Source organism: Ceratotherium simum, chromosome 2 (assembly GCF_057802395.1).
Source record: "Ceratotherium simum simum isolate JZ-2026a chromosome 2, ASM5780239v1, whole genome shotgun sequence".
Lineage (NCBI taxonomy): Eukaryota > Metazoa > Chordata > Mammalia > Perissodactyla > Rhinocerotidae > Ceratotherium > Ceratotherium simum.
In genome coordinates, this window is record NC_141901.1 from 50,212,417 (window position 1) to 50,356,595 (window position 144,179).

The window sequence follows — 144,179 nt, forward strand, 5'->3', positions numbered from 1 at the left end:
ATGGAAACAGATACATATGTATATATATTATATAATATATATTATAAATTATATATATTATAAATAATATATAATAATATATAACAATAATAAAATATATATTATATATAATATGCATATATAATTTATATATAATAGACATATTATGTATGATTTATACATATTTTATATCTATATAAAATAAGATGTTATACTCTTAAACCCTTCATGAGGTTTTTCTTTATGGCATTACAGGCTTCTACAGGTACTAGAGCATGATTTGCAAGAGATATTATTCATTAAATGGTTTCTGTATTAAGGATTACATATAGCCAACGGCTGGCTAAGCCAGTAAATGCTGACTTAATGACTAGAAATCTGCTTGGCTTAAATTTTACTTTTTAACTCACTGGTTAACCTCAAACCTTTAGGGTTAAGGAGTTTCAAGTATTTTGACCAAAAGTTATAACTCAGGTACTTCATCACTTCATCTATCACAAGTTCTCCTTCTCTTTGATTAGTGTAACACTTAGACAGAAACAGCTTTAAATCCCCTAGTATTGTTAATCTTAAATGGTGGCAAAACTATGGGAAAGCAGCACTTTTAAAACATATACTTGTGGAGTGCCCTCCTGGAACTTGTTTTGGTTGAAAATCATCAAAAATGTTAATGGAAAATGCTGCCATTTCTTTATGTTCTTATGAACAACTCCGAGAAGCACAAACAAGATATGGATTCAGCCTTTGTTCACTCAAGAATTAAGATATCATTCAAGAATTAAGTAACTAACTCCTCTCCCTGGTGGCAGGAACAGCTGCCTAAAGAAAAGATTGATTCTTCCAACTGGAAAGCACTTCGAATCCACAATTTACTCTCTTGCCTTTTCCTAGTTAAGCCTTAGGAACTCAATGCCAAAATTCTGACTCTTATTCTGCCCAACAAATAACACCACTATATTCCTTACCTCACTTCAGTGACTGTTATGCTTAGGAACAATCATAGACTTGTGCTTGGGACAGACAGCCAAGCCACAAGACCTGGAGCTCTGAGACTGGCAAGAAAACAGTAGCACTACAACACAGCAACTCAGACAAAATGGACAAATTCATAGAAAGACTCAAGCTACTGAAACTGACAAAAGAAGATACAGAAAATCTGACTAGAACTATAACAAGGAGGTGAATTAGTAACTTAAAAACTTCCCACAAAAGAAAACCCCTGGCCTACAAGTATGCGTCAATATCTTTTCCTAAAACATTCCCACCTACACACACACACACACACACACACACACAGTATCAATCACTCAGAAGCCCAGCAAGGCATCTTAGGGACTATGCTGTAATTAGAAACAACTGTTTTATTTAGAGAAGTATAAACAATTAGCAATTAGGATATCTTTATATACAGATATAACAACTTGCAAGAGGTTAAGTTTAAGGAGGCTGTTCTAGATAATTTTTAGAGTATTTTTCAGCTCTGTAAGTCCATGATTCTGCATTAATGGGCAGAGAGTAATCCTGTACCTGATTGTCTCAGTGGGAGGTAAAACCTAATACAAAGAATAACAAATCAACCAACAAATCTTCTGCCTTAAAAAAAAAAGAAAAACTTTTGAAATGTTAATTTCAAGTCCAGTAAAACAAATGCCTAGTTAAAAAAAATTCTTTGCCTTCTGCTAGAATAGATAGGGAACAACTCCTGCAGGGCTGAATCTTTGAGGGCACAGAAGGATTTTAAACTAATCCTGTGGTTCAGTCCAAGAAATGGAGCCCACAGTCCCACGCTGGAATTCCCTCAGGCAAAGCAGGGAACCATATCCTGAGATCTTCTGCAACAAGATAAACTCTGTTACCTGGTTATTTTTAAGTTGACAGCAACTCTAGTGCTGGTTAATTTGGAAGTTTTTTCTTAAAGAAAAAGCAGAAAAAGGTACCGCATTTGGGTTCTAAGTCAATGTTAAAATTAGCTTCTCCCTCTTTTTCCTCTTCCTCTTCTTCTCTTCCAAGTGGCTGGTAGCATCAGCAAAAAACATAACTTCACTTTTTGCCTCACATTCCCTCTTGAGATAATCAAGACCTGCCATATTGAAGCCGATAACATCCTGGAGAGGAATAGAGGAAAGATTAGACAAACTTCCTCCCACTTTAGTTCACCAGAGCAGCCTCCATGAGTCAGGGGAACCGATGCTGCAGGTGTTGTTCCTCATCCCTCCCCGTCTAAGGTCTTGTCTTGTTTTTTTTCCTATTCCTACCAGCTCCAATGAAAATCTTATCTCAAATACAGATGTCTGGTCAATATTGCCAAAGACAAAGCACAGCACACTACACTACTTCTAAGTTACACACACACTAGGATTTTCCCCTCGTGACTGTATTTCTACAAAGATACTTACGCGGACTTGCCTGACTTTTGAAATAGTTGTTTCCTTTAATTTTTCAATGACTGGCACAAGCATTTGGTTGCTAGTGATCTGCCCAAAGTGAATCCTAACAGAAAAATACAACAGAGTCAGGTTACAAAGAGAGGTAGTGGTTCTGGCTTTACTTATCCCTTCTAGAAATAGCAAATAGACAATATCAAAGCAAAAAAAAAAAAATTCATTTTACCATATGGGAGTACAGAAATGCTTCTAGCAAAAAATACTAAAGACGTTTCTTCCCCGGGCTGGCCTGGTGGCACAGTGTAAGTTCACATGTTCCACTTTGGTGGCCCAGGGTTCACCTTGGGCCTTGGCATGGACCTACGCACCACTCATCAAGCCATGCTGAGGCGGCATCCCATATAGAGCAACTAGAAGGATGTACAACTGTGACATACAATTATCTACTGGGGCTTTGGGGAGAAAAAAGGAAAAAAGGAGGAAGATTGGCAACAGATGTTAGCTCAGGGCCAATCTTCCTCAAAAAAGAAAAAAAAAGTTCCTTCTCTACTGTTCAGTTCATTCTGATGACAATTTTTAAAATATTATCCTGAATTATGACACATTCAACTCATTTGCAAACCTGACTCTTCAGAGCAATCTACCAGGTCGCCATAGATTTTGACAGTGGTATTTTATGGGAAGCTCAGTGAGAAAATGAACCTTCTAAGAAATGCTAACTCAACAAAGATTTATTAATATTTCTAATGAAACTACAGCAAAAAAGAGGTAATCATCAACCAGAGAGCCAGACTCTGACCTGGAGTACCAAGATGCCCTTGGTGAAACCACGCTCCTTTAATCTCCACGTTCACCCCCACCCTCAATTGTGACTTGCCATATCTACCTGTGAGGCAGTAACCATCTACAACCCTCTGATATGTTAGAAGTATTCATGGTGTTTCTCTTAGGACCAGTAACCCTGATTCAACAGCACATACGCCATAGCAATAAGAAATTGTTAGTAATATTGTTGAGGATGAATTTATGTCCTCACACCTTGCTCAAAAGTATAAATATGACCACAGCATAATATTAACATATCATTGTTCTTCTTTTGCTATTACACTGATAGCATAAAAGGAATGCAGGGTTAAGAATCATGAAAACAGGCCAATTCACCAAATGCCAATTCACTCAATATACCTGTTTTTTTTTTTTCAACTATTTGGTATTGGCTGACCAGTTTTTATTTTGTCTTCATAACAGCATTTTAAGGAATGTTCAATTGGTCTCCACTCCTGTTCCCAGCTACAACAGCTTGAAAACGAGGGGCAGAGACTGAGAGATAAGAAGAATCTATTCTTAAGCCTTTGTAAATACATTCTTCTCAATTACATAATAACAAGAATTCTTCATATGTAAAAATACAGTCTAATGAACATATTTTCTTTATGTTTCTAATTCCCTCTATATATGCCCTTACTTTTCCATTCGTACCATTAGAGACCTGGAAAATAAATCCACTATTCCTTAAAATGCTGTTATGAGGACAAAACAAAACCATTTTGCTTAAACTAAACAGTGAAAAAGAAACAAATGAGGCAAACTGGCCACTCAGTAATGGGCTCTTAGTGAACTGACTGGAACCAGAGCTACCATGTTAGCCGCCAACCTGGAGACCTGTGCCTGATTACACATTCCTAAGCAATGGATTGTCTCACATGAAAGAGGTAGGCCATCACTACCCTTGTTTTAAGGGCAAGACTAATTCCAAAAGATAAGAAATAATTTATGTCAGGCAGCAATGAAATTCTGTAACAGTCTCTGAATCTGATACATTATTAGCTTTCTTAATCTCAAAGCATTGAGACCTTCAGTTATAGGACTAGAGCAGCTCTGCTGAGTAGACATGGGATTCTGCGCAAAGGGATGTTACCTGAGGAGAAAGAAGAGGCATCGGCACAGAAGTTCAACATCAGAGCCCAGCTGGATGAATTCGTTAAAGAGCTTAAGAATGTCTGGGACGTAAGAGAAAGGCAGCACAAGCAGAGATTCTTCCAGCTCACTGAAGAAGAAAAAAAATTAACATTAAAAATGCCACATTTCTTAACATGGTCAATTTTTAAATCTTTTCCGCTATTTTTTCTACTTCTCTTCTACTTGAATAGATATTATCCATTCAGAGTTAAATTGAATATTCATTTATATTCTAGATGGTTCTCTTTTCAATGTTTTTTTATAGTTAACATTTTAATCCACGTGATGCATTTTGGCCCATGGCATGGTAGAAGAATCTAACTCTTTTTCTTCCAGATAACCAATCTCCAAAGTTTTTTGTTGAATTTTCCATCATCATATGATACTTCTTTTACCACATACTGAGTCCTTATTGATAAGAGTCTGTTTCAGGGCTTTCAAGTCTGTTTTGATGATCGATCGATTCTGACAACAATCCTGCCTATTTTAATTTTGTAGCTTTTTAATCTAGAATAGCTCCCTCTTGTTCTGGTTTAGTTTGTTTTACTTTTCTTGAACTAGTTCTAGTATCGTTTCATCAATTCCAATTAGAAATCTCAAGAGGATTTCAACTGGGATCACAAACCTATAAATTAGTTTAAGAAAAACTAAATCTTTAAAACACAGAATCCTCCCATCTAGGAATGCATAGTACCTCCATTGATTTAAATTTTCCTCTACAATCTCTAGTGAAGTTTCATCATTATCCTCAGATAGGTCCTGTTTATTTCTTGCAAGGCATATATTTAGATACTGAGATTTGTTATGAAAAAAGAATAACTTTCAGTAGGTCAAAATCATAAACAGGGGCCGGCCTGGTGGCATAGTGGTTAAATTCGTGCGCTCTGCTTTGGCAGCCCAGGGTTTGCAGGTTTGGATCCTGGGCGCGGACCTGTGCACCGCTTATCACGCCATTCTGTGGCGGGTGTCCCACATATAAAGTAGAGGAAGATGGGGACAGATGTTAGTTAGCTCAGGGCCAATCTTCCTCAGCAAAAAGAGGAGGACTGGTAACAGATATTAGCTCAGGGTTAATCTTCTTCACATGCACACACAAAAAATCATAAATAAAATCAAAAGGTAAATCACAAACAAGAAAAATTATTCCAAAAATATATGACAACAGATATAAAGAATTCTTAAAAACCAGTAAGAGAAACTACTAAAGAGTAGAAGAAAGGGAAAGTAAACTTGAAATTCAAGGGAAAAAATATAATTGGCCAACAAATATGATAAAATTTTAATTTCATTAATAATCAAAAGAAATGAAAATAATACATATCACCTTCTGCCTCTCAAACTGGCAAAGAATTTTTAAAAGCCTGGTAAAAATCAGTACAAGCACTCTCGAAAGTAATTCAGCAACATAAGCCTTTAAAAGCTCATGCCCATTGATCAGTTATTAGACTGCCAGGACTCGTCTTAAGAAAAATGATAACAATGACAAAGATTTATATAATAAGGTGTTCACTGAAGCAGGATTGATAATAGCAAAAAACAAAAAGCAACATCCAGTAGTAATTATTCATACAATGGAATATTGTGAATTCAATAATATGTTTTTTGAAGAATATCAATAACTCGAGCAAAGGCTCAGGAAATATTCTGTAAAAAAGAACAGGATACAAACAGTACGATTCCAATTGTGTATGTACACAGAAAATAAGCCAAAGGAACACACAACATGAATGTTTCGATTTGGTACTTCTGACTGAATTACAGATTAATTCATTACCTACAATGTAAAGTAGCTCTATCCTGCCTTTGTCCTTGAAAGCATCTCCCTTCACACTTCAGGAAGAGCTTCCTATTCTACCTTCAAAAGAACATTATAACGAATTATTTTCCATCAAAATTTTGCCATAGTTAAACCTATAAGGAAGATAACTGTCAATTATAATTTATATTTATTTCATGTTTAGACAAGCATTCGATAAATGTTAGCAGACAAATTATAATCACTGTGCACTGGGACTCACCTTGACTTGATTCCTTTAAAAATCTCCAACACATAAGCTGAAGGCTATAAAGGAAGCATAACAGCATGAGTGATACTCTTGGCTGGTTTCTACTGAAGCTCTCTAGTTTCCATCTCCTAAAAACAGGGACACCTCCCCCTCACTTAAGAAACTGTTCAAAAATGGCAAGACATCCATGGGCTTTGAGTTAGTCATATCTGGGTTGATAATCCAGCTGTGCCACTTACCAACTATGCTACCTTCTATCTAGAAGTCAGGCCAGTTTCCTATTTATAAAATGAAGATGCACTGACTCATGATTATTGGGATGAATGAGACATACACATAAAGCACTAAGTAATCTGAGATTGCTAGATATGCATTCGTTCTTCCACTACTCACTCTCTCTCCTCCCTTCTCTGACTGATTTATGTCAACTTTTCCTCTAAAACCTTCAATTTCAAAGTTCATTTAAATGAACAGAATCTTCAGAGGGCTTTGGATACTGAACATAAATAAGCACTAGAAAATAGAAGAATGCCAGTTCAGTCCAACCAAAAAAGCTGAATTGAAAGGTACACTAAAATCGTCCTTTTGAAATACAAAATATCCTAGAGGATTCCACCATTCAAGAGAGATTTTTAAAGACAAGTATTTCCCAGTGCATCCATTCTCAAATCATAATGCCTCTTCACTTCCTCTCTTGTCCTTGAAGTAACCTTTGAATGACCAAGGGGAAACTGTTAGACATTCTACTCACAGAAATATTGCCATAAGCCATCAAGATGGGGTTGATGGGATGAGGAACCTATGAAGAAATTATTAAATCAAGTCATTAAAAAACAGGACTTTGATAGTGCTCTTCACAGGTATGGTGATAACAGTATTTTACATTTTGAAAAGAGAAAATAGAGACCCTAAAAACTGAAAGAGTATACAAGAATTATCAGGCCTTTTAGTTTCTATTGTGCTTACGAATGAGTTTGGGCAATACATTTCATCTAGAAATCTGAAATGGTTACCCTGTCTCCCAAACCAAAGTAGGAGCATGAGTTTCTACTCAATACAATAATCACCTCAATCTATAATTTCCCATCCTTCTCTTTTTATTAAGACCAAGCTTCCTTCCTCCCAGTTCCTTAATTCCTGCTTTCTAATATCTGAATTAGAAAAAATTCTGTTACATTTATCTCATTTCCTGATCTGAGTTAATAAATCCTGAAACAGTGGTTTTCTTCTCAGGAATTGTCTCTATTTACAAATGTTTCCCAGAGAGAACTTAATGGACTGTCCTACCTCCTTCCCTGCAGCTTTACAAATGGCTTTGTGTTCTTTCATTTTTGCAGTTTCTTCTCGGTATAGCTCAACAGCCTCCATGATCCTCTCAGCCTACACAGATGGCGATAAAGGACAGAAATCATCACAACGCACTCCATCATACCACAACACTGCAACTGGAAGGTCTGACTAGAAATTTACCAAATAAAATAGCTTGAGTCAGTTTAATAAAGATGTGCCAACAGAATGCCAACAGCATTTAAAGACGTCTTTGGTTTTTCTTTTCTTTTTCTTTAATTTACAGGGAGGAGACTATGTGTCACGGATTCAGGTAAGACCATATGTGGACACCTTGAGAGCAGCTCCCAGCAACACTTGAAAGGTGCTACTTTCAGGAGATCAAGCTTTCCTTTCTAGAAACCATGTACTGATTAAACAGATTCAGCACTACTCTTGTCCTTGGTTACAAGGGAGGAAAACATAGGTTATGATCCCCATCTATAAATTTCATGAAATTTTTCCCACAAAACGGCTATTTGGTTGATAAAGGCTTTTAATAAAAAGTCGGGATGCTACTGAAAAATGAGATACTATATTCTATATCAACTTACTGCTTTGACCGTTTCAATAGTTTTCTTTCCAGTAAAGTAATTGTCACCTTGAGTCTCTCCTGGAACCTGTCAGAAACAGAGAGATCTTTGAAAAATATCATTGACAGGCATTAAAAAGCCAATAAATTAATCTTATATCCATAAAAGAACAGGCATTACTGTGTTATGACAATGAGAAGACGGTATTATCAGCTACGACTAATTGAGTACTTAGTAAGTCAGACACCATGTTAACCGTTTTATATATGTTATCATAAGAATATCCTGCTCTACAAATGTTTAAAGAGAATGCCCAACTTCTCAAATCTTTGATTTTCATTCTTGAAAATTATTTCATTTTGGAATGAAATAATTCCCTGAAACCTCCTTAAAAAAAAAAAGGCAGAATGACAATCTTCAATACTAAATTTGGTCAATCATTTATCCCATAAAATCAGGATATATTGCTGAATTTAAAAGGACCACACAGATTCCCTCCCTTATCAGCTGGTGATGACTTCAGCATGTAGCCCCAGTTCTGATTCCGTTAGAAATTCTTAAAATTACAGTAAATCCCAATAAGATAATTACAGAGCACAATCTCGGGGTCCCAAAAGATTTACTTACTGCTGGTTGGTCTTCTTTGGCCACACTCTCCTCATATTCTGCTTCCCTTTGCTGCCAAGAGATAGATATAAATTAATTTAAAAGAAAATACATGGTCTGCACATGAAGTGAAATGAGACAGTGAGAATCTGCTTGTTTCAAAATACAATCCCTTAATGGCATCTCTGTCTCCGCCTAACTGCAGAAATGGTGACAGTCGTCTTGGAAACTTCTCCTGGAGGTTCTTGGACCTGCACCAACTGAGGTGTGACTGCACTGGACAGACTTCACCTGGGACAGCATGTCACACACCCACCAGCACATTTGTAACCAAGCCTAAAGTCCTCACCATCTCCCTTTCTTCCTCAAGAATAAGAGGCTCCCTTGTTCTCTCCCAAAGTCTCAGAGATTTGTCATGGGACGATGACACAACATAGTCTCCACTGGGGCTTACAGCCAAACACCATATTTCCTGGTGGTGCCCCTGGAGAGAGAAAAAACAGAAACAAAAAGCCTGAGTAAGAACACCTTACTCATAGACAGCCATCTGCTTACATTAGTGGGGGATCAACACTCAATCTTAAAAAGTAGTTAAGTACTGAGCAAGCAAAGCACGCAAGAGGTTACCTCCAGGGTTTGTATGTGTTCAAATTTGTCCGCATCCCACTGCTTAATCTTACGGTCTTTCCCAGCAGTGAAGAAGAGGTGAGACTTGGGTACAAACCGTAGGTACATCACACTAAAAAGGGAGAGAAATATTCAAATGTCATCCAATTCCACATTATTAGAAAGAGCCTTATGCACATAAATAGCTTCTGGACAGCTAGTTCTAGACTGTCTGATTATTTACATGTAGAACTTTCAATTTATGACTGAGAATACTAAATAATAAACACGATGCTCAAGGGAGATGATACTTACAGGTGACTCAAAGGGAGGTCCCAGAAAAGACTGCACCTACCTGTCATCATGTGCAAAGAGAGACTTGTGGCAGTCCCCAAAGTCCAAACCCCAGATTTTCACATTCCTGTCAGCAGAGCCAGTTGCTATTAGTGCTCCATCCTATGAGGAAGACAGGTAAAACACCACTTGATTATCTGAAATTCTGTAAATTGAATAAAGAAAAGCTAACCAGAACATTTAACCCATTGCTTTCAAAAACATTAAAATCAATGCCAAAAAATTAATTTCATCTCTCTACCAAAAGCACCTACTTCTTTGCTTTTGCCTACAGATTTACTTTAAAAGCTTCTTAAGTGAAAGCAAGAACTCGGTGGCTTAAATGTTTTCGTACTGCTCCAAGGATAGTGTTGTGCCTGGATGTAGGTTATCTATTTACTTTGTTAAACAGATAGGGGAAAAAAAAAAAAAATCTCTGTCATAAGATTTGGGGGGAGAGAGGAAGAAGGCAAGAAAAGGAAAAAGTGAGGCTGGGAAAGAATCTACTAGAATGTTTATGACTTAGACTTTTATCTCCTGTTCCCTATTACTATTTCTCTTATTCTTTCTATTTCAATGCCTAGTTCAAATGGTTATCAAAATAACAAGAAAATCTGAAATATTTTTTAACACCAACTTATTCTGTGAATGCACTGATCCCAGACAGCTAAAGCAGAGGGCCAATTCCTTTCACCTGGATGCCGCTGTTTCTAAATATATAACTAGACACTGCAAAAATATGATTTTGGTTAAGAGACTAAAAGTATATGTAGTTCAAAATATCGTAAATATCCAAATATAAAGCCAAGTTCCATCTTCCTTACCAATATTATCCTTCAGAATAAAAGGGGATGCTTTTTTTTAAAGTCTTTCATATTTTAGGGTGCTCTACCAATTACAGTATTTTAGACAACAAAATACTATTTGGGGAATCCACAACAGGGAGTTAGTTATGAGGATTAATTCAGATATTTGTGAAAATATTCTGAAAGCATTAAAGTAATACATGTTTATATTTAAGATGTGATTATAATATATATTACTTCACGAGGTTTTTTTTTTGGAGAAAGTCAGATATACAACAGAATGAAAAAATAAATACTCTAAAATGAAGATATCCAGACAAGAACTAAGAAAGTGCGTTAGAAAAGACAACCTGTTACTGACACACTATTTAAATTTTACTTACATAAGAGATGTCCATGCATATAACAGGCAGTTTGTGTCCATATAGCGAGAGAAAAAACTACACATTAAAAAATATATATATAAGTCAGTCATGTCCGTGTATAAAATATAGCATAATTTATTACATGTGGATCTAAAATATAACTTTAAAATACAATGCTAAAAACTGTCCTGGATTGCTTTATGTCTGTATTTTCAAAGAGACAACAAACCAGTGAAGGCAGCTTGAACCTATGTCTAGCATACAGACCCTGCACGCACTTGCCAAGAACACTGCAACAAGTGGCGCCAGCGATGTCCCGGAAGCCTACCGCCCCACTCAGAATATGGCAGAGATGCTCTCTGGATCTCTTACTGAAAAGACTCTGGCACACTTGCTTCACAATATTCCCAGGCTCAATCCAGTCCTACTGACTCTCTGGGCAAAGGGCCCAGTAATCCATATTTTTAAAAGCAACCCAAATGACCCTGATGTACAGCCAAGTGTAGAATCACTGCCCAGGACATCCAGCAATGCTCTTAGAACTACTGGCTATGATAAAAGTTTCTGTTCACAGATTTTCTGAACACATGAAATATAACTTGCTTTAAACAAAATTCAAAAAAATTGGACCAAAGGATTCTTGTAAAACTCTAGTTTTCCTAGTGCCCCTACAATGTCTTGATTCACTCACAAATTTTTAGAAACATACTACTGCTGGGCACAGTCAAGGCCACTTTACAGTCTCAACTCAAGGTCAGTCAGAAACAAACAAAGAAAATATTCCCAGGAGTGACCACTGTACCTTTAAAGTGTCAACATAGAAAATTTTCACTGTACAGTCCAGCAAAGACACAGCCAGCAGCTTTTGATTGGGAGAGTAACTGACACACAGAACATCTTCGTCTAGTTGCAAGGTTCGGGTTTGCTTCACAGTAAGTCTAGCATCACAGAAAGCGTCAAGAAAAAATAATGAGTATTCTACAGAGGCAAAAATTCCAAAAACTCTCTGGAGCTCAACAGAAATATACACGTCAAAAGTCCATTCGGTGCTTCCCCACTTTCACTCCAAAAAAAAGGACACAAAAAATGTTTACTCACCTCTTTTGGGTACTACTTTCATCTTTCACCAACTCAAAATCCCAGAACTTGACAGCTTTATCTGCACCACCTGTCACAAAGCCACGCTGAAAATCAAATGACATTTCAATTAAAAAATATTTTAGTACAGAAACTTTGATAAGACATCAAAATAGTATAAAAGACCATTTTTATTTAAGAGCATGGAACAAGAATTAAGAAAAATGTGGTTTCTCCCTAATCCCTTTCATAGCTCTTTTGGGGCTACTGCCCCAGACCTTATCTGAGAATTCCTAGCAGACACTAAGGTAGACAAAAGATAACTAAGGTAAAGTTCTAGTTATACTTTTATTCAGCAACCAGAAGAAAGACTCAATGAACACTGTGGGGTTTTTTGCTCCAACTAAGAAGGCAACAGTCAAAAGAGTTTGCCATTAAGCAGTAAAACAGTTTGACAAATATACATAGCCTGGATAATCTAAATAAGTTTGTTCCAAGTATTCACCTTAGAAGGGTATAAATTTATTCCTGCAATGTCCCTGCTTAAAGTATGTTTGAAACTGTTTTCCAGTACCAAGGAAATTAGTCTCATCACATTGCAGTGTTAGTGCAAAGTATATAGAACATGGAGTCAGAAAACTAGATCTCAAGTGTCTATTCTGCCATGTCAGAGGTCTGTAACATGGGAGACAACCTTACCACGATACTTAGTGTTGTTGTAGTGATAAAGACTACCTGGTTTATAAAACCATTGTAAAAGTAACAATAAATGACATAATGGATGTGAAAGTACTTTGGAAAAGATAGAACACTCTACACTCGACAAATGCAAGGTGTTATTACTGTTCAAATTTTAAATGCTGCTTTTTCTGCCCCAAATGGCATTACCCATTCTAAATTCCATATTCTATTTTTTCCAAAAATAATATCTATTTTCAGTGGATGAAGGTTTGCCACCATTGGGAATATTCAAATGAACAGGCCACAATCTCTTAAGGTATTGTCAAAAAATATCTCAGAATGTTCTGAGCAAGAGCACCATTACTAGAATAAGTATACAGTTCTCCAGGGTGACTCCTCTGAAGGGAAGCACACTGCTACTGACTCGAAAGGGCTGACACATTTGCTAAAAAACACTAGTTTTACATAGTCATAGATGTATGGACTAAAAGGGGAGCAGAAAAGTCTACTCTATCCTCTGCATTGTGTTGCCCAAGGAAATATTTCCTCTTAAGAGGTATCACAAACCACTGGTAAAAAATCATGAGGGTCTGATTTCATGTAGCTGATGATGAAGAGCAGCTGAACAAGAACTCATTTCACAATGACAGCTATTCATATTATCAGGCACAATATAACCTCATATATGAAATCTAAAGATCAGATAAAACATGGGCTTTCCTTAAAGAAACCCTGAAAGAGATCTGTTAGGCAGCAGTAAAACTTGAGATAAGAAATGGGAAATGCAGCCAGAGTACTGAAGTCCATATCTTAACATCTGGCTTAGTTACCTGATCTGGAGAAAGAGACAAGGACCATAAAGCTCCATCATGTGCATCTATCGTCTCCAGCAGATTTCCTGAGGCCAAGTCATAAAGCTGTAGCTTTCCTGTCTATGGAAGACACAAAATGAGCACAGCTCTCATGAGCACACCTACAACTTCCATGATTCATGCCTACACAGGTTAGAAAAGATTTCATAACCAAGCATCAACTACACGGCCAACTGCTTAGAAATGGAATCCACGCTCCATGCTCTGTACTTCCTATCTGAATAAATGCTGTGAAATCCCTAGTGACGTGTTAAGTTAACCTTGGCAGGGCTGCTATGCTGTACACTATGGAACAGGACAACCTTGTAGTACTGGACTCTTGTCATTTTCAGTTCCCCAACTTCAAAAGGGAAATATCAGAATAAACATAATAGCAAATGGCAAACCTAAAAATCTTTAAAGTTTAATCAGTCCTAAGTGGCCCATCCTCTACAGTAATTGCCTTAACCAACTCTTCTCCATCTAGTTTAGGTTTCCTGCTCTACAATACACTGACAATAAGAAATACAAATCTACCTACGATGCTAGGGAGGACAATGAACTTAAAAAAAAATTGTGGTAGCTTAGGAAACATTCAGCTACGCTTGCTCTTTAAAACTCTGTATGTGCTGCAGTCGCGGTGCCAGCATGGAACAAACACAACAGCAAAGCCTGCTCTCTGATGCCCTTCTGCACACATGGTGGCAAGAGGGTTAAGAAGAAAGACTTGAGTCCCAGGGCTGCCTCTTTCCAACTCTGTGACTGTTGGTGAATTCATCTCCATGAGGCTGTTTTTTCATCTGTAAAATGGAGTTTATATCACCAACCTCGCTAAGCTGGTGTGGGGATTAAATGAGATAATGTACATTAACTGCCTAGCACAGAGACTGGGCTACGGATTGTACTTTAGTCATATAGGTAGTCTTCGAAGCAATTTGCAAAATGCTTTCTCAACAGTAAACAGTAGATGGACGTTTGCTGAAAGAATGAATGAAAAATGAGGGAAACTTTTAACTGAAATTTAACGCTCTTTCCTTGACATTGACCCTAAAACTTCTCCAGCTTACTTTACACTTTTGCTGGGCAAAAAATATCCATTGTGATACATAGGTTTTCCAATAATATAATCATGCAAATATGGCATTGGTTTAGAGGGATAAAGATGACAAATACTTGCAAAGCACTTTTCAAAACATTCCATGGACCTTCTCCCATTTTATTCTCACTACTGCTCCTACTACCACTACTGCTACTTCTGCTACCAGCTCTTATTTATCAGTTATTTCCTGTGAGCCAGTCTCTGTGCTAAGTGCTTTGTTACTGCGAGGCAGGTAATTTACATCATTTTACACGAGAAAACCAAATTTACAGGGTTAAGTAACTTGCCCAAAGGTCACAGCTAGTGAGTGGAAGAGCTTGGATTCAAACATAGGCCCATCTGATGTAACAGCCACCATCAAAAAGTGTCATCTTCCCATTTTATAGATAAGGAAACACACGCTAAGAGAAGTTAGGTGACTTGCTCCAAATTACCTATTTTGTAAGGGAGAGAATCTGAATCCAAATCCATGTCTGCTTATTCCCACATGGTTATCTCCCAATCTGATTAGCAGCTGGGAATGAGGACCTGATGATCAGTCTGTCTTTACTGAATGTTTCTATCCACCAAGCACAATGCTAGGTACTTCATGTATTTTATCACTGGTCTTCTCAAAACACAATTATATATGTACTCATAAAAGATGCATGAAAGGCTGTTCACCAAAATGTTAATGACAGTTATGTTAGGGTTATGATTTAATTTTCTTCTTCATAATGTGACATAAGGTTTGATTATTTTAGAAACAAATAAAGAAAACAACTTAAAAAAAAACCTCAAAAAAAGGGCAGTGAACTAACACTTTCTCATCCAGCTCTAATACATTTCCAGTATGCTAAAAAAAGAACCAGATTGCTCAAATAACTTTAATATTGAGTAGAAAAGCCCCTCAACACCCAAGAAAAAGTCTCAGTTTACCTTTGTTCCTATGACCACCTGCCTATCACCAGGTACAAAGAATGAGCAAAGCGCATATTCACAGGTCATCGTGCGAATACACTGCAGTGTAGACCTGGAAGAAAGAAGGGATAAAGAACTTGTATGTCAAGAGAACCTGCTTCCGCATCTTAGAGGTCAGCGTGTATGTTCAATACACACTAAGCCACACTGAGTGATCAACATGAGAGAGGACAAAGCCTGAATGAATATCCCGGGCACAGACCCAATTATATTCTAGGGAGAAAATGTTCAGTGGCACCTAACTTTGTTTTCTTTGTAAGGGCCTCCTAATCCTCAAGAAGAGATTATACACAAGCAGGGCAGAGAAAAGCATCTGCTGGGCTCAACAGAGCCCAACCTGCCACCACAAAGAAGTACATGAGCCCATAGGACTGCAGGTTGATTAGCATATTATTATAGATCCCTACAAGTAAAGTTCATTTTATTGCACCATAAACATTCATCCATTCAACAAATATATATCAAATGCCCACTTAATTCAACAAACATTTACTGAATGCCAGGTACTATTCTAGGTGCTGGAAACATACCAGTGAATTAAACAGAAGTCCCAAATCTCATCCTTAACATTCTTTAGAAATGAGACAAATAAATATTGGTATACCAGGTGACTGCAGGTGCTATGGAGAAACACAATGCTGGGGAAGGGGATAAAGAGTGCAAGGGTGGGAAGAGGACAGCAGCACTGCCATCTGATGAGAAGACAGGGAGAAAGCCTGAGAGAAACGAGGGAAGGTGGCTCCAGGCAGAAAGACTAGGGAGCACAATAGCCACGACACAGGCATGTTCTTGCTGTGCTTACAGGATAATCAGAAGGCCAGTGTGGCTCCAGTGGAGCAAAAGGGGAGCGCAGTAAGAGATAAGGTTTGTGAGGACTTAGGCTTTTAGTTAGAGTGAGGAGCATCTATTGGATGTGACATAACTTCCATTATAAAAAGATTACATAGGCTGCTGTGTTGAGAAGAGACTACAGAGGGGCAAGTAAGGAAGCAGGGAGATCAGTCGGGAAACTATTACAACAATCCAGATGAGAGATGATGGTGGTACGAATTGGGTGGTGGCAGCACAGGTGATGAGATGTTGCTGGATTCTGGATAAATTTTGAAGGTAGAGCTGATAGGATTTGCTAATTAACTGGACATGGGATATGAGAGAGAATCAAAAATGGCTACACGGATTTGGGTTAGAATTGGAAGGAAGTAATTATTTACTAAGATGGGGCAGTCTGTAGGAACAACAGGTATGGAGAATGTTGGAGAAATGAAGATCACAAGTATGGTTTGGGATGTATAAAAATTTGAGATGCCTAATTAGACATCCAAGTGGTGATACAAAAGCTTTGCATATATGAGTCGGATGTCCAGGGAGAGCCTAAGGCTAGAAATATAAATTTATGTGGCATTGACATAGAGAAAGCCATGTGACTAGAAAACACATAAAGTGAGTGTAGATCGAGAATAGGTCCAAAGACTCTCCCTGAAGTATTCCAACATCTAGAGGTCAAAAGGTGAGCAGGATCCAGCAAAGACTGAGGAAAAACAGCCAGCAGAAGAAGGAGAAGTCATGAAAGTCAAAGAGGAGAAAGTTATCAGCTCAAGGAGAGAGTGTCAAATGAAGCTTACAGGTCACTGGATTTAGAAACATGAAGATCATTGATGAGACAAGAGCTATTTTGGTGAAATGGGGACTAACAGCCTGGTGGGAGACAGATGAAGACAGGATGGAGAAAAGGAATCAGAGGATGGGGAGATAACTGGAGAAAGATATCAGGAGAGAAAGGTATTATTTCTTTTAAGAAGGGAGATATTACAGCATATCTGTATGCTGATGGGATGACCCAATAGAGGGAAAATTAATGATGCAAGAGAGGGAGGAAAATTGCTAGAAGGCGAGAGGAGAAGGAACCTCATATACAAGTGATTAACTTTGGTTAGGAGCACCAACATAGTAGTGGGAGGAAAAACAGATCATGTGGATGAGATGCAGCTAAATCGGCATATGTAATGGGAGCATATGAATGTTTCTGACATGATTCTATTTTTTCAGTGAACGAGGGAGAAAGGGCATCAGCTTAAAGATACTAGAGGTGTTTGAGGAGGGAAAAGAAGGTGTGAAATAGTCATCTAGGAAAGTAAGGAATGAGAAATTAAGGGAAAATTACTGGGCAGCACTAAGAGCCTACTTTAGGCAGGATGTTTGTGTGTTTTTCTCTAGCCAAGTACAGCTATAAGCTTCAGATACGGAATAAGCTTGCATTTTTTTTGCACCAAATTTAAAAAGGCAACTTTTCCTACTGTAAATTCCACAGGCCTATGGTCAAAATGCACTGAAGACACATTTTGAGTTCAGTGTATTTAAGACCTTAAGAAACTAATAACTAACTATCAAGAATACTAAAGACTAATTTAAAGGGAAGAAAATGCTATTGGATAAAGCTAGAGAAAGCATCATTTCACACACCTGTTCCATATCTTAATGGAATCAGCTGATGCTGAAAGGACGGCAATATTGTCTGAGCTGAATGACAAAGTCCGCACATCACTGCGATGACCCCCGATGGCAATTCTGCTTGTCCTGACAGGCTGAGGAGTAGGGGCAGATGGACTCAGAGAATATAACTCCACCAAGTTGTTCTGCAGCAGGAAGACAGCCTTTAACTCTCCTTGAGGTGAATGAATCAAGTCAAAGGATCTGCAGGAGAAAATATTCATAAATGTTCTAGCTACCATCTTAGCTCACAAGGTCAACTTTTTCTACGAGAAAGGCTTTGCAATGTCCTCGATCTATACAAAGTTTGAAGGAGTATAAAGAATTCTATAAATAAGAGTGCACGGAGTATTGGATGGTAGTCAAATATAAGCTTTTAAGTCAAAGAAACCTGGGCTCAGATACTGGATCTGACATATATCTTGTTTTGGTGTATGTATTTTTCATAAATGACCTTAAATTCTTTCAGAACACAGGGTATACATTTTTCTTTTTAATTGGCAGTAATAGTAAACAGACAAAAGGTTATTATAATAAAACAAATATGAGATGATGAATAAGTGGGCCCACGATGAGGGCAGTAGGAGCCGAGCATGACACAGGTGTCCCATGACCACTGTCTCCAAATACATAATTCATATAGACTGCTTACGACTAGCATGAAAAAGTCAACTTAACTTTGTAGCTTACTATTTCTACAATACTTAAGATAGTTCTCTCAGATACTACATTTTCACTCACTTAATTTTGGCAGAAGTTTTGATATTAGTCACCCGTTGGATTTCATCTTGCAGAGTCATTTCAACATTGACTTCAAGGTCTTCCTCCTCCCCTTTGCAAGAATTTAATCTAGAGGGGAAAAAAAAAGACTATCATGCTATCACTTTCGTGAGAAAGAACAAGCTTTGCTATTACTTGAGTCAAGTTCTGGCTCTGACACCAACAACCTGTATGATCCTGGGAGAGTCACAAGATCACCATGAGAATTAAACAATGTAGCATACGCAGTAATGCTTTGTGAACTAGAGTGTCATAAAGTATTCCATCTAATGGGTACCCTCAATAAATGGATTCTGAATACAACAGCTCATAAAATTTCCTGGGACAACTCTCTGTAATTCAAACTATTCCACTGAAATGTTTCTGGTAAACTTTTCTAACCTCAGATCTTTTTAGAAAATCCATTATCTTGCACTTATCAATCCAACCATGTCAAATAAACCAAAGGTCTCAAAAGATTTGCCAAGTCAGATAACTTTTTATTTTTTTGAGACTCGACCAATTTCAACCATTGAGGAACTGATTTCTATGGTTGTAATGACCTATTTCAAGGTTATATTGCCTCTAAACTTCAACTATATTAACTGTCCAACCAGTCTTTCTTCTCACAGTCCCAAAAGTTAACATTATTGCCACCCAGCTTCCTTCTGCATAGTCTGCTGTCATTAGAGACACACTGCTAGCCTCTGAGAATTAAATCATTTAGAAGCTATTTCTAAAAATCTGTCTTTCTACTTCCATGTGGTTCTGAGTATCAAGACTTAGGCACATGCTAGTTATGACACTGTACTAAAGAGCAGAAATTTAAAACCTGGACTATCAGCACTCCACAAAATCTTCTCTAGCTTTTAACAGTAATTGGTAACAGAGTAAATATTTCCTCAAAAAAGCCACAGTTTTTCTATCAGTAGTATGTGGCCCACCCAGGATACTTTATGATTAGCAAATATTAAGAAAACACACTTGGCTTTCTTTCTAGCTTTCTTCCTCTTCTTATCCATTTTCTTCTGAATTTCCTCTTTGGAAAGGATACAAAACACTTCTAGCACAGAATCAGTTCCCTAGAAAGGCAAAAGGTTGATGTAAGTCCAGGAAAGACAAATTGTAATTTAGCTTTTTCTCAGTAAGAACTAAATAATAACATTTCTCTTTCTTCCCTTACAAGTTCTATCACCTTGGACAACTTAATCTCTCTGGGATTCTCGTCACATCTGTAAAGTGGGGCTACCACTTCCTATGCACAGCATTACTCTGCAGACTAAATAAGTTAACGCTTTTAAATTGCTGAGAAAAGCAAGCATTTAATAAATGGTTGCTAATAATAGCATTACTCTGCAGACTAAATAAGTTAACGCTTTTAAATTGCTGAGAAAAGCAAGCATTTAATAAATGGTTGCTAATAATAATAATAGTAATCATTATTGTTCTTATGCTAATAGTAGTGAGGGATTATGAATCCTCACTGTACCATATAATGAATTCTTAATATGACCAAAGAAAAATTGATCTCTACACTGAATAGGAAAGAAAAACAAGTCTCTGACAGGAAAGCCTAGTCTGTTATTTTCTCCTAAGCCCAGTACTCACATGGCAAGCAAGAATCCTGCCTGTCCTGTCGACTGTAAGGTTCACAACTCTGTCCCTTCCTTCCCGCATTATGGAACCAGCTTTTCTGCATGTAAGGATGCGCTACAGAAGCAGCAAGAGAGAAGATGAAAGTTAAATATAAGTTCTGCTGAATCTCTCAAAAGATGTGATTCCAAGAAATGCAGATGACAAAGATATTTCCTAAAATAATGATGAGAATTGCAAATTTAAAAGTTTGCAATTCTCACTTTTCCCCCCACTCAACTCAATTGAAGATAAGAAACGAAATGAATTACATCCTCAGGAGCTTCACTCCTCTCAAAGGCACCCTCCTCTGCTTCACGTGTGTCCTGTATTCCAGGGGAAGGCCCTTTGATTTTCTTGGGCTCTGGTTCTTCTGGGTCTTCAATCTGCTTTATAAAAATGGGAAAATAAAAGCTGAAATAACGTGTTCCAGGAAGTGACTCTTAACGATAATGACTTAGAAACCTGTCCTTACAGCCACTAATAACTTCCATTTAATGATCTCTTTGACCAAACCGCTTCAATGACAGTACATTTATCAGAATACATTAAAAACCGAAGGGGCTGGCCCGGTGGCGTAGCAGTTAAGTTCACGCACTCCATTCGGCAGCCCGGGGTTTGCCAGTTTGGATCCTGGCCACGGACCTAGGCACCACTCATCAAGCCATGCTGAGTTGGCGTCTCACATAGAGCACCTAGTAGGATGTACAACTATGACATACAACTATCTACTGGGGCTTTGGGGAGAAAAAAGGAGGAAGACTGGCAATAGATGTTAGCTCAGGGCCAATCTTCCTCAAAAAAAAAAAAGCATAAAAAAAACTGACTACATCAAATGCAAACATTATTCACTGTTCTATCTCCAATAACACTTCCTCAAAAAAAAAAAGCATAAAAAAAACTGACTACATCAAATGCAAACAAAACATTATTCACTATGCTATCTCCAATAACACTGTATTGTATAAGGACTATTAATTAGTAACAAGGTAAAAAATGATGACTGACTCTTCATTAACTTTAAAAGCTTCTTAGGTGAAAGATCTACCATATTCTAGAGGGAAAGATTCACATTGGTGTTAAGAATTGTAAAGGCATTCCAAGAGATTACATTTTCTCCTTAAATAAGGAAAAAATAAACCCTTGCCTACTAATGTATAACTCATCAAAATGGACTGAACACAATACCACATACCTAACTCCAGCTAAACCTAATGTCCATAATCTTTTTTCCACAAAATCTTTGAGGATTTGAGAAAAAGTTATAGATCTTCTTAAAACATACATATTTATAAATAAACACAAAGTTTATATAGATTTTTGCTTGAGGGTAAAGGGTCACAGATCTTCTGAAGTCCATCCATGGACACTTAAGGTCCAGAAATATCAGGCTAAGCACCCCACAAACTAACACATTAGCGTTACCAGAGGCTGTAAGCCTGAAGCTATCCTCCTTCCAAACTCAAATAAATGAGGGCAATGGAGCATATAATGAAGAAAAAATTCGTTCAGAAGTTGCAGGTTATCAATGTGATAGAATTCGTTCTAGTACTATGGAAGTACTCAATAATTACACCTAATTCTAAAGTCAATGAGCCTATGAAAGTGCTACCACATGATCAGAAAACAGTAATTACCTCCTGTAGATAGGCTATGTCCCAAGCCCTCAGTTCACTGTCGGAAGTCCCAGTGATGAGTCGCTTTTCTTCTGACACCAGAACCAACCCCCAAACCTACAGAGTACAAAAAGATTCCAAAATGATTTTTAAGAGATTCCAGAATGTATGATGTGACATTCAAAAGTCTAAGTATACTGTACTGAAATCTCTTTGGTATTTGCAAAGTCCAGCAACCTTTTCAAAATACAATAACAGAAATCTCACTTTTAGAAAGAAAAAATGGCCTGTGGTAGAATGGCTGTTTATGTGATAACTAGAAGTTTCTCTGTAATTTCCTATCCTTAAATCGAGATAATGGCTGTTCAGCATAAACCCTAATTAGAATCCATTCAAATGATGATTTTAAGTCTCATACTTCTTGCTTTCAGCAGTGCCTCGCAAATAAAAGGTGCTCCGTTAACGTCTACTGCATAATTTTCAGCCTCAAATATCCAAGAACTAAGCAATGAAAATAACAGTATTGTTGCAAATCAACAAAGAATCTAACTTGCTTTTCCTCCTCATTAATTCCAGGTACACACTTTTGAAAAGCCTGGTATGAATAAAGTACAGAGGACAATGCAAAGATATAAAATAGTCCCTATCTCTACTGAACAGATCTATTTTCAGGTAACCATTATAGTGGCTAGAATTTGCTGTTTCCGTGTCACTGGACCAGGCACTGTACACATGGTATCATTAAACCTCTCTACAATCACAAAGGTAGACACATTATTTAAAAATAACGAAACTCATAGTCATGGATTAAAAACTTATCTGAGGCCAATTTTTACTAAATGCTAGGGCAGCTTTACCTGCTCTGATGGCTGGCACGTCTTCCACCACACAAACCTGTCTCTCTCTCAAGACAGCACAGGATGATTACTGCGAGCGGTAAGAACAGAGCCACAAATGGGCCAGAGAAGAAAACCATCTTTTCCTTTTCACCTTGCCATCCTTTCCCTGGGCCCATGACCCTACATGTACCTCAGTTCGGTGGCCAACCATCGTTTTGAAGCAGTGCTGGGTATCCAGGTCCCACCATTTCACCATGGTATCTTTCCCACTAAAAGAAATAGTAAAAAATCTTATTAGGAAGAATAACTAAATTAACAGGGAAATTAAGGACTCATTTGCTGCCTTAAAAAGACAATATACAGCAATAATCTTCAATGCTACTATTCTACCTGACCTTTCCTTTAAAAAGTAAAGAATTCTAGGGGCCGCCTAGTAGCGCAGCGGTTAAGTGCGCACGCTCCGCTGCGGTGGCCCGGGTTCGCAGGTTCAGATCCTGGGCGCAAACCGATGCACCGCTTGTTAAGCCATGCTGTGGCAGTGTCCCATATTAAGTAGAGGAGGATGGGCACGGATATTAGCCCAGGGCCAGTCTTCCTCAAGAAAAAAGGGGATGATTGGCATCGGATGTTAGCTCAGGGCTAGTCCTCCTTACAGAAAAAAAAAAAAAAGTAAAGAATTCTAACTTGCCATGTGGCTATTCTTAGGTAGAAAATAAAATGTTTCACCTGTAAGCACAAAAATAACTTTGAATTCAGAATGCTAAAGAACATAGAACTTGATCTGTCACCCATCACTTCCATCATCACAGCATCAACATTCTTTCATACTATCTAACACAGAAACATCTTAGACCTCTCCTGCTCCCTTGTCTCCCATGTCCAGTTAGTCTCTATGTCCTGAAAATGCCTCCTCTGTAAAGTACCTAAGCCTTGATTCCTTCCAGCCCATTTCTGTACACAAATCTGAATTTAAGTCCTACTGGCTGAATTATTTTAATAGCTTCTCTTCTGGTCTCTTTGTCCACACCTGTTCCCTCATCACTTCCAATACACTACTGTCAGATAATCTCAATTTTCTAAATTTATACTAGCTCAAGGTTCTCTACAGAATCAAAATCAGGCTCTTCAGCACCCTTCTCAAAACCTCCCATTAACTGGCTCTTGATCTCCCTGCCAATGGGCTCGACTCTTCCTGCTCAAATGCTTCTTCCCTGCTTGTTCACTAACACAAATCTAATATAATCCTCCTTCATGACTAAACTGGAGAAAACCAAAAAACTCGATTTACAAAATCTTTCTTATATAATCCCACCTCACGGTGTTATTTCCTTTCTTTTATATTCCCTGAGCTATAATGTATATATTGTAGTAGAACTGTAGAGTTGTTCTCTCACGAAATCTGTGTTATCTGAACAAGACACACTAATCTGAACAAGACATACTGATGTCCCTGTATCCCATCCCATAGGAACAAATCCACCACTGGTACAGCAGTTGGGGCTCCTTCACAATTTCTTCTGACTTGTTACTATGGTTCTTCTAATTACTGCCTGGCAAACCTTAGATCTCAAACTTTCCTGGGTGGCCATTCCTTAGGAATGATAATCATTATATTAGGTTGAACTATGTGAAAGTTGACCTACCATTTTTGACCTACACAAATGGATATTTCAAATGGTTCAATCTAACAGATGTTCAAAAGGCCTAAATATGGAGTACGTCTCTTCTCAAAAGGCAGGCTAAATCAAACACTTGGTATTCACATCTGCCCACTGCTCCATATTCTGCTTTCCTCACTTTCCAGAGATCTAGGAAGTAGACAGCTCATTCTACAAAAGGTGTGTCAAAAGGTTAAGGAACATGAAAAAGTTGATATCAGGGGAAAATAATGACAAACCAGGAAAGGGAATTAAATAATGCTATAAATAACTCTGGATAGCTTCTCTGATACTACTTGGGAGGGGAAGGAAGGAGGGAGGAAAGCAGAGAGCAGAAGAGGAAACTAGCACATGAGCTTGAGTACAGAGCAGTGAAATGATTAAGGAATGAAGCACATTCTTTCTCTGAAACCCTCTCCAATGAATTCACCTAGAAAAGAACTGGAAATGGAACTGTTATTTCTTTACCTAGTAACGAGCAGATTCTTTTCTCGTAGAAACAATGCTTGTGTGATGGCGTCCTTGTGCCCCTTTAGACGGTAGAGGCCACTTTCATTGATCACATCCCACACAATAACATCTGTGTCCTAAAGGGATCAAATAATACACAAGAAAATTTTTCACATAAGGCCTCACGTAAGGCCTAACTTGACAAATAATGGGATGTAATATTTTTATTACAAAGGTAATGTATGGTCCTTGCAGAAACTTTGGAAAGAAAAGTACAGAGGAAATAAATGCCAGTTAATTCCACCATCCAGATATAATCACCATAGACACTTTATGTTGTTCCAGTCTTTATGTATATATCCAGTTATTTTCCTATTAGAAAACTGAGACCATACCCTTCATATCATTTTATAATCCTCTCCCTTTTTTTCATTTAATAGATTCTCATTTTTCCACATCTTTCCAGACTGTTCTCATTTTTAATGGTCATATAATAATCAATCCTACGCATATACCATAATTTATTTAAAAATTTTTCTATTTTTGCCATCTAGGTGGTTTCCAATTTTCTATTATAAATATGTGGAAATGAACATTCTTGTACACAAATTTTTGTGTATATCTCTGATCAGAATAAACGCTAAACAGGGCAATTCTTGGGTTAAAAGGTATTTCTATTTTTAAAGTTTGCAATGCATATCATCAAGGTGACCTCCAGAAAGGCTGTACCAATCCACCAGGGATATGTACTACAAAGCCAGTTTTCCATCCCCTCAGCTCTGGATATTATCAGTTTCTCAAAAACCACTGCCAATTTCACAAGTTAAAAATAAATGTCTCAATATTTATTTGATTTGCATTTCTGAATACCAATGAGAAATTCTGTACATGCTCTATGCTGATTACTGGTCATTTGTACCTCTTTTGAACTTCCAAGTCATGTCTTGCACCTTTCTTTGGGTCTTATTTTTTCACTTGATTGTTTATAAATTATTAAGAGATGGATGATATTAATCCTTCCTTTTTATATTGAAACTATTACTTTCTCTTTTCCATTGTCTTTTAATTTTTTTCTCAGTTTTACTGAGAAATAATTGACATACATCACTGCATAAGTTGAAGGTGTATAGCATGATGGTTTGATTCACATTTATTGTGAAATGATTACAATAGGTTCAGCTAACATCCATCTTCTCATAGGGATAAAACAAAAAGAAGAAAAAAGAAAAAAAAATTTTCTTCTTGTGATGAGAACTCTTAGGATTTACTCTCTTAACAACTTTCCCATATTTTTTTTTACATACAAACGTTTTAAATTTAAGTATTCAAATCTATTGACTTTTTCCTTTATAATTTCTTTCTTTGCTGATATGCTTGAAGCCCTTTTCTACCTTGATATCAGATAGATACTTACTTACATATCTTCTAGTTTACTTAAAATACCACTCTTTAATATTTAAGTTTTTAATCTGACTCATTTTGGCATACAGCATGAGGTAAAGCTTTAACTTAAAATTTTCACCCACATAGTTCGCCAATTGTCTCAGTATGATTTTATAAGTAATCCATCATTTTTCTACTCATCAGAAATGTCATCTTAAAATGTACTAATTAGGAATATGAAAGTGAATTTGTTTCTGGGATTCCTGTTTGGTTGCAATAATCTATCTGACTACTTTGTATTGATATCAGATTAATATAACACATTTTACATTATGACTTCATAATGCATTTTAGTATCTGAAACCTCCTAAAAAAATTTAACCTTGGAAAAAAAACCTGAAACGCTTTTTTATTATTCTTCTTTCCCAAAATTCTGGTGTTTTTGATTCATTTGTTTTTCCATACATGCTTTTCAATCATTTGGTCACGTTCTAAAACAACAACAGAAAACCTTGGGATATTTATTTAAATTACTTTAACTATACAAATTAATCAGAAAACACTAGTATCTTTTCAATACTTTATGCTCCCATTCAAGAATATGGTTTGTGTCTCTCTTTACTGAAGTCTTCTGTTACATTCTTTAGTAAAGTTTCATAGTATTTTTCTGTCTGTTACTTAACATACTATTGTAAATGGAATTTTTTACATTTTATTTTCTAACTGATGACTTTGAGATATAGGAAAGCTACTTATTTTACCAAACTCAATGGGAAAGAACTATCATTTTGTCTCTCCTTTTCCATCTCTTTTTTTTTTCACTTGTGTACTGTTTTGGGTAGCACTTCCACAACGATGTTATATAATAGTTGTCATGGGCATCCTTGCCTTGTTCCTATATTTAATAGGCTTTTATCAGAGAATATGATAGGAAACAAAATGAACCTCCCAATTCATACCCATCCTTCTCACTCTATTTCTACCATCTATACTGTCTTGTACACCAAATGCCCACTGTTTCACCCAACAATTTTTGTGAACAATCTGCTTCAGAATAAGCCTTAAACCCCTCTACTAGACCAAAGTCTGGGCACTTGACTCAAGGTCTCACCTTGGACCCAGACGCCAGCCTGCCTCCTAGCTGATCATACTTCAAGGAAGTGATGGCTGCTTTGTGTCCATTGAAGGTCACATTTCCTTCCCCACTCAGGAGACTGAAGATTCGGATAGACCCATCCTCATAACCAACAGCTAAGTGCAGCCCATCTGGGGAGGGGCACAAGCAAGTGACTTCTTGTTTAAGCCCCTGAAGGATGAGGATCTGAAATCATAATAATCAAAAACAGTGTAGAGGAGTTAAGCATGTCATCAGGGAAAAGCGTGGGAATAATCAAGCACAGTAAAATTAAGAGCATCACTAATTCCAAATCACTCTTAAGAATAATAATAAAACTCTGCAATCCATCTCAAGTTCTTTAATATAGGGATTATTATTTGTACCGAGCAAGGAAACATTCAAAAAAAGGTAAAATTATTTTCCCCAAAGCTATACATTAGCATAATACATGCAAAAATTCCCCAGGCAATGGAATAAATTACTAAGTCCCGATCCTATGTCAACACCAAATGACTTTCCATAAAGGGTTATAAACACATCCTTGCTTTAACTGAGCCCCATCTTGTAAGAAACCCACTTGCACGGCATCAGAGTGCTATAGTGGTTTATCCCCAAGGGACCCAGGTGGCAACACGTACCAAGGTATTAAACTCTTGGAAGTCATATAGTGAGTGGACAATATCAAAACACCCGTATAAGTTTGGGAGAAGGGGTAGGCTTACGGAATTCAGAATCACACAAAGTATGAAAGCTTAGTTTAACAACTCTTGGGCCTCATTTGTATAAGTGAGAAAAAGATTCAGTCAACGTAGCAGAATAATATTCCTTTTAAATGCCTAACGCTTTATAACTGGGTTGTGAGGACAAGAGGAACTTGAAAAACAGAGAATTGGTAGAGAAAAACAAACATGTCAGGAATAATGACCAGAAATAATTACCTGTGAATATCACTACAAATAAGATACTTAAGAGGTAAGCTCCTGTTTGGTTGCGGTTTTCAGAATTTAGTGTAAAAGAACACAATAGAACGTGACACTTGGCTATTTAGACCAAAAGGAAAAAAGATTTCTCTCGTGGGGGTGCACACGTTAAAAAAATCTGTGTGTGATCAATCAGAGCTCTCCCACTTCTGCCTCTCCATCCTCAAATACCCATCAACAATTATCAGCCTCATTGATTTTGGGCTTACCTTCTCTCCTTTCCTTAAGTCCCAGATGAAAACATGTTCACAGGCTGGTACTGCCACATAGCGTCCTTTTTCACCACGAAGTGTCACAAAGACAATATTACCTTTTTGGCTGCCAATAAGGCCAAAGACTGCACTGGCAACATAGCGCAGGTACTGCTTGGTGAGTCCCATGTTATGATGTCTGACACCACGAGTGAGGCAGCTGCGCATGCAAACAAAGAAAACTCAGTTCTCTGGGTACCTTGGTCCTGTTAGGCTAGCAAACACCAACCATTTATCATGCAGTTAAAAGCATGTAACTTGTGGCTTCTTAACCTTTCTTTACACTGAACAAATTATTGACATAAAATACCTGGACATCTTCATTTTTGATTCACTGTAGACTCAACATGTAATCCCTCATTCCTCAAGTTTCAAATTGGTCACACTGTCATGCCCACCTCTGACATATGGCCTCAATGCAGCTAAACTATTTGCTTCTGCCCATTCAACCACCATCAAAGTTTTTACACTAAGATTGACAGCCTGAGACTGAAAATATTTATCATCGAACATTTACTGTAAACCTACTAAGTAGATAGGCACTGTTCTAGATGCTAGAGACACAGTGTTGAGAAAAACAAGATCCTTGACCTCATGGCATTTACCTTCTAGCACAGTGGTTCTCAAACTCTAGTATGTATCCAAATCACCTGAGGGCTTATGAAAAGAGACAGCTGGGAACCACCTCCACCTCACCTCCCCAGTGCCTATTTCTGATTCAGTAGGTCTGGGGTGAAGCCCAAGATTTCTCACTTCTAACAAGTTCCTAAGTGATGCTGCTGTGGTTCCTCGCTTTGAAAACTACTGTTCTAGTACATGCAGGTCTGTCCTTGATTTCCAAACCAGGGCAGCGACCTCCCCTTGGCACAGAAAAATGGTACAGCAACTTGGCACACTATTTTTCAAAGATGCCACAGTTCCTGCACTAAATCGAATTCACTGAAAACACTGGTTATGGATAAAACAGACAACAGGTGAAGGACATAACAAGTCAAGCCTGTCTGCTCTTGATATGGAAGAGTGAAAAGTATGTCCCCAAAAACCCATGCAACTCAAAAAACACAAGAATACTAAACAGAAGGTACAGCCTTTTTTGGAGCTGTTTTTTTGTTCTTCTGCTGTTTTGTTGGAGCTGTTGGTTTGTTTGTTTGGTTTAACTCTACAAGATCTCTTTCTGATTACAATCTGCCGTTTTAGTCTACTTTAACAGAAAAATATTCAATGCTAATTCTGCTAATACTTTCTTTTAATAATCACTGACCAGCTTCATTTTTCTTCTCATAGGAACCAACATAAAGCCAGTTAAAAATAATGGAAAGAGGGCCTGGCCCCGTGGCTTAGCGGTTAAGCGCGCGTGCTCCGCTGCTGGAGGCCCAGGCTCGGATCCTGGGCGCGCACCGACGCACCGCTTCTCCAGCCATGCTAAGGCCGTGTCCCACATACAGCAACTAGAAGGATGTGCAGCTATGACATACAACTATCTACTGGGGCTTTGAGGGAAAAATAAATAAAATTAAAAAAAGAATTATGTTTAAAAAAAATAATAATAATGGAAAGATAATACTAACATGATGATAATGTTCTTAGCCTAGGCCAATTCTTTATCAATTCTTCCCCAATTCATCTTATTCCTCCAGCCCCTTAACTGTAGTTGTTCCTCATGGTAGTCTCTGGCCATCTATCAACTCCATCCATGGTAGTTTCCTTGGAGACTTCATACAGCATGCCTAGGCCCAGGGACTCCCACATCTCTATTGCCAGTCCTATTTACATACACTAATACTAATCCTAGAGTCCTCCAAACTTATTAGACATCCCCATTCAAATACCTTGCAGCATCACATTTAACATGTCTAAAACCAAACCTACCTTGCTTCCCGAACCCCTCTCATCTTCTGACTCTTAAAACACACAATCCTCCTAGCCGTTTAGGCTCAAAACCTTGTAGTAACCTTTGGTTCATTAATAAAAAAAATACTACAACAGCTAAGACTTAAAGAGTGCTTACTATATGGAAACTGATATATTCAATGTATATAACTGAGGAAACATATGCAGTTGTTTAATTACATATAGCAACTCAGTTAATTAAATGGATTAATACATGTAAAACATTTAGAAAAGCATCTAGCATACTGTACATATACGCATAAAAAATTCTTCACAATGACCTTACTAAGTGCCATTCTTATCCCCATTTTACAGACAAGGAAACTAAGCACAGAGAAACAGCTAGCCCAAAGTCATCTAGCTAGTTTTAAGTGCCAAAGCCAGATTCCAATCTAGTCAATCTAACTCCAAAATTTCTTCTTCTAACCACTAAGCTAAACTGCTTCTCTTTGTCCTCTCTTTTCGTCAGAAACTTTCACCTGATTGTTTCTCTGAAGTAGGCTCCTTTTCTCTATTCCACTACTTTCTGTTCCAGCTCCTTATCACCGGGTTCCTGCATTAGTATTCTATCTAACACCTCCGCTTCCACGTTTTTTATTCTTTTCATTTACAAGTCATAATACTACCTGACTAATCTTTTCAAAGGCCCTGTCCCTACCCCACTGCCTTTGAAAGGGCTAAACTGTTTGCAGTTTCCAAGAACTCAACCTCTCTATCCTTTATTTCCCGTATAACCTTCTTTCTTGTCAGGCTAGTTGGTTTCCTTCCTTGTCCTGACACCATTCCTTCTTCATATTGTTCCTCGCACCTAGAATAACATGCATTCTCCCGTCTACCTATTTTCATCAGTGTTACCCTCTGAGGCCCACTTCCTTCGGGGCTAGTCCAATTCTCGCAGCCTTTTCCACTGCCTCAATACTTAAACTACCTTGCATTCAACTTGGCACTAGTCACTTGCGTCTCACGTGCACAGATCTCGACGTCTTTTGGAGAAAGCTTACGATCTAATCTTCCTCCGCGCCCCTACCATCCCTGCTTCCTAACCCACAGCCCCTCAAAACATTTGCTTCTGTGATGCACAAAAGGGCTAAGCCGTGGTAACAAACCTGTCAGACGTCCCTAAAACCGAGTCTTCCGTCAGGAGAGGGTGAGAAGGGTGCCGCACACTGACCACGCTGCCGGAGCATCCTCTGGCGAGCCCGTACCCAAGCGGGGTCGGGTATCCCCACAAGGCACGCGCCAGCCCCGCGCGTATGCGGGTGGCCTCCGGGTACGGCGGTGGGACGCTCCCAGTCGCCTAGGTTCCCCCCCCCCCCGTTCTAGAGACCAGCCCCAAATCCCCCCGCCTCATCTGCTGCTGACATCTTGAAGGCCTCAGCCAGGACCAGCCAAACCCGAGCAGCGGAGAAACGGCGTTCGGCCGCTGTGCACCCACTGCACTCACCTTGGCCTCCACGAGGCTCCGAAGCGATTGGACCCGCCCACGGGACCCACCCCTTCCGGGTCCGCTCCGGGCCCTCTTCCGCCCGACGTTCCCGTTGCCTTCTAGGAGGAAATGACGTAAGAGCCGCGCTCTGATTGGTGAGGGCAGGCGGGGAGCGGAAGCCGGGGTTTCGCCGCCCAGAGCTCCGGCAGCTGGTCCCTCCAGCCTCCTGGGACTTTGATTCGTCTTACGCGCCGAGCTCCTGGCAAGGGCTGTCCGGGCATGCCGCTCGGCCGCTTTCTACGAGGAGCTTAACCCGCCCCGCCTGCCGTCCGGATGGGACCGCCCGAGTGCTGTGAGAGGCGGGACGGAGGCCGGGAGGGGAGGCGGGGCGGAGCGGGCCGGGGGCGCGGCTGAACGCGCACGGGACGCGGCCCGGGCTGGGGGTGCGAGCGGAAAGGGTTAGTTCTGTCCGCTCTCTGGAAGAATGAGCCGGTCCCTTCTAACGCAGCTGTTGGTTGGGTTCCTGTCGCCCGAGGTGCTGCCGGGGACGACTTATCGACGAGAAGAGAGAGGGTAGGCAGACGCAGGCACAAGAGACAGTGGTGCTGTAGCCCTGGAGAGGCGCGCGCCCCGGGGCCCAGGTGAAATAGGGCGGCCGGGAGCCCTGCCGGTTACAGCCCCAGAGTCGAGTCTGTGTTGCTGCCCCTGTGCACTGAGCATTCCACGAACTGAGAGCAACTAGAGTCAGGGCTGGGTAGACGCTGAGCACAGGATGCTGAGTTGTCTGGATCTCCGCAGTCCCTGGAGTGACATTGGTCTGGCTTTGTGTGTCCGCTCCCTGGCCGCTTGAGGGGGAAGTGACCAGAGCTGACTCCTCCTTGCTTGGTAATTGAGGCTTAGGTGCTCTGTCACCAGGTGGGAATTGGCTTTTCTCTTGATGTAAAAAAATTTTACATATTGAGGTGTATGGGGAAACCATTGGTGTAAACTGGATTTGGCCTAAATTTTATGTGAACCAAAGAAGCCTGATTTAGGGCCTATCAAACATACATTGTACATCTGCTTTAATCATTATCCTAAAGTAAAGAATGTACTCTTTGAAGATAAGAATTGATGCCTTCCTTTTCGTGACCCTAGTACTCTTTGAAGATAAGTCTCTCTTCTCATGACACCAGGGTCACGTTGACCCTCTGTGTACGTGCTAATCTGTAACAAAATTATCTCCTTGAACCCTTGAAAGAATGTACCCCTGCTATGCTTGATATATGTCTCTTTGTTTGGAAATGGTATATAACTGTGCTGAAAATCAGTTTTCTCTGAACGCGACTCTCGGGTTATAGTCCTCAGTTTGGTTCAGTAAAACTCTTCCTTTCTTTTGTAATAGAATGATTATTTGTGTCTATGCTCTCTTGCAGTTCTGTCTGCTTTTATTCTTACGCTGCATAGAAGTATTCAGAAATGAGTTCTGATGTCTATAGCTGTGCAAAATTAACGCTACCAGATAGCTCTACAAAAGAAATAAGCCTCTGCCTTTGCTTACTGAACAAGATATCTGTAGCCAGCCTAGAAATTAGACTTTTATCTACATTATCTGATTTTCTATGGACGTTTCTTGAGTTTTTGAGACATGTTCAGCTAGTCTTCCATATTCAAGAGAATTGCAATAGTAAAGAATGGATATGATGAGACTGTAAATAGATGTAGCAGTGTAGGTGTTTTGAAACAAGATTACTGTGGGTTGGATGAAAAAGGAAGGAAATTGTGGTAACAGACTATTATTTCAGTAAGTTGGTGGGGAAGGAAGCATTTAGGTGGCTGTGTGTGGTTAATATCTCCTACAGGTGATGTGCGTTATATTATCATAGGGAAAAAATGTGTGCTTCAGTAGAAAACGTCCTAGTCTAGATGCTATCTAGATGACACCCCTTGGATTATCTGGTTCTAAGAAAGCTACTTTACAACTGTGTAAACTGTAGATACCTAATGTCACTGCTAAATAATTTTTGTCTATAGACATACAAATTCTGTCCCCTTAGAGGTTCAGTGGAAGTTTTGCCTCCTTATACATTCGTTTCAATATTCCTGATCTATTAATGTGTCCGATTTGGGGATTCCCTTTATCTACCATCTTCCTGGTTCCCTTCTGAGTTAAATAAGATCTTAAACACATGTTCATTTTTATATTTGAATGAGTCATGATTTTACCTTTTTTAAAAGAAATTTTCTTGACTTTATTAAGTATTATGAGAAGGGACAACCAAAAATGGAAAAAATAATTTTAATAAAAGTTGGTGTAAGAGCAACTGCGATTGAGTGCTTAGATATTGCATGTTATAAAATTCCTAGTACGCTATTTCAAGAGTATAACCCTGGTTTCTTATTTAAGTTTCAAATTGCTCAACGTATTAATACTTATTGAAACATAGTAAAGTTCTTTTAACTGAAAGTGTTACTAACTCACTTAAAGCATGTGCTTTGGGTATTTTTGAAGATAGTGTTAAATTTGGCCTGGGCCATTGACATGGCTTGGAAGTATTTTTGTTATACTGTATTTATTGTTGACATATTGGTTTGTTTTTCCATCTAAGTAACTTTAAAAAGAATGTCATTCTTTCCATTTGCATAGAATGATTCTTAAATATAATAGATTTGGTTTGGGGATGGGATTTTTGCACAATATCTAATGTACCCTGAAGTTTTAAATATTGAAATACAAAGAAAGAATGGTAAACCTGTAATTTATACAAAAACAGTGAAATAGAGCTGGTAATTAATGGAGGTCATGAGCATGGACCAACTCTCTTTGTACTTTTATCCAGGCCTGTCTAGTCAATGTACGCATTTTTCAAGAACAAGTAAACCGAGTTACAGTTCTTGTTTTTCTCTTTTAAATGAAACCATTTTCTTTTTATCCAGACAAAAATCAGGTTTTTTTGGACAGTGATCCAAGGTGTTCTGCCTGGTTTTGCCCAGTTTTGAACAATAAAAATCTAATCTCTCTGACCAACCCAATTATTCATATAAAGCACTATTTAGAGGACTTTTTAAACTAAAAGATGACAAGAAGATTTGAGGAAAAAACCCAGCTGGAGTGTAATGAGAACCATTTATACTCACTATGTGTTTGAATTGTAAAGGATGCATAGTGAGTTCTCTTTGTGTTTAGGTCCTTATCCAGGAAGGTACTGAAGATAACCCTTAAGATACTATGGCTCAGGAAATAGATCTGATCCATTCTGGAATTATTTGTTTGTCCCATGTTGACTTTTTGATCCTGGGACATAAATGTCTTGCTTCAGGATCTTTTTTTACTAAGGTTTTGTGTTTGCTTATGAACCTGTTCAAAGTACAGAACTGATCAATCGATTTTTCAGTGAAAAGTCTTGCTCTTCTTTAATGTTATCCAAAATTCTGGCTATAGCTATAAATTACTGTAGCCTTCCCCGCCTACCTCCCTCACCTGAGCACTCTGTTTGCATTCTATCACTGGGATTCTTAATCTGAATCTGGGAACCCTCTCAAATTTATTTGCAAATGTGTGCTTGTATGAGCTCATATACTTACATTTTGGGTGGTAAAATTATTTATCTTTCTCATGTGATTCTCAAAGGGATCTGTGACTCCAAAAATGTTAAGAACTACTGTTCCTTAAAGATCAGGGATTAGATTTTCCCGCCTAGCTTGGCTTTGCTGCTCCATTTGCTTTATTGCTAAGGTGTGCATGTTGGGGGAGGGGGAGAGTTAAATTTCTTTTTGTTGAGAAAAATCAATTTCTGTTTAAAGATGGAGCTGAAAAAGAATTCACCCTTTGTTAAATGCCATCACACTTTCCATATAATGTCATTAAACTTTGCCCTACAATAACAGCTCTGGAATTATTTATTACTCATTTAACATCCAATGTCTTGTGGGTCACAATAACTTTTAAGATTTGGGGAGAAGATCCAACAAACTATACCGACAAGATGTGATAGGAGATATAGGAGAACCACTAGTGTGTACTGTCAAGGAAGATCATAGAGTTTCAGGGAGGGAGTAATCAATAGCTAAAATTTGATTAGCTCTTAGATTTGACATTTGGGGAGTTATTGTTGACCTTGAAAGAACAGTTTTAGCATTGTGATAGAGATGGAAGCAAAACTGCAGGAAGTTGAATAAGTGGAAGAAAAGGAAGTAGACCTGCAAAAGAGATTCCTCTTAAAAAGTAAAGTGACGAGAAGAGGAGTTTAGTTGGTATTCTGAAGAAGAAATGGAGTAGGAAAATTTTTTGAGAGTAGGAAGACTGAGGGGAAGGAGAGATCAAAATGTTAAAGGGAGAATTGATGTTGTTACATTCTCTTAGAGGACAGCTTGTCAAGTGGAGTAAAAGCTTAAATGAAGGTGATTTGGCAGGCTTAAAAGTGTGCAATACACTCTAAAATCGCTTGGAAGTTGGAAAGAGTGAATAAAGACAGATTTTGAGCTGGAGGGACAATAAGGTACGTACAGTCATACGTCACTTGATGGGAATACGTTCTGAGAAATGCATTGTTAGGCGATTTCATCGTTGTGTGAACATCATAGAGTGTACTTACACAAACCTAGATGGTATAACCTACAACACACCTAAGTTATGCGGTACTAATCTTACCTGCCCACTGTCGTATGTGTGGTCTGTTTTGACCAAAATGTGGTTATGCAGCGCATGTCTGTGATTTGAATGATGATCTTTTTCTCAGAGCATCAGGAAAAGAAGGGAGGCAATGTGGTATGATGTAACAGAATTGGCATCAGTTTTAGTGCCAGCTGGTCTTCAATTTGGATCTCAGGGTGCCACTTACTAGTTGTTACATTGAGTTGATAATTGAACCTCTGGGTCTTGATGCCCTTGCTGTAAAATAAGAGTTCTAGTACCTACTTTATGGGATTTTTGTAAATATGCTTTAGAAAGCATATTTGTAACATATGTAATACCCTGTGACTCACTGTATCTGCCACAGTGGCCTTCTTTCCATTCCTTTAGTGTTTTAGGCTCTTTCTCACCTTAATGCTCCCAGATTTACCGTTTCCTCTGTCTGTAAAACTCTTCTGCTGCTTTTGGTCTTGACTGTCACTGTCTGGAAGAGACATTCTCTGCTTCCCCAGTCTAAGTTAGCTCCCCCCTTGTTCTTCTTTTCAGCACAGTTATCGTAGATTTTAACTGTGTATTTGTTTCTATGATTATATGTTCGTGTGATTTTTGTGGGTCTGTCTCTTCCATTAGACAAGACTCAGCACCTAACAGTGCTTGAAAAGAATGAATGCCTGGGACACAGTGGCACATAAGCATTTATTACCTCACAGTTTCTATGGGTCGGGAATTCAGAAGCTGCTTAGTTGCTTGGTTCTGGTTCAGGGTTTTTCATGAGGATGCAGTCAAGATGTCAGCTGAGGCTGAAGTCATTTGAAGCCCGGCTGCGGCTAGAAGATCCAAGGTGATTCATTCACATGCCTGGCAGTTGATGCTGGCTGTTGGCAGGAGCTCGCAGTTTCTTCCCATAGGAGCCTTTCCATGGGCTGCTTGCGTGTCCCACGTCATGGGAGCTAAATTCCCCAGAGCAAGCAGTCCAAGAGAGAGCATGGCAGAAGCCACAATATCTTTTATGACTCATCCTTGGAAGTCACACACACTGTCATTTCTGCAATATCCTGTTGGTTCCATAGTCCAGCCCTATTCATTATGGGAGACATCTACACAGGGGCATTAGTATCAGGAGGCAGGTATCACTGAAGGACATCTTAGAGGCTATCTACCATAGATGCTATATGGAATAGCATAGACAGTCAACCAAGAATGAGTAAAGTAATTTCTTAATAGTGTTTGTGAAGGGGCCAGCTGACATAGGAAAACATGCATTTGTTTTGACAGCAGACAGGATAATTACTGATTGTTTTTTTCTAGTGGTACAGGAGCAGAATCAAAGAAAACGGATGTTGGGTTGATTTAGGTGTTAGAGATTAACAAGTCATTACAAGGGCAGACATTGAGTTAAGAGTGTATCTTAATTCAACAATTTGTGTTTGGTTTATTTGGTGCTCATGGGTCTTTGACAGTGAGTGTTTTGGTCTTTGCCACACATCGAGACATACCTTTATCTCAGCAGTGGTGCACGTGACTTTCACATTGGCTCTGAGAAAATTAGAACAGCAACTTTTATTTTGCCTTGCCAGGTGCTCTGCTATGCAATTTTAATACAGATTATATCATTTAATCCTTACAATAACCCTAGGAGTGTATTACTCCTGTTTTAGAACTAAGAAAACTGGCTTACACTCAAAGATAACACAACTATGAGGTGGTGGGTCTAGACCTGAACTCAGGCCTTCTGATAACAGAGCCCAAGCTCTTAGATTGTACCTCCTTCCTCTGCTTCACAGTGTAATTGAGAGGGGAAATATTTACCTTAAAATACTAAAGGAACCAGGGTCAAAATTGCACATACATTGTGATTTTGCCTATCATAGAACAAGGTAAGAACTACGTCAAAATTTGAGAGTTTTTTTCCTTCCTTACTTTTTGGTATTTTTCAAATGTTCTGTAAGTGGGTATTACTTAGAGTTAGAAAGAAAAATTATTTTAAAGAGGTAATTTTGTCCTGAAAGTTGGCATTCAGGTTTGCAAAATGAAAACTTAAGTTTGTGTTTCATGGAACTTTTTATATTATGGTTAAGAAGTTTCAGCATGAGTCATTGTCATAAAATCTGTGAATAATTTTTTGAAATAATGAATTTCTGTGAAATGTCATTCCATTAAGCTTGAGGCAGTTCAACTATGGAAAATAAGTATTGTCTCCATTTGTCCTCTCTTTAGCTCGTCCAGTTCAAGTCTGACTGCTTGTGAACAGGTCAACAGAGCTTGTGGTTGCCTCTAGTTTCAAAGGCCAGTTAGATGGACTATACACCAACATCTAGGTAAAATCAGTTTCTTTATTTCAAAATAATTTCAAAGGAGTACTTAGTATAAAATAAGAATAATCTTCTCAGACAGTTTTATCATGGTATAATCTGCAAGGCCTTTCTGAAATTGTTATATAAATGATCACATTTCCTACCACACAGTGTTGGTACAGGAATTAACATATTGTGTCAGATCCATTGTTCATTCCAATTAGTATCCCTTGTCTCTCAGCAAGAAACACCAAGGAATTAGGTTTAGAAGGGCATGCTTGTTCTCCTTTTCTCTTAACAACAAATGTTAGGATCATACAAACTTCTCAAGGAGTTCACGCGCCAGCTTTCGTTCCCTGATCATCTGTCTGCTCTCATATATGTTCAGTGTTACCAGCGACCTTCAACTTACCACACCCACTAATCTGTTCTTGGCCCTATTCCTCAACCTTTCAGTAGCATTTAACCCTAGCTGATCCTTCTTGAGCATTCCTTCTTGAATTACAGTCTTCACTTGGCTTTTAGGCTACCGTACTTTCCTGGTGTTTCTTCCCTTCCTGTCAATCCTTCTTTATCTCATTTTTGACTTGTCCTCTTTCCAGTCTCTAAATTTTGCCTTAGGAATCAGTCTTTGGATCTCTTTTCTTTATTTGCATTTTCTCTCTTGATGATCTTGTCCAGTTCCCAAAGCTTTAAATACCATCCATATGCTGAGACTTCCAAATTTATATTTTTAGCCTGACCTCTCCTCTGAGCTCTAGCCTCATATAGCCAGTTGCATGTTTGACGTAAATACTTGGCCATATAATGGGCATCTCAGACTTGACACATGCAAAAACATATAAGTAAAAAGTACCTTGATTATCACTCCACCCCACAACCTACTCCAGTCTTCCCCTTCTCTGTAAATACCATTACCATCTACTCAATTGCTCAAGCAAAATATCGAGGAGTTATCTTTGATTCTGTTCTTTTCCCTCACCCTTCATATACAAAATACATCCCAAATCTAACCATTTCTCACCATCCTCATCACCCTCGCACCTAGATTACTGCAGTGGCTCTGTCTGGTCTCTGCTTTTATTCTTGCCCCCCCTCCCCGATTTCACTGTAGTCAGAGTAATCTTGTCAAATGTTGTTTCTATTAAGTCGTTATCTCTATCAAGATCCTCTCATAGCTTCCCCTCATATTTACAATTAGATCTAACCTTCGTATCATGGCTTACAAACTGCAACATCTGGCCTTTCCGTCTCTCACAACCTCATCAGCTGCCACTCACTACCTGGCTCATTCTACTCTAGCCAGACCACCACCCCGCTCTTCCTGGAATAGACTCAGCTCCTTCCTGCCCTTTTGGCCTTTGCACTTGCTAGTTCCTCTGCCTGAAACACTCTCCAGAGCTTTCCATGGCTTGTTCTCTCACTTTATTTAGCTCTCTACTCAGACATCACCTTTTCTCTCATAATACTCATTGCCTCTAGTCATTCTGTTAGATACCTGCTTGCTTGCTTATTTATTGTGTATGGTCTCCTCTCGAGGAAACGTAAGTTCTGTAAGGGCAGGGACTTGCTGTGTCTTATTCAACAGTGTATCCTCGGTGCCTAGAACACACAGTACCTAGTACCTGACACATAACACATGTTTATAAAGATGTATTGAATGAATGAATTTACCATTTTACTGAAACAGCTGTCTGACTTATTGGCAAATAAAGTATCCTTTTCTCATGTTAAATTTCCCATGACCTCCCTATAGTACTTGACACTATGTGTCTTCCTAATTCTGCATTCTTCCTCTTTTAATTTTTGCATTTCTATACAAACAACCTCCTACCACATCAGTGTCATATACACCATATCTTACAAATTGTCAAATCCTGTTAATTCTTCCTTTGTATGTTGCCTCTCAAATCCATGCCTTCTTCTCCATCTCCTTCTCTACTTAGTTTAAACCTTTATTGTCTCTTACTACTTGACTGCAGTAACCTCCCTGCTTCTCGTTTTGTCTTACTCAGTACATCCTCCATGTTATCAGTAGACTGAACTCTTTAAATTGTACTAATGGTTTATCTTTCTATCTCTTGCATCACCTAGTGGTCTTTTCCCCCCAATAGCAGATACTCAGTGAATGTTGAATGAATAATCCTGTGTTTCTGGAAAGTAGAACTGGTGGCCATGTGATTCTTTTAATGGCTATAATTCTTTGAAAAGAATTTGTGCTTAAATAATCCCCCTTTCTTCCTGTTTTAGAAAAGCTGTAACAATTCTTTGTTGTGCATTGATTTTTATGGACTATGTAAGTGTGTAAGTGACTATAATCATACAATGTACTATTGGAGCTTTTCACAGTAGAGTTTTGTTTTCTGCTCTAATAGAAGTAAAGTAGTATCTGTGCTTCTCTATTAAAACAATTCTTTCTTTCCTCTTAAGCTGAAGTCTCCAGTGCATATTGAATTGCTGAGGAATTTGGGAAAAGACAAGCTGAAGTTCCCATTCCATGGATCCCTTGGGGGCACCTTCCCAGTTTGTGGATGTGGATACGCTACCAAGCTGGGGCAGCTCATGTGAAGATAAATTAAATGCCTCTGGTACTGCAGCAGAAACATTTCAGGAAGACGCTATTAGATCACCTTTTCTTTATAATAAGGACATCAATGGAAAAGTGGTTCTTTGGTAATTCTTTGGTTAAATCATATCGTGATATGATGATACTGTCTCCTAGTGTTTTCTAAATTCTTTTTCCTCATAATTTTTTCTGAACTCTTTTTGTAAGTCTTAGCATTGTTGAAATATTGCTTTGCATATACATATACAGCTCTATTGATGTGTAGTTGTCATACAGTAAACCGCATGTATTTAAAGTGTACAATTTGATAAATTTTGACATATGTATACACCCGTGAACCCATCACTGCAATCAAGATAGTGAATATATTTATCACCCCCAAAAGTTTTTTTGTTCCTTTGCAGTCCTTCCCTCCAGCCCCTTCCTGCTTCCACATCCCGAAGCAACCATTGGTCTTTCTGTCACTATAGATTACTTTGCATTTTCTAGAGTTTTTTATAAATGGAATCATGTATTCTTTTTTTAGTTCTGGCCTCTTTCATTCAGCATAATTATTTGAAAGTTGGTCTATGTTGTTACATGTATTGATAGGTCATTTCTTTTTTTAAAAAAGCTTGATTGAGATATAATTCATGTACCATACAATTCACCAATTTAAATTGTAAAAGTCAGTGGTTTTTAGTATATTCACAAAGTTTTGTAACCATCACCATAATCAATTTTAGAACATTTTCATCAACCCAAAGTCCTATAGCCATTAGCAGTTACCCCCTATCTGCCTGCCACGCCGCCCAGATCTCTCATGTTTAGCCAATCACTAATCCACTTTTCCTCTATAGATTTGCCCCTTCTGGACATTTAATATAAATGGAATCAATTGTGACTTAGCCTAATGTTTTTAAGATTCATCCATGTTGTAGTATGAATCAGTACTTCCTTCCTTTTAATGGCCAAATAATATTCCATTGTATGTAGCACATTTAGTTTATCAGTTTTTTAGTTGATAGACATTTGGGTTGTTTCCAGTTTTTGGCTATTAGGAATAACGTGGCTGTGCCTAAACTCTTTAAACCAGCAACTTTCTGCTCTATAAGCATTCTTTTACAGTGAAAGAGAAGTATGAAAGAAGCAAAGGAATAGCATGTTGGTTTTATGAGTTTCAGGGTTGTAGCAATTGCATTAAAGATCTATCTAAGATGGTAGATTAACCTTTCTGAGTCAGGGACTACTTTTCTACTATTGCTTCAGCTTATGAGCTAGCAAAAGCAATGTTGTGAAGGGAGTGAGGATAGAATGTTTTGAAAGAATTAGAAACGTGCTTTCTTATCTCTGTCCTCTTCCTCACACTTGCTCTTTATTTATTTATTGTTTCCTCAGGAAAGGAGATGTAGCATTACTGAATTGTACAGCCATTGTAAATACCAGCAATGAAAGTCTTACAGATAAGAATCCTGTGTCAGAAAGTATCTTCATGCTTGCAGGACCTGATTTGAAGGAGGACCTCCAGAAACTCAAAGGTGAGTTAATTTTCTTAGGTATGTCATTGCTTACGAAACATTTATTTTGATATTTGAAGAACCATGTTTTACATTTTAGTGAGAAAACTGAGTAGATGTAACCGTTTTGTTGTTGTTGTTAAAACTAAATAAAAACAGCTTTTGAAGACCTCACAATGTGTTAGAAGCAGAACGCCAAGACTGCTCTCAGTAAAACTACTCTGTTATGTTCCTAAATTTTAAGATAACAGTCATTGTAGCCAGTTAGATCTTTGGTGGCATTTTCTTGGCTGTATATTTTCTTGTATTGATAAGCCTTGTAAAACAACTATCCTTTGTCTAAACTGAAAAATTTTTATCATGATTTGATGATGATAGAGAATTTTTTATATGCCTCCTGGATGTGCAGTGTTGTACTTCTGAAATGACATTGACTTACTGATAAAACCAAAGTGCATTGCAAGAGCAAATATAGTCTCAATTAATTTTGTACTTGCTGCTTTTTTTTTTTACTAGAACATTCTTCTTCTGGGAACATTTCTTTGGAAACGGGGACAGGAAGAGTCCTGTTGGTTCCAAATCTTGTTTATCTTATTTACATTAGTTTTCTTAAATTACCAACCTGGCAACCCTTTGTTATTGTTATTCATGCCCAAATGGAATATTGTGAAATTCAGTCATTGCATTTGATAAAAAGTATTTATGAAATACAGCAATGTTTCTTAAAATGTAAACAGCAAATCCCACCTGTATAAAATCTTGATTTCTTCGACTTCTACCATTTAACACTGACAACTGGTTTCTAACCTAATGAAGAGACTAGAATTTGAACAGGAATACTTATAATGCTGGCTCCATGAAACAAGAGATAGAGAGAGAATTGCATTATCTAACCAAGAAACTGAACTTTGACTGTAAGGGCAGAAGGGGGAAAAAGCCCTCAATTAAACTAAAAACATGGTACTATGAAGAACATGTAGAAATTAGAAAATGTATTAGAGATAATGCTGAGAAATTCTTTGATAAAAGTAACAGAGAAGCTGGTCTGAAAAAATTCCTAGTGGCCTTTGTGTGTGTGTGTGTGTGTGTGTGTGTGTGTGTGTGTGTGTGTTCTCACTTACACATTAGAGCTGGACTAATGGATTAAAAAAGAAAAGAAAATTTAATATAAATGTACAAATAAAACCTCAATATTTAACGTGTGTTTGAGAGTCTCCGAGCTGGGGTTCAGATTATAACTCTGCCCTTTACTGACTGTGTAACTTAAGACCAATTACTTCACTTCTGAGCCTGAGTTTCCTTATGTCTAAAATGAGGATGGTAATAATAGTCCCTACCTCAGTTCCTGACACATAACAAGAGCTCAGTGAGTATTTGAGGATGCAAAAATTAATATCATGAAAACTAAATTAAATAGTGGACATTCAGTGCTAGGCACATCCTACACATTCACTGTTATTGCTGGTGCTAGCTAGAGGCCTCGGTTGTGTTGTTTAATGAATCAGTGCCAACCTGAAGCAAGATTGTTAATGATGCACTGAAGAGCTGATTACTTAGTCCTGTCCCTTTTTTACGTTCTTAATAACAACTTAGTAAATGATTACAAAGTATGGCTTACCAAAAGTATAGACAATAGAAAGCTGGGAGGAGTAACAGGAGACATTGGATGTTCGACTAAAGATTATTAAATATCTGAACTGACTAGAAATATGAGCCAAAAAATGAAAAAATTGACAGGGATGAATATAAAAGTCTTACAGTAAGTTTAAAACATTAATTACCCAAGTTCAGGATGGGGAAGCCCAGTTTGACAACTCTTCTTATCTAAGAAAGTGTTTGTTATCTCAGTAAAATGACATTATTATTCATTCTGTTTTTCATGCAAAAAACTTTAGGGTTAACATTTCCCTATTCCTTATCCCCTACGTAGAGTCTGTTGTCAAGCCCTAAACATATCTTGAATCTCTCTGTTATCACCACTGCCTTCAACCTGGCTTATGCTGCCATCACCCCCTGCCTGGACAATAGCCATAGCCTCACTCCCAACTGGTCTCCCTACATCCATTCTTCTTTTCTTGTTTTTCCACAAGCAATAAGCATTTGCTTTTTAAATTGTAAATCCCTTATTATTGCTCTCCTGCTTCAAACTATTTAGTGGCCTCCAGTTATACTTAAAATAAAATCCGGACTTCTTAAACTGGTCTCCAGGGCCTTGCAAGATCTCACTCACTTGCCTCCAGGCTCATTCCACGTCCGCTTGTCCTGTCCTCACCCGTCCTCACCATACTTGAACGAAACTGGTCTTCTCTCATTGCCTTGTCATCCAAGCTTCTTTTCAATTTCGCATGTACTATTGCTCTTTCTCTCAGTTCTCAACTTTTATTCTTAAGTCTTTGCTTATTACATCTCTTCCTCAAATCACTGTTTCTTTTTACTTGAGAATTGATCAGTCTCCCCATGGTATATGCTCCCAGCCTGTAGTACTTCTCTGTTGTGCCCTTATCAGAATTGTAATTTCGTAAATTGTTTATGTGATGACTGTGTTCCTCTTAAACTTTGAACTCCGTAAGGACAGGAACTGTGTGTCTTTTTGGCCTTCATGTGCCCAGTACCAAGAATAGTGAAGGCATCCTTTAAGTAGCTGATAAATAAATGAATAGAAGTTCCCTGGGGTTTTAACTGACTAGACTTAGAGGTGATAATGCATCATTTCTGCTGAAAATGCTAACAGTATCAGACTGTATCATTAGAAGTACAGCATCACAATTGAAGGTAACTTGTTAGCAGTTTAAAATAGACTGTTGTGTCTATAAGATGTTTTATGTAAGCCTCATGGTAATCACAAAGGAAAAACCTATAATAGATTCACAAAAGATAAAGAGAAAGGAATTAAAACTTACCAGTAAAAAAAAATTCACAAAGGAAGACAGCAAGAGAGGAACAAAGAAACTAAAAAAAACTCCGAAAACAATTAACAAAATGACAGTAGTAAGTCCTTACCTATCAATAATTATTTTAAACATAAAAGGACTAAAGTCTCCAATCAAAAGACACAGAGTGGCTGAGGGATACGGAAACAAGACCCAACCAGATGCTGCCTACAAGAGACGCACTTTAGCTTTAATGACACGTATAGGCTGAAAGTGAAGGGATGGAAAAACGTATTCCGTGCAAATGGAAACCAAAAGAAAGCAGGAGTGGCTATACTTATCTCAGATAAAATAGACTTTCAGTCAAAATTGGTCACAAGAGACAGAGAAGGTCACTATATGGTGATAGAGGGGTCAATTCATCAAGAGGATATAACAGGTGTAAATATATATTCACCCAACATTGGAGCACCTTAATATTTAAGGCAAGTATTAATAGAATGGAGAAATAGCATACAATAATAGTTGGGGACCTCAGTACCCCACTGTCAACATTGGATAGATCATCCAGACAGAAAATTAATAAGGAAACAGGAGGCCTGAAAAACACTATAGACCAAATGAACCTAACAGACATATATCAAATATTCCATCCAGCAGCACCAGGATACACATTCTTCTCAAGCATACATGGAACATTCTCCAGGATAGATCATATATTGGGCCACAAAGCAACCCTTACAAATTTAAGAAGATTTGTGTGGAAATTAAACAACATACTCCTGAATTCCTAAATGGGGTGGTTTTCCTAGTTTTGTTTTCAGGTAGTTCATACATCTTGAATCTCTCTGTATCACCACTGCCTCCAATCTAGCCTATGCTACCATCATCCTTGATAGGAAGATACATAAAACTTCATCTCAGTTCAGTTGGAGAAATTTTTCTAAGAAATAGAGCTTCCTAAAAATGGAATGAATAGATTTGGCTTATTGTACCCAAATTTCCAAAAAAAATACATCTTACACTCACTCTTTGAATTTAGGCATTTTATGAAACTAAAGCTATGTGGGGTTTGTTGTTGTTTTGGTAAAGAATATGTGATAAGAGACAGCTAGATTGACAGATGATGTTCATCTTTAAATTAGAATCAGAATAGCATCTGATAATTCACCTGTCTACTTGTTTCTAGGCAAGAATACATATAATTAAGTACTTAAGTATGTTAAGTAATAAGCTTAAATATGTCTACGTGTATAGTGAGGAGAAAAATATTTTTTCCTCCAATCAGGATCACTGTACAGTTTTGCTGCTTAAATGTTCTGTGTTACTCAGTATTTAAATGTGCTGGTTTGATAGTACGAGAGTACATACACTACATTTTTTGCTTGCTGTGTTCTCTTATGAATAGCAATCATTTTGCTATAAACATTAAAACAACTTTTGTGTCTCATACTGTGGATGTTAAGATTTGGAGAGAAATAAGTGAAGTTGAAAAGTCCTAACTAATCTTTAGTACTCAGATTATCGTGCAGCGATGCTCCTTAGCAAAGGATGTAGCCAGGAGTAAAAGGCATACTGGATAGAGTTATGGCTGGAGTGAACGTGTGTTTAGTGAATTTGTATTTATTTTACAGGAATTAAAAATGCCTTCAGGACTGTGTCTTAAATGTTTACGATGATGTCAGGATTCGAGCTTTGGGTTAGAAGAAATCTGGGCTAGAAAGAACAAGTAAAAGATTGGGAAGCAATCTGGCAGTACTTAGCATGACTCTTGTCTCCAGAGTTCTGAGTTTTTTTTAACAATTATTAAAGGAAAGGTGTAATTCCAAAAACCAGAATATCCAGAACACTTAAAATTTTTTTCTTTTTCTGAACTCTGCCCTGAAATATCTTCAGGACTGATTCAGCAAACTGAGTGCCCAAATACATGTTTACTTGCTTGCTTTTTTTTTTTTAATCAAAGTAATACATTTATATCCTTTCTTTTCAATAATTATTTTCTAGTTATATAAGCAGTAAATGTAAATTGTAGAAAATTATATGCTCACAAGCTAAAAACAAATGAAAAAATTTCCACCACACTAAGATCACCACTATTAACACTTTAGTGCGTATCCTTTGGATCTTTCTGTATGTGGATATGGGTATCTGAACATATTCTTAAATATTTTGTTGCCAAAATAAAATAATTATATGTATACTGTCTTCAAAATAAGCTAATTGTGTACATATTTCTTCAGCAAATGAATTCCACCTTTTGGTTTCAGAAATTACCTCGTCTAATACCCAAACTATACATAAAATTTCCGGTTAACCCAAAAATGCCCTTTGCCACTAGTTTATTCAAACCAGTACCCAGTCCAGGAGCACACATTGTAACTAATTGTTATATCCCTAATTTTTTTTTTAATCCAGCACAGTCCCCTTTTTATGACACTGACTTGTTGAATGAACTAGGCCAGGGTGTTTTCCAAGATGTCCCACCTTCTGGATTTATCTCATTCACCTGAGGTGCCATTTAGTTTGTTGCTTTATCCCTTATATTTCCTATAAACTGGAAGTTATATCTAATGGAATCAAGTTTGGCTAAAATATTTCTTAGGTGATGTTGTTTTGTGTACTTAATATTGTATCATATTAGAAGATATATAGAACCTGACTGACCCATTAGTGGACCATTACTGATACTGAGATGGCTCTCCAGATTAGAGTGATAACAGTTTGATCCTTCCGTTTGTAAGGTTCTGTTTTATCCTTGATGACTGAAAAGTAATCAATATGGTGTTATTTAGGCTTTATGAAGGTACAGTTCCCCATCATACATTCACATAATGGTTTTAGCAACAATTTATAGTCCTTTTCTGAATCAGTAATTTCATTAAGATTATAAAGTTATGTTTTTCTAAAATCTATCATTCCTTCCACTTTTACTAGCTGGCATTCTGCTGTAAAGTAGAGCCTTTCCTCGTTAACTGATATTCTGTGGTTACTTTGAATTATAGTTTCTGTTAGAGGGGCAGGATAAATGCTTGATTCTTTTAATTGCCATTTTTCAAAGTAAAGAATTGGTTTAATAGCTGCCTCAAATGGTGCCAAATGAGTTTTTGCTGGCTTTCTCTTTTTTGAGTATCATTTTGTGCTTGTAGTTTTTCATTAATTAATGTATGTAGTTCTAAAAGTCAAGGAATTTTATGTCAAAATGTATGAAGGAAAGCAACAGTCCTCTGCCTTTCCCTTTATTATCTCGATTCGTGTTCTTCAGGGGCAAATACTTTCAAGCCTTTTAAGTTCCTTGTCTTATTTATCTTCCATTTCCAAATAAGCTAAAACTGCCATATTGATTTTTTTCCTTGTTTTATTATCTGTTGATTTCTTATTGTGGAAATTAAAGATTAAACTCTCTTTCATCCACTCCCCTCTTTTACATGTACATACAACACTCACACATTTTCTTCCCCCTTTACCACCTTTCCAAATTGGCCTGTCAAATTTTTATTAAATCAATATTCAGTATTAACATTGTGACTGTATAAATATTGCTCGGAACTCATTAGAAAACAGATTAATATTCTTTTTGTACAGCTGCTTTTCCTCTAGGTTATTAATTTATTTAAATTTTCTATGTACCTATCATTGGTTCAATCTCAAACTTTTATGTATAATTATAAACCTCCCTTCAATAAAGTCACTTTTCTGTTTATCTTTCAGCTTCATTTTGTTCTTAAGAAAGTCCTTCCTAGAACCACTCATCCTCTCTAGAGTGCTCTCTATACCTGCTGCACGGTTGTCATCCTGAGAAATCCTTTTTTCTATTTAATGGATTGGAACTTCCCATTTCCTAGATCTTATGCCTTTCTCTTCTTTGATGTACTCCTTCACTTTTGTAAATAAATCTACCGGGAGATTTCTGAGAAGGGTGGAAGGAAGCAAAATTACCGAGATTTTACTTCTACCAAACTAATTGGTAGTTTGGTTGGAAATAGAATTCTAGGTTAGAAATCATTTTCCAGGTTTTTTAAGGCATTGTTCCGTTGTTTTCAGTTTTTATTATTGCTCTTGAAAAGTCAGATGCAATTCTTATTCCTGATCCTTTGTATGTTACTGTTTTCTTCTCTGGAAACCTTTTGATCTCATCTTTACTTCTGGTGTTCTCTTAATTTCACGGTGATGTGCCTTGGCGTGGTTTGGGTCTCCCGTGGGCCCTTTGAGTCTGGAAACTCATATCTTTGAGTTGCGGAAAATTTCTTGTTTCATTTCTTTAGTAATTTCCTTCCTTCTGTATTCTCTGTTCTTTCTTTGAAGAAATCCTATTGGCTGTTGTACCTCCTTGTTTAATCCTCCAATTTTCATTTCTCTTATCTCTTGTTTTCCATCTTTTTATTTTCTGAAAGATTTCCTGAACTTTAGCTTTAACCTGTCTGTTGAAGTTTTTATTACTGCTATCATATTTTTCACTTGACTATAGCAGTTTTATATATAAGTGCTTTTTCCTGTTCTCTGAATATTCCTTTTTTGTAACGTTCTGGTTTTGTTTCAGAGGTACTGTATCTTCTGTTATCTCTCTGAGAGTAGTAATCATGGTGTTGGGAGTTTTTTAAGTTTCCTTCCCTACATTGTCTATTTTTTGAGCGTTTGCTCTGCCCCTCTTTTGTTAGACACTTTCCTCACTTCCTGATGGTCCTTGAGTGCCAGCTGTGTTTAAGAGGGACGACCTGAGAAGCTAATGGGAAGCTTTGTGTGATGGGTAAGGGTTATTGTTTGGTGGGTCTTGAAGCAGATGATGAGCCAGGAGCCCTCTTGTTTTGTTGGGGAATGTCCCTCGTTTATCAGAATCTGTGGGTCTTTTGGTTTGGGCCTCTTAGTTTCTGGAAAGGAATCTTCCAGGAGTGTAAGCCTGGGTGTCTGTGTTTTGGAAGCCAATTAGGAGCAGAGATCTGGAGCTCTCACTGTTGAATATTACACTTTAACTAAATCCCCTCTTTTTAGGTGTGTGTAGGGTGCTGTCTAGAAACTCTCCAGTTCAGCATCTCCAGAATAAACCTTCCAGCTGCTGTGGTGGTAAAGACATCATCACCTTGCTGTGCTGGCTGAGAGAGGGCTTGTTGGAGATTTGACTGTTTTTATGCAGACTTTTAATCTCAGCCTCCTCTTTTTAGTCCCATTTCACGATAGCCTTTAGAAGTACTTAGGACCTCCAATTTCTGAGCCTTTTTAGTGTTCTATGATAGCAACAACAACATTAGTAGCTAATGTATGTTTGCACTTTGAATATATTAACTCACTTAATCCTATTAAGTAAGTACTACTATATCCTCTTTAAAGAGGAAATTGAGGCATAGAGAGACCAAGCACCTGCCCAAAGTGTCACAGCTGGGACATGGTAGACTCAGGATTTCAATCAAAGCAGGCTCTCTGAATCCGACACTGCCATTCAGTACAGACCAGCTTGCTTCATATTGGTTCCTCCATTTCCACAAGCAGTTAGGTTTTTCTGCTTTGCTAAATCAGTTACTTCTAGTCCATCAACTTTCTACCTTCCAAAATTTTGATGATGCTTATCTGCTTCATGTTCTCTTCCAGTCTCTTTATCTATGTTTTTGTAGCTATTGTATTGCTTCACTGTCTTTTTGGGAACAAAGACAATTGTTGGTGTTCAATCCATATTTTTAACTGAAATTTCTCAAAGTTCCTAATACTTTCTCTGTTTTATGCATTGTTTTGTGGTTGTTGTTGTTTTCTACTACCTCCATGACTCACATATGCCCCATTGTTCCTAGGTTGCCGGACAGGTGAAGCAAAATTGACGAAAGGATTTAATCTAGCTGCCCGGTTCATCATTCACACGGTGGGACCCAAATACAAGAACCGCTATCGCACAGCAGCTGAGAGCTCCCTGTACAGCTGCTACAGAAACGTACTTCAGCTGGCAAAGTACGGCTTACTCATTTCCTGGACATACCTTGCTGTACATTCTTAAAGACCTCAGTTTTAAAATGCAGCCTAACTATGGAAGTCAAATTTTGCGGGATTTAGATAGTTTAGGAGGACCTTGAAGATAGAATTAATTATCTTCTCAAACTCAGCAGAGTAAAAGGAATGGATTTGGGTGACTTCAAAATTTAACCTGTTCCCGTTTTACTCAATCTTTACTTGGATTATATTCCCCCAAATGGTGCAGTTAAATTATATCTTAATATAATTATTGAATGGTGCAATTGGGTTAACTATTATAGTGGATTTGTTGAAGGAGCAGGGAAGGAGAAGTTAAGCTGCATATTTTAATAGGTTACGTAGTATGTATATATTATGAATATTTGTATTGTAATTTTTGTTTTTTATGTTTCATTGCAGAGAACAGTCAATGTCTTCTGTTGGATTTTGTGTCATCAATTCTGCAAAACGAGGTTATCCTTTAGAGGATGCAACACACATAGCACTTCGTAAGTAAGAGAGGAGATGCTGTACATAAATTGACATAGCACTTCATAAGTAGGTTTGGGAATGCTGTACGTAAATTGAGCCTTAAAAGGTTTTTTTATCACTACGTAAATAGTGATGCCAGAGAAGATTTGTTGATTAACTGATGATCATGGCACCCTGGAGGGAAGTTTGTATACATTGACGAGTTGCAGAGCTCTCAGTTTGCTTTCCCAGGTTGATGTTTTTGTCCATTTGAATAAAGGCTTAGAAGACTTGCCTATTAAATTTGAAAACGATACGAAGCTAAGAAGTATGGCCAATGTGTTGGGTATTTGAATCATAGTTCAGAATAATCTTAACAGGCTGCAGCCACGAAGTCAAAACAGATTTTATAGTATCAGATTCATATAGCCATTTGCAGTTTAAACAGCAGATTTTACATGTGTTACTTGACTATAAAGCCCTGCATTTAGGTTGTTAAAAGTCTAGACTTGATCATTATGAGCCGAAATGTCATATATGTGATAGAAAAATATGATGTTCAGTTCGAGAGGGTCTATGATCTCACTGTATTACATGCAGGTTCAGACCACATGTAGAGTTTTGTATACAGATCTGGGTGTCGTGTCTCATGAGATGCTGACAAACTGGAGGGCACTTTGAAACATTAGTGGTATTACTCCTAAAGAAGAGCATGCTTTTAGCATATAGTGCCCATCTTCAGATATCTGAGAGTCTCATTATGGACTTATTCTATGCAGCATTTTTAGAGCAATGGTTCTTAACCTCTTTGGGAGTCATCATAAACTACGCTGAGCCTCTGATGAAAGAAAGCTGTGGATCTTTTCCCCAGAGGAATATATATACATATGGAATTTATATTTCAGAAGGCTTGCAGATTTTTGTAAGGATTGTAGCTAAGACCTCCAACTGTGGAAAGCAAGTCTTAAGACCAGGTGACAAGACAGGGGAGATTTTAGTCCCATTTGAGTTAGGACTATCTGTGGTAGAAAGGTGTTTTAAGTGAACTTTTTGTCCCTGGGAATGTTCATGCAGAGGCTAAATGACCATCTGTTGCAGATATTATAGAAAACATTCCTCATTTGAGAGGGAAACTATACTAGATGATCTTTAAGACCCCTTTCTATCTCTAGAATTTAAAGATGAGGAGCTGAAAGTCTTATATCCACTAAAAAATTACAAAGATGTTTTTTATTTTTATTTATTTATTAAAAAGATGTTTGAATGTATAAAATTATTATTATATAGTCTAGAATTTAGGGTGAGGGCTTGTTCAGTCTTAAATATCTTGTTTTAATAATAAGCTGTTTTTAAAACTAAGATTCAGTGTTACTGTTCAGGGATTTTATTGTAAATTTGTATGTTTTATAGTTACAGTTCATATTTATATACATTATATTAGACTGAGCTTCTTGAGGGGCAGAGAACTTATTTTTTCATCTTTGTATTTCCAATGCTTCTGTATGTCAAAAATGCTTTACATATGGTACTTGCTCAAGAAATACGTATTTTAAAAAGGAATAGGAACTCTCATTTTATTTCCTCAACAACCCTGTGTTTTAGGTAGTTATTCGTTTTACATAGAAAGAGGCTCAGAAATGTATCATGTTCTCAGGATTATGTAGACTTGGAACATATATCCAGGCCTGCTGACTCCCAGGTCTCGTAACCTTTCAGTTATACTAGAAAATTCGTTATGCGTGGGTTAGAACTGCTTCAGTGGGAAACTACTGTTAGAGGTAGCCTGCATGTATTCTGAATGATGCCTTTCCCAAGCAAAGTTTCTGCCCTTATGTAATTCTTCCTGACAAGGCTTTGGCAGGTCTTGACATCCTCTGATTCCCTCTAGCCCTTGCCCTGTCCTCTAATTCTTGACCTAAGCCACCTTTTATGTCTCCATTTCTTGTGAAATTAATCATATGGATTAGAATGTAGAGAGGCAGCATCATTTTGTAGAAAAAGCCTCTGAAAAGGTAGTCGAGAAGGCTGGTTTTTCGATCCAATTCTACCAGTCTAACTCTAGCTTTCTGGCCCCAGGTAAATCACTTGGTATAATACTATGAGAGGTGTCAGCTTTGAGCAGTAATTCCAGTAATAGCAGATAAAGATCAACAGTGGGTATAAGAGACTTTGATGAGGCATTTTCTAGGAATTTAGTTAGCAAAAAGGAAATATATAGCTCTTAAGGTGGACAAGTTAACATATATTTATAAGACCTATTTAATTTAATAACACCTTAAATCTAGTAGCAAACCTATAGCATCTTGTTGAAAAATACACATATACTCATAAACAATTGCACCCTTTGCTCGCATACTTTCTGAGCATTTGGGAAACAAATGGCTTGTACTCTTTTGTAGCATATATGGGCCAAGAACAAACCTAATGATATAACTCTTAAGTCCTTTGTACCCCAAAGCTTTCTTACGTGTTAAGCTATTGTTCAAATTTATTTCATTTGAAACCTAAGTAATACCTTCTTGATAGATATATCAAGACTATTTATCTTCTTTTTCTTAGTTCATGTGCAGTTCAGTTCTTCTCCAGAAGAAGCCTAAAGAAACATCTGCATTGAAAAAATTTATCAGGTTATTTATTCATTCGACAGAACTTTGAGTGGCTACTATGTGCTAGGCCATGTGCTGTATAGAAGAGGATACAGTGGTGAGAGAAAAGACGACGGTGTTTGTTCTTGTTGTGTTTCCAGGTTAGGAACTTTAATGTCCCAGATATCATTCTCACCAGTTAAAGGGTTTTCACTAAAAGTTAGGCACACAACATCCTGGTTGGTTGCAGAGAATAGTGCACAGATGAAACTTTGAAAAGAACAGTTTGGACTGCTAGTTAGTGTTAAAACCTTATAGCCATGACATGTTGTTTTTTTTTTTTTTTCTTTTTGCAGCATTGCTTTTCTGAATGAGCTCTGGTGAGGGAATTCAATATGGCTATTGTTTGGCATTGTATTTTGTCTTCCAAAGGAAATCCCACAATTACATACTGGGAAAGTGACGATTATGTATTCACATTAAAATTTGGTGTCAAAGTAAATAGAAGCAAATCCCTTTTTGAAAGTTGATTTTTAAAAAATTATTAAAGCAGAATAGAGGAAGAAATGAAAAATAAATTTGTTACCTAACAGAGGGATAATTATGAATATTTCTTCAGTCCTTCAACAAATGGGTCTACAGTATTAGGTTCTCAAGATATAGTAGTCAACAAGGCAGGCAATATTTAGATAACCAGAGACATAAAATGTTAATTCAGTTACTAGTTACTTTTGAGTTGATTGCTTGCCATATTCCTAAGATGTGCCAGGTCCTGGTGATATTAATGTAAAATATATTTGGCCTTCAAAAAGCTCATAGTCTAGCTATAAAATGCTGTGAGAAGTTCACAAATGGAGGCTGTTCAAACGATTATAGGAGAAGCACAAGAAAGGATGGAGTTCTACACAAAGGAGATAGCTTTTGACCACGTCTTTAAAAATGAGTAGAAGTTCACTAAAAGAAAGTGATGGTGAATGAGTGGTATTCTAGTCAAAGGTAACCATGCAAGCAGAGGTAGGGTAGCATAAAGTAAGTGGCGTGTTCTGAGTACAGAAAAAAAGCTGATTTGGCTAAAGTATGTGGGAGGAATAATTGGAAATAGGACCAAGGGGGCAAGGGTTAGTTGAGGTCAGAGTATAGAGAGCCATGTTAGGGACTTTGAAACTTAACTTGTAAATGGTGCAGAGCCGTCAGAAGTGTTTAGTGAGGAGAGTAACATAAGAGGATAACTTAGGCAACAGTGAATATGTAGACTTGGGAAAGAGAAACAAGAGGACAGTTGAGCTTATTGCCAAAGTCTTTGTAAGCATTGAGGGCCTGAGAGCAGAGGCTCTCAGAGGAAGAGAGAAAAGGAGAAGGAATGAATGTTATAAATAGCAGCAGTAGAATTTAAAGGACATGCTAACCCACTGAAAATGCAAGATGAAGGAAGAGGTGAAGGAAGTGTCAAAAAAATTTCGGATTCTATGGGCCGGCCCCGTGGCTTAGTGGTTAAGTGCACGCGCTCCGCTGCTGGCGGCCCGGGTTCGGATCCCCGGCGCGCACCGACGCACCGCTTCTCTGGCCATGCTGAGGCCGCGTCCCACATACAGCAACTAGAAGGATGTGCAGCTGTGACATACAACTATCTACTGGGGCTTTGGGGGGGTTGGAATTTAGGATTCTAGCTTGGATGAGTAACTGCATGTTGCTACATAAGTGAGGTAAAGAATACAGGTCTAGGAGCAGGTTTTGAGGGGAAAGGTCGAGGCCAGGTTTGGACCTGTTGGGGTCAGATTTGGGCATGTTGAGTTTGAGGTCTCTGGGTTATCTGGGCAGATATACCCAGTGGGCAGTAGGGAATTCAGGTCTTTTGTTCAGAAAACAGAATATAAAGATCTGGGAGCCATCAGCATTTGGGGTGGTACCTAACCAGCAAATTAGTGAGCATTAGTGAGCTGAAGTGTGTATACATATATATATGTGTGTGTGTGTGTGTGTATATATATGTATGTATATATATCAAGAAAATAAATGTGGAGGACAGTCCCTGGAGGACAACATTTTTAAAACGTGGGGCCCAGACACTTAGGACTAAAGCTAGAGAGATCTCTAGTAAGTTAGGGACTGAGAAAGGCCATTAGGAAGTTGATAGAGAAGAAGTGGGATAACAGAAATTAAGAAAAAAATAATTCAACTTTGTTTTGATGAGATTTTGACAGAGACGAAGAGCTGAGTAGGACATCTAATACTGTAACTGAATGAATGGAAAGACGCTTGTGCTAGATCATTCTGGTCAGAGAGAGAGGCGCCTGGGAATAAAAAGAATGTGCTGGGTGAGGGAGAATTGTCTGGAGTCAGCATCGTCTGTGGCCAGGCGCTGCTCTCAACACTGGCGATAAAGCAGGAAATAAAGGAAAGCTCTTGTTGTTGTGGAGCTTTCATTCTAGTGGATGGGGTGGGAAGGGCAGGGAAGATGTACAAGAAACAAGAAACTCCACAAAGTGGCTGTAGTAGTTTGCTCCACAAAAAGCAAATCAGGGAAGGGTTTTGACATAGGGTAGTCTGGGCGGGCTTCACTGATAAGGTGTCATTGAGCAGAGACCTGAAGGAAATGAGGAGTGATCCATTACAAAAATAAAACTTTGAAGAGTGTGATTTTTCTTCACCCATAAGTAAAGTCTTTTTTTTTTTTTAATTTTATTTATTTATTTTTTTCCCCCAAAGCCCCAGTAGATAGTTGTACATCATAGTTGCACGTCCTTCTAGTTGCTGTATGTGGGACGCGGCCTCAGCATGGCCAGAGAAACGGTGCGTAGGTGTGCACCCGGGATCCGAACCCGGGCCGCCAGCAGCGGAGCGCGAGCACTCAACCGCTCAGCCACAGGGCTGGCCCAGTAAAGTCTTATCTATTGAATAATCTTTCTGTTCTTTTCCTTAGGCACTGTAAGGAGATTCCTAGAGATTCATGGGGAGACCATTGAAAAAGTAGTATTTGCCGTCTCTGAACTTGAAGAGGTATTTTGCTAATTATGTTGCACTGTTTAAATCTTACTTTTACTTGTAAGTGTTTGCCTTTGTCTCATTATTTACTGAATTGCCAGGAGGCAATTACTAATTATCTGTGTATATATTTGGCAGTGGTGCTTACCATCATTTGTTGAAAAAGACTCTATGTTAAAGACTAAAAACAAGTCAAGAAGGAGATTTTGTTCATATTTTTTTACTGCTAAACCATTGTCACTTAATGAAATCTTAAAGTGGAGTTGTTCTGCTTTGCTCCCTGTGTTAGCTCTCAAGGCATCATCTTATAACCTAAATACTGGGTGCCTGGCAGCATAACCACTGCTGTGCTGGAAAAGCTTTGGGGTCTACCTGACCTGGAGACAGGTGACGGCCTAGCCAAATGACTGACATTAAGTTGTGAGGTTTATGTTTTGTTGTATGTAGTTAGGTTTAGTATGTTTCAATTTGATTTAGCGCCATTTTAGAACATTCTTTTTTCTTTTTTAAATTTTATTAAGCTTAGTTTTAGTGTGCTCTCTCCAGTTTAGTTTGTATTATTTCCCAGTTTTGTGTCCATGGGCAAGTTAGTTAACCTCTCTGTGCTTTGATAGAATAGGAATACTAATAGTACTTATATCACAGGAGTTTTATGATAAATGAGTTAATACATGTGAAATATCCATGCCAAGTATATATAGCCACATACATGATATATGAATACTTTTGAATTTGCTAAAATAAGACACATTTACTTTGTTTGCTGTCTCTTCTTGTTTCACCTGGTTTATCTATTCATTCTTTCAGTGACCTTTTATTGAGTGTCTAGCATTTATCGGGTTTACTATACTAGGTCCTGAGAATACTTGAGTGAACAAATCATGATCATTGTCCTCAAGGAACCCATTGTCTATTGGTGGAGGCAGACAATTCAGATAAATTATGATAATTGTGCATTATTTTATGCATTAAATTATGATAATAATTGCATTAATGGAGGTATGGGAAGGATAGAAACACATAATTCCAGCCTGGCATAGGGTCCAGAAATACTTCTCATAGGAGGTGATATGGGTTAAATGGATTCAACTCCATTTAAGTTGAAATCATTGTAAAAGGTGAATAAGATTTACCAAGGGAGGAGCAAGTGGCAATAGTCATACAAGCATCAGCAAAGGCATATAAGTAGGAAATAACATAAAGGGTGTAGTGTTGCTGTTACATAAAATGTGAGGCTGGGAGTGGCAAAAGTGAAAGCTAGGCAGGAGCAAGATCACTCAAGGCCTTGTGTCTCATGCTCTGGAAATTAGACTCCATCAGTTATGCATTGGAGAAACATAGAAGAGCTTTAAGCAGACAATGATGTGGTCTAATTTCTGTGTTAGTTGTGTGGAGGATGATTTGGAAGGAGAAAGACTGGTGGCAAGAAGAGATAAGAGGTGGTTGTGGTATTCTAAGTGAGAAACAATCAGGCCTGAACAAGAACACTGGTGGTATTAAAATTTTAAAAAATATTTAGTAAACAAATTCAGCTGGAGTTCATGGTCATAAATATGTAGGGGAAAAGAGAGAGGGAAGTTAAGGATGACTCCTAGGTTTCTGGCTTGGAAGACTAGATAGTGATGCCACCAAGAAGAGAGCAAGGAGAAAGTGGAAAAAGTTTTGGATAGAGGAGGAGAGGAGATGAAGACTAATTTTGTTTTGAACATGTTGAATCGTAGTGGATCAGTGGAGTGTGGAGACAGATGATCAGCAAGCCATTGTGCATATCAGTCTAAAGCTGAGGAGCGAAGTCTGGGCTAGAGATTTGGCCATTGCCATAGAATAGAATACCAAATAAGATATGGTTCCCGCACTCGGGGACTTTGCAGGCTGATCACAAGACAGCCAGATAAAGGCAATCCTGCAGTGTGGCAAATGCTGTGCGAGGAGTGTACATCACAGTGCTATGGCAGTATATCAGGGAACCTAACCCAGACCCAGGGGGACAGAAAAATTCTTTACCCTTAGCATACCTGAGTAAAATAGTCATTAACGTTTGTTGTCTTTGTCCCATGGACTCTTTTTTTTAAGTCATTTATGAATAATTTATTGAAGAATAAAGGGATAATGAAAAACAGTTTTATTAGGCATTTCAATAAGAATTTAAAGATAACCAGTCTCTTTGTATCAAGTAAATTTTGTTGCACAAACATCACAAAGGTGAAAGAATACTGTCATACATCCTTTTAGGAAAATGATGTTCCAGGTTATTATCACAAAATATTGCATGGTCAGCTCCTTCTTGTTGAATGACTAAGTGAATAAAGATGCCAAATTTCCACTTTGTCCTTAGAAATATATTGTTAGCTCATAAGTTCTTGAATTTGAGAAAATTAATCTAGAATATTGTCATCTCAGTGTCTGAGATTTCACTTTATGTGATCCATCTGATCATCATCATTAAAGTGCTACTGTCTGGCTCTTTGCATTTGTCTTTGATTCATATAATAATTTTGAAATGTCTTTGTTCAGTTGTCTTCTCTATGCTATTATGGGCTGAAAATGAAAAATTCTGAATTCTCAACTCTGCCCAGTGAAAGTTAAAAACAGACTACACACAAGAAAAGGAAACTACTGACCAATATTATGAATAGAGATGCACAAATCCTTAACAAATATTAGCAAGCTGAATCCAACAACATATAAAAGAATTATATACCATCACCAAGTGGGATTTATTCCAAGAATATAAGGTTGGTTCAACATACAAAAATCAGTCAATGTAATGCACTATATTAATAGAACTAAGGATAAAACTATGTGATCATCTCAGTAGATGCAGAAGAAACATTGGACAAAATCCAACACCCTTTCATGATAAAAACACTCAGCAAACTAGAACTAGAAGGGAACCTCCTCAACGTGATAAAGGGCATGTATGAAAAATGCCTAACTTATACTTAAAAGTGAAATACTGAAAGCTGTCTACCTAAGATCAGGAACAAGACAAGATATCCACTCTCACCAATTCTATTCAGCATTGTGGAGGTACTAGGAAGGGCATTTAGGCAAGAAAAAGAAATAAAAAACACCCAGATTGGAAAGAAAGAAAGAAAACTCTCTCTACAATCATGCACTGCATAGTGACATTTCGGTCAACGATGGACCACATATATGACGGTGGTCCCATAAGATTAGTACCATGTAGCCAAGGTGTGTCTGAGCTATACCATCTAGGTTTGTGTAAGTACACTCTGTGATGTTCACACAATGACAAAATTGTCTAATGACTCCTTTCTCAGAACGTATCCCTGTCGTTAAGCGACACATGACTGTATTCACAGATGACGTGATCTTGTATATAGAAAATCTCAAGAAGTCCACAAAACTGTTAGAACTAATAGAGTTCATCAGGGTTACAGGACAGAAGATCAGTATACAAAAATTATGTTTCTACACACTAGCAATGAACAATTTGAAAATGAAATTAAGAAAATAATTCCGTTTACAATAGCATGAAAAAGAATCACATATTTAAGACAAAATTTAAAAAAAGAAAATTAAGACTTGTACATTGAAAGCTACAAAATATATTTGAAAGAAATTTTGAAAGACCTACATAAATGGAAAGGTATCCCTGTTCATGGATTGGAAGACTCAATGTTGTTAAGATGGCAGTATTGCCCTAATTGTTCTACAGATTCAGTGAAATACGTATCAAAATCCCTACTGACTTTTTTGTAGAAATTGACAAATTGATCCTAAATTTCACATGGATGTGCAAGGGACCCAGAATAGTCAAAACAATTTTGGGAAAAAAGAACAAAGTTGGAGGATTCACACTTAATGTATTTCAAAACTTACTACAAAGATACAGTAATCTAGACTATGTGGTACTGGCATAAGAATAAACATATAGATCAATGGAATAGAATTTTTGACAGAGTTGCCAGGGCAATTCAATGGAGAAAGAATAGTCTTACCAACAAATAGTATTGGAGCAACTGGATATCCACATGCAAAAGAATGAGGTTGGACCTTTACTTCATACCATACACAAAAATTAACTCACAGTTGATCTTGGACCTAGGTTTAAGAGCTAAAACTATAAAACTGTTAGAAGAAAGCATAGGTATAAATCTTCATGACCTTGAATTAGGCAGTGGTTTCTTAGATATGACCCTAAAGCAGAAGAAGCCAAAATAAATATAGATAAATTGGTCACTCTTATAATTCAACAATAGAAAGACAGCCCAATTAAAAAATGGGTAAAAGTTTATATTTACCCAAATGAATTGAAGACCTGTGTCCACACAAAAACCTACACAAGGATATTTATAGCAGCTTTATTCATATTTGCCAAAACTTGGAAGAAGCCAAGATGTCCTTCAGTAGGTGAATGGATAAACAAACTGTGGTACATCCCAATAATGGAATGTTATTCAATGCTAAAAATAAATGAGCTATTAAACCATAAAAAGATATGGAAGGACCTTAAATGCATATTACTAAGTGAAAGAAGCTAATCTAAATAGGCTACATACTGTATGATTCCAACTATATGACATTCTGGAAAAGGCAAAACTATGAAGACAGTAAAAAATCAGGGATTGGAGTCGGGGAGGGATGAATAGACAGAGCACAGAGGATTTTTAGGGCTGTGAAAATACTCTGTATGATACTATATTGGTGGATATATGTCATTATAAATTTATTCAAACCCATAGAATGTACAACACCAAGAGTGAACCCTAATGTAGACTAAGGGTGATTATGATGTGTCAGTGTTGGCTCATCAATTGTAACAAATGTACCACTCTGGTGGGGGATGTTGATAATGAGGGAGGCTCTGCATGTGTAGGGGCTGGAAGTATATGAGAAATCTCTGTAGCTTGTCAGTTTTCTTGTAAACCATAAACTGCTCTAAAAAAACGTCTTTTTAAAAAATTGGCCAAGTTTTAAATAGATGTTTTCTCAGAGAAGATATACAAATCACCAATAAGCACATGAAAAGATGCTCCACAACATTAACCATTAGAGAACTGCAAATCAAAATCACAGTGAGCTACTACTTCACACCCACTAGTATGGCTGTAATTACCAAGAGAGGCAATAACAAGTGTTGGTGAGGATGTAGAGAAATTGAAACTCTCATACATAGCTAGGGATACAACTGCTTTGGAAAACAGTCTGGCTACTCCTCAACAAGTTAAACAGAGATTCCACTCTTAGGTATATGCAGAAGAGAAGTGAAAACATATGTCCACGCAGAAACTTGTACACGAATATTCATATAAGCACTATTTATAATAGCCAAAAAGTAGAAACAACCCAAATGTCATTAACTGATGAACTGATAAACAAAATGTGGTGTATACACACAATGGAATATTACTGAGCCATAAAAAGGAATGGAGTACTGATACATGATACAACGTGGATGAACCTTGAACACATGCTAAGTGAAAGAAGTCAGACACAGAAGGCTACATACTGTATGCCATTTTTATGAAATGTCCAGGAAAGGCAAATCCATACAGACAGAAGGTAGATTAGTGGTTCCTAGGGGCTGGGGAGGGAGAAATGGGGAATAACCTAGCTAATGAGGATAGATTTTCTTTTTGGGGTGATGAAAATGTTCTGAAATTAGATAGTGGTGATGATTCCACAGCTTTGTGAATGTACTAAAAACTGGAATAGTATACTTTAAAAGGGTGAATTTTATGGTAAGTGAATTATATCTCAGTTTTTAAAGCAAAACTATAAAGATGCTGTCTCTAGTCTTCTTATATACCTACCTTACTTACTTCTGTATATGAAAGATGATGCGAAATTGCGGGTGACACAATAAGAAAACTGATGGATAATGATTTTATTGTCCTTCTAGGGAACTCCATCATTCTTTTGATTTCTTATTCTAGTTTAGTCTTTTTTAGTATAGTTGGGAATAATTGATGAGTAACAATAAAATAATTCCTAGGATAATAAGAAAGCAAAATGCTTCAAGATATAAGAAGAATAAGAGTGCTAAATGCCTATAATGTATCATGGATTTATAAATGAGTCCAATGGACCAACCTGTATGAAAATTATAAGATAAAATGAGTTTTATTCTATTTTTTAAGGTAAAATTTATCTTTGTTCTTTGGAAAACCTCAAAGAAAGAATAAAAGTCATGAAATAGCAATCCTTCATACATAGTTAGAACTGTTAAAAAAAAAAACCTCAAAAACTAAACCTGGGTTGAATGGACTCTGATGGCACACTGAGGCTTGGGGAGTTAGCATCTGAGCTGAATCTTGAATGACAAATACCGTTAGTAAGGTAAAGGAAGAAGATGGGGACAGGAGTGGCAGGACTTACACCTTCCAAGTTCAGTGACCTGGAATTGCCAGGATGGGAATTGTGTTTAACTTGACTAGCTAACAACATCCTTATCTTTAACACGAGAACTGATTGAGGGTCCCAGATAGCATCCAGTCCGAGCTCAGAAGTGGTAAGGTCTTTATTCTCGATGGAGGCTGTCTTCACAGTGTATAGAACAGCACTAAGCACTGCTGATGCCTGCTTCATTACTTCATTATTTTTCCCAGAATGTCTTGCTTTTCTGACACAGGCTACTTACCAAAAGCTGCTACCTCTGTACTTCCCAAGATCGTTAAAGGAGGAGAGTCGATCATTGCCATACCTACCTGCAGATATTGGAAATGCAGAAGGGGAGCCTGTGGTACCTGAACGACAGATTAGAATAAGTGAAAAGCCTGGTGCCCCAGAGGGTGAGTTCGATCTTTCTTAATTTCCCTCTTAAGGAAGCAAGGGGACTGACTGATAAAACACCAGCCACCAAAGAAGTAGGAAGTTCAGCTTGACCTTTGGGAAGTTCTCTATTAGTGTGACACTTAAGATCAAGATCAACTGAGATGTTTTCAGGTTCTTATTCTTGTTAAGATTTATTCTTTAAATTAAAAAAAAAATTATATGTTATGTCAAGTCTGTGTTAGGCAGTAGAGATTCAGAGCGGGTATAACAACATTCTCACCCTCATGAAACTTATAGTTTCATGCACGACACTGTTGAGACAGTAGTCACATACATTATCATCCAAAATTTTCAACAGCTTCAGCAATGTCTTCTAAAAGCTGTACCTAAGATTAAATACTAAGACAAGAATACTATAACCATTTTTTTTGTTTCTTTATGTTACATACTCATGTAGATTGAAGCAATGGTAGAGCACTGCAGGATGGGAGCCCTTCTGAATCTGTTCTGTATGACAGCTTGTGCTGATCTTCATGGGTACATGTTAAGGTTGTAAATCCCTTCTATGGAGACAGGCCTCATGAGCTTCAGTGCTGGAACTTGATCTCAAAATTCAGTAGCTTAGAAATTACTGTGAGATTCCTACTGTGAACACTTTTAAATGAGAATCAAGTTAAAATCTGTAGAAGGCTACTCATCACCAGTACACAGACGTACATCTAACGGAGGGAATTATAAATGGTGCGGCGTCAGGAGATGTCTGTGAACCAAGCTTTGCTGCAGGAATGCCCATGTACTTTAGGAAGCCTCCAATAGAGTACCCCCGTGAAATAGGCCCAGAGTCATTTGGAAATCCTCATAATTGTGATCACCACGATAGAATATAATTTTTCCTAAATTCATAAAATGCATTTTATAGGACAAGGAGTAAGGAATAGCAAAACCAGTTTAAGATGGCAGTGCTGGGCAGTGGATGAGACTGACTCTTTAGCCAAAAAGTTCCCTTCTATTGACCATTCTCAAAGAGTCCTTGATTTGCACCTGTATCTCAAAAAATATTGTTACCTCATAGAAAGAGGCCTTAGTGTTCATAAATATTTTCAAATAGAATGTTAAGTCTATTAAAATAGTTGTAAAATCGTCTTTACTCAAGGAATTGAAAGAAGATTCATTCATGGGTATTTTTTAATAAAGCTGTTGGCCTGTCGCAGTTTGAAGAACAATGAGGTAGATGTGAGGAAGTCCCAGCTGGATGGCCCATCAGGCTGGGCTTCAAGTGGTGTCATTGCCTTGGGAAGCTCCCCATGGTTCAAGGGTTTTTTTTTTTCCCTTTCTTTAAAAAAAATTTTTTTTTGTTCTAACAGATACGATAAGGGAGTGAGGAACACACTAAGAGATGATCATTCCCAAGGGACTGGGTTCTACTAGCCAAACATAAGATGATCATATGAATAAATCAGCAAGTCAACTCATTAACTTGTAGTGAGAACTATAACTCTTATGGACCAGAATGATTATGTAGGCACGACCAGCGTGGAAAACCGGGATGCCAAATTGGCATCAAAACATATGTTAGTGAATGTGGATCAGACCCTGCCATCCTAGTCCATCCATCTTCCTTCAGGGGTTACCTGACAATATGTGCCAGTCGCTCAAATGCTCCCTCTTTATGCAGTTCTGGATAAATGACCCCAAACATGTGTTCCTTATATTTCTCTTTTGTTAGCTGCTGTGCTCCAGTCCATCTTTAAACCCGCATGCAGTGTCGTTACTTCTATCATTTTGCTCATGATTTGCTCATGATTACATTCTGCTTTTCCTAAGGTTACACCCAGGTCACCTTGATTTGATTTCACGTATTCCTAGAACTTCTGTCACACGTGGACAAGTGGTTTCTTTCATTATTTTAGTTCTTCAAATGCCTGAATCTGATTTCAGTTTCATTCTCAAAAAATAACCCTCACCCCAGTCTTTGGAGTTACCTCACAGTCATCCCTATTGCAGCATTCACAATCTATTTGTAGCATTTACTGTCAAGTTTCATCATAAGCTCTCTGTTAATAATATTTTTGTTACAGACAACCACGAAGAGGATGAAGGCTTGGGCGTTGATCTCTCTTTCATTGGCTCTCATGCTTTTGCTCGAATGGAAGGAGATATTGATAAGCAAAGAAGACTGATCCTTCAGGGGCAGTTATCAGAGGCAGCCCTGCAGAAGCAGCATCAAAGAAAGTAAGGCAAACCCCTTTCGCCTGATGGGCATGTAAAGATAGGAGAGACAAGAAAGGGCCTTACATCTGCTAAATCACCTACATATGATGTGTTCTAATTTATTCTTCATGGCAATCTAGTGAGGAAGATATTGTCCCCATTTTGTAGATGCAGAGACTCAAAGTTAAAGGATTTACCAGTGGTCACAGTTAACATGTGATTAAGCCACTGTTCAGATGATGTCTGATTTCAGGGCTCCTGCTCTTTCTGTAGTGCCTCTGGCTGAGTGACGTTATATTCTAGAGGTAGAAACTAGGGAAAGGGAAAGTCCGAGTTACAAAATTTTTACTTAACTTTAATATATTTATAATTAAAGCATAATCTACAGTTTTATTAAATTTAAAAGAGTTTTATTTCTCCCTGACTTCCCAAGGACCTTATAAGGCCATTCCATTTTTTTCAGATGTTTTCTAAAGCAATTCTGAATAAATCCGTTTAAAACATAAAGAAAAGCAGCTTTTGTACTTCTGGGTATGCTTTTCCAAGGATTAACAGTCGTTGTAGAGCTAGCTACTTTTCAAAAAATTTTAAATGAATGAAAACATCATAAACTATAAATGGTTAATATTATCGATTGTCTTATAGGGTTGGTTGAGGGGGTAACATCTCATAGTGTTGTTGTGAGCGTTAAATAAGATGATGTAATGAGCTCAGCACAGCACCTGGTACTTAGCAAGCTCTTAAAATTGGTCACTGCCGTTCTCTTCAATACTGAGCGAATCATGGTCTGTTTTACCTGTGAGCTTTGGTACCTGCCATCCCTTTGACTGGAATACTCTCATCCTTCAGTTCCTGCCCATTCTCCAGGTTTCAGCTTAGAAGCAATTGCCTCTGGAAACTTATCTCCCTGGAGCTAAGTTGGAATAGATGGAATGGAAGTCTGGAATAGATGCCTTCTCCTGTATGTTTTTTTCATGCCCTGTACTTAACCAAAGCCCAGCATAGCATTTATCACACTGTATGGTAATGATGTGTGGTTGTTGTTGGTCTCCATCTGTAAAGTGGGAGTTGGACTAGATGATCTCTGGAGTCCCGTACAGGATTAGAATTTTGTGTCTCCTGAGTTTCTAGTCTTCACTTTATTTTGATTCTATTTTTATAAATAAAGCAAATTAACCACTAGGGGGCACCAATGAACAGCTTTTTCCAAAGGCAGTCATAATCAGATGATAGCTGCAGTGGTTTCTAAACCATGTGTGACCATGTGTAAGAATCATCTGGCAAACGTTTTTCTTTAAATACAGTGACTGGGCTCTCACTCACCTGACTGGGACTTTGGCATCTATATATATTTTAAAACTTTTTTACGTCATGGTTCATGCATTGCTAGCTTTGGGTATCTCTTTTGGTCTAGGGCAGTGATTCTCAAACTGTTTGGCCTCGGATCCCCTTTGCACTCTTAAAAATTGTTGAGGACCCCAGAGAGCTTTTGTTTACCTGGGTTATACCGACCAATATTTATCATATGAGAAATTTTGTATTAATTCATTTAAAAATAACCCATGGTGTTTTTGCAAAAAATAGCTATTTAAAAAAAGTGAGAAGAATGGCACCGTTTTACATTTTTGCAAGTCTTCTAACATTTGACTTAATAGAAGACAGCTGGATTCTCATATCAGCATTCAAACTGTTGCAATAAGTTGTTTTGGGTGAAGTATATGAAGAAATTCAACCTCACTCCGATACATAGTTGGAAAAGGGAGGAATGTTTTCATAGCCTTTGCAAATAATTGGGGGTATTCTTCTTTGATATTATATCATAACTCAGTAAGTGGTAGTTTCTTAAAGTTTAATTGTAATGTGGAGTCTCAAACATATCCATGAATTTTTGTATTGTTATATTAAAATGTGTTGTTCTATCTTGCACTTTGAATAGATTTATAATAGGAATTTATAGCATAAATTTATAACGTGATGCATTGGTCTTTTGGAAAATATTGATTCACTGAGTTATTCAGATATTCCAAATATTGACACATTTCATTACACAATATCAGAAAATTATATTTGTTAAAATCACCACTGATCTCCTCAGAAAAGTCTTTAAGTGTTAGGAACTAGAAGCTGCTGGTGATGGATACAAATTTTCCAAAATTTTGTATATTTTTTTAAAGCTCCAGTTTTATCATTGGCAACAGATACTCTTGGTTGTTTTTCTTGAAACGACAGGGTCACTTTGTTTTTGAGAAAACATCTGCCACATACTCGTGTTGAATAACCATAGTTTGTCTGCCAGTCATTCTTTGAAGAAAAATGGTGTGCCATGAAAAAAGGCAACTAGTTCAGCTTGGAAGTCAAACACACATTACTTTTCTTCAAGACAGCCTCATACTTTGGTATGCAGAACTGCTTTATGTGTTCCTCCCATTTTGTGACACATTAATATTTATAAAGATGTGTTCCCAAGGGTTGATATAATAAAATGAATAATTTTTACTTCCTCATCAAAGACAATCTTAAATGAAACTGGCTTTCTTTTCCTGTATTTGGCAATGGAGAACACAATGACTACCAGTACAGTGTGGTGCTTCTGCCTTGATTCATGCTAAGACACCAGGAGTTGCGCCCAGAAGTTGCTTTTGCACCATGAGTGTGCAAACATCAACACAATGAAAAAGGCAAATGATATTTCAGTATTATCATGAAAATAATTTTGACCTTGCAAACCCCCTGAAAAAGTCTTGGGACTGTGGACCACACTTTGAGAACCACTGGTCTGTGGTCTCTCACCAGTACTTTTAGTTGAAAGAAATTTTGGTAATCATCTGATACAGTTTTCCAAAGTGGAGCACACAGACTATAAGCATTAGAGGGGTGCTTGCTAAAAATTTGGACGCCCTGCACTAAACTTCCTGAATCAGAACCTCTGTGGGAAGGGCTCAGGAATCTTCCTTCTGAAGTTTTTTAGATGGTTCTTTTGTGCCCTAAATCACTGATCTAGTCTGACCCCTTTACTTTACAGAGAGTAAGTTGATCCCCAAGAGTGGCTTGCCCAGATTACAGCTAATTGAGGAGGAGCCTTCAAAGTGGCTGCTGCAGCACATCTCCCTTCTCTAGCGCCGTCTTCAGCCCACTTACACAAACCAGCTGGAGAAGCTGGGGAAGGACTAGTCTTTTTGTACTCATATATAAAGAACTGCACTGTTACCACCTTTCTCACATCAGTCACCCTCCTCTTCTCTCCTCTCCTCTCCTCTCCTCTCCTCTCCTCTCCTCTCACACCCCACCACATACCTTTTTCATTTCTCCATGGGTGGTAAAGATAATCTGGAATTTTTTATGTTTGTGTTTGGACTTGATACTTGTCTGTCTGTCTCTCTCTCTTTTTAATGAGATTTGTTTCACTTAATAATGGCTAGTTCAAGCCAGTATTAAAATGAATCTGTGTTCACTGGGTCCATGCTTTTGGAAAGGAGTCCTCAGCAAAGGGGTAGGTTCTAGGAAGGAATAGGAATACAGCATGTAAAGCATTGTCCTTCTTATTGGTAGAAGGTCTTAATATTGAGATTCAAATTTGTTAGAGTTACCTTCAGACGTCAGGGATATGTTCTGAACAACAGTTATTTTGTTGTGCGCATCCAATCAACACATAGTTGCAGACTTGGAGAACAGCACAGCCTGTGGCTCCCAAAGCCTGAACTAAGAAACAAAGGCTTGGTATCTCTGCCACTCAGTTCACTTGAGTGATAAGCTACATCTGGATCAAAAGATTTTCAGATTTCCCATTTATGTGCCCAGTGTCTGTGATAATTAAAGATGAGGTCTTGTCTTCTATCTATATTGCAGAATAATTCAGGGTAATAACAGCAGGTCAAAAGTGTGGTCCAGGGTACCTGAGACCCTTTCAGGGGGCCTGTGAGACTAATATTAATTTTATAATGTTACTAAGACTGTTTGTGCTTTTCATGCTCTTTCTCACAGTGTTCAATGAAGTTTTCCAGAGGCCGCTTAACTTGTGATATTGCAGTAGATCAAATGCAGAAGGAGATGTGAGAATCCAGCAGAAATTAAAGAGATTTGCAAAAATGTGAAAGAGTGTGACTCTTGCCCCTAAATGTAGCTTTTTTCATAAAAACTTATGTTCACATAATAGGTTTTTTATTGTTTTTAATTAATAAATAATTATTTAAAAATTTTTTCTGTTTTTATTTCTAATATGGTAAATATTGGTCGAGAGAACTGACATAAATAAAAGGTCTTTAGGGTCCGCAATAATTTTAAAAAACATAAAAGGGTCCTAATCAAAAAGTTTGAGAATTGATGACTAATTGTTAGGTGTTTATGACATAACTGAGCTGTAAGTCACCTGCATACTCTGCCTCATGCTAAAGATTTAAGATTGCAGGTCATAGTTTTTAAAATTTATTTCTCTTACTCTTTTTAAATCAGGTCTTTATTTATACATATTGAGTCTGGTTCTGTTGATTATGTTAGTTGATCGCAAATGATAAATTTTTTTATCTCTGAGGAAGTAAATAGGTCTTTAGTTAGTAATATCTTTTTGAAAGCCTTCAATTCTTCCTTCAGTAATGGAACTAAAGGTCACATGGATTGGCTGCAGGGTTAGATCGTTCCTTTCATAGCATTGTCTTGCCACATCAGTATCTCTGTGCAATATCTGAAAAAATTAGACATGTTGTCTAATTCTTGATTAATATTTCCAGGTCTTCTATCCAGTTGCGACACTGATTTGGGTGTATCATAAGATAGAATTTGGATTACTTACAAAAATTAGGAAGCAAACTAGATATTCTTTTTCAAAGTTATAGCTTTTAAAACTCTTAAAATTATTTTACACTTTTTTTCTTTTTCGTTAGTGTTCTTTGGTTGGCTTAAGATACAATTGCCTTTACCTCTTATGTCATTTCTCACAGTAAAAACTTTATCTTATTCTTTATTAAGTATTTATTGAGCCCTTACTAATGTCCCAGGTGTTGTGCTAGAGATGTAATCAAATGACATGCAAGATAGATATAGCTATCTCGTGGAGCTCCTCATGGAGCTTAGGGTCTTGCAGAGGAGAGAAATGTTAAACTAATTCTGATAGGAACAATTTATTTAAATTACAGGGTGCAGTAAGAGTATACAACAAGGGTCTTAACCAAGGCTAGTGTGGGGCAATTGCATGAAGTCAGGAAAAGCTTCTGTTAATTCCAAAGCCAAAGTTTTCCCTGGGCCATTGGTTGTACACCAGTGGGTTAGTTAATGGTCTTTGAAGAGTCATTTAGCTTAAATTTTCTTCATCATTCAACCTTTGGCTGTGTGGGTGGCTAGTAATTGATTAACTGGAAGAAATTTCCTTATGTTAACTTTGTGAGGACAACATCTAACCTAGTTGATTGCAGCCTATTGAGAAATTATCTATTCAGTTTTTCTACCTTTAGAGCACTGTAGTAGCTACTTTTGCTGCCATTATGACATATTTTGTATGACCATTTTCCCATGATTGTTGTATTTTACCCATCTGGTGTTAGAAATTTGTTTATTTAAAATAAGCTCTGGAAAAACCAGAAACTATTTTGAGTTGATATTTTCCTTTTTTGGCTTTCATTTTGATTGTTGGATTGGGATGAAAGATTGCACGTCTCTATTGAAATAAAACACAGAAACCACAGCAAAAAATGAGGTGCAGCTTATAAGAGATATGATGAAAAATTTAAAATATTCTTTGAATAAATGAGGGAAACAAGGAAAGCATTGTTTCTCTATTGGATGAGGAGATAAAGCTAATATCTTTTGCTTTTATTCCCTCCTGCCAAATTCGGATTTTTTAAAAAGAAAATGTGACTAGATAATCAAATCAAACTTACGCAATCTATAATGGGAATGGAGGAGACTTAATTAGAATAAAGAAACCAGATGAAAATTGCAGTCATGAGTTCTTGCATTAGAATTCGTCCCAAGGTCCTTAGAAACTGGAACAGCACCTGTACCAGTGTCTTAGCAGTGATTCTAAAGCTTTTTTGAATCATTGAATCATAAAGCCTTTAAGAATCTGATGTAAGCTATAAACCTTCTCCCTCATATGGATTTTGCCAACCAAAATCTATCCTAGGATCTCAAATTGTTCATCACAGAGCAAGGTTAAAAACATTTAGAGTTTATACTATCTCTGAGTTCACACCATGGACTAAATCATCTAAAAAACATTTTAGATAGTTAAAGACTTAAATTAAAAAAAAAAAAAAATTAAAACTCATGGAAGAAGTTATAGGTTAGTATCTTTCATACCCTGGAGAAAGGATAGGTTTCTTAAACAAGATATAAAAAGCATTGACTATAAAAGAAAAAATAGTTTTGACTATATTAAAATTAAGAACTTTAGAAAGTGGAGCAATGAAGCTTATATGAAAAGCAAGTTACAGACTGGGAGTATCCACAGTACACATAACTGCCAAATGATTAGTGTCAAGAATAAATTAAGAACTCCTACAAATAATTGAGAAAAGAACCAACAGCCCAATAGAAAAATGGACAAACAATATGAACAGGCATCTCGCAGAAGAGGAAAACATGGTCAGTAAACATGAACAGGATCTCAACGACCAGAGAAATGAATAACATTTCAAACCCAATTGATTGGCAAAAGTTAAAACATCTGCTAATACCAAGTGTTGAAGAGGACATGGATTCAAGGATCTCCTATTCATTGCTTGTAGAAGTATAAATTGTTACAACACTTTGGAAAAGGTTTGGCCTTTTCTCCTAAAACTGAACATACCCTATAGCCTTTCCACTTCTAGATGTCTACCCAAGAGAAATCACACACACGAATACCAGGAGATGCGTAAAATGAGTTGATCATAGTACTATTCACAGTAGCAAAAACTAGGAATAGCCCAAGTGCCCATCAGAAAAAAGCTATAGTTTTCTTATAGTATAAATACATTATATATAGTAGTTAAAATAAATGAACAACATTGACACCCAACGATATAGATCAGTCTTAGCAATATAATAAGTCAAAAAAAGTAACGCCCAAAAGATTACATACAGCATGGTAAGCTTTTTTCTTTTTTGAATTGTTAAAAAAAACAAAAAAATTTTTAGGAATACATATAGATGAATTAAAACGATATAAAAAAGAAAGCAAGAAAACGATGAACCTGAGATTCCAGATGATGGGTGGGGAGAGGCAGGGGCTAAAATTGGAGGGGAGTGACCATGTTTATTGTGAGAGTGCTAACTTCTTTTGGGTGGTAGGTTCTGGAGTGCTTATTACTTCATTAAAAATAACTAATTAGATAACCAGTTTTTTAAAGAGAACCATGCATGTACCGGTGATGAAAGTGTTTGGAACCAACGGTGATTAATTCTGTTTTGTGCACCTAAGTTCCAGTTTAAAAAAAATTTTTTTCATAGTTACTGAGGAACTGTCCTAAAGATTTGCTGGACACATAGAGGCAAATAAGACATATTCCCTATCTTATGGTCTAACAGAGTAGAAGCAAGCATTGCAGTAAGTGGGTAAAGCCTTGTGCTAATCTTCATGGTAAATAGAAGGGAGCAGTTAGTTCTAAAATACGTCTGGACCTTGCCTTCACTCCCCCTCACTCCACCCCCACCCCTACCCTGGCAGTCCCCTTGTCAGCATACATACTTGATTGATAGTGTGTTTGGATGTCTGTAGGATTGCTTGTTTCATTCTGTCTTATTACAAAGTTAATTGTCTTTGTCATATGTCTGTCTCATATATTCAACTTGACACTGTTCGAAGCCAAGGGCCTTTTATTATTATTCTCAGGCCCCAAAAATACCTTGAATAATACTCAAGTTTATTATTTCATTCAACAAAGATTTGAGTCCCTACTATGATGCAGGCATTGCATTTATGCAATAAATGTTTTAAAAATGAGCTAAAGAATACATGAATAGAGAAATTAGCAGGTATTTACTGAATTCCTGTTACATGTTTTGTGCTAGGATCTGTGGTGCTTAAGACATTAAGATATATTATTCTGTTTAGTCTTATTGTGGAGATGACTTAATCATAAAACAGTTAGAAAACAGTACCGTTGGGGATTTAGTGTAAATAACCTAGGAAATGACTCTGAAAATGTGGAATAGTGCATGTGAATAGGGAGAACTGCAATAAACAAGTGGTCTTGTCTTGACTTGCAAATTATATCTTAAACCAAAATTAAAAGCTACTGTCTTTGAATTTTCAATTTGCATGGGTGGGCAAGTTTCCAAATTTAAAAAGGCAAACTATAGAACTATGCAATACCAAATGTGTTTTTCACAAGCAATAACAATTTCTGTGAAACTAGCAGGCATATCACTTGTTGATTATAATCCATATGTAGTAGACTTCCTATTAAATATCCTTAGTTGTGTGATTGTGCTGTATAGCTGAAAGGTGTCCTACGTAAACACCATTTTGCAGATGAGGAAACTGAGGTCCATAAATGTGAAATGACTTTTAAAGTTGCACAGAAAATGAAAGGATTGGAACCCAAGTCTCCCCTCTCTTGATTTAGATTTTTTATGTTATGGGATGTTGCCATATGTGACCTAGATACTTCAGAGTTGCTGTGCATACATTTAGGTACCTTGAAAGCTTTTTTCACCATCAAATAGGTGACACTGTGAATTTTAAGAAAGCAGTATGAAATAGTAGAAAAGGTATTGACCTTTCCAGAAATCTGGAGACCTCAGTGCAACTTCAGATTCAGCTCTACCATTAATTGGCTGGTGACTCTAAGATTACCTTGGCCTTTGCAGATCATTTCCGCTTTGACATCTTCAGTGTCTCTTCCAGCTTTAATATCTTCTTAGCCAAAGCCAAACTGCAGTCCCTGTGATCTGGTATATGGGTGTCAGTACAACCAGTTTGATTAACCAATCATTCAATAAGCCTACACATGCCAGATAAAATTACCTAGATTCTTTGTGGTCCCGCATAACGTGTGCTCTTACCTGTTTTCCTTCTGAAAAGTAAACTCCTTGAAGGCGCTGACCATGTCTATTCACTGTAATATTCTCAATACATATTATATAGTAAGCACTCAGTAAGTCTGTTTTGGATGAACATCTATTTTCAGAACTGCTATTGCTTTAGACTTTCTCTATTTGCATTTTTTTAGTAAAGGAAAATAACAGTATTTAAAAACAATAGTAGTTTGCATACTTGGTATCTTAGCCATTTGTGAGTAGTCTTCATTTGATCATAAAGGATTTTTTAATCCTTTTTGTAATATGAACACAGTCCTTTCTCAGTAACTCATGTTTATTTTATCAATAACATATAGTAGAGATTCTGCATAATATAACAGCCTCTTTAACTCCTTCCGCATTGTAATAAAACATTGTTCTTTAGGAACGTGGAAAGATAAAAGCAGGTCTCATTTGCAAATTTACTTCATAAAGGTTTATTCTAATAATTGTATCCTTTATTTCTCTAGTTATAATCGCTGGTTATGTCAAGCAAGATCTGAGGATCTGTCTGATATTGCTTCTCTAAAAGCCTTATACCAAACAGGTGAGCTTAAAGATATGGTAACTTATTCTCATTCAATTAAGGATCCTACCTAGCATGCTATTAGAGACTTCATTTTTCTCTGACTTTGTCCATTTATCTGTGAATAAAATGTTTTTTGTACTAATGAAGATAGTTTTTGCTCATCATCAAGATCTTAAAAATAACATTTCAACCTATAAAATTTTCAACTTGTAGTTCTTCCTTGGCCGGCTTCATTTCTTCTTGATGTCCTTTTTCTTATCTTTTAAATTTTTTTCCTGCTTTTAAAAGTACCATATACTTGCTATACAAAATTCAAACCTTACATTAACATATAATGGTGACATATATGTCAGATGGTGTTATGACATAATGACATATGAGCTATGACATAACGGTGTGATATATTTATATAACATAAATATAGAACATAAACGTAACAGTGAAAGTTGTCAGATTCCCACTCTTTCTCCATTATATTTCTTTTTCAGACAGTACTTGTTAATTTTCAGATTTGGGTTCCGTTTGGTTTTTCTTGGATCACTAATGTTATTAAAAGTTGTAATGAGCTTAAACAAAAGCTGTTAGGAAAAGATCTTTGCGAGCCTGCCCGAGTAGCCTAGTGGGTTAAGTTCAGCACGCTCCGCTTTGGTGGCCCAGGTTTGATTCTGGGGCACAGACCTACAGCACTCATCTGTCAATGGCCATGCTGTGACGGTGGCTCACATACAAAAAGAGGAAGATTGCCAATAGATGTTAGCTCAGGGTGAATCTTCCTCAGCAAAAAAAAAAAGATCTTTGCCCTGCAACCTTACCTTTGTCTGTCCCTGATTTAAAACCTGTAAGAGGCCTTATCTTAAAAGTAAGGACAGTCATCAACACCTCATGAAGCTAAAAAAAAAAAACCAGTGTTGTTTTCCACATAGTAAAAGAAATCTGAAGATGAAATTCGAAAAACTTGTGTTCCTGGTTTTCAATCTTTTACATTTGTGTAGAATATTTTTATAAGATCGGAGCCCAGGACAAGTCAAACTCTTGGAATAAAGTTTCTGGGTGCTGATTACATTTCCTGTTTGTAGGTGTCGATAACTGTGGTCGCACAGTGATGGTGGTGGTTGGAAGAAACATTCCTGTAACGTTAATAGATATGGACAAGGTAAGCCCTAAAAAGGCTCTGTTTTATGACTAATGTTGATTTAAAAAATAAGTAGGGTATGAATTTGGAATCAGGGCTTGGAATATGAGAAGAGGCAGAATTGTGTGTCTCTGACAGAGCAGCAGCCCTGGTTCTGCAAGTCAGCACGTATTGCTTCAGTAAGTTAGGGGTTTGGTTTTGCTCTGTAAGAGAAACAAAACTACTAGAATACCATAATGTGATCTCCAAAACACAGCTGCTTTGTTTAGGATATGACGTAACTGGCAAGTTTTTGGTTGGAATCATTCTGTATTATAATTGTACTAACAATCAAATTCTGCCTTTCTTGAAAAAAGAAAAATTAACTCTTGAGTGTCTACTAAAGAGAAGAAACCAGAGATGTAGTCAACCCAAGATATCATAATTCCATAATCCCTTCTTTTGGCGGCAAAGGGCAGAACTAGATGATTCATAAAAGAAGAAATGGTATTACTGGTAAATAAAAATAAGAAAATGTTCAACCTGGTTAGTAGTACGAAAAAAGGGAATTAAAATAAGATATCTTTTTTCACCTTCAAAATTAGCCAGAACTTTTAAACAATAATCATTGTCATCAAAGATGAATTGAGACTGTAAAAATGGTTACATCCATTGACTCTGTAGTTCCATTCCTGAGAATTTGTACTAAGGAAATAATCCAAAGTGTGGAAGTAGCTATAGGCCCTGAAACTGCCCAAAATGGAATTCTCGGGCAAGACACAAGTGAATACACAGGATAAATATGTAGATCTTCCTAAAACATAAGTTTTATTAGAAACTGACTGCAAAGGAGGAGAATCACCTTAACTAATCAATAATTCTTAACCATAGTAAAAAATTATGTACTTAACAATGTAAAAATTACACACAATTTTAAGATAAAACATAGTTGTGCAAAAGCTGATAATTGCTTCTGGCTAAGTCCTTAGACTCCTGGTCACTGGTGTTTGGGTAAAAAAAATTATGAAAGCACTGGCCCTAGCATGTTTGTAGCACAGGCTCATTTGTAGCACAAAATTGTGACTTAAATTCCTAATAGATAATTATGGTGCATCCACAAATAGAATGTTCTGTGACCCTTAAAAATTATGGTTATAGAGGCAAGTGCTATAGAGAATTGTTTATAATACAGTATCAATAGGAGAAAAAGTGATAGATTAAATTGTATTTACACTGACCTTAATTTTTGTTTGTTTGTTTTTAAGCAGAAAGGTAAAAACTGGAAGTAAATATCTTAAAATGGATTTCATGGTTTTGGGGAGAATTTGTTTTCTGTGTTTTTCTGTCATGTGGCTATACTTCTTTATAATGAAAAAAATTTAAGTTAAATATGGAAAATTGGAAGCTGAAAATGGGTCTCTTAATTGCAGTGGGGGTGGAGAGTGGATAGACAGAGGACCAGAAGCAGTCTGCTAAGAGCAAAAATAATAATAAAGATACACACACACACAGGAAAAACTCAACTCATGCAAATTGTATCGTTAGTAAGTTTTTATTTGCGTTCACTTGTTTTGTGTTTTTAATAGTATGACATTCTCACCATTAATAATGTGATTATACCAGTAAAAATGTAAATCGCAGCATTTGATTTTGGTGTGCACTTGCATGATGTTCTGGATATTCATGATGTATCATTTCATATAAAATAATGAGATATAGTGTGAGGTCCAAACCAGGTAGCACCTGGAAAGATACTGTGTTTTCTTAGTGCCCTTCTCTGTCTGCTGTGACAGCAGTTAGATCCTAAGCCATGTTAATGCCGTCATATTAATGCCAAAGACGCCCCTGAGGAGGAATCGGGAAACAGCCTGTTTGATAGTAATCCTTCAGTTGTTATCTCTTAGCTTCCTCTTTGTCATTGTTGATGACTGCACTGCTGGGTCAGACTGGCTGCTTTGTGTTTAATATTTCTCTTAAATTGTAATGGAGTATTTCTCTAACCTATCTGAGTCACATTAAAATTGAGTCTTTCAGAGCTCTAGAAATGCTGCCCAGCCCATTGCCATCTACTGACTAAATCTGTTCTCATTTTCCTCACTCAGATCAACTGTAAAGATGCTAAGAAAATTAGCCCTCAAAATGAGCCATGTAAGGCATCACTTATAATGACCTTTTATAGTAATTCTTCATTCCATGACAACCATGAGTCTATATCTCAGTAGGAACTGCAAAGACTTTCATTGAATTCAAGCAGAAATTTCAAGAATAATTAAGTCTAGAAATTCTACTTATAATGATTTTGATATCATTATCCTAGAGAGGGAGAACCTGGTAGTTGACCAAAGAACTGTTGAATATATGAAGAGTTATTTGAGAGGCTAGAGACTGATTTTTCTCCTCCATCACTTAGAACAAGACAAAAAAGGATCATACTGTAGCATTTATAAAAATTATTAAACTGGCATGATTGACTTTCCTGAAGATCTTTTTAAAGCAAATTGAACTTATTAGTCTGAGATGTCCATCTGCAATACCTGGGGCGTAGATTAGATTCATCTTCTGGGTTTTTCCTCTCTCTTGGCCTCTGTGAAATAGACTACCAAGCAAAAAGATCTTTACCTTTACTCCTGTTTTTCTCCTAGGCGCTCTTATATTTTATCCATGTAATGGATCACATTGCTGTGAAGGAATATGTGTTAGTATATTTTCACACACTGACCAGCGAATACAATCACCTGGACTCTGACTTCCTGAAGAAACTCTACGATGTTGTTGATGTCAAGTTAGTTATTTTTGCAGATTATGAAGGGGGAAATAGCTTCTTTCTTTCTTAATATTAAGCAATAGGAAACATTGCTGTGTATTCTTTGAAGGGATATTTCATGTAACAAAGATTTTTATCTTACATAGATTAGATATTTTAATAATAGGAGGTCCTCCTTAACTCCAACTTATTTGCATTTAAGTAAATTCATATGTAAACTTTTTCCTGCTTTTGAACACCTTGAAAAAGGTTTGGGGTCCATTATCAATCTTTGTATATAAAATAACAAAAATACTGCCTTCTATTTATAAGGTGTGTTACACTTATCAAAATATATTTATAAACATTATTTCATTTAATCCAGTGACCCATGAGTTGTTTATTAATTTATAATCTGATCCCAGAGATTCTAGTGTTATATAAAAAAATGGCACACAATAAATTTGTTTGTTAAATATGACACACAATAAATCTGTTTGTTAAATATAAATTTGCTTTGTCCTACCTGTAGATAGATAAATGTAGATATTGTTTACATTTGAAAGAAGGGAAAATATGGACATTTGGAAAGGCAAAGTATATTGCCCAAGGTCTCACAACAGTAAATGCAGAACTTGGACTTGAATCTAGGCTACTGCCTTGGAGCCAGAAAATTATTTTCATTAAACCATATTTTGCTTGAAGTGATAATGAAAATTTTAACCAGAATATATATGACACTCCACTACAGCAAAGATAAAATGTTCTGCTTTAAATTTTTTTCTCATTAATAGATTTTCTAAACAAAAATAGCACTCTATCCTCCTGGTAGCTGTTTTGTTATTGGTAGCATCACATTATCTTTATGGATTGCATTGAAAAATCCATACTACAATTAGTGTACAAAGGAGGCAAATTACCATAAATTTCCAACCAGCTTACTCCTCCCATTAAATCTCATCTTATTTAGGAATATTAAAGCTTTCATTACCTAATAGACACCTTTTTAGCTTGCTCTGAATGTGGATTGTATAAGTGTAAGGAAGCTTCACTCCACTGTAATTCTGCCTCTACCACTAGCCAGCTCTTTAATTTTGAACAGGCCTCAACTGTGAAATGAAGAGTTTGTATTATTTCTCTGAAGTCCTCTCCAGTTAACCTTATGTGACCCAGTAGTGACTAATAGGCTGTTGAAATAATTCCAGGCACACCTGGAGAGGCTAGACTGCATAGTGGATAAGAGCAGGGTTCTGGAGCCTATTGCCTAGTTTCAATTTATGGCTCTACCACTTGATGACTGGGTGACTTTGGGAAGGTTAAAATAGAGACAATGATAGTACTAAGCTCATAGAATTGTTATGAGAATTAAGTTAAAGTCTTTGTACAATTTCTGGGACATAGTAAACTCTCTATATTTATTATTGTAATATGACCATTGAAACTTTTACTTTCTAATTTTGCTATAATTTTAAGTGGTTTACTGTTGTTTACTTCATAGCCTGATCCCAGAGATTCTAGTACCATATAAAATAATGACACACAATAAATTTGTTTGTTAAATATGAATTTACTTTGTCCTACCTGTAGGTGGCTCTATCACAGCCAAGAGAAACACTTAATATCTCCTATAAAACAAACTTTAAATAATAAAATGTTCTCCAAATTGTTTTTGACATTTCACCTAAAATTCATTATGTAAACTAGAGCTGTTTAAAAACATTTTTTTTCCTCCGTGAATATATTTATATATACAAGCAAAGAGTTAATTGTCCATAATGGTGACCGGTTTTAGGCATGACTTATACTAATACTTTTTTTGATTTTGAATCAGGTACAAGAGGAATTTGAAGGCTGTTTATTTTGTTCATCCAACATTTCGTTCAAAGGTATAGTATTTTTCTTTTTAGCCAAATCTTGAACTTAAGTGCACTGCATGCCAGCGTATTAAAATATATTTCAACATCTTAATTCTTGCTTTCACCATTGTGACTGCTTATTTCTTTGTTTACTCTTCCTTTGTAAGTGATCTCGAGTTGTGGTTCTAATGTTTTGGTGCCATGTAACTCCAGTATCTTTGTAGGCCATCGTGACAAGCCATTAGCCTCTCAGTTCTTGCCTCTTCATGTTCCTTGTTCATCCGGGCTTTGCCCATGCTGTTGGTACAGAATATCTTTTCTCTCCTCTGCTCATAGCTAACTCCTGTTTGTCCTTCAGATCTCAGCTCAGCAATTACTTTCTATAGAAAACCTTCCCTGACCAATCCTGTAACTAGTAAGTGCTTCTACATTGTACCCCCTTAAGATTTTACAGTCTTCTATCATCATGATATTTTTAATTCTGATTAGTTGTTTAATTTTCTACCTTATGTGTTAGCCTGCAAGATCCATGAGAGCCAGAATATAGCTATTTTGCTCACAGTTATATCCCTAATATCTAATCCTACATCTTGACTACATCAAGACATGTAGTCCTTTGTTCCTTTTACTTTTTCTGAAAATGTCATTTTTTCTGTCTTTATTTTCTTTGATATCCAACCTGAAACCCATGTTCCATCCCTTTAGCCACTCTTGTCAATGTCTAAAATAACCTGTGACCTCTCACCCTTTCTTCACACTTACCCATCAAAACCCGATCTTGAGATATCCATCATTCTGCTTTCTTCACTCCTGTATCTGAGTTGCTGAGCACTGATGGAGAAATCATGGAGCTGTGTGAATTTGGGCTCCTTGGCAGACTCACGGGGCTTTCACGATTAGAGGTCCCTTGATATTTCACTGGGCTGTTGCCCAGTGTGGCTCTCTGCTCTCCTCAAGCCCTGTCCTGTCAGCAGCTCCTCACTCCAACACATGGCCTTGCCTTGTTCTTAACTAAGAACATAGAAAACGTCAGTAGGGAGCTCCCTGTCTTTTCCCTCCCACCCCAAACTTACCTGCCATCTATTCCTATCATTGCCTCCTTTTTCTCTGTCACAAAAATGTGTTTCCTCTTAATGAAGGGCAGTCCCTCTACTCATGCTCTGGATCCCATAGTAATAACAACAGCTAATGTCTTCCTAGCACTTACTGTGTGCCAGTTTTTCCATGCATTATCTTATTTAAGCCTTATAATATATCCATGAAGTAGACAGTAGTATTATTCCCATTTTATGGGCAATGAAATTGATGCTTAGAGAGATTAAATAACTTTTCTGAGGTAAGTAGCAAAGGGTAGATTTAAATCTAGGTATTTTAATTCCAGAGCCTACACTTTTAACTACACGGTGTATTTCCATTTCGTCAGGAACCTCTCCACAGCAGTTATCCTCTTTCTCCTCTCCCATTTTTCCAGATCTAACTTTTCAACTTTTAAACATGCTAAAGCCTCCACTTCTCCCCTTTAAAAGCAGAATTTTTTAGCATAATCTATATTCTATGCTCACCATCTCCATTTTTCATACACCTTAAATTACTCCAATCTGGTTCAGATCCCACCATGGCCACTAGAACTACTCACACCAAAATCGCCAATAATCTTTGTGATACTGATACCAATAGACACTTTTCTGTCTTTTTCTGACCTGTTTTCCCTCCACCTTAAACACAGTTGATCACCTCTTCCTTGAAACACTCTGTCTTGGCTTCTCGGACACTTCCCTTGCCTAGTTTTTCTTCTACTTCTAGCTACTCCTTCTCAGTCTCCTTTGCAGTCCCCTCCTTCTCTGCTTATCCTTTGAGTGCTAGTGTTCCCAAATCCTCTGCCCTTTTCTTTCATTCTGTGCCTTTTTTCATTCCTGTGTCTTCAACAACTCTCCAAAATGTATGCAATTCCCAAATATGTGTCTGGGGAGGCAGTAAAGCCTAATGTTTAAAAGCATGGGTTTGAGATTCAGGTAATGTAGGTTCTGATCCCAGCTCTACCAATTATCAACTTATCATCTCAGACAAGTTATGTAACCTCTCTGTGCTTTAATTCATCTTCTATAAAATGGGAATAATAATAGTACCCACCTTGTAGGGTTGTTGGAAGGATGAAATTGGTTAATACATGTAAAATGCTTAAAACATTACCTGACATATAATAAACACTCAGTAAATGTTAGCTATCCTCATCATTCCTGTGTTTAGACCTGCATGTTGAGCTGCTAATTAGATATCTTTACTTAGATGTGTTACAGGCCCCCGAAGTTCAACGTTTTAAAGACAGAACTACTTGCAGCCTCCTCCCCACTCACTCCCAAACTGCTTTTTATATTACCTATTTTAGTAAATGGGACCACTGCCTACCCAGGTGTGTAAGCCAGAAAACAGGGAGGCATCCTTGAATACCTTCTCTACCTCACCTCTCACCATATTGCATCAATTCTGTGTGCTTACTATTGTCCAAATCCATGCCTGTGTCTTTAGTCCCACTGCCCCCACTTTAGTTCATCCTGTCATCATCTTTTACCTGAAAGGATACAGCAACCTCCTAATCAATATTCATGTTGTCCTGCCTCCAGTATAGCACTGTTCCTAGTGCCTTCAGGCCTGCCTAGTGAATTTTTCTTATAATGTAAATATAAGAAGCCTAAAATATTTACCAAATAGTCCCTTGCAAAAGTTTGCCAGCCTTGGTCTAGGCAAAAAAAAAAGGAATCTGAATATATTAGTGGGGTTTGGAGAAAAACTGACTTATTTGGGCATAACAACCCAGGATTTAGTGATGTATTAGATGAGTAGGAGTGAGCGAAAGAACTATGTCATCGTGACTCCCGTAGGGATCGTGGATTGGGATATAAATTTGAGAGTAAACATTAAGTAAATAGAGCTTTAACTCTTTAAATATGTTAATGAATAAAATCACAGAAAGACTTAGAGCAAAGAGGAGGACTAAAGACAGAGCCCTGGGATCAGGGTAGGAGACCAAGAAGAAGTAATCTAAAAATCAGCAGGAAAAACAAGATTGGCTAATGCTACGGGAGCTAGTGGATGGGAAAATGTCAAAGACAGTAGAAATAGTCATTATTTTAAAGCACTGTTGAGAAATTAAGATAAATAGTGAAAAGTCCTCTTATGCTTCTTAATTAAGAGATGAATGAAGACTTCAGTGAGAGAATGTTTTCCACTTTGGGATTTCTCATAGTTTACAAAATTGTTGAGTTTCTCATCCAAATACCATTTCTAAAATTTGCATGAAGTATTTTTCTTTTAAAAATTGCAGATTTCCGTTTGGTCCCTCAGTGTTAGAGCAGCACAGTAAGTGCTAATCAAGTGCCTATGGGAACACTGATTGGCCAAGCTAAAAAACAGCAACAGAAGTATAGTGTGAACAGTCAAATGAACGGCTTTTCCTACTCTTTGTTCAGTTACGTTCTTACTACATGGTCTTATCAGATAATGTATGTTGTTAACTTTCCCACTATTTTGTTATGCTTAGCATGTGGCTGCTTTTTTTCTTTCTATAGCACTTAAGGAAGTAGTGCTTGACCGTTTCCCAAAATCTCATCATTCATTTTTTGCTCATCCAGTAGCTACTGAAATTTTTTCTTTATTGGAGACAAACAGAAGAATTAGCTTGTCTTTAGTGTGTCTTTGCAAGAATGTCTGCTCTCCCCACTGCTATTCAGTATTGTACTAGAGGTTCTAGCCAGTGTAATGTGGCAAGAAAAAGAAATGAAATGCATCTAGATTTAGAAAGGAGTAAATAAAACTGTCTTTATTCACATATGACATGATTATCTATGTAGAAAACCCTATGGTATCCTCAGAAAAGCTATTAAAGCTAATGAGTAAGTTTTATCAAGGATTCAGTGTTTAAGATCAATATTCAAAAATCAGTTGTATTCATTAGCAACAGGCAATCAAATTGGAATTTTAAAAGCAATGTAATTTTCACTAGCATCCAAAATATTAAATTCTTAGGGATAGATATGACAAAAGATGTGAAAGACTTGTACACTGTACAAGTTATGTATACTGCAAAACATTGATGAGAGAAATTAAAGGAGACCTAAATAAATCAAGACATATACTGTATTTGTGGATTAGAAGACTTAATGTTATTAAATTGTCAATTCTTGCTAAATCTGTAGATTCAATTCATTCCCAACCAAAATGTCAGCAAGGTTTGGTAGAAATTTACCAGTCAAAATGCAAAGAATCTAAAATAGCCAAACCAACTTTGGAAAAGAAGAACAAAGTTGGAGGAACAACACTATCTGCTTTCAAAGCTTATTCTAAAGCTACAGTACTCAAGACAGTGAGGTATCAGCATAAAGATAGACATAGACAAATAGATCAATGGATCAGAATAGAGAATCCAGAAATAGACTCATGTATATATGGATAACTGATTTTTGACAAAAGTGCACAGTCAGGTTGGTGGAAAAAGGATAGTCTGTTCAACAAATGATATTATACTGGAACAACTGGATATCTGCATGCAAAAAAATGAACTTTGACCCATGTTTTGCATCACATTCAAAAATTGGCTGAAAATGGATCAAAGACCTAAATGTAAAATGTAAAACTGTTAAACTTTTAGAAGAAAATATAGGAGAAAAAGCTTTGTGATCTTGAGTAAAGCAAAGATTTCTTAGATACAACACCAAAAGCGCAATTCATAAAAGAAATTGAACTTCATCAAAATTAAAACTTCTGCCCTTATAAAGATAGTTAAGAGAATGAAAAGACAAGCCACAGCCTAAGAGAAAATCTTTGTTAATAAAGCATTTTTCTGATGAAGGACTTGTCTTTAGAATATATAAAGAAATCTCAAAAATCAATAATAACTCAGTTTAGAAATGGGCAAAAGATTTGTGCAAACACTTCACCAAAGAAGATATAGAGATGGCAAATAATTATTCATTAGAAAAGTACAAATTAAACCAAATGAGATATCATTATGGCTAAAATTTAGAAAATTGTCCATACCATATGTTGGTGAGAATGTGGAAGAACTGGAACTCTCCTGCAGTGCTAATCAGAATATAAAACATTACAGAAACTTTGGGACACAATTTTGCAATGTATTTAAAGCGTTAAACTTATACCTACTACGTGATCTAGCCATTCCACTCCTAGGTCTTTACCCAGGACAAATGAAAATATATCTGTACAAAGACTTGTGCACAAATGCTCATAGCAGCTTTATTTGTTATAGCTAAAAACTAGAAACAACCCATATGCCCATCACTGGGAGAAGTGATAATCAAACTGTGGTTATGTCCATACAATAGAAAACTACTCAGCACTAAAAAAGAACGAACTATTGATATCTGCAACAACGTGAGTGAATCTCAAAATAATTATACTGAGTAAAATAAGCCAGACAAGAAAAAGTATACATACTATATGACTGCATTCACATAAAATTCTAGGGAATACAAACTAATATATAATTGCAGAAAGCAGAGCAGTGGTTACCTGTGGACAGGAACGAAGGGCGGGAGGGAGGAGTTACAGAGGGTTCTGAGGACCTTTGAGAGTGATGGGTATGTTCGTTTTCTTGATTGTGATGATGGTTTCATGGGTGTATACATGTCAGAACTTATCAAATTGTATACTTTAAAAACGTGCAGTTTATTATATTTCAGTTCTATCTAAGTTACTATGCAATGAGATACCACTACACTGTCACCACAACGGCTAAAATTTAAAAGACTGACAATGCCACATATTGCCAATGAGTTGAAGCAACTGGAATTCTCCTACCTCGTAAGTGAGAATGTGGAATTGTGCAACTGCTTTGAAAAAAGTTATGACGATTTCTTATAAACTAAATATATCCCTAGTCTGTGATCCAGCAGTTCCACTGCTGGGTATTTACCCAAGTGAAATGAAAACATATGCACATAAAAAGACTTCTGCAAGAATGTTCATAGCAGCTTTAGACATAGCAGCCAAAGACTGGAAACAGCCCAGGTGTCCATCAATAGGCTTATGATTAAACTCTGGTATATTCTTGTAATTGAATATTTATTGGCAATGAAAGAGAACATACTGCTGATACAACAGCATGGAATAATCTTAAAAACATTATGCTGAGTGAAAGAAGCCCTACATAAAGAGTCATACTGTATGATTCCATTTATATGAGATTCAAGAGCAGGCAAAACTAATCCGTGGCAGAAAAAAATCAAAACAGTGTTTGCCTCTGGGGAGAAGGGCATAAGGGAAGAGGAGCATAAGGGAACCTTCTGGGGTGATGAAAATGTTTTATATCTTAATATGAATTTTGCTTATACAAGTGTCTAAACAGCATTTGTCTAAAGAGTAAAAGTACACTTAAAATCTGTGCGTTTCATAGAATGTAAATTTTATAGCAAAGAAAATGAACAAACATTGAACTCTAGTTAAATATGTGAATACTATATTTGGGGAAGATTTACTGATGTCTGCATTATACTTTGAAATGCAGCAAAAAAGTAAGGTGGTTTAATAGATGGTTAGAGGGATGGATAGATATGTGATAAAGAAAACATAAGGAAAATGTTAACGATTGTCTGAGTGGTGGCTATACCAGTGTTCACTGTAAAATTCTTTCAACTTTAGTGAATATTTGAACATTTTCATAATTTTTTTAATGTAAAAAAACATTTTTTTTTTACCTTTCTCACAAATTCAGACTTATAAGGAGAGTGCTCCTTTGTACCAGACTTATGAAAATATATAGCCAGTGTTTTCTAAGACTGACTTGAACCCCTCCTCCCCCACGCTATAGAGAGTCAATAAAAGCTATCCTTCCTGTGACATCAGTGAATCGACATTACCAGAAATTTCAGTGTTAGCCATTAGCCTTGGCTGTCATACCATTGGAATTGCTTCAGTGCGAATGGCAGGTTGGGCAGAGGCTGAAGCTAATGTATAAGGTGAAAGCCATTTATGTTACTCTCTGTAACATTTTGGGGTGGGGAAAATGAGGGAGGATTGAGAGAATAAAACCCATCTATAATGAAACCCATCATTATTTTATATTGTCAAAAACTGTAAATGGAGTGTTTGTAATTATAAAATAATGAGATGAAATCAAGAGATAATAAAACAAGTGAATCACACTGTTTTGATTTCCATACTCCTGAGATCTTTTCCAGGCCACTCCACCCAAAGTGGATAAATAAATTGTGATAATAAATTGACTGCTCATATAAATCACTACTCTTTCTCTTCTTTGAAGTTTACTAATACAGTGCAAACTAATAGAATTTAAACCCACTGTTGATTCTGGCTCTGGTAGATTACTTGAGTGCACATGTGTGCGAACAATGTTTTCCTAGTCTATATTGTTTTGTGATTTTGTGTTCTTAGCTTTCCATTTGTGAATAATTGGATGAAAGCATTTCTAGCCTTCACAAAATATCACAGCAGTCCTTTTTCAAATTTTTAATTTTCTTCAATTTTTTAAAATAGTAGATACTAAGTAATGCAAATTCACCTTAAAAAATGTGTATTTATGACTTAAGTTATAAATAATTGAAAATTAAAAACTAAGCTATATAAAACTAAAATGAGAAAAAGTAAAGACAATGCTCTTGGGTCTCCGTGAACAGAAAACTTCTAACTGGGCTTCCATTTCTGTCTGCTTGAGTAACTTTCTCTTGCTAATACCTGGAGGATGTAAAGGAGGTAAAGGGAGAAAATGGGACAGAGAAATGTGTTTTTCTTTCAAAGATCGCATACCTAAGATCACTGCCTATTCTTCCCCAACCCAACTTACTCTGAATTTACCACCACCACTGCCCACGTGTCAGTATGGTGCAGCATATTTGAGTCCTTTTAGAGAATTCTATAATTAAGAGGGACCTTAAAAATCGTTTGTCTTACTTGCTCATCTTCTAGATGAAGAAACCGAGGCCCAGATTGAAGTACAGTTTATTTTTATTGTGGAATGAAGGAATATTAGAACATCCCTAAATAGTATTAAAGTAGTAAGTCCAGAAACTTATTCCTTCATTTGTTAATTCTTTCAACCCATACTCTTACTTTTTATGTTGGGCATTAGTTAGACCCTATGAAATGGTATTGAATAAGACAATCTCTGCATTGAGGAGTTTACAATCTATTTAGAGACTCAGGTAATACAATACAGAATGTTAATTATGCAGTAATATGAGTAAACAGTGTTGTCGGAACACTTAGAAGGAAGCTCCTTTTGCAGCTTTGAGTGGAGGGTGGTCAAAGAAAGCTTCCTCACCGAGGTGAATTCTGATCTGAGCTCTAAAGGACAATTAGCCAGGCAAAGAATTGAGGAAAAAGATGTCAAGACTAAAAGAGCAGCACGTAAAAAGATCTGAGGTAAGAGACAGTGGCGCACAAATTCCCTGTGTAGTCTCTTGTAGCTCTGTAGTTTTATACCGTTTCCCAAGTAGCACAGCTCCATGCATGTAATAGATATTCATGTGTTTCTCTGGGCATTCTTTGCACTTATTACATTTGCGTTAGGTAGTTGTTAAATTCTTACGCCTGTAATCCTGCTCCTCTACTAGACTCTAAGCCCCCTTAAGAATGGCCATGTCACTGTTACCCTCCATCATGTTCAGCTGTGCACAGTGCTTAGCACACATTAGAAGACCAGTAGATGTTTCACTCCTTGCAGAAATGTATCTCCTAGCACATTCTTGTCTCATCCTAACACAGTCTCCTCATTTTCTTAAGCTCTTTCTAGAGTCTCTGATATCTCCATGGTCTCTCCGTTGCTCTTACTAATTTATCAGCTACCTCTGTGGCTGGTTGTAAAGCTCCTAATCTGGAATTTTCGCTAATCTATTTTGCAGAAGTTTGTATCAGGTATACGATAACATGTGCTTTAAAAAATCTGATGGGGGCCGACCCGGTGGCGCAAGCGTTAAGTGCACGCGCTCCGCTGCCACGGCCCGGGGTTCACCGGTTTGGATCCTGGGCGCGCACTGACGCACCGCTTGGCAAGCCATGCTGTGGTGGCATCCCATATAAAGTGGAGGAAGATGGGCACGGAGGTTAGCCCAGGGCCAGTCTTCCTCAGCAAAAAAAAAGAGGAGGATTGACAGCTGTTAGCACAGGGCTGATCTTCCTCACTAAATAAATAAATAAATAAATAATCTGATGTACAAAACTGATTTGGGGTATGTAGTTAAGTGACTGTTTAATTTGATTTAAATTAACTAACTTGGTTCTAGCAAGGCCAGGTGCCTCCCTTTTCCCCCCAACCCAGATAAGCCTGGTAAGATGGGAGGGGAGAGGGTAATGTTAATATTTCAGGCCTTATGCCAATCATTGGTAGTGGAGCCAAAATAGAATATTGACCCAGGCCATTAAAATCATTATGAAATATGCCTTATCTTTATTCATTCATTCTTTATCAAATACTTGAGATGCATGGTTCTGTCTATACCTTCTAAAACTTCAGACTCTTACTCTATGATTGTCTGCCAAGTACTAGGGAAATTATAGAAATGAATGTAAGTAACTGAAATACTAGTAAGTAGGAATAAACATAAGGTTATATGAATTCAATAGAGGGGATAATCTGTTTGGAGCTGTAAGGGAGAAATAATGGTAGAGTCTGAAGTAATGAGTCTCTATCGAGTCTGGAAGGTTGGATAGGATTCTGATAGACATAAATTAGTTCAGTGTTGTCTGTTACTCCATGCTTTTTCTCATAAGTAGGTATAAAGAAAGAATGTTGTATTAGGGGCCTGGAATATGTGAAAGGCTTGGAACAACCACTGAAAAATGTGATAAGGTGTCAAAGAGAAATTAACAAAATGATTGGCATTAGCGGCAAGTGCCCAAAGTGACATATATTGATCATGTACCCAGTTATACATTGGGAATGTACTGTGTCAGTGCACTGAGAAGTCATATGCACATGTTACCAAATAAAATGAGGATAGCAATAATATCCTACCTGCCTCATAGAAATGTTGTGTAAGCTGTTGGTAAACATGATTATGTTTACCAGGCTAGATAGAGGAATAGTAATTTGTAAGTTCTAGCTACTTCCTAGTTTATGTCAGTATTGTTTGCTATCAAGGATTCTCTCTTTTGGGAACCAAGAAATTTTGCAGACTAGCTTCTATAGAGGGATTGTATGTTGTAAAGTGAAATGAGAAAAGGTGGCTCCACATCCACAGACGATTCACTTTGTGAAAGAGACTGCATGCCAAGTGTCAACTGAGAAATAAATGTCTCAGATATTGGCAGAAATTTTCTTTTCAATCCCATTTGAAAAAATGAAAAGAGTTTGGGAGATTTGGAAATGTTACCCATTTTCAGAGTAACAGGAAATCAATTACTCTACCAAATGCAGTGGTTTTGACCACATCCCACAGTAAGCAGCGTATATTGCATCACAAAACAGTACCTGCATAGGAGCATATAGACATAGAAGCAAAAGCTTCGTGAAACAAAGCTCATCCTTACTACATTCCCAAGTAGTAGTTACTCTAGTGTGTTTCTTTTTTTTTGCTGTTGTTTTTAATGCTGTTCATAATCCACTAAACTGCATAATTCACTGATGAACTACAACCTGCACTTTGAAAAACACTGCTTGTTACAAGATTTTTCTGACATCAATTTCAATTTTGAAATATTGTTTTTATCCAATATAAATTTTCAAAATCATGTTTGTATTTCTAACTCTGGCCACTGGCTTAAATTATTTTTCTCTTCTGTTAATCAGGTATCAACATGGTTTTTTACCACCTTTTCTGTCTCAGGACTGAAGGACAAAATCCACCATGTGGACAGCCTCCACCAGCTCTTCTCTGCCATATCCCCAGAACAGATCGACTTCCCTCCTTTTGTCCTGGAATATGATGCCAGGGTAAGAAGTACCAGGAGTCCTCCTTCACCTGATGTAGTATCTTAACTATTCTGTAGAGCAGTGCTTATGAGCACAACATCCTTTCATTACAAGATGACATTGATGCAATTAGTAAACCTGATAGTATCATTTTACATTCTTTTCCTACAATAACTTTAGGAAAATGCTTCGTCCTAAGAGAGGGCTTTTTCCCGAGTAAATTTTTCAGTGGGAGATTTTTCTGCTGTAGGTTTGAAGCCAATCCTTGCTTGTATTGTCAGTTTTCTACTACCTTTGAAACATACCTCTGCCTAATTTTCTTAAGATTGAATGGCTTTTCATCTACATAAATAAAGCCAGAGGAATCTATTGGTGTCTGACGTTTTCAGCACTAATTATAAAACTGGTAGCCTATCTTAGTAGTCTCTACCCTACTAAAAGTTTCGTTTTGTATAATGTTTTTAAGAGCATCGACCAATAATAGTGTTATTACCTATGGATGCATTTATGAATCTATTACTTACACACTAATAAAGGGCTACTCTTGAATTTCATCAAAGCTCTATTCCATTGTGTTTATTCAGACTATCACTTTAGTAGTTAAAAAAAATAACATGCTTGGCAGAAGATCATCAGTCTCCTTATTAATTGTTGCGGATTACATGTCTTTATGCATGAATCAGGGAATATATTTGAAGGTTATATTAAGTTTGAAATGAATTATTCTTTCTTAATTATTGTACAACATGTATACAGTTAAATATCCTACAAGACATTTTCTCTCTAACATTTCTCTAACTTCAGCTGTGATTTCTGTTCCCCTTTATGTGAAGAGCAAAGTATTTAAGTGTTCTAGTGGCTAATAAAATTCACGTTTGGCTTTTGCACAAAGAGAATTTGTAATTGGAGCAACTGGATCCTAGATACGAAGGTTGTTGAATATATGGGAGGGGAAAAAAGAACATCAGTTTATATTTATTGCAGATTACTGAAATAGAAAATGGCCTTATTGTTATAGCAGGAAATGTGGAAGACACTCAAAGACATTTTGATACCAAAAATTTGGAATGACAATTCAAAGCTAGTGTCTGGATTCTTAATTTATTTTCTGGGATAGAAATGGACAATTTGGGTTGTATTGATTAGAAAACCGTACAGACTATTTTTTAAACTAACATGTTTTCTATATACTTAAGGGCCTATAGAGCAGGCTTTTATTAGATATCAACACCAAACTCAAGCTTGGTCTTGTTTTTTTGCTTTGTTTGTGTTTGTTTTAGGTTTTGTTTGTTTGGTTATATCAAATGCAGGCCTAATTAATAAAATGATTTATGAAAATTAAATAATATAACCCATAATTTAACACTTGGGTCGATGGATCATCTCTCTGTACCTGTTCTGGAGCTTTTTAAAATTGAGATAAAGGCCAAAGAAGAATAAAAAGAGAGAAGAAATGAAAGAAGGTGTCAGGAGATGATGTGGAAAGGGCCAGCAGAAGGCCGATCACTAGATACTGGAGCTTTCCATGTGATGCTGCAGTACTTGGGCTTTGTAGGCGGTGGGAAGTGTTCTGCAAGGAGAATGGCTGTTATAGTCCTCTTTAGAAAGATGGGCTACAGAAACAGCGTAGAGATTGACGAGAGAAGGCTAAGACTATAGGCAAGGAGACAAGTAAAAGGCAATTAGAGAAGGCTGGAGGAAAAATGAGACTTAGAGCTAGGGTAGTGGTAGTGATAATGGCAAGGATTTGAAGATCGAGATATTTAGAAGTAGACATTTTAGGAAATAAAATCCACAGCATTTGGTGACTGAATAGCCATTAAGGGGGATGAAGGAGGAAAGATGCCTAAGGTGACTACCAAAGTTTCTGCTTTGGGAGACTTGGTGGATGGTGTCGTCACCACCCCAGAGAGGCAATTAGGAGGAAAAGCACTGGGGAGTTTGGAGAGAAGAGACGCATCAGGTTTGAGGTGCTCCATGGGCACTGAGGTGGAGGTCCAGTAGCAGTTGGATATTACCTTGTAAGGAAACATTTTCTTTTGTTAGAAGAATTAAAAACATGGTTAGAGAAAAGGAGGTAAGTATAGAGTTGGTTCATTTTATTATCATGTTCAGTTGTTCCTTGCACATAGTAGGTTCTTTATGTGGTGAAGGTATGATGTGATGTTGGTTGTTGGCAAGTTTCAGTAAGCTTCTGTTTTTCTGGGTCTTGTGTGGCTTTAGACTAGTGACATAAGTTTTATAGGATTAAAGGGAAACTATGAAGGCAATTAAAAGGTAATTTTTATCTATCTAGATCAAAATGGTACTGAGACCATTTCAGAAAGGGAACTAGTCAGCATTCTTATAAATATAGTTAAAGAAGAGAGTATGTAAATTTACCTGGTAACAATTCTTCAGAGTTCTCTGATAGTTTCCAGAAATAGAGAAAATACTTGATTGCTCAGCAGTCTTTTGCACAGCGTGAGACTAATATAAAAAGCTCTATTCCATAGCATTAAGAATTAGATTTGCCCTTCTTACTTTATCAGAATTTAATGCAGACATGAGAACCTAGGAATATATGGTAGTGGAATAGAATGGAGAGATCTTAAAGATGGATAGTGAACCGCTTCTTGCAGATGAACTTCAGGTTGGATTTCTCTCCTCAAGCAAGTTTCTTAAGCATAGCTTCCATGCATACTGGGGATACGGGAATGGTTGGTATAACAGATCTTGATAGGAAATTCTAAAATACCCAAAAAAAAAAGTTTTTATTAATTTTTTTCAAGTATCCTGAAATGTAGCAAATCCTAGGATTTGTTTCTACCTAAAATTTTTTTTTTAAATCTTTTTGATACCTGGTCAGATTTATAATCAGAAAGTAAGTTTTTCTAGATATCCTCTTGTTTTCCTAGTTATGGTTCCAGGATCAGTTTCTGCTGCAGAGCATCTGCTCTGAAGAATGGCAGAGCTTTTGATTCACTTAGTCACTCAAATAACGTTTAACTGCCTACTCTGTTCAAGACCAGATAGATTTAATGCTCCATGGTAAGTATAATGTAAATACACCGTAAAGCAATGCTATTTCCATCCCACCTCTCATTCTCATTCCTAACTATTATCTTACATTAATGCTAAGCATTTTCTGTTTATGGTTTCTTGAAAAACAAGTTATTTATCAAAGAAATACTTTCCTTAAAAACAAGAAATGAATCGTAAGCCTCATAAATCTAATTTAGTGTTCAGCCACCAAAAATTAACTGTCTTGATTTTTATTAAAATAAAGTTAGCCAGGGCCGGCCCCGTGGCTTAGCGGGTAGGTGAACGCGCTCCGCTGCTGGCGGCCCTGGTTCGGATCCCGGGCACAAACCGACGCTCCGCTTCTCTGGCCATGCTGAGGCCGCGTCCCACATACAGCAACTAGAAGGATGTGCAGCTGTGACATACAACTATCTACTGGAGCTTTGGGGGGAAAAAATAAATAAAATTAAAAAAATAAAATAAAAAGTTAGCCAAAATGAGGTCAAAAAATTTCCCATTATGTTGATTTGTTGCTTTCTGCATTTGACATTAAATTTCTGGCATTTAGTTCTCCATCTTGATCTTGAACTAAACGCCCTGAGAACTATAATTGTTACAAGGCCTTGCCACTCAGGCATGTCATGAAGAAGACTCATTTTTGCCAAAACAGTTATAGTTATTAGATTTCTTCCTGATAGTTTTCTTTGTTTCATAACTCTACCTTAAAATTTGACACACAATAAGACAACACAATCTAACAAAAAAGAATCTGGGCATTAGATTTGAATAGACATGGATTTAAATTCAACCCTTCTGGTTACTAGCTAGGTGACCTTAGGTGAGCTATGCAATCTGTGTGATCCTCAGTTTCCTCTTCTGTAAAATGACGATGTTACCTACTTCATGGCGTTATGTGAGGATATAAAGGGATAATGAAAGAAAAGGGATGATAAAGTGTCTGGCATATAGAATACTCAATAAGTGGTAATATTATTAAAAGATACTATCATCCTGATCATCTCGACCTATTTTACACCAACTGACTGATTCCAGTGGAACTACTCTGATGGATGAAAGCCTGCTCAGGGCCAGGCACGTGCTAGACATTTTAGATACACTGCGTCGTTGATTATAAATCCCTTTCTTTCACATTCCTAGTTAAATTGGTCTTATTACTTAACGTTCTTGTCTTTTTTCTTTCCACAGGAAAATGGGCCTTACTTTACATCTTATCCCCCATCACCAGATTTGTGACCTGCCATCTTTCAGTGCTACTGGTTTCCAAGGACACCACTTTCTCCACGAATCGCTACCTATTGAAGTGATATTCATTTTTGCCGTACAGATCCAGAGAGCCTTTTGTCCCCACCTCTCTGGTATTTTTTTATTGACTGTATATTTTCTGGCACATAAGCAATCTGAAAATAGTAGGCCATTCTGAACTGCACACTTATTTTAAATTTGTATATTTGTATCAAATGAAAATGTTCATTTTTAGAGGGTTATTAATAGAAATTGGGGAGCTACTTTGAGTATCTTCAGTTTCCTGAAAGGACACTGGATTCTCCATTAGACAAGCCACCAATATTGTTCACATCATCTCTAACATTGCACGCTTCCTTTGTGTACTTAAGTATTTCTCAAAATATATAGAACCAATATATGCTAACTGGATGCATTGTTTGCTTCAGATCCTGGCATTACATTTTATACAGATAATTTGGTTATGATAAAAGAGGATTGTCTGGGACCAAGGATGTGGAAATGTATCTGATAAAAATATCAAAATCATTAGCAAAATATAGGTCTTAGAATTTTATTGCACCAGTTAAGACTAAGATTTAAGGACTAAAGTTCCTTGGATTATATGATTTGTTGAGATTGCCACTGTTCTGATCTCAACAGTGAGGAAAAACAAGAAGACTGTATCTTTAGCCTTTTCCATAATCATGGGTGATTTGGTCTCCTTATTCAGAAGGACTGCACATATTAGTACTCTTATGTGAAGGGCATCTCCTAATACTCAATTGCTGAGCCGTTAGAGAGTGTACTGTCTTCCCAGAGTCATGAATGATTTTGTTTAGCTCTTAGGGCTGCTCCATCTGAGGACATTTCCTAGCAGTGTTTCTTGAGTTGCCTACATCAATATGTTGGAAGTGTGTTGCAGTGAACAAAATTCCAGATCACTTTTGACACTCAGGCTCTATTTGTGCCTTAGCTTGCTTATGAGTAAAAATTAGAATTATGCTACCTACCTCACAGAGGTATCATGAGGATAGTATTTAGAAAGGGCTTTTGATGTCTTTGGATGAAAAATGCTAGGAGAGTTTGTATAGCAGGGTGTCTTCAATTTTTTATTTAATGATAATAAATATACTGAGAGAGTGCTGCAAAGCCCTCTTCTTGTCTTTGGCGCCTTTTGAGTGACTTTTCTTTTCCTGGGACAAGAGCTGTTGGTGCAAAATCCCAACCCTGAGGACCTCCTTCCTGCTTCTCCAGAATTTCTTTTGGCTTCCTCCACCTCGCTTTAATGAGAGGCATCTGTTAGGCATTTTAAACATTTCTTCTTGAATTACCGTCAAACCATTATCACTTCCATCTGGGTGTCTTCATATTCCTTTTGATTCCTACAACCACCCCCCATCTCTCTCACCCCATCATGTATATTGGCAGTGTGGAGAAGAAAAAGTAAAACTCTTCTGTTCTAATGTGCCCAGGACCGGTGCTTCCAAGGGTCCCATTCCCCTCTGCCCAAATTAATTCTTCAGTGGATATAAAAGAAACATACCTCTCTTCATTTATGATAGAGAAATCCCCTTATGGTTGTGTTAACCCCATCCTATGTTTTTCCATATAAACAAGAAGGAGCCTCACATTTCTTAGATAAACACTCTTATCTTTTGCAGGTAATGGACATGTTTGCTTTGTGTCAGAAATCAAAACCACTTGTTCATTAGATACACTTATTTGTTATGGACTTCCTGTTATGTTCTCTAGGTCATCAGGTCCAGACAGCCAGTCAGATGTCTGGTATTAAGCTTCCTCTCAAACAGTACTCCTTTAACCTCTTGAGCCTTGAGCTTTAAAAATCTGAAAAATTAGCTTCATCTTCTCCAGTCAATTGTTAGATCATATTTGAGGTATCTTTTCGCTAGGAGCAGTCAACTTTTCTTTGTTAAAGCTGGACTTAGCTACCTTAAATTGATATCTAGCCTGAATCATTTCCTCTATAGATAATAGAAGCTGCAAGGTACTTGGCCATTTGAAAGGAAGCATATTTGTATGTTCCTTTACTATATTCATACCAGTATATTAATGTTTAGTAATACAAGCAGGATTCTACATATACTGAGATTCTAGTTCAATTCATCACTTAATTGTGACTAAAGATAAGGGCTGCTCTTCTCAGTGAAACTAAGTTTGATATAGGACCAAGTTCATGCTTTTATAGCTGTCTAAAGTGTTATGTCATGAAGTTGTTTCAATGTACCTAGAAAGGGAACACAGTAACCCTGATACTGAAATGATTGTTACCTTCAGTATGTATCTGCCTTTGTCCGAAGGTGGGATAGGCCGGATAAAACATGCCATTTTCAAGGACACGTGAGAGGATAAAGAGGTAACTGGGTAGAGATGACCACTAGCATCTGATATTAATTCAAAGCACTACCAAGTCCTTAATTGAATTAAACTTTAGTTATGCCAAATGCTATTTGAATTGAGGAAGAAACAGCTTACAAAATATTAATTTATTCAAGACATAACATGATTTTTAAAACAAGTATGTTTCTTGCTTCAGCATATATTTGGATTGTTCTTAATTCATCTATATTCAAGTTTCTTGATAGCGAAAATGACCTCTTGAAAAAAGCTCAGTCTTAAGGCTTAGAGACATATTTTAAAGATTTTCTTTTCTTTCATATATGTATCTTATTTTGTTGGCTGATGCTCTATTATATTTATTTTTTCAAAAGAATCCATCTACGGTAGTTTGAGACTATACAACAGGATTCTCAGAGTATTTTTGGTAGGAAAAATGGGTATAGATTTTTGATCAAATATCTGAAGTCTAAAAGGATTAAAATATCTCTCATTTCTAGAGAGGGATGAGTATAATCACTCTATTAGAAAAACATGGCTTGCCTATTTCTGTTTTCTGTTTGCTTAGATATTGTTTAATGAATTCAGGATAATGGTTAATCTTTTCTTTGCAACAGTTAATAGGAAAGCGATAAAATGTAGTTTCAGTATAAGCTAAAAATCACTCTGTTTCCCGATACATTGTCTGTGTGTGTATGTGTGTATATAGAGTTTAAGTTGCTTAATATATGGATAGAAATTATTAGAATTTGATGCACTGGAAAGAGAAGGATTTGATTGTAGGCATAGTGAATTGATTGTATTATGGACCAAAAGGACTACAAGACGGCATATAAATCTCTAACATTGGAGTTAGCCAGTGAGTTTTAGATTGTGCTTCTCTTAAGTTATGGTTATCATAATCAGCATGCACTAGTGTTTTACCTGTACTGGCACTAATATACCTCATGGTACGTGATTAACTCTTGGTTTGCGATTGCCTGAGACCATGAAGGATAAAGGAGGGTTCTACTCGTAATCTAGGTCATATCATTACCCCAGAGATTTTAAAGATTGCCTACTAGGCCTAACCATACATACATATACATATATATACATGCATACATATATATCTGTGTATATTTACACACAGTAATCTGCTTTGTTTTAAATTCTTTGTGTGTGGTTTCTGTGGCCCATATGTAGAGAACATAGAGCAATAAATAACATAGTTCAAGCTTTGATTCTACCAAAATAGCCCTTAAACAGATGGTATCGAGGTCATTTTAGATATTAGTGGCTCTCTTGGATATTAGTTGTTAACTTTGTTTTCTATGCTTCCAAGAACAGTATCTGGGAATCTTTTTGTAATACAGCATGCCTTAAATGTATAGGGCCACTGGGTTCAAGAAGAAAAGCATAGGTATTCTCTAAGTGAATTACACCAACAAAATCATAACTGCTGAATGTGATCTAATATTTTTCTTGAACAGTTAAAGCTAATACATTTTGTATATAGAATCAAATTTTTTTTTTGTAATGTGTTTTGTTAGTGTAAGCACACAGTCATTATAAACTTAAAAGACAGATCCTGTGGGCCAAAGTATTTAAATAAGAGCTTAACATATGTAAATGATTTTAATTGCTTTTGGGCAAAGGAGACCTAAAAACGTTTTGATTGATATGATCTTAAAATTTGTTTATTCAAAATTCAAAAAGTTTTTATGCGTATTTTGTATTTAAAAACGTATTTTGGACTTTCTGAATTAGGAGTTAGATCCCTTTTAAAGAGGATCTCACTGTATGCAAATACAGCCTGTGAAGAACCAGTAGTGAAACTGTAATGGTCATTTTGAACCCCAGGGTGAAACAGTCTTTTTGGCCATTTACACCGGCGTTTCTCTAATCACCAAAGTTAACCTACAGAGTAGTACAAAATGCAGTGAATTTTACTGTCAGCCTTCTCTGTAGAGACCTAGACTAGTAGTTCTCAAACTTTAACGTGCAATAATTCAGTCAGCTGAGAATATGTTAAATTCAGCTTTGATACAGTAGGTCTGGGGTGGAGCCTAGGATTCTCAGGTTCTAACAAGCTCTTAGGTGATATCAATATTTCTGGTCCCAAGACCACATATAGAGTAAAAGAGCCTAGATGATAGTTAGTTTTCTGTATTTCCCCTGTTTTGGGGAAAGGAGACAGAACTGTCGTTTTAATTCCTTTTGTGGGCCAGGCACTCACACATTCATTATCTCATTTAATCCTCTTACCAATCCTGTGAGGTAAGTGGTGATAGAGAGAGGTTAAGTGACCTGCCAAAGCCCCCACACACAAGCAGTGTAGTATAGAGCAGTGTTTCTCAAACTTGAATAATACACATCTTAATAAGGAACAATTCTCTTAGCTCCTCAGTTTTTACTTCATATATTTATTATAATGTTATCTAAGTATATATAAACATCAAGCTACATATAAATGCCTTAGGTTTACAGCTCTTGCACAAGTATAAAACCAAAGTAAGTTTACAGATCAGACACAAGCAAAACTATAAAACTAATAAATTTAAAATAACAGTAATTAACTATGATGGATGATGATGTTTTGCCAGAAGGAAACTGTCACTTGCCGTGTGATTATGGTACTGAGTGCTGTAGTACAGGTTGAGTTCAGCATGCACCTGCTACCATGTGCTATGTGGTGACTCAATTCTCCCACTGTTTTTCTCTGTTCAGACTATTACTTGGATTTGTTCTGTTATTTGGTCTTCATCTAGCCAAAGCATCATTTCCCTAGTAAGTCAAGCCTCTGTTCTCCGTAAGCCTTCCACAGCTAAAGCAGAACCTGGCTTTCACATGCAAGTATATACAAACGCAAACCTGGGCCCTGAGATCTTCTGGCAATATTTGATTTTAAGGCATTTATCCAGGTAACTCAAAACATGAAGATTGATTACTTTAAAAGTTTCCATCAAGGTGAAAAGTGTCTATTTCTCGTAGTTAACTCATGGATCCCCACCACAAAGATACAAACACACACACTCCCCCCACACTCTTCCCTCACTCTCTCCACGAGAATTTTTGATGGTGGTTAGTAGCATTGGTGACACACCTGGGTTCAGACCTTGGGCATGCTTCTCAATCTTTGCTGAACCTCAGTGTTTTCATGTATTAAATAGGGATAATAATACTCATTGAATAATTAGGAAATAAATGCAATAATGTTCATAAAACATACATAGTAAGTGTTTATAACTGGTAGCCATCATTGCTTTGATTAGAAATAATAATAACTAACATCTGAGGACTTACTATGTGCCTTCAACTTTGCTAAGCTGTTTATATGTGTTATATATTGAGTGGTAAAATCAGGATTCAAATCCAAGTCTAACTCCAAAGCTCATGCTTTTAATACAAATAATTTAATATAGAACATCAATGTAAGTTGCTTATTTAAAAAGTTACTTAATCTGTAATTGTTTTTTCTCAAAAATATTTATTGTAAAATTAATGATGTTTCTCTGGAGGGGAAATGACTAAGATTCCTTTTAAAAATGGTGTGATGTACTGATAATCAAATTGACACAAAATAAATATAAATTTCTTTTAAAGGCTGTCATGCTAGGTTGTGGTCCAGTAAAGGGATATTAGGACTGTTAGGCTCAATTTGTGCATTATTGTTCTCTTGCACATTTAAGATTTAAAACTAATGATAATATGAGATTCTCCCTGAATCTCAATATAGCTTTTTTGCAGAAGAATTTCCCCCCACCAGTATTATTCTGATGTTTATTGACAGTTCTGAGGAATACTATGCAAACATCTTAATTTTCACTTGTGAAACGTATTTTAAAAATTGTTCTTACTGTCCTTTAAAATAGTATCTAGTAAGTCTTCTGTCTTTTCCTAATTTTTTTTGTTTTTTTTTGTTGTTGTTGTTTTTGTTTTGTTGAGGAAGATTCTCCCCGAGCTAACATTTGTTGCTCTGTTGCCAATCTTCCTCTTTTTTTGTTTGAGGAAGATTAGCCCTGAGTTAACAGCTGTGCCAGTCTTCCCCTATTTTGTATGTGTATCGCTGCCATAGCATGGCTGAGGAGTGGTATAGGTCCACGCCTGGGATCTGAACCCATGAATCCAGGCCAGCAAAGCAGAGTGCACCGAATTCAACCACTAGGCCACGGGGCTGGCCCAATCTTTTCCTAGTTTTTTAAAATAAATTCTGGAGTTCTGAAAAATGACAGGCATACCTGTAGGCTAGGTTTTTTATTGTTTTGCTCTTTTCTTTAATTGGGTGATGTGAGAAAATACCAGGAGAGAGTGGTAAGAGGAACTCATTTATTAACAAAGATAGTATGTATCAAATTCAAATTCTTTCCTACTTACTAAAACATATTTGCACACATTATTAAAGTAGTGGAGACACATGAAATGTGAGGCTGTCATTGAATTTTGTTAAAGTCTGTTTTAAAAATATTTGCCTTTGTGCCATCCTATAAAGCAGCGTGATAATAATCTATGTTGTGGAAATTATTGATTCTTTTTCCAGTCCAGGCTCTTTTCCTCCTCTGCAAGGTCTTTAAGTTCAATGAAAGCATGCCTCTCCATATATGTTTGTTATCGTGGTAGGAGATGGGTTTTCTGTGATACTTCACTGCCTCATCCCATATCACAGCATAAGAAAATTGTTCTGGCTTCACATTATAGATAAGGCTCAGTTCTACCTGATTTTTCTCCATTTAGCAATTTGATTGGGGTTGTGAGCCCTACTTCAGTTCAAGTTATTTTCCTGTTTCTCTTATTAAATACAAATAAGACTGTTCATAACTTTTCCTTTACTACTTGAAAGGACTGGCCTTTGGTCTTTTGCTTCTTTAAAATTCAAATTTATTCTTTATAAGTAGGTATATAAAGCATTTGACTGTTTCATTATCTCTTAAAGTTCAGCTGTCTCTGACATTTTCATTTTGAAATGCTTATAAATTATAACATCATATTGATTTTTTTAAACGTTGTAGGTAGGTTATGTTGTCTATGAATTTTATTTCTAATAGTAAAGTAGGTGTTAAAATTTATTATGAAGGGGGCATTGGTTCTCACACAGTTGAGAACCACTGACCCTCTCATTTTACAGATGAAGAAATGGAGGCCCAGGCAGGTTAAGGCAGGTTGGTCTCATAGGCACATCATGTGGATTGTAAATAGTTTCAGGACGGCCTTGCCATCTATAGCTAAAGCTCTTGGGTTTAACTGTGTTTGCACAGCTGCTTGACCTTGACCTTCCGTTCCCTCTTGTGTCCTCTAAAGAAGTTTTTTTTTTTTTTAATTTATTATTTATCATTTATTTTTTATTTAAATTGCACTTGCTCAGCCAAGTTCCAGGGGAGGACCGGAGATCGGAAATTAGCAGCAGAGATTATTAATCATCATTCAGGGACTGTGAAAATATTTGGGGCTGGGAGGTAAGTGTTAAAGTTATAGGTTTAGATTTTATTTTTTTACTCAACTATCCATTCACTTCCGTTCACTATCCATCTCTTAAATAAAAATTCCTCCTTCCAGCAAAGTTGAACAGGAAAGCAGTATTTAAAACCAAATCTTTGGAAATCAAATAACACTGAGAAAATGCTTATCTGAATATGATGAACTTACACCACCTAGAAAACTGCACAGACTTTGGCAGTGCTACCCTACCACGTGCCAAAAGTGTGCAAAATAGGCTCTCTATTAAAATTATGGCAGCTCTTGCAGGAGAAAATGAATTCTTGTCTGTGAGTCTATTTTTCTGACATTTAGTTTTATAGAACAGAAATTCTCTCCTTAACTTGTTCCTGAATCAATGAGCAAGATCACAATACAGAGAAACTATACTTCTTCCACTCATTCAGTAAAGGATCTATACATTAGTTAAAGTAATGCTAGGTGCTGTAACAAATAAACTGAACATGCATAATGGCTTAAACACAATAGAAATTTACTTCTCACATAAGCCTAAACAGGTGCTACTGTTGAGCAAGCAGCTCTTCTCAAAGTCCTGACTCAGAAACCTAAACTTCAATTTTGTGGTTCTGCCGTCTTCAACACGTGGCTCTCAAAAGATCCGTGCTTTTCTGCTTCAACCTGGCAGATGGGGAAAGAACATGGAGGACTTGCACACAAGGTTTTTATATGCTAGAGCTGGAGATGGCACCTGTCACTTCCATTCGTATTCCATTATTTAGAACCCAGTCATTGGCTACACCTAACTGCAAGGTGAAGAGGCTAGGGACTGTAGTGGGCCCAGGAAGAGAAGGATAGGAATTTTGTGCCCAGCTTTCTGCAGTAATCCAGGAAGTCCACTATGTGCTGGCAATGAAATTGTAAAAATATTCCAGCCAAGTAGAAATAAATTACTCTGTAATGAAAGAAATGCTTCATTAGAGATATATCAAATGTCAGAAAAGGGCATTGGCACATGATCACAGCTTTGCCTGGAACAAAATCCCATGGCATAGCTTGGGACATATCTATAAATTGAATCTCCTAGTATCCAGAACCTCTCTTACCAAATGTGCATATATTCTAAAGCAGAGAGAATAGGGGAACATCTAGATGCCCTTTGCTGAATCTTGTCGTATCTTACTACTTAGTCTATGGATCAGGAGCATTGACCTGTTAGAAATGCAGACTCTCAGGCTTCACCCCAGAACTACAAAATCAGGCTCTGCATTTTATCTAGGTCCCCCAGGTGATTTGTGTCCACATTAAGGTTTGAGAATCACTGTTTGAGATCACCATTGTAATCATGCCTCTGGAACTTACTAGTAGTGTGATTTTAGCCAGATTGCTTAATCTCTCCCTTCACTTCTTCACCTGTAAAATGGGGGTGATTGGATATTGGGGTATCTCTCTAGAGATAATATACGCAAATGTTAAATAACATCTGTCACTTAGTAAGCATTGGCTATTTTCTCATGCTAAGTATTTACTTGAAAAAAGAACTGTAAGGAGATAACAGCTTTTTGAACTGTAACTATTTGAACTCATCCTCTTTCACCCCTTATTCATGTCACATTAAGTACTTTTAGCTCTTTGAAATGGTGGGGGGTTTTTATTCATATGGCTTAGTCTTTATTCCTTAGAAATGAGTAAGCACAGAAAAAATGAACTTTTCCAAAGTCAGCGAATGGTATTTGTCCTAGTAAGCCCTAATATAGACAGCAGCCGTAATTTCAATCAACGAATTATTAAGTTATAAACTTAAAAGTATACACAGAAACAATCTACTAATTTGCTAAAACTTGAGAGACACTAACTGCTTAATGGACTTCAGTCATACATTTGTGGTAACCCTAGATTAATTGAAATAGGCAAAATGGGATATTTATAGATCAAATAATTTTGTTCAACCAGAAAATAGCCTGGTTTTCAGCCTTTTTGGAAGTGTGTTTTAGTATTATAATCTTTGTGCCTCATTTAGTAAGTATAATATATGCATATTAAAGTTAATTTTTGCTTTATTTAATGATTTAGAAAGCACATCCAGATCTTTCAGTGCCTCAGGCTCAATACTGTTTCTCTTAATCCTATGGGGTCAGTATAGAAAGTTATCAGAGAGAGGGCTGAATATGTACTGCCCTAGGAATACAATCTGGGACTTGAGAGCATCTTTAAAGTCAGTTCCTAGTATCAGCTTACTTGACTTTTGCCTCTTTCTCTTAAAGTAAATTATAATTTTAAAATTCCAGTTTAATTAAGGTATGTTTACTGACGGTATGGGTGGTTTACTTTAGGCTCATCAGATCTTTAAAACTGGGAAAGAAATTGAAAGGCCTGAATTCTTATGGCCTTCACTCAAGGAAAGGAGCAAATCCAGCACCATTCACATTTGAGTTCAAATAGGAATAAGGCACAAGATTTAACCTGAGTTGTTAAATTATACCATTGGTGGGAATCATGAATCAGCGGGAACTTTTCAAATTAAGAAGGAACTCTTCTGTTTCCATTTAAGTCAAAATTTGTATCCACACCTCTGCATTCAGACCCTGCTCCCTAACCCACAGAGGAATCAACTTGGTTTGACAAGTGAAGCCCAGACATTCTGCAGTTGTGTTCTCTGTATGGCACTAAGTACAAGACCAGGACTAAGGTCCTGACGTTTTCTTGTTAAATCCATCTTGTTGGTATGGAAAAAGTTGTCCTAGCAAATCCAGTTTTGCCTCACATAACCCCAAGGGGTTACACAAGGGGAGTTACACAAGAGGTGGGAAAAAGGCAGGAATCCTGTTTTTTACTTCACAGTAGTGGAATGGCACAGTGTAAGATCGCTCTGCATCTAGAGTTTTGTTTTGTTTTTGTGTTTATAATTTATTGTGATATGTACCAAAATCAAATTATAATATACAATCCTATATTATATTCTTTTTGAACATAAAGACTCGTGAGACTATGCCTGTTTCTGTTCTAATCTTACAGAGTATATCCTTCTTTGCTATGATCATTTTTATTTTCTCTTTGCTTTTTTTAGCAGCTTTATTGAGATATAATTCACATATCATAAAATTCATCCATTTAGAGGATACAGTTCAGCGGTTTTTGGTATATCCAGAGTTGTACAACCATCACCGCTATCTACTTTTAGAACATTTTCAACATCCTAAAAGGAAGCCCCATACCCGTTAACAGTTATTCGCCGTTCCCACTCTCCCCCTCCTCCCTCCTGTGTCTGGGTTTTACTGCAGTGTGCTCTCCCTCTAATATACTTCTCCATGTTGCACTCATTGTTAGAACAGTGTCTCAATAAATATTCATTGAATGAATTAATACTCACATAAGCCACTAGCCATGGGTGACAAGTGAGGAGTATTTGAAAGGGCAGTGGAATAGATGTCAAAAGACTGGATTCAAATCCTGACTGATGCTTACTAGCAGTGTTGTTCTGGGTTTAGAGTCACCTAGCCCTTCTAAGCCTCAGTTTTCACATCTATAAAATGTAGATAGCTATCTACTTTACAGGGAATCACGTGAGAAAATATGGTCACAGCCCTTGGCACAATGCCTGGCCCACACTAGGAAGGTAATTAATATTTGTTCATTGATGGAAGAGAAACCTCTAGGTTGGTGACCAGGGGAAATACCTACCAGATTTCTCTAATGTCTAGTCTGGTAGCGATATTTCCCCTGGTCACCAACCTAGGGGTTCCAAGTAGTAGCATAGCACTTTGTGCCTCAATCTCCCCAATTTCTTGCCTCAGAAAAGAGAATTCTAGAGTACAAGTTACAACTATTTGCTGTCCCTTACCTCACAACTGCCGCCTCTCCTGTTTCTGCAGGATAGCTGTTTCTTGTCCACATGCTGATGTTGGTTCTCATGTAGGACCCACACTTTGTACAGAAGCAAGCAATGTCCATCAGCTGTAAAGAACTGACCCTCTAGGGTGGATGACCAACCCCTTATCCCAACTTCAGCAGCATTTGTTGCTCCTTTCCTTCACCATGGGTGCAGAAACCCTCTCCAGGAAGATAAGCTGCCTAACTTAGGCAGTTGGCAGCCTGGGGCTAATCGCTAGGCCTTTCAGGGACTGGGGAACATATTTAACTGAATTTTTCTCTCTTATAGCTACCACCTCCTCCTGCCCCTAGAGTTGTCTTAGCAGATTTGCTATGCACACATCTTACGAAAACGTTTCCTACACAATAGTAATGAAATAATAGCTATCATTTACAAGCTACCAGGCATTATAAATATATTATCTCTGATCCTTACAGTAACCTTGCAGGCTAGATATTTTCCCCATTTTACAGAAGAAAAAAAAAAGGAGAAGAAGAATCTTAGAGAAGTAAAGAAACTAACCATGAGGTGATATCTGAGAATAGATTATGGAAAGGCAGAGAAGATTGGGTAAATCTACCCATACAAAGCTTTTTACTTAAACTATGGGGCTATCCATTATGTGACGTTGGTCTGGTATTTAGAAGCATAGGCTTCGATTCAAATCGCAGCTCAGCCATTTACTAGCTCTGTGACCATGGACACATTTTCCAACGTCTTTAAATTTCAGTTCTCTCTTATGTAAAGACTTGTTATGAGGATCACGTGACTCGATCCTTCTAAAACTCTCATAAATATTAGCTATTGTCTTACTTTGATCTTTAAATATTCTAATGACTACGATCAAAGTATCTGACTTTGCAGACTTACCAGACACACTTGGTGCTCTTAAATTTTACATTATGTCACATTACCAATTCAGAAGATATGGGATATATTTGGTATGTCTTTCCTTCAAGAGAAAATGATATTTTAAATCAGGGGTTGGCAAACTTTTTTGATAAAGGGCCAGGGAATAAATATTTTAGGCTTTTATTTCAAATAATTTTCAAGTATAAGAAAATACTATTTCTCTTTGTTTGCAACCATTTAAAAATGTAAAAGCCACGCTTAGCTTGAGGGCCGTATAAAAACAGGCAGTGGGCTGTAGTTTGCCAACCCATTTTAAATAATTCAGCGATTCTTTAAAGCTGATGAATCCAGCAGAGTCCTAATTAGGGAAAAGCAGTTTGGAGGAAGAAAACCAAGAGTCAGTCTATCAACTAGCTAGCCCAGATCATAGCTTTATTGGTCATTCCCTTGCCTAACACAATGCAACCCCTTTGAGCTTAACCTTCTATAAAAATGAAGTAGTGATATCTCTCTGACCTATACCTACTTTCTCCTGGTGAAGGGAGTTTAATAATAATTATTTATTGAATTTATACCTTTTTGCTAGATATTTGAATCATTTTAGTTCTAATCCTCTTAGTATTCTCACTTTACGGATGAAGAAATGGAGGCTCAGAGAGGCAAATAACCTGTTCAAGGTCACAATACCTAGTGTCTGACTCCCATAAACCTTCCCCCACCCAATAGAATACAGACTCTGTGAGTAGCCACTGCCCTGGGCTTGGTCTGTGCTGTATCGCCAGTGCCTAGATTAGTACCTGGTGTATAATAGGCCTTGCATAAATGCTTGTTGAATAAATGAATGAATGAATTTTTTTATTATGCCAGTGGTTCTTAACCTTTTCTTAGGTCAGAGATGCCTTTGAGAAACGATTTAAAATTCTAGACCATCTCTCCAGATAAATCAAATCTTAAACTGAGAAACCTTGCATTAAGTATTTGGCAAACTATTGAAAGAAAATGCCGTTCACATACACTGAATAATATTGATTAGAATTCTTTTCATATGCATGGAAACAGGATTTGGAGATGTCTTGTGTTTTTCTTTTTCTTGAAATCATAATGTTAAGGGCATTAAACAAGACCTAAAATGTTTTCTTCTCTACAGTCACTCGTAGCTCCCGGGCATACTTTTTAAAATTCTTGATTCCTTTAAAAGTCCCTTTCTCAAAAACTATTACTTAAAAATGACTTGTATTGGATCCAAGTTGCTCCAACATGAGAAGTGAGAAACCATAGCCTATTAAGGCTAACAAGCAATTTTTTGTCTTCAGAAATAGAGCTGTGAGGGAAACAACAGCTCATCACTGCCCAAAGGTCAACCAAATCTGAATCCAGGATGGTACGCAGAACAGGCCTGCTGCTGCTTTTGCGTTTTGTCATTTACTCACAACTTTACTTTCTACCCATGGCCTCCTGTTAAGTCAATGAGGGAGTTATTAACAATCAAACATTATCAAATTCAGATGGTGGTGATTTTTATTTTCTCCTATAAAGCATCTGTTGTTTACCTACCCTTATCATTTATATCAGGACCTTGACATTGTGACTCACTCCAGGTAAATAGTAAGATTAAGGGTATTTTGTTTTCACAGAATGCTATAAAAACAAAATCCGTTGCTTATGGAGACTTAAAGAATATTAAGGTACTGCATTCACCTACTACTCTCTTTCCACTTTCTTTCACTGCATCCCCCCAAAGAAGTCCCATGCAAACACCTGAGTGTTTTCTTTCACTGTTTCTGGGACAAGTCACTCTTTTCACACTTTGGTCATGTCATGCCATTTAATTTTTTTCCATGGCAATTATTACTGGGGCTCATAGTCAGCCAACATCAGTTGTTAAAAATACTGAAATACTACCATATGAGTTGGTTAATAGCTGCTATCCTGAGCCCTCCAAATGCTCTTTGCTACCCAACCCTCCCCCAGTTTCCCTGGATCTCCCCACAGTCTAGGAACTAAAGACTTAACATCTCCTGCCCTTTCAGAACACCACTCTAAGACTATGGCTAGCATCTCTTCTGACTGGTCATTGCCAGTGCCATACCAGTTTAAATATCACATCTATTTATTGCCATATATATATGAATGACTAGGGGCATACACGTTTCTGTTTTGTTCATTGCAGTATTCCCACTGTCTCCTTGAACAGTCCCTCATGTGGTAGGCTTTTAAATAATTGTTAAAACTAAAAATGAAGTGTGTTTATGCTTAAGTTATCAAAGACGTAAGATCTAAAGCATGAGAACCACTTGATCAGTCAGGGAACTGCTTGATGAGTCATGGGAGCAGGAGAGACAGATGAGTAAAGTGGATCCCTGTATAATACTTTTCTGTGGACAGCCAAATGATCTTTCCTGTGGTTAGCAGCCTTGCTTCACAACATTAACTCAATAGATTTGCTTTTTTCTAGGATAGGCGAATATAAATGAGGATTGAGTTTCAGGTCCTAAATTGCCTGATTAATGACCAAATACTAGACCTAGAGGTAGAAGCTAATCATCTTACACTAAGCCAACAAGGCGTGGGAGCCTGTGGGAGGCTCTGAGGTGATGAGGCAATCTTGCTGAGGAGTTTTGTGCAGCCTTCTGCAATGGTGGAGACTGAGTCACCGAATAACTGAACTGAGCTGTAAAGCCTAAGTGGCCAGAGCTGTTCCTGTCCTGCCTGACAGCCAGGCCTCTTCACACACACAAAGAAAGAGTAAACACTGAAAGATGCTTAACATCTACCCAGGGAGCTACTGTCAGGTAAAGCTCGCCTACACAAGCCTGGCACCATCATCAGGGTGTCTCTCTTGCCAGACTAGGAAACAGCAGAAGTGTGCATTTCACATCACCTTAGCAGAATCCCCAAAATTCAGTGCAGTGCATTATTAAGAATTCTCTAACACTTCCTGCCTTTTCTTAATAGCCATCTGTGAATGTCCCTGAACTTCCTCTGAGACTGTTTCCAGCCTTATGTCATCTCTTATTTTTTATTTTTACTCTGTGATATATTATCTTCTATTTGTTCTAAAATTGCCTTTTTCGAGTTTTAAGGAGTACCTGCTAAACATAGTGTTTTACAACTTGGTGATCATTTAGTTCCACATTCATCTGCCTAATGTCTCCTCTCTTTATGTAACCATCCCCAGATGAAAAGAGCTCTTAATCAGGCCCTGTGTTCTTGGGGAACTGCTGGGCACCCGGATGGTAACCATGAACATACCTTTTGGGTCCATTATTCTTCTTAATCACACCAAAGGGGTTCTGTGTTTTCTTCCTCAGGACAGCAAAATAACTGAAGTGGAACAAGGTGATGCTCTGCCTTCTCGTGTCAGCTCTCTTACTATAAACAAGTTTCCTTTTTGTGGCCTATTTAGTGCCATTATTTTGCATATCTGTTCTTTGTTGATTTCTCTGTTTAAAATGTCTCCCAGTGTAGTGCTGAAGGGCTCTCTAGTATTCCTAAATGCAAGAAGGCTGTGATGTGCCTTATGGAGAAAATACCTGTGTTAGATAAGCTTCATTCAGGCATGAGTTATAGTGCTATTGGCCTTGATTTCAGTGTTAATGCATCAACAATATGTATTACATAAGGGATCTATAAACAGAAACACACATAAAACAAAGTTGTGGATTGATTGATCAAAATGTTGTGACCAGAGGCTCAAAGGAATCCTATCTTGTGTTTCTCCTAGGAACAATGTTTCAGGATTCACTAATTTAGTGTTCCCAGCAACTTTATAGAACATAACTACCACAAATAATGAGAATTGATTGTAGTTGTGAGCAACTGAACCCACATTACTATGTTTGTCCTACTAAAGAGTTAATACACACAAGATTACTGCCCACTCATAAAAAATACTTGTTAAGCAGCTACTATACACTGGACTCTAGGAATACAGTCTTGCACAAGAGGATCATACTCCTTAAGTTTATGCATCTTATGGCCTGGTAGGGATAATAAATTTTTAAAATTTCTTACAAACATGCAAGACAAGTGAGAATCTGATAATAATGACTAATTCTCTCATAAGAGGGTATGGGCAGAATCCTTAGCCAAGAGGGACTAAAGAAATGTCTATTCTAGCAGTTCTTGCCCATCTATTCTGTCAGTCCTTCTTCTATCTGCACTAAAATGTAATCAGCTACCTGAAGTCTCCCCTTCAATCAGGCCTGCATCCGGTGAGAATCTTGATAGGCAACAAGTTAGTCCTTGCCCACTCATAAGGGAGGTCTGGAAAAAGCCTAGTCCAAGTGTTGCAAGAAAATTATGTTTTGGACATTAACTCTGATCACAGCTGCTTGCATCACTGTGATGAGAAAGACCATGATGTCCTACTGGGTTGAGGAGGAAAAAGTGCTGAAATCTAATAGTAACAGCTGGTGTGCCATGTGTTGCCTCATTCTCCCTGGCTGCCCTATATCTGATATTTGAATGTCTGGAAGCACATAGAATCATTGATCCACTTACTGCATGGTGATATGTACAGACTTTCTACTTAAACAGGGCTAGACCATGATTCTACACTCTCTTGCTGTGCATTTCGCTACTTTCCATATGATTCTGAGAATCTTCCTTGTCCAGAATGTCCTATGTTACACTCTGCAATCTCTTTAGATACCAATATCTGCCCTTTGAACTTGTTTTGGGACCACATGCCCATCCTCAAAAGCGGAGCCACCAGCTCCCCACTTGTATTTACGATGATTCAGTTCCCATTGACCAGAATGTCATCATCAGGAGACTAATACATGATTTATGAGAACCTTGTTTTTATCTAGATCCTTTCTCATCAGGCTGGTCTATGTTATCCATCTGCTTGTGTGATCCAAGTTAGTGTGGGACCCCTGTGGTCTGCTAGAGACTAGTGACCTTCCTGTCACCCAGAAACTAATTTCAGAGAGTTATTTGTCACTGTTAGCAGTTGCTCTAAGTTCAAGCTTCAAAGAGTAGAATCTTGAGCAGCTGTGTTTCTGTTGCAGCAGCCATTTCTCTACCCTATTCGCTGCTTGGGAAATCCTTGCAGTAATCGGATTTGCCAATCTCCGCCAATTCTGCAAGTAGACCTTTGGGTGCTGCCTGCTACAAAATATTTTCTTTGCGTTGCTGCAATAACAACGGGTTTTAGGGAAAGACAACAACTTCCCTCCTAGACTGTACACTCCAGCAGGGCAAACTATGCAGTATCTGTTTTGAACACCACAGTATCCCCAGTGCTGAGCATAGCACCTGCACTAAATATGTATTTCTTTCACTGATTGGGCTAAGTGCCACCTTGGATTCTCACATTAATTGGAAGCCCTGCCCTTTATTGTTACTTCTGGACATGACATTATAAATATGTACTCCTTAACTACACTACATTTTAAAAATAGCCTACTTTTTGCTGGGGGTATGGGCAGTATTTAACTGTTTCACACCCGTTTTTATGTTTTTCTTGACTTTATACTATAATATTATCACAAAAAACAATTAGGCACGTCTCTACAAAACCATGCATTACAACTGGGGAGGAGAAAGTAGGAAGAAGAGGAGGCAGGAAAATCAATCTCATGCCCTCTTTTAAATATCCAAATATCTAATGACATTGGTATTGAGTGGGTTATTTGTAAAGAAGATATAAAGGGTGGATATATTCTCACCAAAAATGCATTCTTTGGCAAAAGAGAGAGTGTCTGTCCCAGTATAGAAAGAAGGGCTTAATAGTGTGCTATTTTTTAAGAGTTAAAGATTTTTTTCTTCTTCTTCTTGTCTTCCTTGTTTATAGCACTTAGCTTGGTAGTGTTGCAGAAAGAACACAGGCTCTGAAATTAGAAGACCTGAGTTTGAACCCCAGCTTCTCGGTTTTCTTACCTATCTGGCCTTTATCTCTAGGCCTTATTCTCTTCTTACACTTTATCACTTCAAAATGTAGCTGAAGGTAAATTGTAGACTACAATTGTGCTATAAAGCACGATGACCAACTAGTAAAGTGTCATCATCATCACATCCTTTACAAATCAAGACCAACCCCTTGACTCTGGGTGTTGTAAGGGTTTACCAGAATTACGTCTGTTAGAAATGGGCTCTGCCCACCCGAGTCCAGTATAGTAAATGCAACGACTTCTGTCAGGGCAAATTCCTAAAAAGAACACAATGCAACAGAAGCAACTCACAACGTTCTGAGTTTTGGTCAATGGTTACATCCTGTTGCGGTGTTAGCAAGGGCTGGCAACCAACCTGGAGATAGAGAAAGGAAGTGACGAAAATGTCAAGACCCTCAAGCAGATATGTCATGGGATGAGTTGGAGTAGACTAGGACATTGTGTTCAGAGATAAGGGCCAGGAGGTTTGGCCCTCTCAGCACCAAATTATTACGAACTTATTTGAAAAAGCTGACTTTGCTGTGAAGTGTTGAAAACAAACACATTCCAGCAGAGAATTATTAGTCCTAACCTTTGTTCTAGATGACCTATTGGCGGCAATAGTATACTACTTTCTTGTGTTATAGTTTTAACACTTTTTTTTTTCAAATAAACATTTGAGACATGAGGTATGACAGTTGCAAGTGAGATTTGAGGAGACTAGAAATTTATTTGAATTTGAGGCTATTCCAGAGAGGCTATATGGTAATCACTCTACATAGGATGTCCTTGTTTGGTCATGGTTCTAGTGAGGTGTGACTTTGCAGACATTTTCCAGAGAGAAGGAGGTGTGGGAGTATGTTGAACTCGACTAGATTTTTTAACATGTCTAAAATCATTCCTATGGGCACTCCTGAGTTGGGTTTTTAACTCTCTTAGCTCCAGGTGTGAGGAAGGCACACAGAAATAGAAAATTAATGTAATCCATATTTTCCACAGGAAATTTTGTTGACAAATATCCTGAGTCCAGCACACCACATGCTTCCAAAGGCGCTGTCTCCCACTGGGTAAACCCAGAGGCTCTGCACCATTTTCTCAACCTCTTATGAGAGAAGTTCACATTCTGATCCAAGTTCTCAGGTTTTGACCTTTGGTGCATTTACCCTGTTGTCCTTACACACATAAGCACACTTAAAAAATGGGATATGTAGGGAAAAAAGGAGACACTGGTATCAATGAACCAACCAAAGAAGAAAAGGGAAAGTAACTAACGAGAAATTGAAGAAGGCAGATGGAAATGGATTACATGGTGCATGGGGGAAAAGTTTTCCTGAAGAACATGCTGTATCAGAGGATTACTATGATCACCTCAAAGAAAAAATCCTGACAGAACTTCTCTCTTTCTTCCCGTGGGTCTCTGATCACAGGATACACACCAGTGAGTACAAGGTCATATTTCTGAGCATCCTCAATTCTGCTTCACAGTCCTTTCAGCTCACTGAAACTAGGTTCCTGCCTTTTGTATTTAAAAATCATCAGTAAGCAGTGATGACCTCAGAGAGAGGCTGAAATAGTGTAGTGAGGTGAATAATAATAGCCAGTATCTTTAATCCCTTACCCTATGCCAGGCATTATGCTAAATATATGAACACATTTGATTCTCCTGACAATCCCGTGAGGCTAGAACTTTTATTATCTCCACTTTACAGATGAGAAAATTGAAGCACAAAGAGAATTAAGGCCCAGAGTCACATTTCGCAGGGCCAAGATTTGAACCTGTTGTTGAAGTTTCCACGTCTCCAATTTGCCAACTAATAGTGAGAGGCAGTTACTTCCCTAAGGACACCCTGTAAATTGGTGGTGAGATCGATGGGAATTCAGGCTCTCAGGCTCCCCACACAGCTTTATGGACCTCACAATGAGCACCAGTGTTAAAGGCTGTTAGGCATTGAAGTGTTTAGTGTTAAGATTTATACAAAGCAACCAAGAATATGCTAGCAATTAAATGGGAATGTATATTTGATCTTAGAACTGAGTATTTTCTCCTGTCATTTAACATTTGTCCTTCCTATGACAAGACTTGTCTTGGCCTCCACCCAAATATTATAACTGCATGTCTTAGTCTGAAACAAGAAATAGGCATTCTCTTGTGGTAACTTGGAAAAGAACGTTCTTGATATGAAGAAGCTAGGTTCCAGAGTTCAATGTGTAGTTACAGTTAGGAAAAAAAAATATTTCATATAATAATACTCGGGGGTTACTTACTTATTCTCTTTTGATAATTTCCGGGTATGTTTTGACCAAATTAATAGAAAGATGATTTTCTCTTTATTTCAGCCCCGTTCACTCCATTAGAGACTGGAACTTTAGTTACACACATTTTATATTTTATATTGAATGTAGGCCTGTAGGACTCAAGCTGAATTGCAACACATTTGCTTCCATCATCTTTAGTTTTAGTTTCCACGTTACATGTAAAGAATGCAAGCTTTTCATCCAGACACAAGATTCCAATAATGCGGCCCTAGCCTATTTTTGCAGCCTCATCTCTTTCCTACTACTTTCCTTTTCTTTACCTCCAAGGAAATTGGGCTGAATCTCACCCAGAGCTTCTCCATCTCTTTGAATTTATACTGTTCCTCTGAGTATCGTTTTAAGTCCTGTCATGAACCCTATCCTCTGTGAAACCTTCCCCAGTTCTCCTAACCTCATTGATCTCCCCCTGCTCTGAACTTGATCCCTATTTTAAGGCCCTTTAACTTTCCTTGTAGAAGAGTCATTTGTGTTATCTCAGGCCCCACATTCCCACAGATAGGAAAGTATGTGTCTTACCCATCCCTGCACTCCCTGTGGTACTTAGCCTGACACCTTTTTTAAACAGCTTTGCTCTGTGCCTTGCCAGATATTATACATTATGTGGTGAAATGTCATAGATGTCAAATGTTAACCAGGGAAGGGACCTTAGAGATTAACTAGTATCACCTTTTCATTTTATACATGAGAAAACTGAGATGTGCAGAGGCTGACCACCCAAGGTCACTGGTGAGATGGTGGCAGAGCCAGGTCACCTGACTACCTGCAAATTACCACCTTCTAAAATGTGGAGGGCAACGTGATGTCAGGGGATAATATTTTGGGGTTATGAAATTTTATGGATTATTTATATCCTGATGGGAATAATAGAGCAGAGAGGGGAAGATGGATGATACAGTGATTGTAGGAGGGAAGTTGTTGAGTATGTGAGAGAGGGTGGAATCAGTGCACAAATAGAGAACTTATAAAATAGCCTGGACAGTTTACCCATTGTGACAGTAGGGGACACTGAGTGTGTGAGCATAGATGTAGGTATATTGGTAGATGTCAAGAGCATGTGGAAGTTTTTTCCTGAACTTTTCTGTTTTTTCTCTTGAATAAGAAATATGGTTTTCAACTAAAAACGAGGAGAAGGGAAAAGGTATTGGAAGTTTGAAGTGAGAAGAGATACAGTTGTCTAGGGGAGTGGGAAAAGGAATTGAGGGAATTATAGTATGATTATGGACAGCATTTAGCACTTGAAGTATGTGGTCAAGCAGTGTTTTTCAGTGGAGATGCTATTGGCCTTTTGGGCAGCCATGTTACTCAACATTTAGCATCCCTGGCCCTTAGTAATACCCCTCAATGATTGTGATGATCAAAAACGCTCCCTACCACATTTGCAAACACCCCCTAAAGAACTGAACCATTCCTCATTGAGAAGCACTGGGAGACCAGTCACAAGGTGGCATGCTTCTCTTCACTCAACTTCAGCTACTAAGGTGCTGGCAGGAAGTAGGCAGACATCTGGATGTATGAGTGTTGGGGTTAGACAGACAAGAACACTAACAGGAGGGAGGGGCAGGGGAATTGAGGGTATATGTAATGGAGTGATTATAACAGTCAGATTTTCTGAACAACAAAATACCCCCTGCTGGCCCAAGGCAACTCAGGAACACCACAGTGGTGGAGGACCCCTGGCTACCATTCATGGACATTTGGACATGTGTCCAGTTTCTAACTATTATGAATAAAGTGCCATGAACATTCTCATACATATTTTTGAGTGAATATTTGCATTCACTTCTCTTGGGAATATACCCAGGGTGGGCTTAACGGGTCACAGGGAATATGTATATTTAGCTCTAATAAAAACTGCTGCACATTTCTTTAACAGTTACATGTACACCTACCTATGACTCAGCCGTTCCATTCCAAGTATTTACCCAAGAGAAAATAAGGCCTATGTCCACACAAAGACTTGTACATTAATGTTCACAGCAGCTTTATTTGTAATAGCAAAGAACTGGAAACAACTCAAATATTCATCAACAGGTGTATGGATCAACAAACTGAGGTACAGCTATGCAATGGAATACTACTCAGCAATAAAAAAACAACTATTGATAGCCACAACAACATGGATGAATTTCAAAATAATTGTTTGAGTAAAAGAAGCTATATACAAAATACATACTGTATGATTCCATGTATCTAAAATTCTAGAAGAGGCACACTAACCCATCCATAGTGATAGGAAGTAGATTAGTGGTTGCCTGAGGATGGGTGGGGAGTAGAGAAAGGGATGGATTCCAAAAGGCATAAGGAAACTTCCTTATGGACATGTTCATTTTCTTAACTGTGGTAATTGTTTCATGGGCGCATCCATATGTCAAAACTCATCAAATTATACACATTAAAATGTGCAATTTATTGTACATGGATTATACCTCAAAGCTGTTAAAAAATAAAAAGCCTACTGAACAGTTTTCCAGAGTGGTTGAACCAATTTATCTCCATCAGCAATGTATGAGAATTCCACGTGTCTACCATATCTTTGCCAACATTTGGTCTTAATGAGTCCTTTTAATTTGGGTCGTAGTGTGGTGGTGTCACGTTATGGTTTTAATTTGCATTTTCCTGATCAAATGACAATGAGCACCTTTTCATATGCTTATTGGTCATTTGAATATCCTCTTTTGCTCAGTGCCTCTTTCAGGTGTTTTCCCATTTTTCTACTACAGTGTTAGTCTTTCCTTTTGATTTGTAGTTTATATATTCTGGGTGAGTCCCTTGTCATGAGGGGGGAAGGAGAGAGAGAGATAAAGAATGCAGTTATCTTCTCCCAGTCTGTCACTTGCCTTTTCACTCTCTTAATTTTGTCTTTTGATAAATAGTTCTTAATTTTAATGAAATCCAATTTGTTAAGCTTTTCTTTTGTTTAATGGTTTTTATATCTTGTTTTAAATTTTTTGCCTACCTAAAATTATGGAAATATTCTCCTGTGTTTTTTTCTAGAAGCTTATTGCTTTAGCATTCATAGATAGACCTGTAGGCCATCTCAGGTTTTTTTATATGATGTGAAATAGAGGATCAACGATCCTTTTTGTTTTAACTGATTTTGTTTTAACTGATCCTTTTTGTTTTAACAAAGGGTGTTGACTCAACACCCTTTATTGAAAAGACCATCCTTTTCTGCACTGAATTGCAGTGGCATCTTTGTCACAAATCAGGTGGCCATATGAAAACCATTTCTTATGCCTTGTTTATAGTTTTATTCTGCTGTGTTTACAGGTTTTGTATCAAGATTGTGCTAATCTCATAAAATAGAAAAGACCAGAGGGTCTCTTTTCTATGCTCTGAAAAATAGACGCCTTGGAAATTATTTGTTCCAAGGTACATATGTTTGAAATACTTAATCTGCAAAGCCCCCTGTATCAGTCAGTGTCCAATCAAGAAAACAGAAACCACTAGGAGTACTTAAAGAGGGGAATTAATTACACAAGTGATGGGAGAAGCCAAAAGGCCAACCAAGTGCGATTAGCAATAGTAGTAAACAGCTGTCACCCCTAACCTAGCGGGAGCGAAGGGAGGAGGAGGTAATGCTGGAGTCCAGAGGCCAAAGCACGAGGTGGAAGCTGGAATCACGTGGGTGTGACTAGCAGGAGCTTGAGCTACAGAAAAGAGGTAAGCAGTGTGGGAGACTCTGAGAGGGGCAGAGTAGTAGAGGACAAAACTCTGGTTTCTCTCCTCCCCTACCTCCAGCCCCCTGCCACCTCCCAGGACCCCCAATGCCTGCATCTACCAGAAGCCAGCTGACACAGGAGCCAGGAAGCACAGCCTGCAGGGGTCAGCCCCCCAAGGATAATGCCTAGCAGGGGAAGGGCATGCTGTGGATCTGAGGGCAGGAGGCCCTGGACTGGCACCCCATCTGATCCCAGACTCCTGTTTTAGAGTTAATAATTAGTTTTTCTTCTAATTCTTGAGTCAATATTGGTTATCTGTATTTTCCAAGTAAATCATCTATTTCACTGTGGTTTTCAAATTATCAGCATAAAATCATGTTTATTTTACCATTTAAAATCTCTTTTTCTTTGTCTATGTATTTTATTTATTAATTTTGGAAAAGAGTTACAGTACTAATATATTACATACTTCATTACATATATACAGATATAGAAATTAAAGACATGAGATACAAAAAATGAAACAAAAGAAGAAAAGTTTCTTATTTTCCCTCCTCACCCACTGGGACCCACTTGCATAATCATGGGGTGCATTGCACATTTTGCAGACCTCTGAAACCCAGTGTTGTCACATTGTGTTTGAAAGCAGCATGGGGCAGTGGTTGAAAAAGTAAACTCAGGGGGCTGGCCCCGTGGTATAGTGGTTAAGTTCATGTGCTCCGCTTCCACAGCCTGGGGTTCGCAAGTTCATATCCTGGGCATAGACCTACACACCACTCATCAAGCCATGCTGTGGCAGTGACCCACATCCAAAATAGAGGAAGATTGGGGGCTGGCCCCGCGGTGTAGTGGTTAATTGCGTGCACTCCACCGCTGGCGGCCCTGGTTTGGATCCCAGGCATGCACCGAGACACTGCTTGTCAGGCCATGCTGTGGCAGCATCCCGTATAAAGTAGAGGAAGATGGGCACAGATGTTAACCCAGGGGCCAGTCTTCCTCAGCAAAAAGAGGCGGATTAGCATGGATGTTAGCTCAGGGCTGATCTTCCTCACTAAAAAAAAAAAAAAATAGAGGAAGGTTGGGACAGATGTTAGCTCAGGGCAAATCTTCCTCAGCAAAAAAAAAAAAAAGAAAAGAAAAAAGAAAAGAAAAGTAGACTCAGGATTTAGCTGGCCTGGATGCAAATCCTGCTCCACCACTTTCTAGGTGGGTGACATTCTTAATATCCTTCTCTTTATTTATTTATTTATTTATTTTTAATTTTTTGTTTATTGCAGTAACATTGATTTATAACATTGTATAAATTTCAGGTGTACATCATTATACTTCTATTTCTGCATAGATTACATCATGTTCACCACTCAAATACTAATTACAACCCATCATCACACACATGTGCTGAATTATCCCTTTTGCCCTCCTCCCTCCCCCCTTCCCCTCTGGTAACCACCAATCCAATCTCTGTCTCTATGTGTTTGTTTGTTGTTGTTATTATCTACTACTTAATGAAGGAAATCATATGGTATTTGACCTTCTCCCTCTGACTTATTTCACTTGGCATAATACCCTCAATGTCCACCCATGTTGTCACAAATGGCTGGATTTCATCGTTTCTTATGGCTGAGTAGTATTCCATTGTGTATATATACCACATCCTCTTTATCCATTCGTCCCTTGATGGGCACTTAGGTTGCTTCCAAGTCTTGGCTATTGTCAATAACGCTGCAATGAACACAGGGGTGCATGTATCTTTATGCATTGGTGTTTTCAAGTTCTTTGGATAAATACCCAGCAGTGGAATAGCTGGATCATATGGTAGTTCTATGGTTGATTTTTTGAGGAATCCCCATACTGTTTTCCATAGTGGCTGCACCAGTTTGCACTCCCACCAGCAGTGTATGAGAGTTCCCTTCTCTCCACATCCTCTCCAACACATGTTGTTTCCTGTCTTGTTAATTATAGCCATTCTGACGGGCGTGAGGTGATATCTCATTGTAGTTTTGATTTGCATTTCCCTGATAGTTAATGATTTTGAACATCTTTTCATGTGCCTGTTGGCCATCTGTATATCTTCTTTGGAGAAATGTCTGTTCAGGTCTTTTGCCCATTTTTTAATGGGGTTGTTAGTTTTTTTGTTGTTGAGATGCATCAGTTCTTTGTATATTTTGGAGATTAAGCCCTTATCAGATGTATGGTTCGCAAATATCTTCTCCCAATTGTTAGGTTGTCTTTTCGTTTTGTTGATGGTTTCCTTTGCTGTGCAGAAGCTTTTTAGTTTGATGTAGTTCCATTTGTTTATTTTTTCTCTTGTTTCTCTTGCCTGGTCAGACATGGTGCTTGAAAATATGTTGCTAAGACCAATGTCGAAGAGCGTACTGCCTATGTTTTCTTCTAGAAGTTTCATAGTTTTAGGTCTTACATTCAAGTCTTTAATCCATTTTGAGTTAATTTTTGTGTATGGTGTAAGGTAAGGGTCTGCTTTCATTTTTTTGCATATGGCTATCCAGTTTTCCCAACACCATTTGTTGAAGAGACTTTCTTTTCTCCATTGTATGTTCTTGGCTCCTTTGTCAAAGATTAGCTGTCCATAGATGTGTGGGTTTATTTCTGGGCTTTTGATTCTATTCCATTGATCTGTGTGTCTGTTTTTGTGCCAGTACCATGCTGTTTTGGTTACTATAGCTTTGTAGTATATTTTGAAATCAGGGACTGTGATACCTCCAGCTTTGTTCTTTTTTCTCAGGATTTCTTTACTTATTCGGGGTCTTTTGTTGTTCCAAATAAACTTTAGGATTCTTTGTTCTATTTCTGTGAAAAATGTTGTTGGAACTTTGATAGGGATTGCATTGAATCTATAGATGGCTTTAGGAAGTATGGACATCTTACCTATGTTAATTCTTCCAATCCAAGAGCACGGAATATCTTTCCATTTCTTTGTGTCTTCTTCAATGTCTTTCAGCAATGTTTTATAGTTTTCCATGTACAGCTCTTTCACCTCTTTGGTTAAGTTTATTCCTAGGTATTTTATTCTTTTTGTTGCAATTGTAAATGGGATGGTATTCTTAATTTCTCTTTCTGCTGCTTCCTTGTTAGTGTATAGAAATGCAACTGATTTTTGTATGTTGATTTTGTATCCTGCAACTTTACCATATTCGTTTATTACTTCTAAAAGTTTTCTGGTGGATTCTTTAGGGTTTTCTATATATAAAATCATGTCATCTGCAAATAGTGACAGTTTCACTTCTTCCTTTCCAATTTGGATCCCTTTTATTTCTTTCTCTTGCCTGATTGCTCTGGCTGGGACTTCCAGTACTATGTTAAATAGGAGTGGTGAGAGTGGGCATCCTTGTCTGGTTCCTGTTCTTAGAGGGCCAGCTTTCAGCTTTTCACCATTGAGGATGATATTAGCTGTGGGTTTGTCATATATGGTCTTTATTATGTTGAGGTACTTTCCTTCTATACCCATTTTATTCAGAGTTTTTATCATAAATGGATTCTGTATCTTGTCAAATGCTTTCTCTGCATCTATTGAGATGATCATGTGATTTTTATTCTTCATTTTATTAATGTGGTGTATCACGTTGATTGGTTTGCGAATGTTAAACCATCCCTGCATCCCTGGAATAAATCCCACTTGATCATGGTGTATAATCTTTTTAACGTATTGTTGTATGCGATTTGCTGGTATTTTGTTGAGGATTTTTGCATCGATGTTCATCAGTGATATTGGCCTGTAATTTTCTTTTTTTGTGTTGTCCTTGTCTGGTTTTGGTATCAGGGTAATGTCGGGTTCATAGAATGAGTTAGGGAGCTTCCCCCCCTCCTCAATTTTTTGGAAGAGTTTGAGAAGGATAGGTATTAAGTCTTCTTTGAATGTTTGGTAGAATTCACCAGGGAAGCCGTTTGGTCCTGGACTTTTATTTTTGGGGAGGTTTGTGATTACTGTTTCAATCTCCTTACTGGTGATTGGTCTATTCAAATTCTCTACTTCTTCTTGATCCAGTTTTGGAAGGTTGTATGATTCTAAGAATTTATCCATTTCTTCTAGATTGTCGAATTGGTTAGCATATAGCTTTTCATAGTATTCTCTTATAATCTTTTGTATTTCTGAGGTGTCTGTTGTAATTTCTCCTCTTTCATTTCTGATTTTACTTATTTGTGCCTTCTCTCTTTTTTTCTTGGTGAGTCTAGCTAAAGGTTTGTCAGTTTTGTTTATCTTTTCAAAGAACCAGCTCTTGGTTTTATTAATTTTTCTATTTTTTTTTTTTTTTTGGTCTCTATTTCATTTATTTCTGCTCTGATTTTTATTATTTCCCTTCTTCTACTGATTTTGGGCTTGGTTTGTTCTTCTTTTTTCAGTTCCTTTAGGTGCATTGTTAGGTTGTTTATTTGAGCTTTTTCTTGTTTGTTGAGATAGGCCTGTATTGCTATAAACTTCCCTCTTAGAACCGCTTTTGCTGTATCCCATAAATTCTGGCATCTCGTATTTTAATTTTCATTTGTCTCTAGGTATTTTTTGATTTCTCCTTTGATTTCTTCATTGACCCAGTCGTTGTTCAGTAGCATTTTATTTAATCTCCACGTATTTGTGGCTTTTCTGATTTTCTTCCTATAGTTGATTTCTAGTTTCATGCCATTGTGGTCAGAAAAGATGCTTGGTATTATTTCAATCTTCTTAAATTTATGGAGACTTGTTTTGTGGCCTAATATGTGATCAGTCCTGGAGAATGTTCCATGTGCATTTGAAAAGAACGTGTATTCTTCGGTTTTTGGATGGAATGCTCTGTATATATCTACTAGGTCCATTTGTTCTAGTGTATCATTTAAGGCCAATGTTTCCTTATTGATCTCCTGTTTGGATGATCTATCCGTTGGTGTAAGTGGAGTGTTCAAGTCCCCTACTGTTATTGTGTTACTGTCTATTTCTCTTTTTATGTCTGTTAATAATTCCTTTATATATTTAGGTGCACCTACATTGGGTGCGTAGATATTTACAAGTGTTATATCGTCTTGTTGGATTGTTCCCTTGATCATTATGTAATGACCTTCTTTGTCTCTTTTTACAGTTTTTGTTTTAAAGTCTATTTTGTCTGATATGAGTACTGCTACCCCAGCTTTCTTTTCATTGCCATTTGCATGGAGTATCTTTTTCCATCCCTTCACTTTCAGTTTGTGAGTGTCTTTAGGTCTGAAGTGTGTCTCTTGTATGCAGCATATATATGGGTCTTGTTTTTTTATCCAATCTGCCACCCTATGCCTTTTAATTGGAGCATTTAGTCCGTTGATGTTTAAAGTAGCTATTGATAAGTATGTACTTACTGCCATTTTTTAACTTCTTTTTCCTCAGTGTTTTAGTAGTCCTTCTCTGTTCCTTCCTTCTTCTCTACAGAATTGATGGTCTCTTTAGTTTGACCTCTGTCTGAAAGCTCTACTCTTTAACTCCCCTCCTCCCTCATTTTTTTGATTTCATATCTAACCTCTTTTTTGTGCATTTGTATCCATTACCCTCTTATCATGGAAATAGATAATTTGTCCTATTTGTGGTCATCTCTTTTCCCCTTAAATCAGTCCCTTTAACATTTCTTGTAGCACTGGTTTCTTGGTGACAAAATCCTTTAATTTTTGCTTGTCTGGGAAAATTTTGATCTCTCCTTCCATTTTGAATGATAACCTTGCTGGGTAGAGTATTCTTGGCTGTAAGTTTTTTCCTTTTAAATATCTCATGCCACTCTCTTCTAGCCTGTAAGGTTTCTGCTGAGAAGTCAGCTGATAGCCTTATGGGCTTTCCTTTGTATGTAACTTGACTTTCTCTTGCAGCTTTTAGGATTCTCTCTTTATCTTTAATTCTGGACATTTTGATTATGATGTGTCTTGGTGTGGGCCTCTTTGGGTTTGTCTTGTTTGGGGCTTCCTGTGCTTCCTGTACCTGGATGTCTGTTTCCTTCCTTAGGTTAGGGAAGTTTTCATCTATTATTTCTTGAAATAGATTCTCTGCCCCTTTGTCTCGCTCTTCTCCTTCCAGGACACCTATAACACGGATGTTCGTGCACTTGATGTTGTCCCAGAGGTCCCTTAGACTGTCCTCACTCTATTTAATTCTTTTCTCTTTTACCTGTTCAGCTTGGGTAATTTCTTCTAGTCTTTCATCTAGCTCACAGATCCGTTCTTCTGTATCCTCTACTCTGGTTTTGAGTCCCTCTAGTGAATTTTTCATTTCCAGTATTGTATTCTTCCTTTCTGATTGGTTCTTTTTTATATCTTCCATTTCTTTGTTGACATTCTCACTGAGCTCATCTATTCTTCTCCCCACATCAGTGAGCATCCTTAACACTCTTTATTTGAACTCTCTATCGGGTAGGTTGCTCATTTCTGTTTCACTTAGTTCCTTTTCTGAGGTTTTGTCCTGTTCCCTTACTTGGAATGTATTCCTTTGCCTCCTCATTTTGCCTCTTTCCCTGTGCTTGTGACTACGTATTAGGTAGGTCAGCTACGTCTCCTGCTCTTGGCTAGGTGACCTTATGTAAGTGATGGCTTAGGAGGCCTGCCATGTGCTTCCCTCAGTTCTCAATGTTCCAGGGGTGACCCCTATGTGGGCTATGTGTGTCCTTCTGTTGTGGCCTGTTTGCTCTCCCTGTAGGCACCCAGGGAGGCCGAGTTATGCTCCTGGCCAGCTGTTTTAATGCTCCGCTGCTTGTAGTTTTTGTGGGCCCTTCAGTCTCTTTATCAGGTGTGGGGAGCCCCAGCACAGGTGGCTGCAAGTTCTAATACACATTTGTGTTGCAGTATTTCTTTTAAGTGAGTAGGCCCCAAGCGTGGCAGGTTGTTAGGCTCAGGGTCTTACAATTGCTATAAGCCTCCAGCCTTTAGGTCTCTTGTCAGCTCTCTGAGGATTGCAGCTCTGTGGGGCTGGCCTCAGGCACGGGAGCACCCAATTGTTTCAAGCTTTGGAAGCTGGGGCAGAGCCACTATGTGGGTCTTTGAGGAGCACAAGTCTTCTGCAGCTGACAAGCCCTGCCGCCCACAGGTCCACACACACAGTCAACACAGTCCTGCCCTGTGTGCGCGCCCTGACCTCCTGAAGCGGACCCAGTCTCTCCATGGCGGGAGCCCCAACACTCCACCGCCACACCAGACTCTCCACCCACTCCTTGTGTACACCCTGCCCCACTGAAGTCGGATCGGTTGCCAGGCTGCAGAGAATCCAGTCACCAATCTATGCAGGCCCACAAGTTGCTGAGGGCTTGTTGTTGGGTGGGGCCAGTCTCTAGGGTGGGCTGCCTGCCCTGGCTGAGCTGGATTAAATCGGTGCTCTAGCGGGTGGGGCAGACCCTGGGCTAGCAGGCCTCAGGGAGAACTCCAATGGTGTCTGTGTCAGCACGCCCTCGCTGGGCCACAACAATGGCTGCCACCAATGTCCCAGTCCCTGGAGAGGTCTCACCTCGCACCGAGATGCACTCAGGGCCTATTAGGTGAGTCTCTTTTCACCACAGCACTGTGCACCTTTCTTTCTGGTGATTTTAGGTTGCTTTCTGAAACGGGTGAGTTTGCGCAGGGGCCCTTTAAGAGCTGGTTTTAATGTCTTTGTGAACCAGCTTTTCTGGGGGTACTCCCCAATGTTTTAGTAGCAGCAAAGTCAGATATTCTGCCACTTGTCTCGATTGTGCTGGGTCCACAAAATGCCCTCAGCCGAGCCGCTCCCCGGCTCAGGGCCCCGCTCCTCCAGGGAGAGTGCGTACCTGTGGGCTGCTCCCGGGCGGCCGCGACGCTGGCAGCTTGTGAAGGCGGCGTTTTTCCTCTCCAGAAGGGAGTTTCTGCCTCTTCCACCTCAATTAGGATTGTCCGTTGTTGTAGAAGTTCCTCTTATCCAGTTTTCAGTTCTGTCTCGGGCAATTTTTCCACGAGTAGTTGTAAATTGGCTGTGTCCGCAGGAGGAGGTGAGTTCAGAGTCGGTCTACGCCGCCATCTTGACTTCTCTCAATCTAAAATCTCTTTGATATTTACGGTTAATTCCCCTTTCTTATTTTTAATTTTGTGTATTCTTGAGATTAAATATTTTTCTGCACTTGTGACTATTGCATAGGGACAGGCAATGTCATTTAACATGTTCCTCTGACCCCTGTATATCCTCTAACTGACAAATAGGTCTAGAAGCTGATCCAATTCAGGATCAGTTATTTTGGCATGAATCCTTCACAGGCAGTGGTGTGCACTTCCTTCAGGAGGGATGTACACATAAATGTCCTTTTTGGTGTTAACAGCTGTTGATCCACTGACACAATAGGGGTTGCAAATGCTGATAAACTAATTTTATCATTCTTTCTTTGTTTATCAGCTAGAAGACTTCTATGAAGAGAAAGAATCTCTCATCACTATTTGGTCACTCTTGGCTATCTTTTGACTTTTATTTTTACCCTTTCACCCTTTCAGATATCTGACTTCCTTCACTGGAATAGTGATTTTTAAGGGTACAGACCTCAGAATTTTTGCAGAGATACTCATATAACTTTTTGAAGATCTGTCCTTGTTAGTACATATAAAGAGGCCTCATTTTTTTCAAAGATTACTATCATTGCATTGTATTGAAATATACCATAATTTATTTAAATAACAATATATAGACGGACAACAATATTTGGGTTATTTTAAATCCATTGATACTACAAAAATACTGCCGTGAATGCCCTTTTACACAGTTTGTTTCCCATGTGTGTGAGTGTATCTGTAGGTTAAATACCAAAGAGTGCAACTGCCACATCAAAGGGTGTGCAAACATTTGATTTTAATAGTAGTCACAAAATTGCATTGCATCCCTAGAGGATATTCCAGTATACACTTCCAGTACTTTTTGAGAGGGCTACCTTCCTCACACTCTTAGCAACACAATGTTTTATGGAACTCTGATTATTTCCAATCTGATAGTTGAAAACATTGAATTTTTTTGTAGTTTTAATTTGCATTACTCTTTTTGTTTAAAAGTTGCCTATGTTTTCTTTTCTATGAACTGTCTACTAATATCTTTCACCCTCTCTGTTGGGTTACTGGCTTTTTTTAGTTGCTTTGTAGGAGGTCTTTATATGTTAAGAAAGTTAGCCTCTTGTCTGTGATTGCATAACATTTTTGAGCTGGAAATAATAACCTTACAATAATCTAGTTTAGGACTATCATGTTACAAATTTTAAAACTGACTTAAGGATGTTAAATGACTTGCAAATCTGCAGTCCAGGATTTTTGACTCTTGGTTGAGGAATTTTAACACTGCACCATGCCAACCCTAAAAGAGAAAAAACCAATACTCATCCTCTCAAAATGTGTAAGCAGTGGGATTTTGAGACTTTGTGCCTCTCCATGGCCTCATTATTTCTCGCCAATCCATTTAAAGACATATCTTCCTTCCCAACTTAATTTCCACTTTCTGGATTCACCAGACTTGTCTTCATGAAATGTCTTACTCTCCATAAGCAAAATGACTGCTTGGCTTTTCCCACAAATTCTCATTCTTGAGTTAATCTTTCAACCTGGACTTACTGAGCTCCTGTTAAATGAAGATCCCTGCATTGGGCAAGATAAGAGGATAAAAAAGAAATAGAAAATTCAATCCCTGCCTTGGTGAACAGTCCATTGGAGGAGACAAAGCAAACACCAAATTTGTTTGAAAATGAGCTCATAATTACTTGCTAATACTCAAGGCATAAAAATCAAGCAAGTGATTAAATGGGTTTGTGTCAATCAGAAAAAGATTCCTGCAAGTTAAATATTTACTTCAGATCTAGAAAGAAGTGATATATATATGTTATAACAATACCAACTTTTACATTTTCTAGTCTGTCAGAGAGCATGACAGGCATCATCTCTCTTCATCTGAATGGTGGTACTTTTTTCTGCGTTTTATACACAAATAAACTGTAGAATAATAGACCAAATGACTTGTTCAGACAGCCTGGAAGGGGCCCACGGCTTCTCTCTCCAGGACCTATGATCTGTCCACTACGTGTACTGCTTCAGTTTGGCAGAGGAAGAGAAAGGAGTGGGCAGAAAGTTCATTTGGAATTAGTCACAGATTTGACTTCTTTTAAGAGGCCCTGTGGTACAGCGAGAAGATTATAATTTTGGAGCCAAACTAGATTTGAATCTGTCTTGCTATTTACGAGTTGTGACCTTGGCAAGTTACTTATCCTCCAAACCTCCATTTTCTCAACTACAAAATGGAGTTAATAATATCTACTCTTTAAGGTTGTCTGACATGCAGTAGGCGTCTGATGAATGGTAGCTACTTTAGCTGTAGTGGACTAGAGTGAGAGCATGCATTGGTTTTTCCCTTCATGTGTTGTTGATTTACTTGGTTGAAGCAAAGAGGGTGTGGGGTGACAGAAGCAAAAAACAAAAGGGCATTGAGTCCTCGGGAAAAGCACTCCAGTTGTTCTTCAGACTCTTCTTGCCCAGTGTCCAAGCAGGAAGATGTTTGTAACAGTAAGGAATAGCTTCCAGAGAGAAGAATTGGGAGATTCTTAACTCCCTGGATGCAATCCTACCTGGCATAGCATGTGAGAGGATGTGTATACAAAGAGCACTGCAAATTGTTAAAGCAAGCTCTAGACGGTGGTGGAACAATGGGCTTGACTTTGCCTTTGTCACTTTCCAGCTCTACATTCTTAAAGCAGTCAGTTAACTTCCTTGCTCCAGGGATGCCTGTGAAGTAGCGCTAGTAATCCCTACATCACAGAATTTCCAAGGATCAAATTAGATAATTCAATTAACAAACACTTGTAAAATACCTACTGTGATGATTAATTATGTGTCAACTTGGAGGGTGTTTTTGGATGAGATTAATATTTAAATTGGTGAACTTTGAGTTAGCAGATTATCCTCCATAATGTGGGTTGGTCTCATTCAATCAGCTGAAGGCCAGAATAGAACAAAAATGTCATCCTTCCCAAGCAAGAGGGAATCCTCCAGCAGACTGCCTTCAGACTTCATCTGTACCATCGGCTCTCCTGGGTCCCAGCCTACTGGCCCACACTGCAGATTTTAGACTTGCCAGCCTCCATAATCACATGAGCCAATCCCTTATCATAAAAAAATATATATGTTTCCTATTGGTCTGTTTCTCTGGAGAACCTGAACTATTACACCTCCTGTGAGTCAGGCACTGTTCTAGGCCCTGGGGATACAGTGTTAAAGGAGACAGACAAGGTCTCTCAGGGAAAAAATATTCTTGTGGAGTGAGAATCAGACAATAAATAGGCAAACAAGGCAATATCAGGTAGTGAAATTAATAAAAGACAAAATGAGGTGCTGATAGTGAGTGGGTAGTGCTCCTTTGGATTGGGTGGATGTGGGTGAAGCATAGTATAGACAGGAGGATGCCAAGGTTCTTAGGAATGAGCTCAGTGTGCTTGGACAGAGGGGATGTCAGTGTGCCTGGGAAGAGAGCAGGTGAGATCAAGAGTGGTAGGAAATGACGTAGGTAAGGTCACAAGGCAGAATTTGTGAAGAAACCTTTGAAGGGTTTTTGTGCCAGCATATGACGTATTCTGATTTACACACACACAAACACATTTTTTTAATTGAGGTGAAATTCACATAACATAAAATTAACGATTTTAAAGTGAACGTTTCGGTGGCATTTAGTACACTAACACTGTTGTGCAATCACCACCAATTTATATTTTTAAAAGATCATTTTGGTTGCTATGTGGAAAATGGATGGTAGGGGAGCAAGAGTGCAAAAGAAGAAACATGTCTGGAGGTTGATGCTGAAGAGACGATAGTGGCTAGGGTGGTAGCAGAAAAGACGGAGAGAGCAGACAGATCTATGGGACGTATTTTTGAGGAAGAGTCAACCAGGCTTTCTAACAGATTCAATGTAGCGTGTGAAGAAAACCTTAATATATATATGGAAGCACTTTGTCAACTTTGCCAAATGTAAAATGTTATTATCATTATTACGAATAGGATTTTATGATTATTAAAGAGAAAGAGCTGGACTGGATGGTCTCTGAAAGTCCCTCAGAGTCCTGAGATCCTCTGATGCTTTAAAGATGGGTAAACTGCCTTTGGGGAAAAAGGGAAGATTCGTTTGAAGATTTTCCTGATCCCATGCAGTGCCCGAGTGCTTCCAGAGGACAGTCCAGGGCATTGTCCAACCAAATACTCGGTGAGAACAGGCAAAGCCTGCCTTCCTCCAGCCAGCAGGGCTACGTCATGGCTTGGAGGCGTACATGGGAACTGGCAGGCCTCGCTTCAGCATCCCAGACACTATACTCTTAGGAAGGAAGTGCCCTGACGCCTGGGCTCTCAGACCTCCAAGATGTCCAGTAAAAACAGACTGGGTGGGGAGGCCCTGGGCCAGAGAAGGGAGAGCGCTTCCAGCAATGCAGCCCTACGCGGTGACTCCTGCTGGCCCTGAGCACGCCTCAGAAGGTTATAGCACTTTCCACAGAATCCCAGGGGGCTGGAGTCTGAGATCTTGCATACAAGTAAGGCTCAGTATCTGATCCTGTCAGCATCCCAGATCATGTTCATGTGGCAAGGTTCTTCAAGAAAGACCCTCTCCAAAAGACAGTTTCTTCCCCCCTCCTTTCTGCTTAGAGGAGCTTGCCATAAATCCAGATCTATGTGGTTTATGATCTTTGTAGTGTCCTCTGGAAAAAGTGACCTCTTTTTCACATAAGATTTAGCTTTAGATAGTTAGGCCTCAAATGGGCTGGGAATGCTCTTCGTTAACAGAGTTTCTCACTAGGCAAATAAAGAAGCTGGATTAACTCTTTAAAGTCACCTGAGTAATAATGCCACTATGGTATAATTTGTGAAATGGTCCTTCTTCCATTTGAGAGAACAAACAGAACTTACACACCATTAGAGCTGTAGTCCTCAAAGTGTGGACCCCAGACCGACAGCATTAGCATCTGCACACATGGAACTTGTTAGAAATGCAGATTCTTTGGCCCCACCCCTGACCTGAATGAGAAACTCTGTGGGTGGGGCCCAGCAATCTGTTTTAACAAGTCTTTCAAGAGGTTTTGATGCATGCTCAAGTTTGAGAACCACTGCCTTAGACAAACAGAAATGTAGAACCACAGAAAGTGTGAGCAGAGTGATCAGTAGTCACCTGATTATACGACGGATGAAGGAAGTGAGGCCTGGAGAGAGAAGGTGACTTGTCCTAGAAAATGTAGAGGACAGATAACCTTTTGTTCTCTCTGGGTTCTCCCTCCTTTCTCACAGGGAAACTCAGATTTTTCTTTTGAATTATTGTCCTTTCCCAGAAGTCCTACCTGCTCACGAGTTCTCAGATTATCAAGCAACTTTTAACAATTTCTCTGTGTGTTTATATAAATCTGGTCATTTTATACAGTGAAAGGCACATGACACTAAGTGCATAAATTGCTCAAGAGACCTCAAAGAGAGTGTGACTTAGATTGTGTTCCCTGGAAGCAGATTTGGTGACAGAGAATTGCATGCAGATGTTTTATTGGGTGTGCTTCCATGGATATACCCATAAGGATTGGTCAAAGGGAGAAACTGACCCCTAATGCTTGTAACTGAGGCTGTGGACAGCCCTACAGAGAGCTCTGGAGCGGGGATGAGCTTTCAGAATTATTTCCAGTTGAAGCAAGGGGGCTCAACCTTTACAGCACTGCATTAGCCAGTCATTGGCTGTGAGCCACCCCTGGGAGGGGCCCTAATCTTGAGACAGGCAGTTCTTTGCCAAGGGCACTGCCTAGTAAGGGAAACAGCTATAAGCCATCGGCAGCTGGGAGCTGGGTGCATCAGCCCTGAAGATGGGATTTGGAGAGAATATAAAATGCCTTCTATGGAAGGCATTCCAGATTTGAGGGGTGGGTGACAGGGTCAGAAAAATTCACCCGCTAAAAATAAAACAAAAATGCCCCAAGACATTAAAAGAATCAGATCCAAGAAGAAGGTGTATTACTGATGAGACTAGAGTACTTACCATCTCTCCTAAATACTCCCAAATCGAGTGAAGAAGATCATGGTATATGCCAGAACTTTCCAAGAGGTGTGCTAAAGCCCACTGATGGGCAACAGTGAGTCACAGATGGGTAGGGGCTTTACTTCCTTTGAAGCTGAGAGTGGCGGAACAGGACTTGGGATGACTAGTCCCTCTGTCAGTTCACTCCAGTATGCCATACAAATACTGCTGTTGTGTGTGGGTGCATGATGGACAAAAAGCCGGGAAGCGCTAGCTTACAGGGAGAGTTGTTATTTTCTCAATTGTACCATATTATGCCTGAGGCAATGTTGGCATCACGGATGGAGGTGGTCTGTGTGAATTTACACAAAACTGGTTGGTGCTTCTCAAGCACCATGCCAGAGTGGGAGCCCTCTAATTCTGAGAACCAGCACTGTTTATCCAGAAACCTCTCCAGAGTACAGAAGGACAGTTCATCCAAGTACTCTAGAATGATGAAATATCCCTTAAGAATAAGAACACTCTTGAAGACTTGCTCTGCTTTTGTCCACATTGAGAATATCTGCTTCATGTTTCAGGATCCCGAGTGGGATTATCCTCAAGAGTGCTCTGAGAAAAAGCTGGGCACCAATGACCCTATCTGATACCCCTCATTGATAAGTATGTGTCTAATTTGTCATTCAGGGTCTTATGTAGAGCATCAGTTCTGCATATGCTGCTTATCTGTGAGGACTGATGGAATTAAGTTTCCAAACCGGCAAAGCTGAGGGCCAGCCTCTGGATCACGGTGATCCAGTAGGAAGACCATGGGCGATTCTCTCTACCAGGAGCATCATTTTATGAGTACACTCAGGAAACATCTCACACAGATGGGATCGGCCATTTGAGAAGCAATATTTTGTCACAGGACACGTAAGAATTCTGGGGCTATGCTCTCTATCTAGAACTGGGCAGGATGGAAAGGAGTTTGAGAAGCCTTGATGACAGACATCTGATCAATGAGCCTTCGGCTGGCTCCCTATGGGGATATCCGAGTCCTGTAGCACAAATATTTAGGTGGCATGTTCTGTAACCTCTAGTCATAAGGGCAGACTAAGGGAAACACTAGAACCATGCTCATCATCCCATTCCATTTCCCATCTTTTTGTAGGGAAGAAACACTAGGTGTTCCCCTTGTGTGGTTGTGAGCTTTGACCCAAACTCTTGGGCAACCTGGCCCCAGATCTGCCCCAGGATTAGATCTCAGGTGGATTTCAAACTGGTTTTGCCTACCCCTTGCACTCTAGAAAATATGGTCCTCTTGATTTCTTTTCCTAGGGGAGAGGGAAGAGGTAATAGTGGCCTGAAAACCTAGCACCTGTGCCAGAGAATTTCTGATCATTGGCGGGGGAACTCACCACTGGCCCCCGACGCACACACAGCAGGTTCATTCTCTAACACTAGACAAAGGTGCACCAACTTCCTCTCGGGTGACACCATGGAAGTTTCTCTGCCAGAGCAGGTCTGGGCAGGTCTGACCGATGTTGCACCTGCACTGTTTTTTTAAGGGCCAGTGAGCTGAGGGCCAGAGAAGCAAAAAGGGGAGAGAGCCAGGTCTGACCACTAAAATCCAACCTGAGTGCCTGTCTCCAAGGAAGGTTTTCTGCTGTTCTCTGGGACTGTTCCAGCCAACTTTGGGGAGAGAGGTGTCATCTCTTTTTGGAGTCAGCTGGAGCCTGCTTCCTAGTGCTTTGGAGGAGCCAACTGAACTCTGGCGTCTCCTTCTCATTGTGCTTTAACATGATGCCAATAGGCTCCACCCTAGCCCGCTGGAAAATGGAGCAACCACTGCCAAAGGTTTTATCTTTCTTGACCACAGACCTCAGAGCATCCAGGGGCCTCCAGCTCTCTAGGTCCCACCGAATCCCCAGGCCTCCGCTGGCATGCTGCCGGAGGGTTGCTACCACTGCTTTGACGCAGGCTTAATCACAAGCTGTTGCTCTCATCTCTCTGTCTCTCTGTTCTCCTTTTTAAGGACAGGAGTGATGACCTCTTCATTTCTCCATGCCCCATGGCACCTAACATAGTGCTGGTTATGAAGTAAGTTCTCAGCAGATGTCTGATAGATGAAAAAGTAAATGAATAAATGCATTTATGAAGATTTATAAAAGCCCTGATACCACTGACCAGTTGAGTCAGAGAGCTAAGCTAGAGCATCTAATCCTAGGGTAGAGAGTAGAAGACAGGGTATTGACATCCTCAACTCTTGGTGAATCCTCTGTCCACTCACACACCATGTTCTTTTCCACCACCCAACATTATGATGAAATAAGGGCACAGAGGGCATGAAAGGGCAGCCTTGGAAGATGAAAAGACTTCATAAAAGAGATCCTAAAGGGGGTGGGACATGTAAGGAAGGCCCCATTCCTGTCCTCCTCTATGGCCATCAGAGTATGGCCTTGGGCAAGGTTTTCGTAGATGGCCTTTGAGGCTCTGAGCTTTCAGAGCTTCCCCTAGAAGGGCCCCATTTCTTTCCTACCCATTCACTATCTCCTTGAGTCACCACCCAAGTCACCATCCAACCCTCAGTGTAAGCCCTTCCCAAGCCTGAGACAGACAGTAGTACTAATTTGCAGGCTGCCCTCCCTGTATTCAGTAGCTATGGTTACTCCTGGAGGCAGCTTCTGTGTCCTATCATCATCTCTGCATGAGATCTTGGGTCTTCTTGAAAAGTGCATGCCAAGAAACATTCCTCCAGCTTGGAGGAGCAACTGAATGTCTCTCTTTGTCAATAAAGACATCTTAATATTATCCCTGCAAGTCCTAGTCTTAAATGCAATGGTAGTGAGTAATAAGAGTAATAGAAATGTGGCGGAAAAATCTATATCAAGGATAATATTTACAACCATTTTCCCTCTGAGGGCTTCTGAGGATAAAAGAGATTTTGTTTTCTTTGGGCTGACCAGGTATACTAGTTAAGGCAAAACTAGTTTCTGTAATAAGAAAATCCTCTCACTCTCAGTTGCATAACTAGAATAGTTTTATTTCTTGCTCCCATCAACTCCAGTCAGGTATTGAGAGGTAGCCTCCCTTGTGATGATTCCCGGACCCATGTTCCTTCCTTGAGGCTCAGCTCTCCCCTTGGGTCTCAGAGTCCTTTGCCTTTAACTGGCAGACAAGGAAAGAGAAGGTAGAAGAGAAATACCCACTCCTTTATCACCTTGGCCTGGAAGTGACACCTATGATTTGTGCTCACCTCCCAGTGATGAGGACTAGCCTACCTAGTCCACATGGCCCTACCAGGTGCAAGGGGAGTTGAGAAATGTAGCTCTGGCTGGAGAGCCTTCTGCAAGTTCTCATCCTTATAAGAGGGGAACTCAGATCTCAGATCTCAGACAAACAGCCAACTGTCCCTGCCACAGCAAAGAAATGATTGGCAGTGGCAAACTGAAGAAGCTGAGGGAATGAGATACATTACTTGGCAGGAAAAAGGACATGGAACTTACTGGGGAAAGATTACAAAAGCTCTGAGAGGAGGGAGAGGGGTGAGGAGGAGAGCCAGCCGAGATGGAGTTGTGGAGGAGAGAGATTAGATTTGAGCAGCTGCTGTAAGGTGTGAGACTTTGGAAAGAGTATTAAGAAATCTTCGTGAGTGCTGTGTGGCATGATTTCTCCCTTGTCAAGCTTCAGGAAAGCCTTCAGTAGAGTGTGAGAGGACAGAGGCCGACTTTGGGCTTATTGAGTTCAATAGGTTAAAAAGTAATAGCTATTCTGAAATTAGGTGGTGATGATGGTTGTTATGATGATGTTGTGAATATACTAAAAATTACTGAATTGTTCACTTTAAAAGGATGAGTTTTATGATATGTGAATATAGCTCAATAAAAAAATTATATAAGAAGTAATTACCACTTTTGGAGCACTTTTTTGTGCCAGCACTTTACATATTTTGATAATCTTTAATTCTTAGTTTAACTGAAAGGTAGTTAATGTCTTAGTTTAAAGTCTGTGTTTTACAGATAAACTTAGATTCACAGAGGTTGAATGGTCCGATGTCACACAGATGACATTGCCAGTTGTGTGACAAGCCAGAATTTGCACCCAAGTCTGCCTGGCTGCATAGATGGCATTCTCTCCATGGCCCTGGCTTTTCTCAATAACAATAACTGTCAATTATTGAGTGCCAGGTGCTGAAGTAGGAGCTTTGGATACATGATTCAAATTCCCTCAACAATCCTGGGAGGTTGGTTATATCCTTAACTTCATAGATAAGGTCACTGAGACTGAGACTAGTCAATGACTGCCCCAACTCAGCTAAGTGGCAATGCCAAGTTTCGAATCTTGTCTGATTTCAAAGCCCCTCAGCGTGCTTTCACTTGCGAGTCCATCAGCCACTACTCTATTTACAGCGGCAAACGCACTTCTCTCTATCCGCTTAACAAATAAAGCTTGCTTTTCCCTGCTTGATTCAAATCCAGCTCACTTTACTGAGTGTTTTTTAAGTGGCAAATATTATGCTAAGATGCCTTCTCTTTCCTTCTTCACTAATCAAGGTCCATCAACTTTTTCAAATTTGGACTCAAAGCTTCTTTCTCTATGAAGTTTACACCAATTAATTCTGTCTGCTTCTGTTCACCTTTACCCCTTAAACAGGAAAATTATTGTGACTCTACCAGTGCCACTCAAAGTGTAGTCTTTGGATGGATCTAGTCTTGAGGTGTTTGTGGCCATTTTACACAAGATAAGCAAAGAAGTTAACTGTAAATATTTAGAAACTTTGATAGCAATTTGACATTGTTGTGACATCCAGTTGTATATAATCTATGGGCTTAAATTTATCCTTTTTATTTCATTCTTATAGTAATTCACTTTTATTGTATTTTACAAAAGAATCAGTCTACCACAGATTGGAAATTTTTAAAGAATGATTCTGTACCACAGGTAGTTTGAGAAGCATTGATCTAGGCCAGAGGTCAGCAAACTATGGCCCATGGGCCAAGTCCAGCCGCCCCACCTAATTTTGTAAATAAAATTTAAACATAGGCATTTACATATTGTCATATGTTCCCTAACTTAACATATTGTTTATGGCTGTTTTCATGCTACAGTGGCAGCATTGAGTAGTTGTGACAGAGGTCATATGGTCCACAAAGCCAAAAATATTTACTACTTGGACCTTACAGAAAAAGTTTGCTGACTCTTGATCCAGACCACTGGTTCTCAGCCAAGACTACACATTAGGAACACCTAGGGGAGATTTTTTAAAATACCCATGGCTGGATTCTATCCCCAGAGATTCTGACTTTATTGGTCTGGTGTGCAGCCTGTGTGGGTCATTTTAATGTGCAGCAAAGTTTTAGAACCACTGATTTAGATCAGAAACTTTCAACTCTAGTTGGGACTCAGAATCATGATTATGCCAGAGATCCACACTGAACCTACCAAATTAGAATTCTGGAGTATGGGGCCCGGGCATGCTTGAATATATTTTGTTAAATAAATCCCCCACAGGTAATCTAGATGTTTAGCCAAGGTTGGGAACCACTGATGTAGACTCTGGAGAAATTATTTTTAAAACTGTAACGTATATCAGAATAACATGAGGAACATGTTAAGAATACAGATTCCCAGGCCCCACCTCCAGTAAGTCCAGTTCAGTAGATCTCAGATGAATGTCACTCAGGAATGTGTATTTCTAGCAAGTCCCCAAAATGCTTCTGGAGCAGGGGGCATCCTTGGACCACACTCTGAGAAATGCTGTTCCAGTGCAATAAGCACTTGGTTTCTGTCCAAACTCCTACAGAATGACTGAGATTCTGTGACTCATTTTTTCCATTTGTAAAAAGAAGAGAACAATCTCTCCATAGCCTTACTTTTCTAGTACTGTATGAGTTCTGAACATATTACTGTCAGAGAAAGTGTTTTGTTAAAGTGAAGAAAAATGCATATAGAGGAGCATATTAACTCTCCCTGAGATATAAATGGCTGGTAATGATGTACCTTGTTCTATCCGTAGACAGATTTACATTTATTCCAAAGGAATTTCCAGTGGAGAATTCACACAGCTAGAATAGGCTCAAAGCAGGAGGTCTGGGGTTTTTATGGGAATTTCTCTACATCCTTTGATTCATGTTCATGCAACAATAATGGGAAGGAGAAGAAGAAAAAGAAGCATTTCTTATCCAAACAATTCACTCAGATCATTTCAATTAATCCTTACCTCAGTCCTTTAAGTTAGATATTGTTAGTATGTTCATTTTAAAGATAAGGGATATGCAGCTCAGAGGGGTTAAATGATTTGCCTAAAGTCACTGACAGCTAGAATGTGTCAAGGCAGGGAATTAAGATCCAGGTCATCAGACTCTAGAGCCCATCATCTTAAGCACTCTGCCATTCTCCCCATATGTCTGTGTAAAAACAGCTTCGACCAGGAGAGGGAAAGGAAGGCTCTCTGAAGGCCACTCAGCCACCTGCGTGCTTCCTTCCAGTGCAGTATTTGCTCAGAATTCCTCACTGTGGAGCCACATGCCCCATGCATCCCTCCACCCCAAGTCCTCAAGCAGGCGAAATGTAGACTCTGCATGATGCAAGCATCCTTGGAAGGACTTGCTCTTTGTCCCTGAGCTGATTGCCATTTTTTTTTTTTTTTGTGAGGAAGATCAGCCCTGAGCTAACATCCGTGCTAATCCTCCTCTTTTTGCTGAGGAAGACTGGCTCTGAGCTAACATCCATTGCCAATCCTCCTCCTTTTTTTTTCCCCCCCCAAAGACCCCCGGTAGATTGTTGTACATCATAGTTGCACAGCCTTCTAGTTGCTGTATGTGGGACGCGGCCTCAGCATGGCCGGAGAAGTGGTGCGTGGTGCGCGCCCGGGATCCGAACCCGGGCCGCCAGTAGCGGAGCGCGCGCCCCTAACCGCCAAGCCACGGGGCCGGCCCTGATTGCCATTTCTGAAGTCATCTCCTGATCCGACCATCCATTATTAGGGAGCTGTCAACAGCAAACAGCAGATTCTTCAGTATTCTGAGAAGCAGAAGCACAAGAAAGAAGAAACCACTGAGTATTTCCTCCCATCCTATGTAAAGCATGACAATCCTGGGGACTCAGTACTTCTAAAGATTAGCTCTGCCACGGTGGAGAGCAGGAGCAGACCTGGGAAAAGACGATCTGCCCTATGACACCTCTAAGCATCCTCTATTTGATTGAGTTCAGTTGAAAGGAAATCTTCTGTAGTGAGTTTTAGGGGAAGGAGGGTGAGATGGCAGAAAGAATAGGCCAGGTCTTTACCCCTCAAGGCTGTGGACCATCTGAGGGTCTCCCAGGGACCAGCTGCAGCTGCTGGAGGCTTTGTCCAGGAGCTGCTGAGTGAAGTCATCTGTGTTCCAGAGCAATGGTTTTTACTAGTCCTAGCCACAAGGAAAGGGGATTGGGCTTCCATCCACCCACCTGTCCTACCCCCCTCCCTACTTCTCCCCAATCCCCTTCTCTGTTCCACTCGCTCAAATCCAAGGAACACAGAGTCCCCTTTCTTGCCGTGCATTCTAATTTTCCCTCTTCCCCCCTCCCCTCATGCCCCTGATTAATCCCTCCTCCTTTTGCTCCCTTCAGCAGAGTTGCCTTGAGAGCAGCAGCCAGGGGAGGGTTATTGGCCTGCTGTTGATCTACTGCCCTCCAGGTCAACCATCCTCACTCTCATTACCCAGAACTCAGAACGCTCTGGTAACCTGCTGTAACGTAGAGTACCATTCAGTAATGACAGTCTTTTGTTGACCTAACTCAAAGGCCAGCAAACTATGGCCCATGGGCGAAATCCAGCCCACCATTTTGTAAGTAAAATTTTATTGAAATATAGCCACACCATTCATTTACATAGTGTCTATGGCTACTTTCATGCTTCAAGGACAGAATTGAGAAGTTGCGACAGAAACTGCATGGTCTGCAAAAAGCCTGAAATATTCCCTCTTTGGCTATTTACAGAAAAAATTTACCAGCCTCTGACCTAGAATATCCTTGCCTAGACTGAAGGTTTGTTTGAATAAGGTCACATGGTTGTTTCTGCTCTATGGAAGTGGTTCTTGCGTGTTTTCCTCAGAAGTTGCTTGAGCTTTTGAAAGGCATTAGCGAGTGCCATACAACAGACAGTGACAAAAGAAGACACAATTGCCTTCTTGCACCCAGAGAGCAGCCCAATCACCCCCATAGTGATGAGGATATTCCTGCTCCAGGAGAAAGAGCTAGGGGCAGAGCTCCTATCTGCTGGTTAAAGCAGGGCAAAAATTCCCCCACGACAAAGCTGCTCAATTTTCTCACTAGTTCTCTCTGTGAGAACCTTTTGGTGCCACCAGGACAGAAACAAAAGAAGTATAATGGAAGCTGATCTGTCGTCCATTAACATAATTCTGTGACTTTTGTCTAAAGTGAAACATATTGACTGATATAATGCAAGATTTCCACAGCTCTTCGACGACCAAGCCTAGTCTGAGGGTTCATGACTTCCACTTGCTCCCTATTTCTTTCATCTCACGGTGAAACTACTTGAGCCAAGAACAGTCAATCCCCCTACCCACAGATAATTGGCCACTTAGTGTTAGGGTCATTTAATTTTTGGCTTGATAATAATATGAATAATGATATAATTACTACTACTATTCTTCCATATATAGGGCTCACTCTGCTAGGAATTATGTGCTTTACCTCATGTATGGCAACTTGACCAATTCAAAATAGTGCCAGATCCCACCTGTT

At 38.1% G+C, this 144,179-nt stretch overlaps 2 protein-coding genes across 8 annotated transcripts; one reads left to right on the plus strand and one right to left on the minus strand.

Moving 5' to 3' along the window:
* Positions 1-1,320: 1,320 nt before the first annotated feature.
* On the minus strand, positions 1,321-32,133 carry WDR3 (WD repeat domain 3). Of its 4 annotated transcripts, XM_087444755.1 has the most exons (28): positions 31,740-31,897; positions 28,702-28,903; positions 27,507-27,716; positions 25,031-25,149; positions 23,095-23,173; positions 22,087-22,182; positions 20,722-20,838; positions 20,426-20,527; positions 19,802-19,899; positions 18,800-18,907; positions 18,032-18,262; positions 15,530-15,623; positions 13,492-13,593; positions 12,002-12,087; positions 11,706-11,841; positions 10,922-10,978; positions 9,755-9,855; positions 9,421-9,532; positions 9,143-9,277; positions 8,815-8,865; positions 8,209-8,274; positions 7,616-7,708; positions 7,080-7,127; positions 6,341-6,384; positions 4,282-4,410; positions 2,376-2,469; positions 1,917-2,084; positions 1,321-1,811 (listed from the first exon to the last, which is right to left on the minus strand). In XM_087444755.1, the coding sequence occupies exons 2-27, from the start codon at positions 28,870-28,872 to the stop codon at positions 1,929-1,931; spliced, it is 2,835 nt and encodes a 944-aa protein (XP_087300881.1). In that variant the 5' UTR covers positions 28,873-28,903; positions 31,740-31,897; the 3' UTR covers positions 1,321-1,811; positions 1,917-1,928. The 4 variants fall into 4 exon arrangements, with proteins under 4 accessions (XP_087300881.1, XP_087300873.1, XP_087300868.1 ...); XM_087444747.1 differs by lacking the exon at positions 31,740-31,897 and adding an exon at positions 32,078-32,133 and having other exon boundaries at positions 1,321-2,084; XM_087444742.1 differs by having other exon boundaries at positions 1,321-2,084.
* Positions 32,134-32,238: 105 nt separating this feature from the next.
* Positions 32,239-103,120, plus strand: GDAP2 (ganglioside induced differentiation associated protein 2). Of its 4 annotated transcripts, none has more exons than XM_087444764.1 (15): positions 32,239-32,411; positions 38,889-38,989; positions 41,396-41,638; positions 42,909-43,048; positions 51,675-51,828; positions 52,249-52,337; positions 57,805-57,881; positions 64,465-64,624; positions 66,686-66,839; positions 76,283-76,359; positions 77,418-77,494; positions 80,095-80,234; positions 82,027-82,081; positions 92,811-92,954; positions 97,143-103,120. In XM_087444764.1, the coding sequence occupies exons 3-15, from the start codon at positions 41,463-41,465 to the stop codon at positions 97,188-97,190; spliced, it is 1,491 nt and encodes a 496-aa protein (XP_087300890.1). In that variant the 5' UTR covers positions 32,239-32,411; positions 38,889-38,989; positions 41,396-41,462; the 3' UTR covers positions 97,191-103,120. The 4 variants fall into 4 exon arrangements, with proteins under 4 accessions (XP_087300890.1, XP_004420662.1, XP_087300897.1 ...); XM_087444771.1 differs by lacking the exon at positions 32,239-32,411 and adding an exon at positions 32,519-32,632; XM_087444775.1 differs by lacking the exon at positions 32,239-32,411 and adding an exon at positions 32,659-32,974.
* The last annotated feature ends 41,059 nt before the right edge of the window (positions 103,121-144,179 follow it).

Bases quoted from the DNA above. Each gene is read 5' to 3' on its own strand.
- WDR3 (XM_087444747.1), bottom strand. From the start codon at position 28,872: ATGGGACTCACCAAGCAGTACCTGCGCTATGTTGCCAGTGCAGTCTTT. The intron at 9,856-10,921 runs GTAAGTAAAATT...TCTTCCTCATAG, and splicing joins TATGCATGGACATCTCTTAT to GATGGAGCACTAATAGCAAC. The intron at 2,470-4,281 runs GTAACATCCCTT...TTTTTCTGTTAG, and splicing joins TGCCTCTTCTTTCTCCTCAG to GATTCACTTTGGGCAGATCA.
- GDAP2 (XM_087444764.1), top strand. From the start codon at position 41,463: ATGGATCCCTTGGGGGCACCTTCCCAGTTTGTGGATGTGGATACGCTA. The intron at 66,840-76,282 runs GTAAGGCAAACC...TTATTTCTCTAG, and splicing joins CAGAAGCAGCATCAAAGAAA to TTATAATCGCTGGTTATGTC. The intron at 80,235-82,026 runs GTTAGTTATTTT...ATTTTGAATCAG, and splicing joins TACGATGTTGTTGATGTCAA to GTACAAGAGGAATTTGAAGG.